Consider the following 134550-nt stretch of genomic DNA (forward strand, 5'->3'; position numbering starts at 1 on the left):
TGCCATTGTCTAGCCTGTAGAGGTCTGTGCGTCCTTCCATGGATATGCCTCCCACCATCCAGGCCCTTTCACGTCTGTCAAATGTGCTCAGGGTGAACCTGCTCTCATCTGTGAAAAGCACAGAGTGCCAGTGGCGGACCTGCCAATTCTGGTGCTCACAGTGCTGGACAGTGAGCACAGGGCCCACTAGAGGACATCGGGCCCTCAGGCCACCCTCATGAAGTCTGTTTCTGATTGTTTGGTCAGAGACATTCACACCAGTGGCCTGCTGGAGGTCATTTTGTAGGGCTCTGGCAGTGCTCATTCTGTTCCACCTTGCACAAAGGAGCAGATACCTGTCCTGCTGATGGGTTAAGGACCTTCCAGCTCTTCTAGAGTAACTGCCTGTCTCCTGGAATCTCCTCCATGCTTTTGAGACTGTGCTGGTAGACACAGCAAACCTTCTGGCAATGGCACATATTGATGTGCCATCCTGGAGGAGTTGGAATGCCTGTGTAACCTCTGTAGGGTCCAGGTATCACCTCATACTACCAGTGACCAGGGGCGTAGTTTGCGGGGGGGATGGGGGGGAGGTAACCCCCCCAAAATTCAAATCCATCAGTTACAACCCCCCCAATATTTCAACATGAAAATCACAGTAGATCTATACTAACATATGTATAATTCATTTATTTTGTAACAATAATTTTGTTTCTAATCGAATATGAGTTTGTCATAATAAATTAGTCAAAAAAGTACCCCCCTTCCATTGAACCGATTGGTAACGCCCAACCAATGTGCGTTGCACTTTCACCAAAACAACGCGAGTGGAGCTCTGTTTGAATGGAGAGCACCAAAAAATGAAGAGAACCGTTGCCCAGCCGACTATATTAAACTTCTGTTCAAAGAGGGACGTTAAAAAGAATAAAGCATGTACTGAGAAGGAGGTATGAAAACATTGTAATAGCTAGGTACACTCCACATATATTTTAGCTAGCTAATCCATTGCAATTTAGCCATAACTATCAGTGTAAATGTAACCAGTTACCAAAACAGCTGTCTGTTTTGTTACTTCATTTTTCAATAGTGTCTTATCAATGACAAAAGTATTCACATCGGTGTTTGTTTTCTTACTTAATCTGACTTTTGAACGAATTGGCTTGAATGAACGATTTAAGTAGCTCACTCATTAAAATGTCGAATCGCTGCCACCTACTGGCGGTTTCAATATTTAACATAATTTCTTTCTTTTTAGAATCACTCCGTTATGTTAGAATTTGATGAATGGTTATAGATAAATTCCATAAAGTTATGATAGATAGATAGATAGATAGATAGATAGATAGATAGATAGATAGATAGATAGATAGATAGATAGATAGATAGATAGATAGATAGATAGATAGATAGATAGATAGATAGATAGATAGATAGAGAAGAAATCAATTATCCAATAACGCTACACATAAAACAGATTTTTTTTTTTTTAATTAAAAAAAATAATAACAGACAGCATACCAATGCTCAACCCCCCCAATGTTGAAACCAAATCTACGCCCTTGCCAGTGACACTGACCCTATGCAAAACTAGTGAAAAACAGTCAGAAAAGATGAGTAGGGAAAAAAATGTCAGTGGCCTCCACCTGTAAATTTACTGTTTTGGGGATCGTCTCTTTGTTGCCCATCTAGTGCACCTGTTGATAATTTCATTAACACCAAAAAACTGATTAGCAACTCACTCTTAACTGACTAGATCAATATCCTAGGAGTTTAACTGACTTGATGCTATTCTCTGATTAAAAAGTGTTCCTTTAATTCTTTTGAGCAGTGTATAATCAATGTTCTGCCATGAGCACAATGCCGTGTGTTGAGAATCAGCTTGAAGTGGACTGTACTAATATCACTAAGCAGGAAGTAAAGTAATGGGACTGAATCATACTTTTGAATGTTGTATGCAGGAGAAAAATATCCTCTATAAAGTGCAGCCTTGTGCAATGGCCATTTAGTTATTTAAAGCCAAAGTAACTGAAATATCATGAGCTGCTTACTGCAAGCACTAATCATGCATGTAAATGATTGAGATGTGGGTTTCTAATTCTTCATTGACTTGTCTTCTATTCTGTCATCAGACTTTGATCCAAAAGATCAACTGAATGGGCTTTCATATCATTAATGGTGATTATTTTTGACTTGTTCAGCAAAATAAGTGGACCCAGAAATGGAACATTATTCATCTAGTGTATCCTTCATTAGAGAAATATTTGTTTGCATAATAATGCAGGGTGCCGAATTCATTCATCAAATACCAGCTGCTTTCATGACTAAGTACGAAAATATATAATATGAAATATGTATTATGCTGCTTCAGTTTTTTTATTAAATTGTCACAATATGGGTAATTATACTGAAAACACTGTATAGGGTTCAATGGAAGATCTATTCACAGCATTTGTAGCATAACATTGATTACCACAGAAAATAATTGGCTCATCCCTCAGTACTGCAGTTCCACAAATAAACCAGACTAGCGTTCTGGAAGGTCTAGTATTCTTATACATGATGCACTTAAATGATTTAGTAAAATCTATTTATATTTTATCTTGTAAAGAAGTCCTTTTTGAAGTGAGAATCCTTAGACAACTTTTGAATTGCATTACTGATGAATTCCAGTAAAAAGCTTTTATAATATTATCCTCGTAAATGTGAATATATAAATATCATTCAAATGTTAATACTACTAGAATTTAGACATTGAAGTTGAAATATAAAGTATAAAACCTTAGACAAGCGATTCTATCATCCAAGTATTCTACCTATAAAAAGTGTGTATTTTACCATTGGCCTCATCGCCTGGTCTTGTGTTTTTCTATTGTAAGTGCCTTACTATGTCTTACTGATGTATGTTATATCAGTATGATATCTTACTATATCATATTAATTTTCTGTGGCAATTGACAATGCCACAAATGCTGTCGATAATAAGTTTAACTTGTTCAACCCGCATCACTCCTTCATATATCGTTCCAGCTTTTTATCAGGCTATCACATATGCACACTGGCAATATAAGTTCTCTCTTTGGAACAGGGTGACTTCCTTTCTCAGCGTGTAATTAAAATATGCCAGAATTTGTCTCATTAAAGTTTCATTTGTGTCCCATTAGTGCTAAATTTGTTTCCACTTCATGTTGTCCACTGCACCTCTTGTTTTTGTACTGCTCTTATTGTTAAAGTAATAGGTTAATGGGGGACTTTTCAAGGTTTAAAAGGATAGATGCAAATTCTGTCATTATTTACTCACCCTTAAAGGGGTGGTTAAATGCGATTTCACTTTTTTAACTTTAGTTAGTGTGTAATGTTGCTGCTTGAGCATAAACAGTATCTGCAAAGTTACAGCACTGAAAGTTCAATGCAAACGGAGATATTGTCTTTTAAAGTTAAATGACTACAACGGGTTGGTGACATCATAAATGTATTCGGCTACAGTAAAGCTTTAATCAGGATAAAACTGTATATTGAAAGCTAACAAACAGCAGTGACAGCATATCTAAACACTTTGACACAAATACTAAATTAAATACCATTCATAAACGTCCTTTAAAAGCCGCGATTGCAGCTTGACCCTCTTCATCTGGGTCTAATTTGGATTCAATTTTATACAGCAATATAGACGCTATTATTTACATTTTGACTGAAGCAACGGATGGTAAGGGGCGTGTCGTTTCCGGACGCTTCAGCGAATCACGATACACTGGGCCAGCTACCAACCTGCTGACCAATCTGAGCACACTGCGTATTTCGGAGGGAGTGGCTTCATAGAAGCAAGAAGTCAAGGGAGCCGTTCATATGACAGTGGAAACAGAGGTGTAGAATAAAGGTAAACTATATGAAAAATACGGCTTATTCAAAAAAACGAAGCATTAAGACATGTTAAACTGTGCCCCAAGAACACAATCAAGCCTAGAAAAAAAAACACTTAACTGCCCCTTTAAGTTGCTCCAAGTCTGTGTGAATTTATTTTTTCTATTGAACACAAAAGAAGATATTTTAAAGAATGTCGGTAACCAAACAGTTGATGGGCTCCATTGATTTCCATATTATTATTTTTTCCATAATTCCATATTCCACAACTTGAAGGCGAGTAAATGATGACAGAATTTTCATTTTGTGGGTTGACTATCCCTTTAAAACCTTGAAAAGTCCCCCATAGGTCACCCTTTCAAGGAGCAATGACATTGCTGCCTAAGTGTGGTTCAAAAACCCTCGGATTTCATCAAAAATATCTTGGTCTTACAGGTTTGGAATGACATGAGGGGGAGTACTTAATGGCAGAAATTTCATTTTTGGGTGAACAAACCCTTTAAAAGCTACTTCACTGCTGGCAAAATGGGCTTTCAATGAAACTTTGCTGCCTATACAGTAGAAAGACAAAAACATGTTTTAATCGGTGCTACCTGACTAGAGAAAACTGGCGTTCTGTCAGTTCCGCCCAACCCCCAAAACAAAATGCCATCCAATACACATAAGAAAGCTGTTGCCATAGTGTTCCATTTATACCATATAAAACCATATAGGTATGTTAAGTTCGCCTGAGTCAGATTAAAATTAACCAATGACAAAATGCTTAGCACTACCGAAGATTTCAATACAAGATATTTAGAAAAAACAGCAGCATGTTGAGAATAATTGAAAGCACATTGAAAGCACTATATACTGTAAATGCTTCCTTCCTTGCTACATTCAGGGACAGAATAATGTCGGATGGTCTTACTCGACTCGTGCGAATGAAGTACAGACATGAGTTGTTAAGAGCACGTCTCCTTGATTTGCAAACTTCTGAACCACACTGTATCATACAGTAGCTTGTGGGTACAGACAGAAAATCATCATTCACTCATAATCTTCACCTTGTTCACAGTATTAATTCTTAAAAACTAGACAAGCTTATATTTTTCACACCAAAAAGTACATGTGAAAAATGAGCACAGGCCTTACAGCTGAGTGAAAACCAAACATCTATTCTTTCTTTAAGGACAGTCTCCATTTATTCGCTTTAAAGCAGCCTGTGGTCTAAAGCAAAGTAAAGGAGAACAACAGCTTTTCTTAAATGTCCTTGGTGCCATTTAAAGATAATGGAAATTGTGTGCTGTGAAGTACGCCAGGTTTCTCTGTGGTAATTCCTCTTTGCATTATGGGTTGAGGACTTGGTACTTACCCGCCCTACTGCTCTGATCATTATTCATGGCCGCTGAAAGCACACTCACACACAAACACCCTGAACACAGCTCCTCTCTGGAGGTGGGGAGGTGCAACAGAAGAAAGCCTGCCAGAGATCCTTAGAGTCTCACCATCAAAACAGAGACCGACAGACACACTGTGTGTGTGGGTTTATCTGTGGGTATGTATGTGCTGTTGTTGTGCCTCAGTGACCACTGCTTTCCAGTGTCTTGTTTAAGGAATAGTTCAGACAAAAACAAAACCATGTAATTTTCAAACCAGCATGCTGTTATTTTTTCCCATGCAAAACAAATGGAGATTTTTTCTAGAGAATCTTCATGCATCTCTTTTCCATACAACATCCAAATGGACCACAAAACATCATAAAAAAAACTATAAAAGTAGACCACGACTATTAAGAATTTCCTGGAGCCATACTTGTGAGGAAACTGGGAAGTCTAGTAAATATAGGATTGTCTAATTTCCTTCATATTCAATGTCCCATGCATGTTCCCTGTTGTATTAGATATATACCTAATTTTTAAACATATCAATACACTATAGTGTTGACAAAATTGGATGAATGAATGGATGGATCTGGAAAGTAATATCTACATACATATAATTATCTTTCATTGCATTTTTGTTTTATTTATATTCATCGTTGTTTTGCTTTTTCTTGTTTTTGTGTGTTATCTTTCATTTTGCATGTGTATAAATGCAGTAAAAAAAATACTGACAAATGTTACTCCTTGGCAGATACGAAATCTCTTTCTCTTTCGTGCGTCGCATGCTAAGACAGACTTTAAAACCAATGTCACTTTTACATTAGTTACTTTAAAAAATTCATGGTGACACATGGTACCAGATTTAATCTAAGATCTGTGTAAATTAAATTTGACAGCTATGACAATGGGGAAGATTTTGGTCTGTTCCTCACACAAACCTTACTTAGCTTTTTGGAGCTTGAACTGTGATGTCCAATAAATAGAAATAAAATACTAAATAATTATTATAATTCTACAACAGAATAATATGATATGCCGGTACTAGAAAGGTATCACAATACCCTAACATTAAAAACTGTACAATACTACATTTTATTAGTAACAGTACTTTAAGAATGAAAGCATTCTAATAAGCGCCGTATTTCTTAATTTGAGTCGAAGTGTGACAGTAGGAGTGCAGAGCTCTGCTTCCACTCCCTGCAGTGAGTAAAATATATCCCCGCAGCGCATGATAAAGAAAGCAACAAAGAAACCTGCATACATGAGAAAATAAAGCATGGCACACTCACGATGCCGGGCTCAGACCTTAAGCGCATGCACAGAAAGCCGCCTTTCAGACAACATGTGATTGTGACATCAGTTCTCTTTCATGGATTATTGCACTTCATGGATAGTTCACCCAAAAATGAAAATTTGATGTTTATCTGCTTACCCCCAGAGCATCCAAGATGTAGGTGACTTTGTTTCTTCAGTAGAACACAAATGATGATTTTTAACTCCAACCGTTGCCGTCTGTCAGTCAAATAATGCTAGTGGATGGGAACTGCAGCACTCGTTAGTAAGTAGTATGTCTCGCTCTCATTGAAGTATATGCGCGAGACATCACTGCCGCTGTCAGAGCGCGATCAGACCAAACGAATCGAGTGATGAATGCAGTTGGACATAGTGGTGTATTAGAGGTAAAAAAATTATATAAATACTGTTCGGTTTTTCGCACAAACTGATTGTTTCGTGTCTTAGGACATTAATGTGTCGTCACGAGCTGCAGGGTTTAATTTGGACTTGTCTATGCAAGTTTTATTTACTCTTATAGTAGAAGTTCCCATCCACTAGCATTATTTGACTGACAGACGGCAACAGTTGGAGTTAAAAATCATCATTTGTGTTCTACTGAAGAAACAAAGTCACCTACATCTTGGATGTGCTGGGGGTAAGCAGATAAACATCAAATTTTCATTTTTGGGTGAACTATCCCTTTAAATGGTCAAAAATAAGTCAAAATGCACTTCCTGGTGATATCATTTTGGGATGTCGCATGAAAAACTGCTTGATGGAAACGGCAAGATGCGCATAAATTTAAACAAAATGTGCATAAAAAACTTAAACCCCCTCGGCAGAAATCGCGTTCCGGGGGGCGGGAGAAATAAGAACACGGGGAAATGCTGAAATGCTGTTTTGGTTATAAATGCCTGAAAAAGCCTGTTGTCAAAGTGATTCGGTATAATTAACTTCCAGAACTGTCTTGCATGATTGCGTTCCCAAAAAGCAGGCATCTTCCTCCAAAAGTAAGATAACACATTTATTGCATGCCATCTGCATGATCTGAGATGCAAGTAGTTTATTATATATGACAGTTATTTTATACAGTGGCTTCTCTTACTTTTCTTAGTGATATTTAGCGGCAGTTTATCAGGAAGTGACGATTTTGTTCTTATCAACTCAACATTTCGCAAATGTTTTATGCCATATTCCAATTTTGCGCAGAAGTTAAATTCGCAACTTTGGATGGAAACATAGCTACTGTACTGGTAACTCGACCATGCAAATCTTCAAGTGACAGAAGCCTAATAAACCAATAAATGCTTTTTTACATTTGATTATTTAAAGCGCTGTCAAGAGCATGCCAAACCAACAGGTGGCATCAAGCAAAGGAGATAACAGCGCGCACTCTGACCTCACAAGCCAAAATCTCTGGTTTCACCGGCTACACGACGACACTGCAACCAGTTTTTGAAAATCTTCACCCTGGCAGGAGTTTTCAAAAAGGTTTCAGTGACCTAATACTGCGTTTGCGTGTGGACGAATGGCCAAACCGCATAGAAAAAGCTGCGGTTTTGAAAATACCCGTGTTTTCCTGTGGACAGGGCCTAACCAAACTGCTGTTATTAAATAGACCTACAGTAGCCTACCTGAAAAATGTAAAGCAATGTTAATTTAATTTGTATCTTTCTTATTTAAAATTAAGTACTTTTAATGTGTTTTAGTTTTTTGCTGTGGTATCAATTCAGTAATGGTATCAAGGTATTTTAGTCAGGCATTGTATCGAAGTCATAATTTTGGTATCATGGCAACACTACAACAGAATGAAAGAAAATTTTGGAGTATGGAGTTGAGTTACAGAGAACGTGCTCCATATGAGTCAACATACGCACTTGCAACTGAGAACAATGACTCATAGGGTGAGATGAAATGTAACCACATTGAGCTAATATGTTCTTTTGAGCCAAATAGCTGTGCACCTGCTTATCAAATGTTTTGAGTCACTTTGAGACTCACTATAATATAGCTGAGGAGAGCCACTTCAGTATCATGTTCATACATGCTGTAATGGATGACACCGAATGCGCAGAAAAATATTAGCTCTTGTGGGAGATTTCTGTACATTTGGCATCTCCAGAACAAGACGTCACAATGTCTGTCAGCATGTGCTTTCAGAGAATAGCTCTAATTGGTCTCACAGATCACCATGTAAGTGGGTGTCCTGCAAAGAGCGGCTACCCATAATTCGAACATCTCCCAAAACCCTTGTTCTTTCATCTTTAATTTTCATTTCCTTGGCACACAGCTCTCCCCATATGGCCGATCCCTATCAAAAGTGCGAAAGCATGAGAGGATTCTTAATTGGGCTTTAATGTCTGGTAGTAATTAAAAATGAGAAGAGCAAAATATAATGGACACTCACAGAATGGTAGTCATCCTCATCAGAGAGCTTGATTAAAATCGGATTTGTCTTAAACATATTAAGACTGATGAAAGAAAATTGAGGATTCATTTTTCCCCACTGTCCGCACTTAAAAATGCATTAATCAGTAATTTAGCTGCAATGGCTCAATACTTATGACCCTCATAAATGTCTGAAGTTTTAAAGAGATTGTTGCACAGTTGCATGGGATGATGTGGCCGCACATCTGTTGAATTTGGACAACGAATCCATTAAAAAACTCTATTGTGACCAAGCGGAAGACATAAACCACAACCGAGCTTCTTTTTTTGTCCAATTAAATATGTGTTGCAATGCATTCTCTGCAAAATGGCCAGTCAGTGTAGTATATTTCATATGACAGATGCCAAAAACAAACTCTTGGATCACATCCACAGGCTATAAAACACATAAGTGTAAATTAACCACAATAACACAGCTCAGAGACAGCTGTGAAACTCAAGTATCTAAGTAATGGATGGGCGACCGGATGATTAGGGAATTTGGGAGCACCATGACAAGACGCAAATGGTCACACTTTGTTGTTTCCATCCCCATCATCACCATCTATTCTGTACCAAAACAATCATAGTCCACCCACAGACACCTGTCGTCGTTGTTTAAAGGGAGGAGAGTTTTGGCTCTGAAAGATGCATGGGAGGAATACTGTGATAAAGTACAAGAGAGAGTTGAGTCATGCTTTTTGAAAGCTGGATGACAATCTGCTGCATACAACTGTTAAAAAAGAAAAGACATTTGGGTTTGCAATTAATTGGAGGCTTTTCTGTGTGTCGTGAGAGGTTAGGTCATGTTTCTGAGTGAGGGAAGGCAGTCATGAGACAGACAGAGAAATTAAAGAGTGCTTTGAGCTTGGAGACAAATTGGCCGTTAACTTGATACGCACTGTAAAATTTGGCTTCCGAGCAGCCGGACCTTGTAGCCTGAGAGTCGCCGTAGCGACAGAGGAATTGTGCTAATGACTCGGAGTGTTCCAGTAAATGTTATTGGTTAGACGCCCAAGCCATCGGTCTCTTCCCAGTCCAGCGAGCACACATTGTTATTAATCTCTCTCTCTCGCTCTCACACGCACACACACAAATGGATGACAGTCGATAGAATGGGAAGTTTGAAAGACCAAAGACTTCAAGTCTCACATTTATCACTCAGGCCTGCAAATACACACAGACTTAGACATTTCGACTTTTCCGAAGCTCAATGAAACTGGAATTATCTGTGCTGCAACAGTGATAATACATCACTATGGGTCTGTTATGAAACCCAGAGAGCAGCCTTGTTGCCTAAGGCCTACGTACTGTAGACAGCATACTGTAACTCAAATGGCACCTCATGATCTTTTAGCAATTTTTTTTTACACTCTCCATGAATAATCTAATATCACTGAATCAAATATTTTCTTTTCACTTTAAATACACTAGAGTAGAGTAGAGTAGATTCCAAAAAAGTGTGTTTTGACCTAAAATAAGTGCCTCCTGAGACTTTAAAGTCAGCATTTTTTATAATTAAATAAATAATGTGTGTCCCTGGACCACAAAACCAGTCATAAGTCGCACAGGTATATTTGTAGCAATAGCCAACAATACATTGTATGGGTCAAAAGTATAGATTTTTCTTTCTTTTTGCCAAAAATTATTAGGATATTAAGTAAAGATCATGTTCCATGAAGATATTTTCTAAATTTCCTACTGTAAATATATCAAAAATGTATTTTTGTGAGTGGATATGCACTGCTAAGGACTCGATATTTAGATTTTAGATTCAAGTTTTTCAAATAGTTGTATCTCGGCCAAATATTGTCCTAACATTAAAAATTGACCCTTATGACTGGTTTTGTGGTCCAGGATCATATATTTTCAATTGGGCCGAAACCATCTTGTTCTGTCAATCTCAGAGCGATTGTTTTGGTGCAGATCCTAAATATGCCTAAACGAACTGAAAACAAAATATACTAGCCTTTGCAAGTAGCGTCCGGAGGTAAGACAAAACCCAAATCCAATGTTTGTGTTTCATTCTGTCTAGTAAGATGTCTTTATGTGGTCAATGATGGCAGAATAGATGTACCTATATTAATATATAGCAGAAAAAGTAGTATAGTAGTATGCTATTCTGAATTCACCACTTGTCACGTGACAACAATTGGGTTCCTTATTTCTATGGATAAAAGTGTCTGCTTATTGAATACATGTAATGTTGGTTTATAAAAACTAAAAATATAAAACTAATTAAAACTTGATATAGCTTATTTACTTCTTAAGAATTTCAGCCTTCAACTTAAAAAATTAACATGAGTTTGCAAAAACATGAACTTACCAGTCCCAAGGTGTACAATTTAACAAAACAGACATTAATGAGGACAAGAGGTGAAGTTGGAGATGGTGTGATCAAAGAAGTTTGCTAAAATTTCAGATGAAGGATAGACTTAGTTAGCAGGATAAAGGGATAGTCCAGCCAAAGAATGAAAATTCTGTCATCATTTACTCACCCTCAAGTTGTTCCAAACCTGTATGAATCTTTTTCCTCTGCTGAACATACACACAAAAAAGGATATTTTGAAGAATATGGGTAACCAAACAGTTGATGGGCGCCTTTGACTTCTATAGTATGGAGAAAAAAAATACTATGGAAGTCAATGGGGCCCATCAACGGTTACCAACATTCTTCGGAATAACTTCTTTTGGCTTCAGCTGAAGGAAATTCATACAGATTTGGAACAACATAATGATGAGTAAACAATGACAGAATTTTAGGTGTACTACCAAGGTAGGCATGGGAATTGTGTTACTTAACGTCAAGAGCAGCTGAGAAGTAGATAATTTCAAAGACCGGCCTAATCTGACATGTAGCTTGATTTTGTCCACCGTCCTGGTGAATTTTTGCACTTAACTTGGCAAATTGTATTCTTGAACTGCCTGTGAAAATTACATGCAAATACTGCCTGAATTTGGGCAAAAGAAGGTACACTAAGGTACAGCAGCTCACTAGGTTTTGAAACCTTTTACGGTTATATGCTCTGACAGAATTAAAGTTTTCATTTAGTGCAACAAAGGAAATTATTTGAATCATTTTTTTACAATAACAATAATTCATGACTACTATAAAATACATTTATGTCAATGCCTTTCATCAATACTATGATAACTGTGATACTGTGATATTATTTTAACTCTAAATTGAGTTGTTCCTCATAATCCAAGTAACATTGCAATAACCGCAACCCTCGTTACGAATTCTCTCATTCCACCCACCTTTCTGCAGACAAAATAGGAGGCAGATAAGTATGTGTGGCCGCTATTCAGGTAAAGCAGCAGGGAGGTATGTTTAATACATGAAACGCACAGTTGGACACCTACTTGTCCAAATGAATACTTCAAATTATAAAATATAATCCTCCTCTCACAATTTCAATTTCTCTTTCCCTCCACTCCATCACGCCCACACACAAACTCAAGCATACAAAATATGTTGTAGTTTTATACTTGTGTACACGTTGTTGCATCATTTCCCCCATCAAATTCCCCAATTGGGATTACTCAGACAGGAATTACCTGATTACTTTTTAACATATCTTGAGAGCATACCAGTGTGCAATGAAAAGAAAAAAAAATCCCCTTCAATAACACCCTGTCCACATGCTCCATTTGTGTAAAAAGAAGGTGAATAGAAAGGAGGGAAAATTCTCCATCTAAATTCTGAGGGCTGGAGTCCTTCAGGGTAAGTGCTTCTCGCCAGTGCCATATAAAACGTGTTGGATTGAGGGAGAGGCTTTGATGAGAATCTCATCCAAAGAGATGGCAGTGATGGAGAGACGCAAGAAAGTGAGAAATGTGCCTGATGTAGAATAAAAAAAATGCAAAAATGCAAGAGGATGCAAAGTGACACTTTTTTTGTAAAATGGAAGTTTACTTCATCTATTTGCATTGGGACTATGTACATGAATCATTTTCAATGGTCAGATCCAAATATATATATATATATATATATATATATATAATTTATTTATTTTTTTTTTTTTTACAGAGAGTGTTTCAATGTTCGGCGTGTTTCAAAGTTTTCCATTTCAGTTAAGGTGGAGTTTTAGAAGGCAGTAGCCTGTGTAGCCAGTTGACTGCAGTGCAACCAACTAGGGTTTAGAAAGTGAAAATACTACCATCACTCTCAGTTAATACAGACTGACAGAAAATGTCTTTAATCAAAAGATGAACATGCTGTCAGATTAAGCTTTGATAGTTAAACCACATGCCTGCCCAGTGGTTTTTATTTATTTTTATTTGTGATCAAAATCTTTCACATCATTCTGCATTTCTCTCTCTTGCACATGCCCAGCAGGAAATAAATCACATGCCTCTCATGTCTATCAAGATCACACGCAGGCCTAAGGCACTGATTAAAGCTTGACATCGAGGCTCTGAATCTGACCGCCTGGTGTTGTGGGTTTGGGGTGTGTTTGGGGGGTGGGGTTGGAGGGGGGTATGTCAGGCTGTTTGTAGGAGGCTCATTTAGATTCCCCTTCTAGAGGCAATGCAGCTCTGCCTGTCTGGTCCTGACTGACAGGTAAGTCCTTGTGGCGGCTGCTTGCCCATGGAGCAAAGGGCAGCATGATAGAAACAAAACAGTCTGCTAAGGTGGAAATATCCTCTAATGAGTGCTTAACCTTCACGACATGGGGTCATATAAATATAGCCTTATGCCTAAATAACTGACATTGACAGTAAGACTACTACACAATACCACAACACATTCAAGTACTATTAAAGATTCTATTCTGTTCTTTCTGTACTAAAAAAAAAATACTTTGAAACAATTTTCACTAGGAAATTGCTAGTAAATTTTCACAAATAATAGCAAGCAACACATTTAATTAAACATGAAACTTTGAAGTAAAAAGAATGAAATAGTATTTACTTGTAAAAAGTACTCTAATAATCTGTGTTTTATTTACAACTTCAAAAGGTCATTTTTATAATCTATTCTATTCTATTCTATATAAACACTTGATAATAAATCTACAGTAAAATCTGATTGCACAGTCTAGGTGCAAAAATGATTTGTTCAATAAACCTAAATCAAGGAAAACTTTTTCAAATAATTAAAAAAAAAGATCCCTTTACGTAAACTCCAATAAAATTAGACTCAAAGTCATTTAAATTTCCATTTTTCAGATATATTACTAGATGAATACAATCTGAGACTTTAACAAAAAAAATTTAACTATCCCTTTAACTTCTATTTTAAAAATTGTGATATGTTAAAGAATTCAGTGACTTTAGCTTATTTTAAGTTAAAGTAAATTGTACAAGCAACGACAAAAAAAAAAAAAAAAAAAAAAAAAAGAGAGAGTGGATTAAACCTTGAGCAGGCCACAAAACATAGTCATCATTTAGTAGAAATTTAAAAAATTCCTTTCTGTGTTTAATTACATTTTTTTAGTAGAGAAAAGATGGTGGTGCATGAAATGAAACATTGTCAGAGGAAATGAGTAATGAGCAGGAAATGTTCTTGAAAAAGAACAAATGGAAGAATAAACAATATTGTGTAGTCTCTGCAGCACCAAAAGGGAAAAAAAAAATTAACTCAAAGCAAAGCCTGAGGCAGCTTATGATCTGACTATTTTCTTCCTACTAATTCAGTTTTATCATCACCCTAAAATCTAACAGTGCAGCAAGAGCAGTACAAAAGATACTACTAAAAAGGAAAAGAGAAGATCTTGCTTACAGATGTTCATAGGCAAAACAATTTGATGGAATGCTTTGTGTTTGGCTCTGGCAACCCAGAATGACCCTCATTATTGGTTTTGGTTCCGCTTTTACAGTTAAAAGCCGATATTGTGTATCAAATGGTTTTATAAAATGACAAACAAAATGAGGACTTCCCAGAAGTTCAGTCTATTTTCAAATGATGAGCCAGCAAATTGCATGCTGCACTGATTCCAGGTCTTGTGAAGTAAAGTGAACAATGAAGCTAAAGACTCATTCTTACTGAAACTGAAGAAATTGAGGATTCCTGGAAAATTAATTGATTAAAATATTAAGTAAAACAGTGATCAATCAAGTTATTGATGAATCACTTGTTAGGAAGCCATGTCAAAGATGTGGAACCTCATCAGGTTTTGTCAAACAGACCCAGGCTCCATTGATTAAGCATTATTAAAGGAACGCATGCTCTTGTATTGACTGCCTATTAAATGCATATCAGCAAGCAGCGAGTATGACAAATGATCAGGGTGTTTAGAGACTTCATTATTTATAAGCCATTCCAGGAAGATGCTGTAACATAATGTAAATAATGCTCTTCTACCCCCCACCGAACCCTTTGGGAAGTGAGCTAACAGAGGAGTGTATAGCGGAAATGATGAGGAACTCTGTGTTTCAGTAGGAAGTAGTTTAAATCCCTTCTATCAATCGCTGAGGCTTAAAGAGACAATCTGGAAATGCTGATCCCAGCAATTAGTGCTGTTTAATCACATGTGGGTGGAATTGCATTAAATATTCACATTATGAACAGGGTGCTGATATTTTGATGTACCAGCAGTTGCTGATTAGATTTAAAAATGCATCACACATGGTGCAAAAACTGTCACGCTGGAACATCTTGTCAAAATGGAGTATCACAAGATCTGCCCTATGAATTCTTAAAGGAAAATTTCACCTATAAATTAAATTTGTATTTGTTAAAGGGCACCTATTATGCCCCTTTTTACAAGATGTAATATTGGTCTTGGGTGTCCCCAGAATGTATTTGTGAAGTTTCAGCACAAAATACCCCACAGTTAATTTATTATAACCATTTGAAAATGTCATTTTTGGGGCCTGTTTTAAAAAGAGCTGTTTTGGTGTGTACCACCTTAAATATAAATGAGCTGCATATCCCCGCCCTGCCTTTGGATGAGGGCGTAACTTGCATACCTATGGCAATAAACAGTCGGTAGAAGCAGAATGGCTGAGAGTGAGAGACCCGCTGTTTTGTATGGCATTCAGCCGTACAAGTTTGAACCGGAATCAGACCCAGATGATGAAGAGACTCCGGCAGAAGAAACACAATTGAGAATGGAGCAGGACGTCTCTGAATGGTTATTTGATACATTTATGTACTTATAGAGTTTTAATCGCGCCCCCTTTGCAATTATGGATGTGCAACACACACACACACACACACACACACACACACACACACACACACACACACTGTGATAACGTTCGCGCAATTTTTTGAAACTACAAACACAAATACTGTGATAACGTTTGCTAAGTAAACATACACAGTTTTTAATACAATATCTTTAAATATATATGTATATATATATATATACGTGTGGATACACACTATACAAACAAGGTTTAAATTATATACACAGACATTCTACGACGACGACAACAACTTTAGACGCATTTGTTATTGAATTGGCTGACATCGACTGAAATGACTATTTGCTCAAAAAACATTAAATACACTTACTTCTTCTGGAGGTGACGTTGGATCGCAAACAGTAGGCAACGATCCACACTTGAGGATTAACTTTGAAGCAAGACCTGCTTTGAATTGACCCTCGTTCTCAAAACAGTCAGTCAAAAAATGATTCGCGCAAACATAAACGTATTTTGGAATTTTGAGTGGCGCCTTTCTTTCGTAAATAAAATCCATCCACTGCGTTTTCAGTGGCTCTGATGTCGGAAGTAAGTGAAAACTACTATGTTCATTATTACATCCCACAACAGAACACTTATGTTTCTTAGGAGACATTACCGGCTGTCGTTGAAACAATGGAGGATGGTTGACAGATCACCGAGGTCGGGGTCTATGCCAAAACCAGATTGTCAATCAAACCACGTGGGTGGGGCTTAGCGCAATTCTACGTCACAGTGAGAGCAATCTTAGAACAGGGCGTTCTGAGACAGTGCTTATGAATTATTGAGATTGTAAAAAAACCACTGGGTGGATTTTTCTCATTCTAGGGTGGTTTTGCTCACACACTGCCAACACACATTTATGGTCAAACACCATGTAAAAGTGAATTTTGCATAATAGGTGCCCTTTAATACACTGCTCAAAAAAATTAAAGGAACACTTTGAAAACACATCAGATCTCAATGGAGAAAAAAATATCATGCTGGATATCTATACTGATATGGACTGGGTAATGTGTTAGGAATGAAAGGAAGCCACATCGTTTGATAGAAATGAAAATTATCAACCAACAGAGGACTGAATTCAAAGACACCCTGAAAATCAAATTGAAAAAATGATGCAGCAGGCTAGTCCATTTTGCTGAAATTTCATTGCAGCAATTCAAAATGATACTCAGTAGTATCCAGTAGTATGGCCCCCACGTGCCTTTTGCATGCCTGACAACGTCAGGGTATGCTCCTAATGAGACGATGGATGGTGTCCTGGGGTATTTCCTCCCAGATCTGGACCGAGGCATCACTGAGCTCCTGGACAGTCTGAGGTGCAACCTGACATAATGTACCAGAGATGTTCTATTGGATTTAGGTCAGGCGAGCGTCGGGGCCATTCAATGGTATCAATTCCTTCATCCTCCAGGAACTGCCTGCATACTCTCGCAACTTGAGGCCGGGAATTGTCATGCACCAGGAAGAACCCAGGACCCACTGCACCAGTGTAGGGTCTAACAATGGGTCCAAGGATTTCATGCCAATACCTAATGGCAGTCAGGGTGCCATTGTCTAGCCTGTAGAGATCTGTGTGTCCCTCCACCAAACCGGTCACGCTGAAATATGTTACAGGCAGCATAATGTTCTCCTCGGCTTCTCCAGACCCTTTCACATCTGTCACATGTGCTCAGGGTGAACTGCTCTCATCTGAAAAGCGCAGGGCACCAGTGGCAGACCTGCCAATTCTGGTGTTCAACGGCAAATGCCAATCAAGCTCCACAGTGCCGGGCAGTAAGCACAGGGCACACTAGAGGATGTCGGGCCCTCAGGCCACCCTCATGAAGTCTGTTTCTGATTGTTTGGTCAGAAAGATTCACACCAGTGGCCTGCTGGAGGTCATTTTGTAGGGCTATGGCAGTGCTCATCCTGTTCCTCCTTGCACAAAGGAGCAGATACCGGTCCTGCTGATTGGGTTAAGGACCTTCTACGGCCCTGTCCAGCTCTTCTAGAGTAACTGCCTGTCTCCTGGAATCTCTTCCATACTCTTGAGACTGTGCTGGTAGACACAGCAAACCTTCTGGCAATGGCACGTATTGATGTGCCATCCTGGAGGAGTTGGTCCCTTAATAAGACCCTTATTCCTCAGCTGGGATCGTGTAGAACCCACAGTCAAAACTGACTGCATCCACACCAGCAAGCCAGCAAATCGCACTACATTAGTGCTATTCTCGACAATAAAAGTAGGGATTTAGCACTTACCAGCTTGAAGAACAAATAGCGTATAAACACAGACTGCATAGAGATTTAAGATTAAAACTCTTCGATACAAAAAAATACCCTTCTGTGAGTTACTGTTTTTAGTGTCGATCATATTATACCAGCAAGAATGCAGTGTTTCCCGAATATTGATTTTATACAACAGTTCAACAAACTAAAGGGTAATATTAAGTGATGTACATTTAAACAGTATTGTCAGTATTTTTGCTCAATTTTGCAACGAAAGCCACAGCAGAACTGCAGCACACAAGCTGTGTTTCGTGAACGAATTGTCAATGATTCAATGACCCATTCATAAATACAGCCGCTTGCTTTGATACTGAATGAATGAATGACTCGATGATTCACTCATAAAAACAGTGACTTACCGCCACCTACTGGCGGTTTTAATATAATATTTAAAAGTATCACTTCGTTTTTATCATAATTGTATTTATTGATTTTTTTTATTTTTTATTTAAAGCATTATTTATTTTATAAAAGGTATTTATAAAGGTAAAAAAAAATGCTCTGGAAAAATTGATTTAAGATGGCAAATATTGTCCCTTAATGGAAAAGGTGTAACTGCAGTCTAAGTGGAAAAGAGAAGGATGTTAAATCCCTCAGGGGGTACAATCTAGAAAGTTTGAAAACCACTGGAATTGCACAAGTGCTACTGCTAAGAGTGCAATGTCAATACAGCCTGTTACCTTGATTCAAATTTTTCATAAGCTTAAATGAATTGGTCTAAAGTGAAAAATTATAATGACTATTTTGTCTAAAGGCTACATATAAAATAGCTATCAAAATGAATGTTGGTAACTTTGACTAAAAGTAATAACTAAAACTTGACAAAAATGCGATGACTTTTCATCGACTAAAAATAAATTATGAAGGACAAAAATGACAAAAATGTGACTAAGACTAAAGAGCATTTTCGTCTGAAGACTCATGAAAGTCAAATGTCATTGGTTCTTATATCTCGTAACTGATAAGCATTGATGTTAATCCAAATGTGTCTTCATGCAGCATATCTGAAAGCATGTGGAAAATTTTCTGCAAATAGCTCACTCAAAGCATATGGCTTCAGAGGTCTTATATACATGGCATACTGTGATATTATGATGCTCTCTGATCGTTCTTTGAATCGTGACCCTAATGTAAATTGCAAACTGGAACAAAACTGCCTGAGATAAAAGAATGCTATTGTAAGTGGCTGCCAAGCAATGTCAAAGATGTCTTACCTACAACACAGGCAGCCATGTGAATAAATGATATAAGAGATGTTATAAATGTCTGATTATTTGCCTCCTGAATTTCCTGGAGGCATATAGTGGCTAAGTGACTCGCTCAAGGCCAAATAAGGATAGTGGCATGGCTCTGGACTTTCAAAAGTGATTCTCACCTTGCTGTAAAACCTCTAGGGGATTTTGTACTGAGGTTCTCAAGTGCATTTCCTGACCTGCAGAACACCATGAGAGCTGCAAAGCAGTACATGTGTCTGCCGTAGTGTATCATGCACGAGATAGCAGTGGTATGTGAAAGGTCTCGAGCCCTTAGTTCAACATCTATGACGTGCATGACTGCACAATGCCTGCCTTTTCTTTTGCACTCCTCTTTGATGTCTCTTTTTCAGCTTTCCGTCCTTGATCGCTTCAGGTATGTATATCTGTCTCTGTTTTTCAGTCTCTTTCTCACTCGCACTGTCTGTTCTCTGCACAGCTCATCTCTCCAGACACCGTGCTAATGAGCCCAGCTGAGTGTGAACATCAGCGAACCATTTATCGAAGCTTACCAGAGTTTTGCAGGAAGAGGTGTGTTCAGCTATAATTCAAATTATTCAAACCATCTCTCAAAATCACTTAGCTCTCTTTCCCACCTTTCATAACATCCCCACCCCCTCAATCACTTTATCCTGCTATCGCTGGCTGTCGATCATTGGTTTTTCTTTCTTCCTCTCTGATGGAGCTTCTACTCTGCTTCACTCTTATCGGTAAATCTCATCTGAGATATTTGAAACTGTTGGTGGACTTTGAAAACACCATTTACGAGAATTTCAAACCATCATGGCTAGATTAATATCGAATAAAGATGACAGAAAAAAAAATGTATATTAAGGCTGGAACCACTAATCATTTCATCAGCATGTTCCAGGCTCCCTGTGTTGAAAGAAAATGATGGATATCTCTATCCATCTTTCATTTGACAGCGAGTCTGAAAGTCTCCATTTGGATGGAGCAAATTGAATTTCTTATATATATTTGATAATCTTCACTAAAATAAAGTCATAAAGTCAAAGTAACTAAGATGGACCCAGAATACATGTATACTGTATGTTTCCTATCTTAGATTTAATAACTTTTCCTCCCTTTAAAAAGCACTTAACATGACAGGTGTTTTCATTACACTTTTTAACCTTCATTATGTTATGGCAGAAGATCACAAGAGGTAATGCATTTTTTATATTAGGATTCGTCCTTCAAGTTTGACAACTTTCTCTTCAAGCTGTTTTCACCTGTTTGAAGAGCAAACGGGTGCTTCGTGAAAAACAAAGAGAGAAGGATGTCTATATGAGGACAAGGTTTGCGCCGGTGCTGAAAGCTCAGACAGGCAGATGGGTAATTTGTCAGGCAAGAGCATAGATGTGAAGTTATTCTCTTTGATTCTCTCTCGCACCGGTCGGCACATCAGTGGAGATGTGGCAAATATGAGCAACCTTAAACCTTTACTGGGGATCAAATGCTTAACAAAATAAATGAATGTTTTACAGATTTGATTTAGTGAGATGCTTAATTTACAAAAGAGGAAGAAGAAAGGCTTGAGTCAAAAAACGCTCAAGTTTATCAGCATTGAGACCAAATGTAAGCCATTCATGGGTATAATAAAAAAGACTAAATATCAAGGATACACTTGTGTTTCTTTTGCTGAAACCTAGATCTGTGTTTGTATGAAAGCTGATCCCCAGTCAGTTGTGGTCGACCACCGCGGTATTGGCTTCTCGTCTGACATTTGTTCTCAGATCAGATTAGTGAGGAAAAGCGTCTTCCCTTAGGAACTAATGGGGTTTTTATCTCTGCGGTAAGGTATGTGAAGCTCGCTCCACTGTCAAAGGCACCCCTAACTTGTTATATGACCCATTGCTATCTAATACACATACCCACTTTCAGATACGAGAAGTAGCTCCCTGAAAACCGTTCTTTTCATGGATACACTCTCACAAACATCTCACTACTGTCTGATTAGGCTCAGAGATTCTCACCCATTGTCCTTGCTGTTGTAACCATGGTTACTTTTTTCCATGGTTAGATTGTTCTGTTTCACTCCCTGAATCAAACAAACTACTATAACTACTAGATATATATTATACATTGCTTTCATCTCTCCATTAAAGTAAGTGTCAAAAATTAAATTTCTATTATCATTTACTCATTCCAAACCCTTATGACCTCATTCCTTCTATGAGTAAGTAAAACAGAACAAAAATGTGAAAAATATGTTTTTCTCCTCTGCTTTTTTCCATACAACCAAATGTATGATCAGGGACTGTCAGGTTCCAGAATGATTATCAGTGAACAATGACTTTCTGTCTGTTCCTCACAACATGTGCCCTAAAGAAAGTAACATCATTGGATGGATGGATGGATGGATGGATGGATGGATGGATGGATGGATGGATGGAAGGATGGATGAAAGAATGGATGAAAGGATGGATGGATGGATGGATGGACGAACGAATGGACAGACAAACTGTTTGATGGATGGATGGATGGATGGATGGATGGATGGATGGATGGATGGATTTTTTGAATGGGTGGGTGGGTTTTTGGATGGATGGATTGATGGATGGATGGATGGATGGATGGATGGATGGATGGATGGATGGATGGATTTTTTGAATGGGTGGGTGGGTTTTTGGATGGATGGATGGATGATGGATGGATGGATGGATGGATGGATGGATGGATGGATGGATGGATGGATGGATGGATGGACGAACGAATGGACAGACAAACTGTTTGATGGATGGATGATGGATGGATGGATGGATGGATGGATGGATGGACAGACAAACTGTTTGTTTGATGGATGGATGGATGGATGGATGGATGGATGGATGGACAGACATACTGTTTGTTTGTTTGATGGATGGATGGATGGATGGATGGATGGATGGATGGATGGATGGATGATGGATGGATGGGTTTTTTGGATGGATGGATGGATGGATGGATTTTTTGAATGGGTGGGTGGGTTTTTGGATGGATGGATGGATGGATGGATGGATGGATGGATGGATGGATGGATGGATGGATGGATGGATGGATGGATGGACGAACGAATGGACAGACAAACTGTTTGATGGATGGATGATGGATGGATGGATGGACAGACAAACTGTTTGATGGATGGATGGATGGATGGATGGATGGATGGATGGATGGGTTTTTTGTATGGATGGGTGGGTTTTTTGGATAGATGGATGGATGGATGTCTAAAATTCCTGCCATCGTCAATATTAACATAATGAAAGGAACAATGTAATGAAAGCACCTATCACATAAAGTGTTTTTAAACGTAATAAAAAGTTATTCAGTGTGAGATTGGAACCATTTGCCTGTCTTCAAGATCCATATATCACCGTCAGACAGCATAAAATGTGTTCCTTTAGTCTTTCATTTTTATCATCTTTTGTTTCCCTTTTTTGTCAAAGTTTTGTGGTCGGTCTCCCTGCATTTGTCATTGATACTGCTCTGTTTGATATTGATCAACAAAAGCTCAATACCCACAAAGAAACAGATTTACAGAAAGATTCCCAAAGCAAGCAGCCAAACAAGCAAAACCATCAACTGCAGCTCTAAAGTATTCATGAAAGCACAGATCCTAATGTGTGTGTACATGCCGCTACAACATGTTTTTTCTGCATTACTCCAACAACTACATGTTCAAACTGCAACACAAATGCTTTAACCTGTTTAAATAATGGATAAAATCAAGCCAAGATGCATCACACTACCAAAACAGATCAATCATGCCACCTCACTTCACAGTGAGTGTTAAGTGCCTGGAGATGGAGGCAGTATCAGCAGTTACATTTATTAGTATTGATGAGCCAATAAAAATACTTCTAACACATTTCTGACATGTTTATCACAACAGGGTCCAAAAGAGACTTTTTGAGCCAATTGCCTGAGCTGTAAAAAAAAAAAAAAAATATCATGTGACTCTGGAGTCATGAGAAAAGTACATCATGACAATGCAGCTTGGCACTACAAGAATATACACCGTTCCAAACCCCAGAGTCATGATTATCCTGAGCTGTGACGTCAAACACAACAAACATGGAAAAGACAATTTCACACTTGAACAAGTCCTCCAAAAAGATTCAGGCAATGGTAAAACATAAACTATCCCATAATGAAATTGAAAACAAAACAAAATAAAATCGAAAATAATAAATAAAATATAAAATGATCAAATATTAAATATAAAATAATAAAATAATAATATATAAAATAAAATAAAAAATATAAAATATATAATAAAATAAAATAAAATAAAATTTATTTTAAAAATAAAACCCAAAAAATCTAAATTCAAAATTCAATAAAAAATGAACTGTGTATTTGAAATTCATGAACAAATTATTTTGAGCAGGTCTTTTGAGCAGGTCCTTTTTATGAATCATTTAAAAAGACTAACTACACTACACTACCAGTCAAGTTTAGAGTCAGTGAGATTTTTTTTTTTTTTTTTTATTAAATTAATACTTTTATTTAGGAAAAATGAATTCTATTTCATATAAATACAGTTCTTTTGAACTTTTTGAACTGAAGGATCATGTGATTTTAAAACTGTAATGTAACGTCTGCTGAAAAATCAGCTTTACCACCACAGGAATACATTACATTAAAATATATTTAAATAGAAATCAGTTATATTGTAATAATATTTTACAAAATTACTGTTTTTACAGTATTTTTGATCAAATAAATGCAGCCTTGGTGAGCAAATATAAAAATGCAACTATTTACAAATAAACAAACAGAAAGCTTGTGAATCAAATCGATACTCAGCCCTTATAGAGGAAAGATGCTAATAATGGAGTTTGAATCTAGTAGGGAGATGCTAGCCAGCCAAACCTTGACCCCAAGGATGCTTTACCAATACACAAGAAAACCATTTTCATAAATAACATTTAGAGATTTGTTGGAATTTGGTTTGCCTGTACTTAAATTAAATCATGATTATTCAATGTTCTAATGAATTTATAAAACTATTCTGACTGATTAATCTCAAAGCCACTGAGCTTTTGGTACTGGCATGAAGAGAGGAGTTTGATGTATTGTGCTAACTTATGTTTGCTGCAGAACTGCATCACTGGAAAGAACAGGGATACTGATACTGCTGGTTAGAGAGAACACAGACTCTCTTGTTCTGCCCTGGGTCTCCAAATCAAGACCAAAACCCTTGAGGGAGAAAGGGTAGCATGTCCTCTGGCTCCTCTGGATAAAGTAAATAAAGTTTTATCTCTTACCTGTCTCTCAAAAACTCCAAACTGCCTGGCACAAATCCAGTGAGCACTCCTAAGGCATAAGAGGCAGCAGGGGCTGACCTAATCACCGTGGAGACGGTGTTTAACAGATGGCATTATGGGATGTGGGGAGAGCAGGGGGATTTGTCAGTGTGCTGCTTGTTTTGCTCCCGGCTGATTCTGAAGGTGTTACTTTCAGGAAGCTGATGATCTGTGAGTGGTGAAGAGGAAGAGAGAGAAAGTGAGAGAGAGAAGAGCTATTCGTGCTGGAGTTTTAAGCATAAAACCCCAGAAATCTGTTGGATTGAAACTTGAGTATTAATGAGTATGTACTTCTGAGTTGAGTTCAGGTGGTGGATCACACTATGAAGCAGTGGTTTAAAATGTAAACTCTGGGTTTAGATGTTCTGGGTTGTTCACCCTACCTAGGCCACGTTTACACCGTAAAGCCTAATTCCCAGATTGAATATTTATATTAAAGTTTTAAGAAGTTTTCACATATACCACACTTTAAAGCCGGGATTAAACAGAAACTTGTCTAATTTCTTTGCTATTGTGACATATATCCAAGTGAAGCGACTTCTCGACCGCTCAAAAATGTGTGTTAGATGCGATTAATCTATTTGACAGCCCTAGAAACTAAATAAAAAATAAATAAATATATGGATAGAAAAATAAATAGATAACTAATTTTGTGTCTCTTGGTGGATCAGAGAGTGAAATTATGATTAAAGAAAAGTAACTGAGAAGTAACAGAGATGTCATTTTTGAATGAAGTTTAAATGGCAGTTATCAACGCAACTGATGCCATAAGGCACTTGACAATGACAACATGGTGAATGTATTACATCTGGATTTCATTTAAACTATACCTACTAAGACATGATTTTGGATGCAGCTCATGTACTTGTTCTTAGAAACTTCTTGGGAGGTTAATAAAACATACAGTATGCTTGAATACAATGAAATTGAAGGTCAATTGCAGGGATATTTCACAAACAATTACAGAGAAACTCCAAGCAACATATTGAATAAATGAAATTCTGAAGTATAAAGACTGAAATAGTTTTAAGACACCACTTTTAAAATTGTTATCATTGTAGTTATCATTGATCAGTGTGTTGAAGTGAGCAAAGACAAGCAAAGTGAATGCATGAAGGCTTAGTATCCTGGTCCAGCAGTCATAGTGAGTGAGTTATTTCTCCTTTTAAAGACAAGAATGAGTAGTCATGTAACAATGGCCAAAAAAAAAAAAAAAAAAAAAAAAAAACACATGAATAAGAGAAGAATCAGATAGGATTGTTTATACATAGTAGGTCAGATGCCAAGATATCAGATACATATTGGATTTAGAACCACGTCTGAAAATGGTCCACATTGGATGCAAAAAATACAATTTCATATCTCGTATGTAACAATATACATGCCAGATATTGGTGAGAAGAAAAAAAAAAATCATAATTGATTTATCATGTAAAATGCTGCTCAATAAACAACAACAACAAAAAAATAATAATAATAAATTCAGTATTTCACTTCTCTAGCTTGTGTAATAATTTAGCTGGTACTAATGTGGCTTTTACGACAAATTGCTTGCAGTGTTCCTTATTTGCAAATATCTTTAGTTAAACGCTTATGCAAAATGAATAAATGTAAGTGTTAGTGCTGGACTAGATTATTAATCATCATAACCATGATGTTCAACCATTTGGTGAGAAAGTTAGTTTCACTGCTTAAAGGGATAGTTCACCCAAAAATGAAAATTCTGTCATTTTTTACTCACCCTCAGGTTGTTCTAAACCTGTTTAATTTTTTGTTCTGTTGAACACAAAGCAATATATTTTGAACAATATGGGAAACTGAACAGTTCTGGGGCACCATTGACTTCCATAGTATTTTTTTTCAATTGTGCCCCAAAGCAGCCTGGTTACAAACTTTCTTCAAAATATCTTCCTTTGTGTTCAGCAGAACAAAGAAATTTATACAGGTTTGGAACAACTTGAGGGTGAGTAAATGATGACAGAATTTTATTTTTTGGAAGAACTATGCCTTTAAGCTAGTTAAATAGCAAATTTATTGTATGCATCAGCCACAAGTCATATATCCAAGTCTTTTCAACAGGGCAGTGCTCATTTTCGATCATCTGCCACATTAGCATCCATGTATATATCTGCCATTTTCTTTGCCTGACTCCATTAGTGATGGCTGTATATCTTTGACTCCATATTGACTTTCTTTCATCTTCTTGAGGAAACTCTATAGCTGTAGATTACAGACTGACCCTAAGGCTCCCTGCTCAAGAAGAGAGAGAGCCAGCTGAAGGCATAAGACACAGACACACACAGAAAAGCCATTGACAGGATGAGAAAATTCTGTCATGTTTCTTACAGTCTGAAAGTGTCCAAAGCATTCAGCCAAGCACATGTTCTCTCACCCACTCAACACCCTCCCCTTTCTCTCTCTCACACACACACTCAATTATACACGTGTGTATGATCACACAAGAATGAGTAAGTCCCTGCTCTCTGGAAACGAGCGGTTTATCGGCTTATCACTGCTGACTGACGCAGCTCTCCTTCTTTCTTTCTCTCCTTATATTCCAGCACATTTAAACTGACTTATTGTCCTTCCTTTGAAGGACAAGCCTCCTCTAAACATCTGTTTCACAGTGAGCATCACAGGTGAGGTAAATCCGTGTTTCTGCTGTCATTAAGAAAACACACACCCTGAAGAGACCAACAGGAGGGAGGATTTACACCGTACGATCATTTTCTTTGTCTGAATTCAAAAATGTGAGGTTCTGTCGTCTAATTTGGCGCTACCTGGGCTCCATGTCCAGACACCCGATACCTCACGCAGCTCGGCTGGGCAGGTAGGAGGGGAAGTGGAGCGGATCGATACACTTGTTAAAGATTGCAGATAATGAAAATATGGAAAAAAATATATTCCCCACCATCAATTTTTGATGAGAAGAAAGCCCGTGGATGCAAAAAGGCCCAAAAGAAGCAAATGTAGAAATAGTATACTGGATTAATAATTGAATGAGTATCTTCATTGATTTGTAGTCTTATTTATTTTTCATTGTCTTCAACTCTTTTTTTTTTAAAGGCTAAAATCTAAAACATTAGACCTGAAGGTCATTGTGCATTGTGCATTTGCATTCAGTTATGTTTTTATATATGTAATGAAAGCTTGTCAACAGTCTTAAAGGGATAGTCCCCAAAAATGACAATTCAGTCATCATTTACTCACCCTCATGTTGTTCCAAACATCTATGACTTTATGCGGAAGACGAAAGAAGATATTTAAAAAAAAAAAAAAAAGGATCATTGTTTTTCATCCATATAATGGGGTCCAAAACAACTCACTATATTGATATCATATGGAGAAAAAGTCCTTTGTGTTGTGCAGAAGAACGCAAATAATGCTGCAGGGACGACTAAATTTTGTTGGCCAACCTGGAAGTTTGCCAGAAGTAAAATGCAAAAGTTAGTCAGTCACATGACTTCAACATCACCAGCATTACTCTAAAAAGTAATTCATGGGGACCTGTTACCACAACTTAAATAAATGCATGGTTGAAAGTTAAAAATTCTAATTTATTGTTTTAATTAAACCTTTGGTCCCACTTTATATTAAGTGGCCTTAACTACTATGTACTTACATCAAAAATAAGTACAATGTACTTATTAGGTTAATATTGAATTGCAAAACACTTTTGCTGCTTTTGAGGTGGGATACGGGTAAGGTTAGGGAAAGCTTTGGTGGTGTGGGTAGGTTTAAGGGTAGGGGTAAGGTGTAAGGGATGGGTCAACAGTGTAATTATAAATGCAAGTACAGAAATTAATTACAGATCTAATTACATGCAGGTGTTTTTAAAATATAAGTACAATGTAAAAACATGTATGTACACAATAAGTGCATTGTATCACATGATTAATTTAAATGTAAGTACATAGTAGCTAAGGCCACTTAATATAAAGTGGGACCAAACCTTTTAAGTTGCAAACAGAGTTTGTAGAGTTCTGTTGACATAATAACGTTGATAATTACATCAACTTAATATCATCTGTAATTTAAACTAAAATTTATGCGTTAATCAATTGCATTATTTTTATTTTTTTATTATTGTTTTTTAAATAGGCTGTTGAAATTGTCTTGATAACTTCAGAAGTTAGGCAGTGGATTTCTAGTTGCCAACATTCTTTGCAAAGGACTTGATGAGAATAAATGTTGAAATTAAGTGTTTAATGCTGTTATTTTTGACATTTAAAAGAGTTTCAGTAAAGCTGAAGTTTTTGTGGTTACCATTGTGCTGAAGAGTGAAGGTAATGCATGAAGGTAAACACTGCATTAACTCTATACGCAGTGACTGGGCTAATGCCAGTGACAAGTAATATCTTACTTGTTCTTTAAATATACATGTTAAATAAGTTATTTTAGCATGTGCTATGATAGCTGTTGTTTTGAACTGAAATAGATAAGATTCATTGGTTCCAGGACTACAACTCTGGTAGGTTTTTTTTTTTTTTTTTTTGAGTAATCAACTTAAATATCTGTGTTTATGTTACAAATGATTAAGTTCCTCTAACTCAATGTAGCTTGTTGGTTGAACATAAATTTGCTCAAAGTTGTCATAGCTCAAAAAAATTGATGCAAACTGTTGCGGTTTTTTTTTTTTTTTTTTTTTTTTTTTTTGAGAGCTTTGATTTTCATGCTATTTTCATGTTACATAAAAAAAAAAAAATCTAAAGTGTGGTATTACTGATGTATTTTATGTTGTAGAATAAAATGTAAAAACATATTAAGCTTACATTAACCACAAACCTTACATCAGGCATTTAAGCAAAAATTCATTCCAAAAATCTATTGACTTCTGGACAATGGAACTGGAACTTGTTTCTAGGATTCTTGCAGCATTTTATATAGGTTTATATATTGAGTGCTGCAATAATAAGTGATTAAAGCAAGCAATTCTAGCAAGCAAATTTTGTTGTATCATCTAGTTATGCTCAAGTTATGACATTTTGCAGAGGGAGTTTCATGGTTTGGGAGTTTTCAAGGATTGTTGTTTTACTTGAGTCTAGTTCTACTGGTGCATGTATTATACACAAACAAAATACTTCAGAAATCAGAGCTCATCATTACACTATAAATGTTTGCTTTTAGATCTCCATGGGAACAGCATAGGAAACATGTCATTAGAATGTACCTGTTTCACAGACTTTCATTAGCTCAAGCTTAGTTTCAAACGCTAAGGGGGCTTAATAATATGCAGACCAGACGATGCTCCGAACGAAGGAGACATGTCGAGACTTGCACGGAGGCGTTGAAAATGTCTGCTGTTCCGTCAAGATAACCTTTACATCAAACAGAGTAACAGCTGAATCTCACAGAGAGAGAGAATTTAGTATTCTACAGAATTTAAATATATGCAGAAAGATCCTACACATTGCAAGAAAAAAATAACAAATAATGTGGAATAAAGAAGGTGAAATAAAGCAGATACCTGCTCATAATTAATATAATAAAGACAGTGCTTTGTTCTCGCTTTAAAGTTAAGCGCCCACAACACACTGCAAAATCTGCCCAAATACAATATATGCTCATAATCAGTTACAAAGTTGAAGTGAAGAGAATCCAGCTGAGCTTCATGCTGCTTTGTGCTTCTATAAAACCCGGAGCTATTCGTAAGCTATTCGTAAGCATCTCAGTGGAAGTACATGATCTAAATTGTGCCATCTTTTCCACATCATGAGCTGTCATGTGACTAATCTCTCTGGAGCAGCAGAACATTTACTGTACATCATGGCAACTCTGACACTAAAAGAGCTTGCATAGTCCCCAAGCCTTTCACTAGCCGCAATGCTGAGCTGTGAGGTCAAATACGGAAGAAAAATGTCAAAAATGTCCAAATCAATTTCACCCAAGGAAACAACTCATCTTAAAATATTCATAAGATCTTGTCAGAATATTACAAAAGCACATTAACTTGTACCACTGAGCACTGCCACAAAAAAGCACAATGTTGCACAGTGCAAAGTACAGCAGATGTCCAAAACAATCAGGCAGTGGTAAAATATCCTCTATAATATAATGCATTTATACACAGATACTTTCGAAAAGCCGTCAAATGACAAAAATGCGTTTTAGAACCAGATAGTGTAGAAAAAACGTCTACTAGCAGGGGCTAAAGTGCATCAGGCTAACCAGTCAAATCTTGACCCTTTGATTTTATAGCAGCTAGCAATGTATCAATGCCATAGCTTAAGAGACAGAGCGTAACATAATCTATTGCTTGCTATCATACACTACCAGTAAAAATGTGTATTTATATGAATACATACAGACGTTATTTTCTCTGCCCCACTTTCCTCACCTCACTAAATCTATTTTTGTAATTTCAACTAAATTTAATATGCTATACTTTATCTTTCACTTCAAACTGTATTATGCAAGTACTTGAAGGCTGTAGCAATACTGCAGTCCTCTACCTTTATTCTGTCTCAGTGTTTTTAAAAGGTTTGGTTGGAGTAAATCACAATTCTACTTAATATTGATTGATTCATACACTTTATTAAAGGTGCCCTAGAACCAGTTTTTACAAGATGTAATATAAGTCTAAGGTGTCCCCTGAATGTGTCTGTGAAGTTTCACCTCAAAATACCCCATAGATTTTTTAAATTAATTTTTTTAACTGCCTATTTTGGGGCATCATTAACTATGCACCGATTCAGCGCGCGGCCCCTTTAAATCCCCCCCCCCAGGTTTTGACTATAATACAGTGCATTTACAAAGTTCACACAGCTAATATAACCCTCAAATGGATCTTTACAAGATGTTCGTCATGCATACTGCATGCATGCATCGGATCATGTGAGTACAGTATTTATTTGGATGTTTACATTTGATTCTGAATGAGTTTGATAGTGCTCCGTGGCTAACGGGCTAATGCTACACTGTTGGAGAGATTTATAAAGAATGAAGTTGTGTTAATGCATTATACAGACTGCAAGTGTTTAAAAATTAAAATAGCAACACCTCTTGTCTCCATGAATACAGTAAGAAACGATGGTAACTTTAACCACATTTAACAGTACATTAGCAACATGCTAACGAAACATTTAGAAAGACAGTTCACTAAAAATATCATGTAATCATGGATCATGTCAGTTATAATTGCTCCATCTGCCATTTTTCACTATTGTACTTGCTTGCTTACCTAGTCTGATGATTCAGCTGTGCACAGATCCAGACGTTAATACTGGCTGCCCTTGTCTAATACCTTGAACATGGGCTGGCATATGCAAATATTGGGGTCATACATATTAATGATCCCGACTGTTACGTAACAGTCGGTGTTATGTTGAGATTCGCCTGTTTTTCAGAGGTCTTTTAAACAAATGAGATTTACATAAGAAGGAGGAAACAATGGAGTTTGAAACTCAATGTATGTCTTTTCCATGTACTGAACTCTTGTTATTCAACTATGCCGAGGTAAACTCAATTTTTGATTCTAGGGCACCTTTAAATTTCCAATTTTGTCTGTAAAGTGCTTATTTCTACATAACAAGCCTATTGAAATGCAATATATATTATAGAATAGATATACACTACCTAAAGTTTAAAGGGGTGGTTTATTGCAATTTCAATTTTTTTAATTTAGTTAGCATGTAATGTTGCTGTTAGAGCATAAACAACGTCTGCAAAGTTAGGACGCTCAAAGTTCAATGCAAAGCGAGATATTTTCTTTTAAAGAATTCTCTGTTTAAAGGGTTAGTTCACCCAAAAATGAAAATTCTGTCATTTATTACTTACCCTCATGCCATTTCACACCCGTAAGACCTTTGTTAATCTTCAGAACACAAATTAAGATATTTTAGTTGAAATCTGAGAATATTTTTGGTGCGCCAAAAAAATAAAATAACGACTTATATAGTGATGGCCGATTTCAAAACACTGCTTCATGAAGCATCGGAGAACAATGAATCAGTGTATCGAATCATGAATCAGATCGTGTGTCAAACTGCCAACGGCTGAAATCACGTGACTTTGGCGCTCCGAACAGAAGATTTGACACGCTGATTCATTTATGCTCCGAAGCTTCCTGAAGCAGTGTTTTAAAATCGGCCATCACTAAATAAGTCGTTATTTTGGGGGTTTTTTGGCGCACCAAAAATATTTTCGTCGCTTTATAATATTAATATTGAACCACTGTACTCACATGAACTGATTTAGATTTTTTAGTACATTAATGGATCTTGAGAGAGGAAATGTCATTGCTCCCTATGAAGGCCTCACGGAGCCATTGGATTTTAACTAAAATATCTTAATTTTTGTTCCGAAGATGAACAAAGGTCTTAAGGGTGTGGAACGGCATAAGGGTAAGTAATAAATGACAGAATTTTCATTTTTGGGTGAACTAACCCTTTAAGGATTACAATAAACAGCTGGTAGGGACTACAACGAGCTTCTACCTGGGTTGGTGACATCACTAACCCTAAAATTTACATAAACCCTGCCCCCGGGAACACGCAAAACAAAGGGATGAGGCCATATTATTGCATTACAGTATGTAACACAAATGCAATAGCATGTCATAAAAGCAAGATGACAACATGACAAATTATAACCATAATTTAACTAAACTATACCTGTTCCATCTTCATGCAGCATATATTCTCTGGCTCTGTAGGCTTCTTACAATAGTTCCCACAGGAGCGATTTATAGATTATCATGACAGAATATGCAATCAATAAGATTAAGATTTAACTCCACATCAGCAACATAAATTCATCAACTAACCGTTCAGAAACGTCCTGTTGCATTCTACATTGTCACTTCTTCTTGAGTCTCTCCACGACTCCGGTTTGAACAGAAAAGGCTGAACAATTTCAGTGAGTCTGAGGTCATTTGCGCTGCTAACACGAGCTCTTGAAACTTCACCCTCTTTTTGGGAGCAGCAGCTCATTTGAATTTAAAGGGACACACAAAAAAACGGAGCATTTTTGCTCACCCTCAAAAAGTGACAAATTTAACATGCTAAAAAAATGATCTATGGGGTATTTTGAGCTAAAACTTCACATATACACTCTGGGGACATCAGAGACTTATTTTACATCTTGCAAAGGTGTCATTATATGACCCCTTTAAAACTTTGGAGTTGGTAAGATTTTTTAATGTTTTTTAAAAGAAGTATTTTATGATCACCAAGGCTGTATTTATGTGCTCAAAAATACAGTAAAAATAGCAATATTGTTTTTAATCAAATTTAAAATAACTGTTTTCTATTTTAACATATTTTAATATGTAATTTAGTCCTATGATGGCAAAGAAGCCATTTCTCCAGTCTTCAGTGTCACATCACATGTTCCTTCAGAAATTATTCTAATATGTTTGATTTGGTGCTAAAGGAACAAAGTTCACACAGCATATTTATAGACTCAATCATTGTAATTCAGTGCTTACTTATTCATAGACTCTTCTAAACAGACTGCCACCGCAAGCTGTCAGCCAAACCAAACTTCTTCATTAGCAGATCCTACTGCGTTCCTCATCTGTACGTCTAATCTTGAATCAGTTCAGGCTTGGAAATCAGACCTGATGTAGTCAGACATCTGACTATGAGCAACATGCGTCAGATGGTCAGTGAACAGCAGACTGTGGGTGTGATGTCTATATCCAAAAATTGAATAGTGGTCAATTTAAACGGCAACATAATAAAGACATGAAACAGGCCATTCATGTGCCATCAGATTCTTAATTTTATCAATGGGAAAACAGTTCTGCTACTTAATATTTTTGTGGACATACAATTTCAGGATTGTTTAATGAATAGAACATTCAAAAGAACAGTGTTTATTTGATATAGAAATCTTTTGTAATAATATAAACCTTATATTACTGTCACTTTTGATCAACTTAAAGGTGTCCTAGAACGTTTTTTCACAAGATGCAATATAAGCCTAAGGTGTCCCCTGAATGTGTCTGTGAAGTTTCAGCTCAAAATACCCCATAGATTTTTTTTAATTAATTTTTTTAACTGCCTATTTTGGGGCATCATTAACGTTATCGTTCCATCTGCCATTTTTCGCTATTGTTCTTGCTTGCTTACCTAGTCTGATGATTCAGCTGTGCACATCCAGACGTCCTGCCCTTGTCTAATGCCTTGAACATGGGCTGGCATATGCAAATATTGGGGGCGTACATATTAATGATCCTGACTGTTACATAACAGTCGGTGTTATGTTGAGATTCGCCTGTTCTTTTAAACAAATGAGATTTACACAAGAAGGAGGAAACAATGGAGTTTGAGACTCACTGTATGTCATTTCCATGTACTGAACTCTTGTTATTCAACTATGCCAAGGTAAATTCAATTTTTGATTCTAGGGCACCTTTAATGCACCCTTGCTGAATAAAGGTATTAATGTCCTTTAATAAAAAAACTGAATTTGTGAGAGGTAGTCTATAAACACGTCCTATTTTTTTTTTTTTTTTTAAGTATGCATGCATGTGCATACATTTATACATAAATAGATGATAGAATGGAGATTGTGTACATCATCACTTGCCTTTTATCACATTGAGCCTTTGAAAAAAAATAAACTGGAGAGATGGAGGGTGGCAGAGTTCTGGCTTTTCCTCATCAGTGGAAACGATTCCCATGTCCGCCATTGAGTGAAGGGCAGTGGAGATGAGAAGGTAGATTATGCTAAAAAATAAAGGAGAGGAGAGATTGTTTGCAGCTTAAAGGGTACGCTTCATTTCTCTTCATTTACTCTGAATTACCCCAGAGTCCCTCGGGAGGCTTGTCTTGCCCTTCAGTTCATTCTACAGAGCCTTGAGAAGTTCACACTTACTTTACCTTGTAGGAAACTGAAGACCCGCTGTAGGCAGAGGTTATGTAAAGTTAAACGAATTCCATCTCTACACCAGCTGTTAACCTATGGTACATAATAGAGGGATTGTCAGGGTGGCTATGGCAGTTCGAATACATATTATTTCAACTGACACTCATTGTAAACACCACAATTTTGCTGCATGAAATTACAGATGGCATTTTGTTTCATAACCAGGGATATAATTGCAATTTTTTAACTAAATTCTCCTTGAATATAGTTCTAGCCGGTTCTAATATTTATCTAAAATGTATAACTTCCTTGTTGCTTATTTACAGAATGTGTATATCTTTTTTCACCCCCTAGTCAAGTCAGAAGTGCTGCCATCAACTGTGTGACATCTTAAATGCATCTCTTTGATCTGACGTATCTTTGATCTCCTCTCTGCTTTCTTCTTTGGATTGTAGGATATTCACTTTTGATTAGACGCAATACACGAGTTTTATCAAGAGTGCATATGGATTGAAAGGTCAGACAGTTGCATATTTATAGACTCAATCATTGTAATTCAATGCTTACTTATTCATAGACTCTTCTAAAGAGACTGCCATCGCAAGCTGTCAGCCAAACCAAACTTCTTCATTAGCAGATCCTACTGCGTTCCTCATCTGTACTTCTAATCTTGAATCAGTTCAGGCTTAGAAATCAGAACTGATGTAGTCAGACATCTGAATATGAGCAACATGCGTCAGATGGTCAGTGAACAGCAGACTCTGGGTGAGACGTCTATATCCAAAAAGTGAATAGTGGTCAGTTTAAACGGCAACATAATAAAGACATGAAACAGGCCATTCATGTGCCATCAGATTTTATCTACTTCATTTCCTCACTTCTGTTTCTGCAATATTGAAGTGAATTGAACTCCAGCATGGAGTGGATGTCTCATGGCATTTCTCCCACACAGAGAAATTGCCCTCTACTCAAGCTCCACAGCGGGAGATCAGTCGGTCAGACCTGTTTTAATGAGACACGCAGACAAGTCTATACGCATGTGTGAGAAAAAGAAAGAGAGCGACAGTGTATTAGAAAGTCGTGCTCACATCCTTGCAGCTCTTTACTCTGGAAAGGATCAAACAAACATGTCCTTCAGATATTTACACAGTCTGAAGCACACACACACACACACAGAGAGTAGTCCCCTGGTGTGTCATGGTGATTTCAATTCATTCTCTGGCATGAAGGAACTCTCAATATCACCTCACAGTTCAGCATAAATGGTGATAATCTCTGCAATCATGATTTAAACCATAAAAAATGACTTGTAATGCATTTATGATAGACAGATCTATACATATACTGTGTGTGTGTACTGTATTATTTATATATATATATATATATATATATATATATATATATATATATATATATATATATATATATATATATATACACACACACACACACACACACACACACATTAAGCCAGTTCATTCCGGGTAAGATCAGTAAAATCTGACAAATTTATAATTGATTGCCCTTTATATATCAGGACAGGAGAAAATCAAATGTAACAGTCATTAATAATTGTCACAAGGGTCTTTCTGGCTCTGAAAATGTTTTGACTTGCCTGATTTTAGTGGATGTGATCCAGCTTCAGATTAACAATTGATCTCAGGGAATACAACAAAAATCCACTGGAAAATGAGAATGCTCTTCTTAGACACAGGCCTCTATAAAAAATATATATAAATCACATGCAGAATTCTATTGTGATTATTAAATGAAGATGATGTTACTGAAAAAAAATATAGGCCTACTGATCAAGCTGGTTAGACCCAGTGGACCACACTGGGCTAGTAATTTTGCTACTGTGTTGCAAAAAAACAATTTGACCAACTTAATCAACTGATATGACTCTGTTTTTCGAGCAGGGACCAAATTTGATAAAATTCCCACTTTTCAAGAAAGAGTAGCAAAACTGCGAACACACACACACACACACACAAACACATTGCTGAACGTACTAACAACAAAACAAAAACCGTGAAAGGAATTTACTGGGGTGTCGTTAAACCATTTAAACCAGTCGCCAAACCACGTAGAACAACTTACATGTTGCCTGATGCTCTAAGCAACCTGGCTCACACACAGTCCATTACTGTGCCCGGGAAGGGATGGTGTGTTATATGGAAGTAAATTAATGCCAAATGTTTTTGAAATAAAAAAAAAAAGTGCACTAATTGAAAAAAAAATATGCATTACATTAACTGTGCTTGCATTTAGATATATTGTATTTTTAAGGCTTGCATTTTTATGGGCTGAAATTCAACATGGTCGTATATTTAAGCTGTGAATATTTCAGTTCAAAACATTTCACACACATTTTCATTATTAAAAATTCAATAATTTATGTACACCTTTCAGATTTCACTTCCAAAATATTCATTCTGTTTAAAAATACAACCTATAAAATTCGACTAGCAATTTTCGGTCCATTTTATTTCGCTTTACAAATTCGCTTCCACAAATTCAGTGGTTCAAATGGACTATATGCACGAAGCGTTCTTTAGAACTTCTGCATTAATATAAGCCAGCTCGAAAACTTCCGGTGAGATGTCATTTGTTGGTGTGTTGAGCATCAGTAGTGTAATACTTAGTTTATAATCAGAATATAGTCACTTAAATAGTTAGGCATAGCATTAATGTAGTTATTCAAACGTAAGACAGCATAAAAAATAAATAAATAAAGATAAATTCAATTTAACCATCAGTTTTCACACTTTTATGTGAAAAAAAAGCTTCAAAAATTAAATATTAGTTGTGCACTTTAGTTAGATTAATTAAATAAAATGTGTGTTTTTAAAAGTGTGCTGAAATCATTGATCTTGCGCTGCACTGACTGACAGCTGCAGTGATTACAAAGGGAGAGCGCGGTGCTCGCTTTCTGTGTAATTCATTCACAATAAAAGTTATTGTTTTTCTTAAGATTCTTAAAGGTGCCCAAGAACGTTCTTTCACAAGATGTAATATAAGTCTAAGGTGTCTCCTGAATGTGTCTGTGAAGTTTCAGCTCAAAATACCCCATAGATTTTTTTTAATACATTTTTTTAACTGCCTATTTTGGGGCATCATTAACAATGCACTGATTTACACTCAGCGCCGCCCCCTTAAATCGCATGCTCCCTGCCACACCAGCTGTCGACTATATTACAGCGCATTTACAAGGTTCACACAGATAATATAACCCTCAAATGGATCTTTACAAGATGTTCGTCATGCATGCTGTATGCATGCTTCGAATTATGTGAGTAAAGTATTTATTTTGATGTTTACGTTTGATTCTGTATGAGTTTGAGGCTGTATGCTCTGTGGCTAACGGCTAATGCTACACTGTTGGAGAGATTTATAAAGAATGAAGTTGTGTTTATGCATTATACAGACTGCAAGTGTTTAAAAAATGAAAATAGCGACGGCTCTTGTCTCCGTGAATACAGTAAGAAACGATGGTAACTTTAACCTCATTTAACAGTACATTAGCAACATGCTAACGAAACTTTTAGAAAGACAATTTACAAATATCACTAAAAATATCATGCTATCATGGATTATGTCAGTTATTATTGCTCCAGCTGCCATTTTTCGCTGTTGTTCTTGCTTACCTAGTCTGATGATTCGGCTGTGTGCAGCTCCAGACGTTAACTGGCTGCCCTTGTCTAATGCCTTTTATAATGTTGGGAACATGGGCTGGCATTATGCAAATATTGGGGCGTACACCCCGACTGTTATGTAATTTTTATTTATATAAGAAGGAGGAAACGATGGGGTTTGAGACTCACTGTATGTCTTTTCCATGTACTGAACTCTTGTTATTTAACCATGCCAAGGTAAATTCAATTTTTGAATCAAGGGCACCTTTAAGTACTTCATACTTCACACTTCAAACCTCAACTAGATCCGAGAGATTTAGTAAATTACAGGCCAATCTCGAATCTACCTTTTCTGTCAAAGATACTAGAAAAGGCAGTTTCAACACAACTGTGCTCCTTTTTAGAAAGAAATGGAATCTGTGAGGATTTCCAGTCAGGATTTAGACCATACCATAGTACTGAGACTGCTCTCGTTAGAGTTACAAACGATCTACTCTTATCATCCGATCGTGGCTGTATTTCTCTATTAGTGTTATTAGATCTCAGTGCTGCTTTTGACACTATCGATCACAACATTCTTTTAAAAAGACTTGAAAACTATATTGGCATTAGTGGAATTGCTTTGGCATGGTTCAAATCGTACTTATCTGACCGTTATCAGTCTGTAGTAGTTAATGAAGAGATGTCGTATCGATCACAAGTTCAATATGGAGTACCACAAGGCTCAGTACTAGGACCGTTGCTTTTCACTCTGTACATGCTGCCCTTAGGAGAGATAATTAGGAAGCATGGTGTTAGTTTTCACTGCTACGCTGATGACACTCAGCTCTATATTTCCTCGCGCCCTGACGAAACCTACAAATTCACAAAACTAACAGAATGCATAGCTGACATTAAAAACTGGATGACAAGAAATTTCTTATTATTAAATTCAGAAAAAACTGATATCCTAATCTTTGGACCAAAAACTTCCTCACGAAAAAACCTTGAATACTCTCTAACACTTGACGGGTGCTCCATTAAACCTTCGTCCTCAGTTAGGAACCTGGGTGTGCTCTTCGATACCAATCTTTCATTTGAAAGTCATGTTTCTAGTATCTGTAAAACCGCCTTCTTCCATCTAAAAAATATATCTAAATTACGACATATGCTCTCAATGACAAATGCGGAACAGTTGGTTCATGCATTCATGACCTCAAGACTAGATTATTGTAACGCTCTACTGGGTGGTTGTTCTGCTCGGCTTTTAAACAGACTACAGTTGGTCCAAAATGCAGCAGCTAGAGTTCTTACTAGAACCAGAAAGTATGACCATATTAGCCCAGTTCTGTCAACATTACATTGGCTCCCTATTAAACATCGTATAGATTTTAAAATCTTGCTACTTACTTATAAAGCTCTAAATGGTTTAGCTCCCCAGTACCTAAGTGAGCTCTTAATGCATTATAGTCCTTCACGTTTATTGCGATCTCAGAATTCAGGCCAGTTGATAATACCCAGAATATCAAAATCAACTGAAGGCGGCAGATCCTTTTCCTATTTAGCACCTAAACTCTGGAACAATCTTCCTAGCATTGTTCGGGAAGCAGACACACTCTGTCAGTTTAAATCTAGACTAAAAACACATCTCTTTGCTCTTGCATACACATAACACATTATCAATACATTAACATTTTTCAAATCCGTTAAAGGATTGTTACGCTGCAATAATTAGGTCGGCCGGAACCGAGAACATTTCCTATAACACTAGATATACCTGTACATCAGAATAAGAATGGCATCTACGCTAATATCTGTCTCTCTGCTTATCCTGAGGTTTGCCGGGTGCTGGATCCAGGCCGTATCCAGATCAGATGGAGAACCTGTGTCTGGACCTGACTACAACGTAGCCCAGGAGACAATGGGCCTACAGATCCAGTTCTGGCTGCATCTATAATTCAGATTTTTAATCCCCGTATCCGCTTACATATATTTATATATAATCTATTTTTAATCTCTATAATAAAAATGTATAATTCAGATTTTGATCTCCATATCCATTTACATATATTATATATATCTTCCAAGGGGTTTTTTCCCTCCTAGGACTTTTTTCCCAGTGTTAGCACGCTGGGTTTTTCTCCTAGGGGGTTTTTTCCACCCCTGGGAGTCAGCCGACATTGGCTTAATGTAGCACCATCTTGTATATGTTACATATTACCACGCTTGTTTGTACAGCTTATTTTTAACCACTTCCCTTTTTTCTGTGCTTCTAATATGTAAAGCTGCTTTGAAACAATTACCAATTGTAAAAGCGCTATATAAATAAATTTGACTTGACTTGACACTGACAAAATGTATTTTTAAACCTAGTTATTGTATAATGTTTAATATTTAGTCTAAAACGAAGTGAAAAAACGATTCGAGGAATTGGCTGATATATGCGCAAATAAATGCTACTTTGCCGCCACCTGCTGGTTAAAGTGGTAATTATTGTCTTTTTTTATTTTTAAATAAGTTTCTATCAAATGTTGAATTCCCTACATTTTTAAACGTTCGGTTTTACAATGGAGATGATCTCAGAAGAATGAACAAATAATGTTTGTGGTCATCACATTAAAAATAACATTTGAAGTGCTGGGGGGGGGGGGGGGGTGCGTGTGTGTCTAATTACAGACACAGCATTTTTAAATGGTCCGAATAGCTTCGTCTTTATTGCAATCAATAAAACTGGTTAATTGGCAAATTAGGTAAATGTGATAACTGCATTAAAATATGAATACAACATTAAAAAGTCAACCATTGATGGTTTGGTGTCGATGTACAGTGACTACAGAATGAACAGCTAACAGTTCACCGGAAATGCCGGGAACTGCAGGAAAAGCAGTAGAGTGCCGATGCATGATCTCCATCTGCTGTTAGTCGACCTCAGCAGCAGGTGCCGCTAGCGGCTGTTTACGAAGACCACAGGGGCCAGTTGCATAAACTTAGTCACTATATTAAGACTGTGTCTTAAGAACTAGTTTGACCAACTTGCAGTTAACCAAGGGGTAATCAATGTTATTTTTCCAATTCAAATTACACCAATCTACCTTTTTTGTAGCAGACTTTAAAAAATTAGGACTACTCTTCAAGAAAAACATTAGTGTCTTAACTTTTAAGACTAGTCTAAGTGGTTTATGCAACCGGCCCCAGAGCAACGGCTATTAAGTCATCATTCATTCGTAAAAACGGATTTGCAGAAATGGAGCAAGCGGTAAGTGAATGTGTGATGATTATCAGGCACAGTATAAATGCAGAAAAGCTGATAAAGACACAAAAGCTGCATTTATGTTTAATTCAGTATCTTTATGGTTACTTTCCCTGTATAGGCTACATGTAAGCAGCTTTCTCTCCAGTGAACGAGATTGTGACATTATTTCCCGATGCTGGTGTACATATCAAATGTTAAATCTGACGTGGACATATATTTCTTTCTGTTGTTTAGTTTCCTTAACTTTATATCGCAGTGCTGTGTTGTAATACTAGGGTTTCCCTCATCCGTCACAGGATTCCCCTGCCATCAGGACATATAAAACGCTTAACACAGCTTAATGGACAGTGATATAAAAGACCAAACTCACACCTTTTTATGATGTAGGTTATACTATATAGACTTCAAGCAAGCATATACTGGTATAAAGTTGGTTTGACGTTGAACGTTTAATATTCACAAATTTAGGGACCATCTCTAAAGTTATGACATTGGTATTCACGTTTCTACCTTCAATAGCATTTAAAGAGAATGATTTACAGTCACAAAACCAACTCTAAAGTGTTCATCTAAGTGTCAGGTCGAACAGCGATGTGCCCTACTCTCTCTCACACAAACACACGTAAACTTACACTAACTCTTGTACACACACATGCACACACATTTTCAAACACATCCCACTCATACAAATTTTACATTGTGTTTTCAAAGCATTTATATGAGCAGGAAAAAAAAATTAACAAAGTAGAACGAATGGTGTGATGAATGTGTAAAAAAAAAAAATTAAAAAAAAGGATATGTGTGTGTATTTTGAGTTGGGTGTGTTTGAATATGTGTGTGCTTGTGTGTGTACAAGAGTTTGTGTGAGTTCACGTGTGTGTGTGTGTGTGTGTGTGTGTGTGTGTGTGTGTGTGTGTGTGTGTGTGTGTGTGTGTGTGTGTGTGTGTGTGATAGAGTAGGGTGCATCACTGTTCAACCTGACACCTAGATGAACACCAGAGTTGGTTTTGTAAATCATTCTCTTCAAATAGAAACGTGAATACCAATGTCGTAACTTTAGAGACGGTCCCTAAATTTGCAAATATCAAACTTTCAACATCAAACCAACTTTATACCAGTATATGCTTGCTTGAAGTCTATATAGTATAACCTACATCACAAAAAGGTGTGAGTTTGGTCTTTTATATCACTGTACTAGTCCATTAAGCTATGTTAAGTGTTTTATATGAAGTATGAGGGAAACCCTAGTATTACAACACAGCACTGTGATATAAAGTTAACTTAACAACAGAGAGAAATATATGTCTACCTCAGATTTAACTTTTGATCTGTACACCAGCATGGGGCAATTTTTCTGCAGTTTCAGGATGTGAAATGTTGAATTTTCTGCCGAATTTGAACCACTGAATTTATGGAAGCGAATTTGTAAAGCGAAATAAAATGGACCGAAAATTGCCAGTCGAATATTATAGGTTGTATTTTTAAACAGAATTAATATTTTGGAAGTGAAATCTGAAAGGTGAATATAAATTATTGAATTTTTAATATTGAAAATGTGTGTGAAATGTTTTTAATTGAAATATTCACAGCTTAAATATACGACCATGTTGAATTTCAGCCCATAAAAATGCAAGCCTTAAAAATACAATGCATCAAAATGCAAGCACAGTTAATGTAATGCATATTTTTTTCAATTAGTGCAATTCAACAAGCTTTTTATTTCAAAAACATTTGGCATTAATTTACTTCCATATTGTTATAGCTTCGTTGTGGCTATTATGACATAAGGGAACATTTTTATTCATCCCATCCTATCAGTTTTAATGCTGCCATCACATGCTATCGGAAATTTCCTACTTCCCACTTCTGAACTCGTGACTTAATTAGGAAACTAGTATTTACGATAATTGACCCTTCGCCGGGAGTTTGATTGACAGGCGATCTAACCAAGTAAACCAACCATAATGCCGAATCCGCCGTTTTGTCCGACAAAGTAGTCAGGGAGTTAGAAGATTAACATCGGTGGACTTGAACATGAAAAATGGTGTGTCTTGACATCTTTCCGCGGTAGAAACAACATTCTTTTTGATGTTCATTTATGTTTATTTGATGCTATAAATTAGCCTAGTTGGGTTCAAGAGCTGCTTGAACTGAGGCACTACAGTGATCTGTACCGACACATTAAAGAGCCACAAAACGGTAATTATTGTTTACATTTCTTTAAAATTACAAAATTTGAAATATAAGACTTTGTTTCATATAAAAAGTAACCTTTTCTGTCTTGTCTGTTGACGCGTTGTCACTGTCTTGTATTTTGAGTTGTATTTTTCACTGCGTGAGAACGTGTGTGTCGTGAGAGCGGCATGGCTTGTCGGACATAGCAACAGTAAATAAGGGGGGCGGGTCCTTGTGAAGGCACTTCTAGGCAGCATAAATTTACTCATTCGATAATTTCTGATTTTTATTTAATATTTGAATATATTATTTATTTATTGCTATTTATTTATTTTATGTCCCCCTTTGTTTATCATATCACTCCCGTTCAGCAAAACTAACTAAACCGAATCCGTCCCTTCCCGGACACCGTAGGTTTCTGCCATTTTTCAACTTCTGAATCTGAAGGCTCCTCAGCATTTATGGCCTCCTGTGCATTTCTCAGTGGATACAGCATGTCATCCAGGTAGGCTATTTATTTTTCATCAATATTGCGTTTTTGGACATCACTCTTCTTGTATTTTATAAAGTGGGGAACTAGGCGTATTCTGGCACGGTGAAAGACGCTTTTAGCAGTGCTCCATCACGAATCTACCTACCCACTTTTGCTCATGACAGGGGGTTTCAAACTATGATTTTTCGCACCCCCCAATATAACAATCTCCATTTTGTGAGGGAACCCCTTCCTATAATAGCTATAGAAAGCAGGTCTATATTAAGGTCTATGTTATCGTATCTAAATATATTATATATATATATATATATATATATATATATATATATATATAGCCTACATATACATTATTTTTATTACGTCTACTTTTTAGATTTAATTTTAACATTTTAATGAATGCACTATTTTTCTCTAAATTTTCCCACGAACTTCTTATAACACTCCCTTGAGGCTCTTGAATTAGAACCCCTGATTTAGGTTACCTGGCTTAAAGGGTTAGTTCACCCAAAAATGAAAATTCTGTCATTTATTACTCACGCTCATGCCGTTCCAGACCCGTAAGACCTTCGTTAATCTTCAGAACGCAAATTGAGATATTTTTGTTGAAATCCGATGACTCCGTGAGGCCTGCATAGGGAGCAATGACGTTTCCTCTCTCAAGATTGATAAAGGTACTAAAAATATATTTAAATCAGTTCATGTGAGTACAGTGGTTCAATATTAATATTATAAAGTGACAAGAATGTTTTTGGTGCGCCAAAAAGAAACAAAATAACGAATTATTTAGTGCTGGCCGATTTCAAAACACTGCTTCAGGAAGCTTGAGAGCATTATGAATCAGCGTGTCGAATCCGCAGTTCGGAGCGCCAAAGTCACGTGATTTCAGCAGTTTGGCGGTTTGACGCGCGATCAGAATCATGATTCGATATGCTGATTCATTATGCTCCGAATCTTCCTGAAGCAGTGTTTTGAAATCGCCCATCACTAAATAATTCGTTTTTTGTTTTTTGTTTTTTGGCGCACCAAAAATAATCTTGTCACTTTATAATATTAATATTGAACCACTGTACTCTCATGAACTGATTTAAATATGTTTTAGTACATTAATGGATCTTGATAGAGGAGATGCCATTGCTGGCTATCGGATTTCAACCAAAATATCTTAATTTGTGTTCCGAATATCAACGAAGGTCTTACGGGTGTAAAACGGCACGAGGGTGAGTAATTAATGACAGATTTTTTAATTTTTGGGTGAACTAACCCTTTAACAATAAAGAAAGAAATGCTCAGCTAGACAATATCTTCCAATTGTGGAGCTCTCCATGGTCCTGAAATCGAGAGCGTACCACTTATATCCTCAAGCACATCCTGTGTGACTGACTGAGATCAGCATTGACCCAAAGAGAGAGAGAGAGAGAGAGAGAGAGAGAGCCTCAGAAGGAGAGCGCTCGCGCAAGTGTTGGATCAGTCCTTCAGAGGGATCTGAGGAAACGGCGGGAGGCGCGTGCTCATTTGTGACTGCACCTCATTGTGGTGGGAGTCCAAACGCTACCTTCACGAGACTTTTTCGGCTTTTTCCCTAACGGTTTTAACGGTCGGAGGCACCTCGGAGCGGAGTACTTTTTCCAAACATGAGATTCCACAACAGCATCGGAATGTTCGTCCTCACGACGTTGAGTGCGTTAACTTCAGTTTTATCGGCGAGTAACTGTAAGTTAATTTATGTATTCTGTGAAATACTACTGTTAAACAGTATGTCAATGTATTAAACCTCATCTAGACACACTCAGACACGGGATTTTTAGAAATACAGTCAAGCTGCTCACAGAATTAAAGTTTGTAAGCAGCCAAAACTGCAGACTGTCTTTTATGTATGAATTATTAATGAATGAATATATTCGTTGTATCTGTTAGTGTTTTGTATCGTATACAACTTCTTTAAGACCATTGTGGCGTTTTAGGTGTCTCGAGACGTTGTTTGGATCATGATTTTAATGCCTTAAAGTCTTCTCTTCGCTAATATTGTATATAATATGTTTATGCTAACTTTAATGGTGGGGTATGTCCGAGGCCAATATTATGCTATCACAGCGGGTCTTAAGCTCACACAGAAATGTCATAAACCCTCTAGAGAGGCAAGAGTCGGTTCTTAAATAAAGATACCGAAATTATCACGTCAAAAGAATAAGAAAGTGAACTACTCTTTTGATACCATAAGATAAATTCATAGAGCGTGATATATCCTCTTTCATCTTTGATCTCTCTCGTGCGCGCGGACACACACACACACACACACACCAAGGCGTGAGCGAGCAGAGAGACACTTATTGAAAAGTCACGCGCTGAGTTCTGTAAGGAAGCTAGCGCGCGATGGGAAGAGTACTACAGAAATAAAATGCTGGCGATGTTTATGATTGGACCGCCTCGGATACTCGCACGAAATGATGCAGTGTGTATAGGTCAGGTGTTGTCTACGTCCCCCTAAGAATATCTAATCCTGACATCACCTACATTGAAATCAGAAAAGCAATTTATAAACATACTAAATAATGTCTTAATGAAAATGTAAAAATGCAGAGAGTGGTGTATGTGTTGTTTAGGGATGGAGACACAAAATATTACCTCATTATATAAGCGTGATGTAAAAAATATTTGAAAAAATAGATGTGTGTACAGGTATTGCTATACTTGCTTTTTTAGATATAAAAATGTCCTCACTAACCTGGCAAAAACGACTTCTATTTGGGATGGTCTTTACTTTGGAAAGGCTCATCGATTGGCCAAAACATAATTTGGTTTACACACTAATCAACAGGTTTGAGTGAGGGTCACTCTTAGTGTTGATGTTTATCAAAATGTCATAGCCTCCTTGTGAAAATCATTGGGTCTATGAGAAGAAGTCACTAATAACATAGTGAAGCCACTCACTTATATAGTGAAACCACTGTGTGTGTTTTGGGGTGCATTGAAAGACCATTAAAATGGATGTATGTAAGTTTGTTTGATTAGTGTGTGAGCGTTTAAAGGGTGCATATCAGCATTAGTCTGGTGTGCACTAAAGCAGAGGTTTTCAAACTTTTTTCATTCCAAGTACCTCTCAATTATTTTTATTCCCTTGTGTGGCACTGCCTTTTTAAAGTACAAAAGCATCTGGAAATATTTTCATGTACAGACCCATTAAACTGTGTGGGTAAGGGAAGATATTTTTAGCATAATTAAATGGGTTTAAAAATGTACTAAAGCCAAAAGATAATATTGCTATAGTATCTGAAAAATTACAGTGTATCTGTAGCCGCTGTGAGTGAACTGTAGATATATTTCAAATTTATTTGTGTAGCATTTTTACAATTAAAAAAAAAAAAAAATAAAAAAAAAATAAAAAAAAAAAATATATATATATATATATATATATATATATATATATATATATATATATATATGCCAACAAAATAATCTCATGATTTCCAACCACTCTTTAAAAAAACAGAATAAAACTGTATATTTGGTAAATGTTAAGTTTTAAGACTCAAAATGGCAGGCAGAAATGGGTTTTAGTGGATTTTTTTTACACATTCCCTTTTCAGCATTCTGTAAATAAAGCAGCAATTATTCTAAGCAGATTTTTCACTTTATAATGTGACAATGTCTTTCTGGCATCATACCACAGAAAAGGAAAAATCCATTCGATTCTAAATGGCAGTGAAGTTTCTTTGTGAAGCATTTTCTAGCTGTTTACATATATCAGGCACATGCTTCTTATCATTGCACTGAATTGTTTATTTGCCTGTACAGAATGTGTCCATATTATACATATGAGTCAAACAGCCTGTCCTCCAAAAAAAAAACGACCCTATAGGTCTTTTTTCAAGCACCTTATTACGATCTATATGTACGTTTTAAAGTCATGCGCCCTCTAGCTGGCATAAAAATAATGACAAATAATGTCGTGTTACGTCTGTCGTCATGAAATGACGTATGACTGTCGTTACCAATCAAAATGCGTGTTCATTTAAATGGAATGTGTCCTTAGTGATTTATAGTGCATATACACTTTATGAGCACATGCGTTCCCTGGGATCAAACCCACAATTACATGATCACATGATTGCGTATTGTTATATATTGCAATGCTCTACCAATTGAACTATGCGAAACCCGAAATATGACGCAGATAAAAGGGAACAATGCATTAAAATGAAAATGACAAACAACCTATATAGGCGTATTGGTTGGAGAACAAGGAGTCAAAATCTGCCCAACAGTTTCTAATAATTTAAAAGTAGACATTTCAAACTTTCTATAGTAGTGTTGTCAAAAGTACCGGTACTTCGGTACCAAGTCGGTACTGAAATTTTGAAAATGTGACGATACCAGCATTTCTGCAGTACCGGTAGTACAGAGAATCCGGGTATATTCGGTACCCACTGATAGGGCTGTGCCAGTATTTACTTGAATATGACACGAGTGAAGCACAAAGCTTTGTTTACAGAAGAAATAATAGGTTATGGAACATTTAACATGGAATCTGTTTCTTTTCCCAAATCTGCACTCACGCAGGGGATTATAAACGTTTCTTTCTTTCGCATTTAGGCCTATTATAGGCTATCAGCATTATTTACTGTGGTAAAGTAGAAAAAACACCGTAGGACAGAAACCTTTTTGCTTGCACGTCAGTTTCTATTTAACAGAGTTTGTGCTTGTTATTAGACTTTATAAGGCGCGTCAAGTTTATTTGTATAGCGCGTTTCACACACCAGTGATTTTTACTTTCGTTTTCTCTGGCAGCGCTAAATCAAACATAGCCTGAATGTCTTGCCCCTGCGGAGGATAAAACACGCTCTTCAGACCTTTTACAACAAGTGTCAGTTGTTTGTAACATCAGGAGATAACGAAGATATTATTAAAGAGAAATGGTCTCTTTCCTGCTTGTGTCCCACATCCCTCTCAAAGCGCAAAGCGGCTATATCAAAGTAATAACGGGACTTTGGCTATATGACGCGTCTTTGTGTGGAAATAAAAAACGAATGCTTTTTGAAATAATATTTAACTTTCTTATTATTTAGGTTATCATTATTTACCGATATTTATTTCATAGTTTTACAGGCTGTAGTGTGTTGTTTCTCTGACGGAATAGCTAAAATAAACACGCCCGTCTGTTACCCCTGTTGAAAAAACGAGCATATGCTGGTAAAGTAGGTTTTGAAGCTGGTATGCTGGTTTGAGCTGGTTTATGCTGGTCCAGGACCAGCTTAGGACTAGTATGGACCAGCAGGACCAGTTTAGGACCAGCATTTGACCAGCATACAGCTTCAAAACCTACCGTACCAGCATATGCTGGTTTTTTCAACAGTACACAATGGATGTTTGAGCATTTATTTATTTATTTATTTTTTTTTATATTTCAAAATTTATTTCATTGAGGTAGCCTATATATACACACACAAACAAATAGGCTATATAAAATAGTAAAATAGTTCCAATAGATTTTACTGTGGTACCGAAATTGGTACCGAGAACCGAAAAATTTTCATGGTATCGGTACCGACTACTGGAATTTTGGTACCGTGACAACACTATTCTATAGATATATTTCTCATGTCTGTGAGGCATGTAGCCTATAGTTTCGGTTCATTGTTGTGGCACGCTCCAGTTCAAGGGGACCGAGATGGCAGAAAGCGTATCCTATTTGTTTTCTTTATTTTACAAAAGTACAACGTTTTGGCGTCATACACTGATATCTATGGAAGCAGCAATAACAATCCATTCAAATAGCCTAGAATTTGCCGACTTTTATTCAAATCAGATACACATTGTGAAAGAAACTATAAAGCTCACTCTATTCTTCTCCCAGTTCAACGGCCACATGTATTTCAGTACACATGGATGAATTCACGTGCTGTAGCCTATGAATCCGACTGACAGGACTCTCTGTACTAAAGCTCAAACAAACAAGGCGGCGCCCATCTCACATTATAGATCAAGATAATGATGTAGGTTTTTAAATGTCAAAACACTCACTTGCAAATATATGAGAATCGGAATATCAGATGGTTGATGACATGGTGAGAAAAGCAATTCATCTGTCATACAGTTTGGACGCGGTGTGTCACGTGACAATCATGACGCATCGTCATGGAAACAACAAAGGAAACATTCTTGGTGGCCTGAACTCTGGGAGGTCAGCCAGAATATTTTAAACTTATGTGTGAAAGGGTTATTTTAATTTTAATTAAATTTAATTCAAAATTTAATCTAATTTCTTCCCAACGTCCATTTTCAAATTAAGCTGTTGGGTGACAGAGTTGTTGTCAGATCGTGTAGTGTGTAACCTCCTGTTGCAGATCATTTACGTAGTGTAACGTAGTGTGAACACCACAACGACTTCAAGACTCTACAGCAAGTCATGTAGTCTGAACAGCACAGCGATCTGCCTATGTTTAAAGTCCTGTAGTGTAAACTTAGCATATCCGACTAATAGAATTTTGGTCAACTAAGCCTGCTGTTTAAAAATATGTTCATATTTTAACAGTCGTGTAGTGTATTCCAGCCTTAAGCCTCTTCACGTCAACTAAAGTTTAGTGGACTGTTAAGGGGCAGCCCTAGATTTTTCAGGATCTGCATTTTCATGGGTTTAAATAAAAGATTATTGTTATAAGAGATAATAAAAACAACTTTGTGCATCAAAACCACTCCTTTTCTGGTAAAAAAAAAAAAAAATGAACTTCATTTTCACAATTTGCAACAGCTAAATATGTAACATTTCTTGACAAGCCAAACATGTCAGTCTCTGAGTAACATGTAATTTATTTAAGCCACGAAATAAACTCCATTCCATAAAATAAGTATAATGAACTATGCAAAAAGCTTTTTGAATGTATCCAGCATGTTTTACAATTACTCAAAAATCAAACATAGCTTTTGTCATAATTTTGGCAATAGATGAACTGTTAAATGAGTGAACTTGAGATGAGTCCCTGTAGTCATCCAATTTTACTCTCATATGCTTATGTAATATATATTATAAACTTGACAGGTGATTTTTATAAAATGTAGTTTGATCACTAAAAAGATTAAGGCAGTTTTCAAAGTTTGCTAAAGTGTTGTTGATTTTCCAGTAAAAGATGAAACATTTTTTACATGGTTTGTTACATTTAATTACCCCATAGCAGATTTTGACTTATATACAAATTTCTTTAATAAACAGAAAGCATGCTTACATTGGCCTACAGCTGTTGATGTAGATTAAGGATTTTAGGGAGCCAAGTCAGACTGAATTACGCTCTGTGTGTTTCTGAGTCATGTTTACAGTCTTTCCTAGTGTTACTTGTGTCTTGTGGGTGTTTATTTATGGAGCTGTTTTCAGTTGGTTTTCACTACATTCAAGAAATGCTGAAGGGACTTCTTGCTATATTTATAATCAGCTTTAGCCGTCACTCCCAATATTGAAGCTAGATTTTAAATCATGTAGCTTTTCAGCAGTGAAGCTATTTTATTGTTTAAGTAACAGGGTAGAGCTGACAAACTCTCTTCGGTTTTTCTGTTGGCTGTTCAGAATCAGTGGCCAGATTCACAAAAATTTTCTTAAGATTAATTCCAAAAAAAGTTTTTAACAATGTTTCAAATGCAGTTCTGAACAGACTGAATGTATATCGGTTCTTTCCCAAGACTCGCGGATCAACTCGATGAAAAAAGGCTTTTTGCATCTGCCTGCCTGCAGATTAATAGTCATAAACGTGCACACTATTTTTGTAGCAATCAGTTTGACGGGTGTTCAGCACTTGGCTTCATGTTTTTTAATGTGCTGTATACTTTTCTAAAGTCTGTCTGTTGAATTTATTTGCACTGTCTTTTTGCGCTCTTTCTAGCGTGAATGTAACCTGTTTCTGTGTGTGTGAGTGTGGTCTGTGTATGGGTGCACTAATATATGCTGAATGTTGCCGAAATTATGTTGTAATTATAAAATTAAAAACAATGTTTTTACACATGCACATCCCTCGAAATAGTATTATAGTTTTATGTGTTGTAATCCTTTATTACAACAATTACTGTAATTTGAAGAAACCAAATGAATTCATTAAACATCTTATCTTGGATTTAAGGCAAGTTGGAAGTTATTCTAACTTGTTTACAATTATTTTTTGAAGATTATTTTCAAGAATTCTATTTAAGTTTAATAAGAAGAAAATAGCAATTAAGAAGCATTTTATTCGTAAGAATGTTTCGTGAATACGGCCCCAGAAGTAGCGATGCCATTTCATGAATTAATCACTCTTTTGAGTCTTCTTTAGTCATACTGATTAGGGAATTTGGTTTGCGATTCAGTATGAATCATTTGGACAGTTCACTCATGCACTGATTAATTTGGAGTGGTTTCTCACTCAGTAAAAATTAAACATATAATATTTCCAATATATGCTATAACACGATTAAGTGAACATGCACACAAGATACAGCTAGTGCTATGAATCCTTTGGGACAGGGCAGAGGCTATACTCTCATAATCCTCCATAAGGTATTCAATTAAAAAATGGCTTTCACCCTTAATTCCACAGCCTATTTTTTATCCTCCAACAGATCCAACTCTTTGTGCTGGTGTGACTGAGTGCCTATCAGAGCATAGCTGTGGAAATAAAGGCCCAATCTCTCTATACGTCATGTTAAGCATAAAATTTAAATGTAAATGAAATAAACCACAGATATCTAAAGCACCAAATGTTTGAAATGCCAGCATCAGACAAGCATAAATAATCACAAAATGTCCTTGTAACACAGTTCGTATGTACGGGAAGAAGGAGGCGGGAACCGGCGAACAATTAAATAAACTTTAAAGGTGCCATCGAACATTTTTTTACAAGATGTAATATAGGTCTAAGGTGTCCCCTGAATGTGTCTGTGAAGTTTCATCTCAAAATACCCCATAGATTTTTTTTAATTAATTTTTTTAACTGCCTATTTTTGAGGCATCATTAAATATGAGCCGATTCATGCTGCGGCCCCTTTAAATCTCGCGCTCCCCCGCCCACGGAGCTCGCGCTTGCCTTTAACAGCATAAACAAAGTTCACACAGCTAATATAACCCTCAAAATGGATCTTTACAAAGTGTTCGTCATGCATGCTGCATGCATACATCGGATTATGTGAGTATTGTATTTATTTGGATGTTTACTTTGATTCTGAATGAGTTTGAGGCTATGCTCCGTGGCTAACGGCTAATGCTACACTGTGGGAGAGATTTATAAAGAATGAAGTTGTTTATGAATTATACAGACTGCAAGTGTTTAATAATGAAAATAACAACGGCTCTTGTCTCCGTGAATACAGTAAGAAACGATGGTAACTTTAACCACATTTAACAGTACATTAGCAACATGCTAACGAAACATTTAGAAAGACAGTTTACAAATATCACTAAAAATATCATGTTATCATGGATCATGTCAGTTATTATTGCTCCATCTGCCATTTTTCGCTATTGTTCTTGCTTGCTTACCTAGTCTGATGATTCAGCTGTGCACATCCAGACGTTAATACTGGCTGCCCTTGTCTAATGCATTGATCATGGGCTGGCATATGCAAATATTGACTGTTACGTAACAGTCGGTGTTATGTTGAGATTCGCCTGTTCTTCGGAGGTCTTTTAAACAAATGAGATTTATATAAGAAGGAGGAAACAATGGAGTTTGAGACTCACTGTATGTCATTTCCATGTACTGAACTCTTGTTATTTAATTATGCCAAGATAAATTCAATTTTTAATTCTAGGGCACCTTTAATTCAAAATAAACAAATACAAAACGAAAGTAAAATGCCGGCAGTTCCTCACGGACAACTGCCGGCCACACAAACATAAAAAAACATAAAATAAAGTCCAGGCCTGGTCCTCTCTCGTCCTTCACTGTCGTTGCTCCTTGTTTTATGCTTCCGGGGCTCCTCAGTGAGAGATTCGAGGCCGGTGCAACTCTCAGCTAATGCTCGTTATCACTCGTGTCACCTGCCTCGCGCCGCTCCCTCACGGCTCTCGCCCCGTCCTGCTCGTCACAGTGCTGTGTAAAAATATGTGAAATATTTGTGAGGCACTGACATCTGAAATATTAATCAAAATTCAGCTTGCCAAGAGATCAGTGTGATTGTTTTCTGCTGACCCTAAAGCTGCGGGTCCAATCAGTGTTGTCTGCAGGATGACCCAGATGCTTGCTTAAATTCACAAGAAATTATGTCTCTTATTTGACTGTGCTCTCATCATTGACCACATCTTTAGATTGTTTATTTCTCTTGGGAAATAAACAAAAATGATTACACATATTATTAATTAATTTGTGTGCATAATGTTTTAGCTTTATTGGGTGTTGTTACAAGTAATATGACTGACTAATCTTGAGAATGCATTCTCCTGAACAAATATCTGAACTAGTTATCATCACAAGTACTAACTCATCTCATGCTAGGACAGTATACATCATTAATAATATGCACAGCTTAACCTCCAGATATTAAGAGTCGAGCATACATTGTGCAGTATGTGAGTCAGGCATACTAAGTAGGGCTCCCTCCTGCTTGATGGCTGGATTACCTCTTGATTTCAGAGGAAGTAGCTCAGCCCACAAACCGTTTGCCTCATTCTGTTAAAATGTCAGGATTACTCAAAGTTATGACACAGAATTTCTCAAACTTTGACTCACAGTAATGCACTAAAATGATAAAAGAGAGAGCGCCTGGAAATTAAATTTGGTTACACTTTATTTTACGGTATGTGTACTTACAGTGTACTTACCCAAGAAAGTACTGGTAATATAAGGTAACTACATGGGTTATTGTTAGGTTTAGAGGTAGGTTCAGGGTTAGTACCTAGTCATTACCCAGTTATTGTAATTGCTTTAATAAGTACATAGTATGTACATGCGGAACAGGACTGTAAAAAAAATGTGCTACCTTAAATTGTAATAATTAAATCATTGGGTAAACATGCATTTAAAGGTGAAAACAATTTGTATTTGTGCATACATTACATAAATAGAGTCAGCATAAACTGTTCGCTATTTGCTCATTATAATTTGGCAGTGTTTATATATTACAGGTTATTCATTTTCTACAAACTCCCAAGACAAGTACAAGTATCTTGAGTTTTCTAAATAAACTTAATTACCTTCACAGTCACTTAAATTGCTCCTCACTTTTAATAATGTCAGAGCTGCATACAGCCTGTGTCGTCCTAATAGCTGTAGTGTTCGTGAACTTTCAGAGGATCAGTGAAGCAAGGTGGGCTTACTGACTGCATAAAGAGATGTGCTTGGTGTCATATACTGTCCCAGAAAATTGCTAATGTTAATTTATATTTGTTGTTTCTTTTTTAAAAAATGTACAGCACCCATTTCAATTTTAGATGCGGTAGATGAATGTTCACTCTGTTTTGCTGCATCTCAGGGATTCTCATTAGAGGTCTGCACGGGCTTTAAACTGAGACCCGGCCCGTACCCGAGATCGTTTAACCCGAACCCGAAATCCGTCGCTATAGAGATGTAGCTACCATTCTTGCTATCATAAGCCAAGACAGCTTTGTAAGACACTGCACGACACTTAACGGCTGAGCTATTTATTGGTTGAATGACAAGATCATCGCACAACGTTTAAATAGCCAGAAACATCAGGCTAAGTAGTAGAAAAGACGCACAAAGGCCATTTGACATGCTATCGCGCTTCATTTCATTCAAATAGTTTACACTCAGTCATGTAGCCTATCAGTTCGTACAATGTTCAAAACATTTAAATACACATATAAAATAAAATAATACAAAATGCATATGATGTACTAGTGTTTTAGATGTTATAGCCTACTCTTGACAAAGCTGATTTCTGAGAGACACGGCTATTTGATTTACAAACGCACTTGGCTCATTTCATTCATAGAGTTTGCACTTATTCATCTATGATATCATACAATGTTTAAAACATTTAAATATACACGTCAAATGATGTAGTATTTTACAGTAGACCTACTCTTGACAAAGCTCTGATTTCTGAGACAGACGGCAGCGCGGCTATTTGATTTGTGGCTGCTCTCAGTAGTAGTCGTTCACTTCACGCACACATTATTGCGTAGTAATTTTAGTGGCTTGTGTATAATTGTTCTATCTAGTGTTGCACGATATACCGATACTAGAAAGGTAACGCGATACCCTGCTTTTAAAAACGGTCCGGTTCTTCATTTTATTAGTACCGGTACTTTGAGTGCCAGCTGTATTTCCTAATGTGCGACAGCAGGGGGCAGTGTGCGTACAGCGCACTGCTTCTAAGGCATGTTTATTCCTCTCAACTGCGCAACAGCTTTTATGGTGACGAAACAATGCAAAATAATGCCATATATCGCTTTGTGCATCTGCTTTCTCAAAAAAAGCAGATGCACGAAGCGATACATGGCATTATTTTGCTTACATTGCCGACAGTCAGGGCAAGCCCACGGACACCACAAAGCCCGACTGCAAAAGATGTTACAAAATAACGCAAGCGAAGGGAGTCAAAAGCATCTTGCCGTCAAACATCCCGATTTGTACAAAGAATTTAAAGAGCGACAGGTTAGTGAATGTGATACCAGCATTATGTTTATGCTCTCAAACATTAAATGAGTGTTATTTATTTATTTTACTCATGCAGGCAGAACTCTCACAAAGAGGTGTGTTATTGAGTCTAAGTTTAATAAGTGATATCTGGTTGCAAAAATAAAATTAATTTAAAAATACATAAATATGTGAAGGGTATATACAGTTATTTTAAACCAATTTATGCTTTAATAACATTGCTTTAATTATTTACAGTAATATAATTTTTACAATAATCTTACTGTCAAAAACACCTACATGTATAAAAAAACAGCACAAAAGCATAACAGCAAATAATTTACAATTTTATCGAGCGTGAAAATAATAAACATTAAAAATTATATTAAATCTAACTCTAACTTCATGGCAATGAAGCTCAAATCCAGAAGTATCAGCCTGCACACTGGTGAAGAAAGAAGTTCTGTCATATGTTATTTATTTACTTTTCCTGCTGTTTTAGGTTTTTGCCATAGTATCGTTTAAGTATCGGTATCGTGATATTTAAGTTGGGTATCGTATCGAAGTCAAAATTTTGGTATCGTGACAACACTAGTTCTATCCCCTGGCTCACCTGTTATTCGGTAGAATTCGTTGTGCTGATTTCCATGCATCATTTGGCACAGTAGCTAATAAGATTTCCCTCAGTAATTGTTTGCCTTATCGCACTCAGTTAGAGGTTTGAAGACGCAGAAGACGGCACGCAGGGCTTATATAACAGCCTATATAGTTTTTCTCAGTTACAGACCTGAACCCGACCCGAACCCGAAGCTATTCGTGAAACTTTAACCCGAACCCGACCCGAAACCTGGGAGCTCTTCGGGACCCGTCGGGCTCGGGTCGGGTTGCAGACCTCTAATTCTCATAGAATATCAAATCAATAGCGCTTCATTTGTATCACAGCTCAGCCACAGCCGTTGAGCTTGGTAAAGCCTCAGTTTCCTTCTAATCTCTAACCGTTTCTCCTCCTAATCTCCTCCATATCGCTTTAAAATATGGCATTTTGTGCTGCGGCGGTTCGCGTGACACTAACCTGAAACCAGACTTCATTCACCCCAATGGAAAGCACATTTAATTGTTCTTAATTGTTCCCTATCCTCTATAAAGTGCACTATGTGCCATTCACCATGTAGAAACTAGTAGATGTGTGAACAAGTGACCGATTTCAGCTTCAGCGTCTATTTGTAATGTAGGGGCGGGACGCTTTAGATTCTAGAGAGCATTTGATTGGACAGAAAATCTCATGAGAAGCTGTTGTGCAGTGATGTCATTAAAATCATTGATCCATATTAGCAGAAGTGAGAGACTGTAAGTTTTGAATGCTTATATCTTCTAGGCATGAATTTTGTCATTGTTTTGGAGCAGACTAGCTTATAGATAAGCATAAGGTTAACATATTCATACTAAAAGACAAAAAACTTAAATTTTGATTTCATGATGACTTTAAAGGGACATAGTTATTGTATATCCACATTAAGGTCCCAATAGAATGGTTTTCACATCCATAAGTGTCCCATTGATTTTTACAGGCTATTTTCTTAGCTTCTGCAAATTTTGCTAGTCAGCCTATGTCATGTTAATAATTTAGCATATTGCTGGGCCTGTGCAGTTCTTTGTAATATGAGGCCATTTTAATGTTTGATTTTTAAAAAAAACATTTTTGTTTACCATAGTATGAAAATAACTTTTGAAAGTCCTTTGAAATCTCTTTCTTGGCAAAAACATCACTGCCCTAGAACACAGTTTCCGATATGAGGGCATTATCCTATAGTCTCTTTCTTTCTGTCTCTTGCTTTCAGTCGAACTATCTCTGTACTGATCTTAGAGGAATGTGATAGATCCGATATTCTAAGGATCCAGTTGGGTGGGGGAGTTTGGTGAGAGGGCCCTCCCAGTCACAAACAACTGGCAAGAGGACCCTCCCAGTCACACACAAATGAAGATCAAAGAAGGCAGGCAGGGATTTACAGAGATTAAAGCAAAGTGAAGGACAAACAAAATCCTCCCGGGTTTTGATGAGGGGAAATTAAGGCCACGGCTCAGCATCAGATGAAGACAAACAAACAGAGCGCCTGCCAAATGACACATCTCAGACAGGAAAAAAACATGCATGCACAAATAACATGTTTTAAGCTTTCATAATGGCTGAGGTTCTCCAGGATTTTGCTTGTCAAGGTTTTTTTTTTTTAAAGCCAGGAGTTATTAATCAAGGAAGAGGGAGGTTGATGAGATCACTTGGAGTTGGAGCATGTTTTTACTCTCCCTTATAATAATATTATATGTGTATTTTTATAATCAATTTTATATTTCTTAATATAACTAAATTTCGCAACTACAATTTAGAGAGAGAATTATGGAAATATAGCCTTCCACAGCCTGTCCACAGATTTGAATAATACACAGTGATGTCATTAAATCATTAATCATTAATCATTTTGTTACAATGAAAAAAAACAATTCAATTCACATTTTTTGTATAGTGCGTTTCACAATACATATAGCAGCTTTACAGAAAAACTGCTATTATATCATTAGGATCTCTTGTCATAAAAATGCTGCTCACTGCTCAGTTTGACCTGTCCTGTGGTGTGACTTGCTAAATTTCATGTAAAACTTATTTACATTTTTCATTTTTCAAATTGTATTATATTCCTGAAATGAAAATATTGTATTTTCTTTGACATGAATTGAGAGACCATGTAAAATATGTGTACTTTTAAAAAGCCATTTGTCTCACCACAGGACCAATAAAGGGTAATAAGGTGTCGTTCCACACCCGTAAGACCTTCGTTCATCTTAGGAACACAAATTAAGATATTTTTATAAAATCTGATGGCTCAGTGAGGCCTGCATCGCCAGCAACAGCACTCCCTTTTTCAATGCCCATAAAGCTACTAAAAACATATTTAAAACAGTTCATGTGACTAGACTACAGTGGTTCAACTTAAATATTATAAAGTGACTAGAATTTTGTGCGCCAAAAATAACAAAATAGCGACTTTATTCCACAATATCTACTGATGGGTGTTTTCAAAACACTGCTTCATGAAGCTTTGAAGCTTTACGAATCATTTGTTTCGTATCAGTGGTTCAGAGCACCAAAATCCCATGATTTCAGTAAACGAGGCTTCGTTACGTCATAAGTGTTTTGAAACTTCAATAGTTCACATGACTCTAGCAGTTTGATATGCGCTCAGAACCACTGATTCAAAACAAATGATTCGTAAGCTTCGAAGCTTCATGAAGCAGTGTTTTGAAATCGCCCATCACTAGATATTGTGGAATAAAGTCGCTATTTTGTTAATTTTGGCGCCCAAAAAGTATTCTCGTCGCTTTATAATATTAAGGTTGAACCACTATTAAGGTTGAGTCACATGTTTTAAATATGTTTTTAGTAGCTTTCTGGGCATTGAAAAAGGGAGTGTTATTGCTGGCGATGCAGGACTCACTGTGCCATCGGATTTTATCAAAAATATCTGAATTTGTGTTCAGAAGATGAACGAAGGTCTTACGGGTGTGGAACGACATGAGGGTGAGTAATAAATGACATAATTTTTGGGTGAACTAACCTTTTAAATTCAACTCAAAAAGTTGATTTAAAGGTGTCAAAATGTCCGCTACCCTTTAGCGGTTTTTGGAAAGAGATTTCAGATCCATTTCTGTGGTTTGAATCTCATAGAATTTTATTATACATCAAATAATGGTATCTAAAGGGCCAAACAGAGTTATTTGTCAGGCAGTCTTATCAAAGCTCCTATTTACACTGCAAGTACTGCTGTCATTCTGCTGGGAGATGATTTAAACAATGCCTGGCGGAAACACTCTGGAAACCCGTTAATCTGCCATTAATCTCCCACCTTAATCAGCGCTATCGTGGCGGCCCATCAGATGGGTGATCGATCCCGCAAGCTATAAATAGCTTAGAGCAGTGTGGGCTAAACAACTCTCTGACGTGATGTACGTTCATTAGACCTGGATGCTTGAGGTGTTTAGTACATCCTGTCCTCTCTGAGATAATCATAATCACTTCCTCTCTTTCTTTTTAATCTTTCACTTTATCCCGCATTGTTTACATCTGTTGAAAACTGTCCTGTGATCTCTCTATACCTGGGGACGGCAACCTGTTTTACATGAACTGACGTGTCAATCTCCAAATTACATCTATTATATAGTATAGACCATAATACAGTATGCAGTGGACCCAAAATGTATTTGGACATTTTGGACACTTAAATTACAGTTAAAATTTTAGAAGATTGCATACACTAACAAAAAACCTTTCTCAATTTGCTATTGATTTTGAGCAGCTGATTAAATTTTTTTTTATGGATGTATAAAATCAACTCAATTAGTGTTGTCAAAAGTACCGACTTCGGTGATGCTTTGAGTGCTGTTGAGTGGATTTGTAAACACCTCTGATTGGCCATTGTGTTCACAAGCTCATCAGATATGTCTGCAATTGGCTAAAATGATCAACGCTTAAAAAACATGTTGTAAATAGACATCAGTGACGCTCTTCACCAAGCGCTTACACAGATACACATGGGAGCATTTGAAAGCAGGCATCTATCAGCGGACCGGTCAAATTCAAACACTTCTGTGTGCTTTCAAAAGCCCCCGTGCATTGATCATTGTAGCCAATCACAGACATATATGTTGAGTGTGTGAACACAATGGCCAATCAGAGGTGTTTACAAATCCATGCAACAGCGCTCAAAGCACCACATTTTTTAAATTTCAGTACCGACTATATCAAAGTCTGTACTTTTGACAACACTACTATTAATCAATTTGAACTCTTTAAAAATGAGTACTACAAGTTATGAAGAAATACGTTTTTATAAAATACAAAGTATTTTAGTCCAAATTCTTTTTATCTCTATTTTAAACCATAACAGATCCATTATTTGTTTTTAATAATTTGAAATCTAACAGCTCTTTGTGAAATGTTTTGCTTGAAAAACAGGGCCACTGTATATTCAATATGCTATATTGAAGGAAGTATTGCTTTATGAGTGAAAATCAGCATAACTGAAGTGCGTAATTGCTGCAGCTCTGCTTTGTCTGCGAGTAGGACTGCGCAACCCACAGGACAGTAGATCCGTTTCGTTGAGCGTTCCACTTTTTGTTCAGTGCAGATCGGTTTCTGGTTTGCACTGTCTGTGGGTTGCGCAAGTAAATGGTATGGTTCTCTGCGCTGTTCATTGGGCTGTGCAAGAAAACAGATCCACTCTCCAGTGATTCGCACTGTGCTATTCAGCTGTGTATTGCAGTTTCATCCCACTTTTGGAGCGCTTGGCTTCCCATAAAGCATTATAACTCAATAAAACTCAGTGTGTGATTACAAAGAAGGATTGCTGAAAGATTCATGCAGATATGATTGACTTCAGCATTTCTAAAATAAACAACTGAATAAAATTATACGCATAATATTCCTCTCTCTTCTGTTATTGCTAGCATGCCAGTGATTACATCTCCGTGTTCCGATGGTGGCAAACTTGCCTAAGTTCCTTGCCGATCCCTGCTTTATACTCTTTCTTATTACCAGCATTCCCTTGTTCTCTTCCTCTCAGTTCTCTTTGCCATTCCTGCCCCCCTCTCTCTTTTCTATGTCCCTTTGACCATATGATTAAAGCACTCCTGCCCAGGACACATACAGGAAGCACAGTAATAATGTCTGACCTTTTGAACAATGACTATGTGGATCCACTCTCATGCAGGTCAGAATGTAGAGTCCATCAGAGATGCAGACCTGCCTGAGACGTCACAGGCCCACCTTTCTTAGTCCTAAAATTCTACATAATGTCTGTCATTCAGCTACTTCAAAATGCTGCTGCTCCCGGGGTTATTTCGTGTTGGAAAATATATAATTATGTGCCTGTTGCTAGGCAAACACTTTACTCTGCTGTGGTCTCTTGTCATTGTTATGTTGTGATGTGAGCCTGTGTGCATGTGCATATGGCTAAAAGAGAGGGAGAACGTAAAATTGTAGATGTGATTAAAAAAATGCCGAAAGGTCAATGACGTGCTCCTGCTGTAGATGATGAGGCTTGAAGGGAGGTGCTTTTGTTGTTTTAACCATGAAGGGCCATAAACCATTTTTATGAAAGATAAAAGCACACATTTTGATCGGTTGATGAGGTGAAAGGGTTCCAGCTGAGGGTACTTATGAAACCACCAACAATGCTGGACTTGCAACAGTGTTTCTAAAGAATATTTCATTGTTCTTTTCAGTATAAATTAGGGCTGTCAAGTGATTAAAATTTTTAATCTAATTACATGATGTGGCGATTAATTAATCTAATTAATCGCACATCAAATTTGGCTGAGAAATTACTCCAGAATGATAATTCTGGAGCTCTAGGTACTTTATGTCATTCACTGATCGGTTTGTGCCGCTTCAAGCCCAACAAGCCCAACATGGTTCACCTGATTCGTTCAAAACGGTGATTCCGAAATCAAATGCTGCTGTGTGTTGCTCGGAGATGAACAGTTTTGTTTTGTCTTTATGTTTTCATTGGCAAAATTGAGTAAAACAGACAATTTAATGTCTTAAAATACACACAATATTAACTTCTTATTTATTGAACTGTTGTATAAAATCAGTATCAGATTTGCACTCATGCTATTCTGGACAGAAAAACGGGGACATTTTTTGCCCCATATCTTTTCCCCTGAATTTTAGGGACATTCTAACTGCATTCTATAGGCTCCATCACACAGTGAGTTGTTGCCCTGCATCATATTCGTCATCAATCAACTGTATGAAATGTCAGATGACCTACGCAGGTCTGGGGTGGGGCAAGTGTGTTAAATGCGCTAATATTTTTAAAGCGTCATTTTTCACCGTAATTAATTAATCTAATTAACGTGTTAAATTCTAACTGGCTTAACCAGCGTGTCCAATCCTGTTCCTGGAGATGCTGTCCTGCAAAGTTCTGCTTGAATCAGCTAAATAAGATCTTGAGCAACACTTAATAATTACAGACAGGTGTTTTGAAGCAGGGCTGGAACTCTACAGGATGCTAGATCTCCGGAAACAGGATTGTGCACCCCTGAGCTAAACTTTTAAAGAATTCAGTTCTTAAAGTTGCAATGAAATGAAAGTAGAAACAGATCTTTTCTTCTGTATTGTGACTGAAAAACTGAAGGATGGGGACTTCTGTCATTTGGTTTTTAAGTGGATGAAGGAGGATCGAATTGTGAGCTTGCAGTCGATTGTAAGAAAGGGGCGAAGTTTAAGTAGACTAAATGATTGAAGAAGTCCAGCATATGTCACCTGAGAGAAGTCTGTCATTTCACTGGAAGGTAGTTATGACATTTCGATTAAGAATTACAAGGTAATTTTTAATGAGACATGCACATGGAAGAAACGTTTATAATAAGATCAATAACAGCAACATAGGGTAAATTTTCATTTCATGTCAACTTTGAGAGTGATTCTCGAAACGGCTTGCAACAACCAGTGGCAGACCCTGCCCACATTTGCTCTGAAGTTATCTGTCAACACAATGTCTATGAATAGGTTTGTGTTGATTAAAATGCCTGTTTTTCTGCTGGGTTCAAGTCAAGTCTTCATTGTAATAACTGTGTTTGATACTTTTCTTATGAAGAAAAACAGTATTGACAGGAATAGTCTGCATTATTCATATAAAGAATAAAACACAGTGCTCATTAATATCTCTTTCAAGATATCAGCCATGTTTTGAAATATAAAGCTCTTATTTAGTTTCAAAGGGGTTGCTTGAATGAGGTTAATTCAGAATTAAATATATATGACAGGATCTGTAAAATATGTATAGAATTTCAAAGAATATTCACTTTCTCAGCTTTTGTAGTGATTGTCAGTTTCTCTAAATGGGTCAACAAGCAACTGAAGAAAGCCTGCAGGATCAGCTTTTGCAGTGTATCGTCCTATTCTTAGCTCTCGTTCGTTTGTTGACTCTGCATGTAATGTTTCAAAATCTTGAGTGGGATTATTAGCGTGTGTAAGTCCATCCCTAGTCTGTGCTTATGATAATTAAACATTAGTCCAATTTTATGTGCCCTTATCATCTGTAACATCTTCAGGTCTAGACACTCCTTTGGGAAATTAACTTTGTTTAATGAAAAAATCCTGTTAGAAATATTGCTGGAGTCAACAAGACCTCCAGTATGTTTAAAATCCTGACACTGCCTGTTTACTAATTTCCCACTCAAGAAAGGGCTTGATTACTTTCAGGACATGCGGAAGCTCCGAAATATGTGCTTCAGTGAAATTTATAAGGTCCTCCTCGTGAATTCAGACATGAAATATTTTGTTGTCCTCATCAAATGATGTCATACCCTTGAGGGTGTCACATAAACGTCAGGTATATCATTTGCAATCTCTGAGGTTGTATTTCAGTGCAAACAAATCAACCTCGGATGAACTTTGCAGAGCATCTAGTAGGACACTTCATCACTTTCTTTGGTGCACTTTCTTAAAATGCTGCTTATTACTGTAGGAGTAAATCTGAAGGGGGTGCTGTGTGTCATTTGTTCGGCTGAGAGTGAAAGGACGATGCCGCAGCTGTTCTCTCTGATGTAGCGAAGAGCACTGCTGACTCAGATTATGGCTCCCTTATGGTGACAATAACACATGTGAGCCCCCTCACAATGGCGAGACTTCTCTCTTTTCTCATTAAGTTGAAGAGAAAGTGGGAGTGTGTATGTGTAAGATAGAGAGAAATGAGGAGGAGGAAAAACAGAAAATGAAGAGTGGGTGAACAGAAACATGGGCGAGATTGAGGAGGAGAGAACAAAAGAGATGGAGAGCTGGCCATAGGGAGCATCAAAATGGGGAGTAGGCAATTCAATGTCAAATGAGTGATTGTCAGACAAAATGTTGCCACAAATGCAAAGGCCCTCTAAATAAAGATATATTTTTACCCTGGTCCATGGAGAGTGCTGCAAAGTGCTTACGCTGCTGAAACAGGAGAGAGCTTTAAAATGCTCCCTGGACACAGCTAATGGTTCCCTAACCTGCTGTTCATTGTTTTGTTATTCTGACGATACATGCATATTCTGGAAGCTTGAGACTAATGTGTTTGGGCTGTCGAGCTGTGGTTCATTAGAGTTCTTTTGATCTATGTGTTTCCATGGAAAAGGCCATTGAAGGATGCAAGAAAAGCAAATCACGGCATGTTATTTACCTTTAAAGTACAATAGTCTTACATTTGGTATGGTCTCACATGAACTTCCTGGGCATTTAGTCTTTGTCTGCGCAAAAGCAGTTAGGGCTCACTCGCACAGAATGCGTTTTTGCTTTAAAAACACGAGACGCGGGCAGTGGAATGGGGAAAAACACAAGGTCTTGAGATACTTTTTTTTTTTAAATTAACTGATTTTAACTTGAGTGCCACATTTTTAGAGCGCCGTGTCATGTGCGAGATGCTGCAAAAGACGCAAGACATGTTTAGATGGAAACAAGTAGCGCATTGGAATGGAAAAAACACTTTCTGTGTGAACGGCCCCTTAGTTTGCTTGATGGTTGGTTGCATGATTATCTGTGGTGATATATAAAAAAGCAGTAATTGGTTGTACATTCCTTGCTTTTAAAGCGTCCAGGACTGAAGGCCACAGAAATGTTTTTTTTAGTCTCTTTCATTCAAGCTGAAAAGGGTCTTGACCTTTAGCAAATTTTTCCAACCACATTGAGCAAAATATTCGAAAGATTAAAATTACCACTGCTGTAATGAACTGACAAGATTTGAGTGAACACTCTGATTCAATTGGTACTGTCACATACTGTACCCGATATTAAAATTTCTCTTCTCTGAACTCCTATTATAATAGTCACAATCTCGGATGAGTATAAAAATCCTGACAACCCAGACACTTTCAAACATGAAACACATTGAAGTGAATTCTTTAAAAACAGACCGGGGTCAATGACAAACTGGCACTGACAATTCAGTCGGATGAAAGACATGCTATATGTGACAGCTTGCAAGACTCAAGACTTTAATTAACTCTCAGAAACTGTCCTTCTTTACAGATAACAGATGTCTTTACATCACACCCTGCACAATGAGGCTATGCCACTACAATTAAAAGTTGTCTTGTTTCAGATTCGAACCCCATTGAGCTGAAATGATCTTTTTATTAAATTGTATCCAGTAAAACAAAAAGGGTTTGAGTTAATATTTAGTGCATGCAAAAACATTGTATAAAATTGAAAGTCATATAATGTTTTTTTAAATAAAAAATAAATAAATCAATCATAATAAATCATATAATACAATAAAATAAAAATCAGATGATAATATTTATACAACTTTGAATTTATATACCCTTAGCTGTTTTCCATTTCAAATGAAGAATTAAAGACAAATCTTTTTTTTGTTTCTCTTTTCTTTTTTTTTTAGGTTTTAATGCAACTTTTCATTCTTTTTTTTATCCAGATTACTGTGAAGAGCCACTGATGACATCACTACCCCCATCATCCTTCCAGAACTCATCAAAATTTTCTGACAGGAGGTCACCACACTATGCTAAACTCAACAGAAAAGATGGTATGTACTCCTGTCTTCTTGTTCTCTTGCCCCGTTTGTATAAAATAACATCCAGTTGTCTGTGTTTATGTGACTGGAGAATTAAGCAGAAGAGAAATTTGTCCTTGTCAGGAAAAGTGTTGACGTAAAGCTTTTTTTTTTTTTTTTGAATACCTAATGTAATGCGACTTAGCTTCCACAAACACTGCAAAAAAGTATTAGACTTTACACTTTCTATGGAGGGAATATAACATTCTGCCAGTGTCCATGAGCAGTACTGATGTGAAAAGCTCTGGTGATTAGCTGTGCCCAAAGCAAGATTTGAAGATTTTAGAAGTCATTTCTTAAGTGTGACAAGATATAGACGAACATAAATCTCTAATGACAATATGCAACTTATTTATAACCACTCAAAATGTAAATATGGACACAAAAGAAGGTAAAGGAACTAAAAGAAGTTTCAAAACTTACTCTTATGATAAATAAATGTAATTTGTCCAGGGTGCTTTCCTCCCTTAATACCCAGTGTCAATGAATATTCAAATCAGCGTTAAAAAATTCTCGTTTTTAATAAGTTTTTGCAAATTGACAAGCAACAGCTACGCATTTCCAAGTCTGTATTTTCCAAAAGCATTGTAATAAGTAGATTGTAGAAACCATTGGGACCAATGGTCTCTTTGATCTACTAGGCACAATGCTTTTAGGTATCGCAGAACTGGTTCATTTTTTGAATAACACTGTGTTCAACCAAACTCGAAGCGATGCCACGACACAAGATAAAGGCGTCTTTTCTATGTTCCAAACAGAGTTTTTGTCCTAGCCAGCCACGATGGTGATGCGCAATGAGAATCAGGAGATTATATTTTAGTAACTGTTTCTATTTCCACAACATTGTAGCTGGAACAACAACATATGACCATGATAATCTCAGGTACTAATTATTCCCCCTCTCTTCCCCCCACACGCTCGCCTGACTGGCTGTGATTTTGATTGATTGTGTCACTTCTCGTAGTCGTATTATATCTGGTGGTCTGCTTAGGACACTGTGCAAGAAGGTTTACAGCAAGATATTCCTAACATGAAAGTGAAGGGAAAGTTTACCCAAAATGAATATTCTGTTATGATTTACTCCCCTTCATGTTGTTCCAAACCTGTATGACTTTTTATCTTCTGTGATATTTGAAATTTTGGGAGGGGGGGGAGTTTTGTCGCTAAAATGAAAGTCAGTGGTCACCAAATCTGTTTGTTTACCAACATTTTTCAAAATATCTTTTATATTCCACAGAAGAAAGTCACACAGGTTTCGAACAACATGAGCATGAGTAAATGATGATTTTATTTTTGGGTGATCTATCCCTTTACATCAGAAATGCCAGTGGATACAGGTTTCCTGAACAACAGCAGCCCCCAAAACCATGGGGAATGAAACCCAGAAGGAGTATAATGGCTGCTCTTGATTTGCTTAATGATCCTAAAACACTCACAGTCTCAAAGTATTTTGCCAGAATGAGCTTTGGCAAATCATGGGGTATAACAAGAGGACTGTATAAATTATGACTAAGCAAATGTGTTGTGGTTTTTACTTTAGGGAGGTGGAGAGCAGTTTGATTAATGCAACCTAACAATCAGCAGCTGATTACAGTCTGTAGAAGCACTTGAAGAAAACTCCCCAGCCAATTAGGCAGTTACGCATAGACATGCCATAAATTCCAGTTTATACTGAGCCCCTTTGAGAGCGTTGTTTGACCTCATGGCCCAAAAACACTCCAATTACTTCCTTATGATGCTTGGTGGCACTCGCAAATGATCACAATCCCAAACTTGGTAGTAGATTATTAACTTTTCGTGAGAGACACATGAGACATAAATTTACAACTATTACGCTATGTAAATATTGATTTGCATTTGTTGGCAAACTTAGCATATGCGCCGATTAATGTTTCTGCCGGTGGGTGCCCACACTATAATGTTGCGCTTATGGCAACATTAAATCATGGAGAGAAGACAATTCTAGATTCACGGCTGCACATGCAGGAGGACAAAAGTTTGAGCGCCCCAGATGTGATATCTGAGCGAGAGCGCGCGTGCGTCCAGTTTTGTGCAGGGGAATCCGCCTGTGAGTGGAGAGATTGCTCACGCATTTGATGCGCTCTCGACATTTTTTCAATATATTAACGTCATAGAACCCACATTAAATGAAATATTAACGTGAGAAGAAAGTCGTGTCTGAATTTCGCAATTTTGTATTGGTTAAAACAAATGGAGAATATCTCGTTTTTTCTGTAGGTGCTCGACCATTTCCGTGTGTGGCGCTTGATCGCCGCCGTTCGTTGGAAATATTTAACATCAGGATGGATGATTACATGCTTTAAATCATCGATTTGGGCAGCTTTGAGCAGCTCTTGAAGTTCTTTTCCAGTATGGAAGATGAAATCCTTGCTGGTGTAACATTAGTTGTGTTTACTGACTTTGATGAGGCCCGCTCTTTGCCTGTCCACTCAGTTGTCATCAGCGGGAAAACCTCTCTCTATGATTGCGCTGGTTGGTTATTTTCACAGCTAGAATATGATGGCTGCACAAATATATTTTTAAATGCTCATGGTTTTTATTATATTTCTTACTGTGGTATTGTAATTTCAGGGATGAAAAAAAAATTACAGACATAAATGAAATGCGGGACACTACTTAAGTTCACTACTTAAGGGGACAAAGCTCCTAATTTCGTGACTGTCCCGCAAAATGCGGGACGGGTGGTCACCCTACTTTAGACTTATGTTTACATTTTAATTATTTGAGTTTTCCATGGTTGTTGACATTTCTGTCTTAATAACTGAGGGGATTATTATCAGAGGAAAGTTAAGTTTAAAATAAAAATGTTTAACACTCTGAGGTCTGAAAACGCGCCGGCGCGTTTTGCAGGTTTTTTTTCACATTGCAGCAAAACAGACTTAAAATACTCCGTCATTTTTTGTCATAGAGACATAAGTAATATATCAATTGAAACTATAGAATATCTTCTTTTATTTGTGTACACTCAGAGTAAAAACACAATGTTGTGCTTTTTGTAAAATAAAGAAAACTAACATGATGCGTGATTTCTCCTCTCCCTCTGAACGAAGTCCAATCTGATAGTTCTCAGAAAATGAACTGTAACTTAGTGAATACTAATCACAGAAAAATTAAACTTATGTCTAAAAAAACATTAAGATGTCAGGTTTTAAATCATGTAAGTCAAATCGAAAACAAACCTTCTGTGTTTATGTAATCTGTATGAAAAGAGAGCCATGTCAGAAGTCCGTGATTCAGCTCATTATCCGCTAATGCGGCCACGCCCACGGAGCCAGCGCTATTCAGACGCAAATTCAGAGGCAATACATGCATTCATCGTCTCAATCGTGTATTTATTGTCTTGAAAAGTGTTTATCTGGATGTAAAAGTCATGGTTAGCGAGCTCTAGAAGACATGCAGTTAGTTCCTGTTTTCTTTTCTTCTATAGATGAATTTTAGATGAGTTTTTGTTTCTTTAGCGCCCTCCGGCTGCAGTATGAATTGGAAACTCCATTCATGGAATAGCCTCTTCTTCTTTTAGATGAATTTGTGGACTAAAAATGCACAGAGAGCGCCCTCCGACTTCAAGGATGAATTGAAAACACCAGCGCTCATAGTAATGACAATGAATATTAAATAAATATAACTCCTCTGTATAGAAAATTGACATAAGCATATGAGAATCCAATATTTCTCCAAATGTGCATGCTTTTAAACTAAAAGCCTATATTCAGACTCTTTGCATCACAGAAATACATTATATTTTAAAGTATAATATGAAACCATTACTTTATATTGTAATAATATTTTTGTATGTTTCATATATCATGATGAGCTTGAGACATCACAGAAGGTTTTTTTCACACCCTACCTGACTGAAATGCCTCATTAATATGCAAGTCATTTCAGCTCATTACTATCCAATTCTTTTGTCTTCTCAGGTGAGAATGGCCCATTATTCAGTGGTGATTCACGCCTCCACGCATACTGTGTTTCTTGGCAAAAAGTGTCTTACAAAAACTAAATCAATATATTGTTTTATATGAAGGAGTAGGCAGCATAATTTTTACATAATTTTGAAGCAAAAACTCTAGTTTACAACCTCCAATACCCTAAAGTATTGTAAACATAGATTTACTATACCTTTTTTGGCCTTATTTCAGTGACTTAAGTTTTTTGTTTTTTCAATAACCACGCATAAATGTTATTCCTTCAAGAACACAAACATGTACATACATGTTCCTCACATATTATTGTAGCCTAGTTTGTGCTGAATACAGTGTAATGACACTTTTTCCATTAATATGTTTATGAACAACTGAAAAAAGCACAAATGTCAGGGCATGTCAAAACTTCTCCAGGCCCCAAATCAGCCTCAGACTCCAGAGGGTTAAATGTAATATATTTTTCTCCTGGTCCATATTTTAAATGGGTCATAAAAATATCAATAATTATCGATATCGACCGATATGAAACACTGATATCGTGATACAGTTTTCAGCCATATCGCCCAGCCCTACTTCCAGCGCTAATAAGTGGGGCTACGATATGTCGGCTTGCCCATGTCACCCTCAAGGCATTTCTTTTTCTCATCATGCCTAGTCACAGCAGGAGGTTTTCTTTCACTGTGAGACACAGACAGGCAGCCCGTTCCCAGTCACTGCCAGCCTGATCCAAACGTGTGCAGACACCAAATGTTGTTATCTTTAGATCTCTCCATCTATTTATTGTCTGTCTCTGATGGTCATTAGAATACAAGATCTTTAACTTGTAATTTATGTCTGTGCCTGTTATTTATGTCAGCTGGGAAATTATTTAATAAATTAAATAAATTGCTCATGCTAAAAATGCATTTTCTGGATGCACATACTCTATAAGAATTTCATATCCGCCTCTTCATGGAGTCTGCAGTGAAGTCTAACAAGCTCAGAGTGTTCACCCTGACCTTATGTGAAATCTTCACAGATGATACCCAGTCACTGAACAGCACTGATGAAGCATTTATTATCTGACCATCTTGTTCTGACTTGCCCCGAGGCAACCCTGTCACACCTGACCTTGAGGGTTTCCTTTTTCCACACCAGCTTTATGTCCTCTTTAAGGGAAATCAATGCTATATACAATATTTTGTTGACTTGTGTACTTACATTATCCCAGATGTTTCCACGAATGTTTAAATCCAGAAAAATAAGAAATTTTAATCAGGACACAGACCATGTCCGTGTGTCACCTATCAGTGATATCATACCCTTGTTACTCTTGATTTCCATAGAAACCATGGAAACACCAAAGACCAATGTTCCCTCTAAGCTGCGTGCCGGGGCCGTGCAGAAATAAATAATTGCAGCGCAGAGAACAGACATGAAAATCATGTGTGGGGAAATCCATTTGATTGTAGTAGCTTAAATGAGAAATAATTGCAGTGCTCTGGACAACCGCTATTGAGTTATTGTCGCTATAGTGTTAGAACCGGTGAATGCGGTTTACAGGTGTCATAGAAAGAGAACGATTGAGCGCATGTGAGCTGGCTGGCCCTGAGCCAAATCAGTTGCAGTAAGAATACTGTAATGTTTGCGGACTAAATACCTCAACACGAGAGGCAACGCGAAACGAAAAGAAATGTGAAATAAAACGTCATGTTTTAATGAAAAGTGGTGGAAATAACGGATGATGGGCACAGAATGCTAACAAAACTCTGAGACATTTACAATCACACACCCACCACAGGTGTAGCTTGCAAACTCAAAATACATCAGTGATATACTGCAGTTTAAATAGATTTTTGTGTGTGGTGGTGGTGTGGGTTTCAGGGATGTTTAGATAACTATAAAAGAGTTAACGTTCACTTTTCTTAAAAATATTTAGCTATCAGATCTGTTTAAATGCTTCAGTTTATTTTCAGTTTATAATATATTAAAACAAATGGAAGCATTTAAACTGATATAATAGCCTACTGTATATCAGTTTAAATACTTATCATATTTTATTATATTATAATGTAAGCCTAATAAAAAATTGATCTCAAGGGGATTGTTTAGGGCTCCTTGCCACGAAAAATCTTGAAACCTCCTGGTATATAAAATCTGGGAAATTCATAAGCAATAAACGTAATTTTGATGGTTTAACATTGTCTGTTGCTAATAATTGACTTTACAAAACATATTATGGTTGTTCCAAACCATCATTGTAACTGCTCATATTATATTATAAAGAATTGAACTGCAGGAGGACAGAAATTATTTTTTAATAGAATTTCTTGGTAAAAACTGGTACAGTTAATACAGCAATGTGAAAAAATCTCAAGTAACCAAAAATGTGCTTAATTTAGTGACTGAACTGCTTGTTTTCAAACATATTATTTAATATATCATATCAGTTACATCAAGGGTCAAATAAAATAGAAACGACACATTAAAGTTAAGTGTTACAGTTGCATGATAAAACCATTTTTTTTTGTGTGTGTTTATGTTCATTGTACAGGTCTGATATATAGTATGTTTTTGCTCAGGTGGCCAAAATGTGTGCTCAACAGAGAAAAGTTTTGCTCAGCGAGAAAAAAATTAAGAGGGAACATTGCCAAAGATGCTTTAATATATTATGTGTTTTTATTAGACAGGTAAGCAACTGTTCATACATTCATCAACAGAAAACTAATCATTGTTATATAGCTCAACAATGTTAGTCTTATTGTTTAAATCTCGTTTTCTTGATTTACAGCGAGTACCATGTTTAACCATGCCTAATATCGATCTAGCTTACTGCAGTGTGCAACAAGTGTCAACTGTGAATAACAACTTTCAACACACAAATGTATCTAATATGATAAACAGTGCTGCGTTACCCCACATACTCATGACTGGAAAGAGCGGAAGCGTTCATCCGCAACATAATAAAAGCTCCTCTTCTCTCATTAGCAAAGGCTCCAGTGGCCTCGTTCCGCTCCAGTGGCTTTCAGCCACACCCTGCTAGTAATGTTAATACATATTTAATACATTAGCTCATCCATGAATATGATTTCTGCCCGAGTCTCGTTGGATTCCGGTTGTAGATGTGAAGACAACACCTCCCATGATTCCGCGAAATCATGGCGTCATCAAACTATGCCTTAGTTTTGAATAAGCAACCGCTAGCGGCAAAAAAAAATTACATATTGGGATAGGGGTGTGCGATATTGACACAAATAGATGACATAATGATAATCAGACAATATTTTGCTCAATAGTTTTGTGCTGTTACTTTGACTGGTTTATGCCTGCCATGGACAGCTGACTCCTGAAGCCTTTCATGTTTTTTATATTCTGTGCAGTGAATCTTTAATGTAAAATTCTTACATTTAATCAATAAATTATATTAAAATAATAAGGCACTGCTACCAATCAAATTAAATCAGTATAAACACCCATATTTGCACTGCAGAAGTGGCAGAGAAGCTGCATCTGAAGTGGCTTTTTAATGTAGCTCAGAAGTGGCTTTATTGCATTTACAATTGCTTAAATAGAAAAATAAAATGATACTTTAAATATGAAAGTAAAACTGGCAGTAGGTGGTGGCAAGCACTTAATGAGTCTTAATGAGTTGAGTTATTGAGTCATTCATTCAAACTGTTCATTCAAACAATTAATTCAAACAGCAGATTAATTCGGTCATTGAATCATTCATTAAGCTGATCCAATTAAAAAATTTTGTTGACAAAATAAAGAAAAAATGACAATATTGTGTCTTAAATTTAACTCAAAATGTGGGCAGTATTCTTTATTGTTGTTCCAAGGTGTGTTTCATTTCTTTCCTATCATGCCACTTGCAGAAATCAAACACTACTCCTTTAATATAGCGCTTGCTCATTTTATAGATTGCCCTCTCTGCCAGCGTTCTTCCTGCAGGTACTAGGGATGTGTCACGATTTTCAAATATTCGATTATAGAATATCGAATTATAGAATATCGAATAGGTTGTGCGATTGTCATCTTAAAAAATCCTCATGTTTTCAATGGTGACAAGTTCATGTAACCAGAGGGTGGTGCGCGCTGCCAATAACGCACCTAAAAAGCTGTCAATCAACTCTTAGACAACAGTAGAACATGGCATATAACAAGACTGTTAAAATCAATGGTCACACGACACAAGTGCCGTCATTCTGGCACATTCTTCAAAATGTTATAACGCGTTTAGGCAGCCTAAAATCAATATGGCTTTAGGTAGGATTGCTGCGATAGTCGGTGTTGCTGGTGTTCAGGAACAACACCGTTATCATCACTTGTCACCGCACTCGAATTGGCGCTAATTTGAAAGTGAAAGTAAAATCCCCTTGGTCATTCATGTGCGTGTCTACTGGTGGAAAGTGAGCGTTTTCAGTTTATTCCTATGGAAGCTCAACGTAGGAATTAATTGAAAACACTCACTCTGCTTCACACCGTTATGAATGGCCGTGCGGATTTTACTTTCACTTATATTACTGAACATATTAATATGTTCCAGCACATTACAATCATTATATGGCTTGAGTTAAGACAGCATATTCTCCAATGAATTTAACAGTTTATCAATATCAAGCGTGAATGGTCTCTCTCCCTCTCTCTCTGTTTGTGTGTGCATGTGTGCATACATGTGGGGGAGGGGTGCGATTTTCGAATAATAATCGAATAATTCCCAGCAATCTTCGAATATTATTTTTGCTTGTAATGCCCATCCCTAGCAGGTACCGTTTGCCGAATTCTGGGAAAATAAATAGAAAAGGAGGTGGGTACTCAGTAGGCCTGCGTGGGTGGACAGATATTTCCAAGAATTCTGTGAAGTTGTTGTGCATGTGAGACCTGCTTTTACATTTACTCTGCTCTGAACAAGAGATGCTGGAAAAACTACAGTAAGACATGCAAGTGTAGAAATATGCTGTGTAATTTCTAAATTGCCTTTTTTTTAACCGCAGTAATATTATACTGCACTGAGGTCTGTCAGCTCTCCTCTAGGGATGGATCGGCGATTTCTATCTCAAAAAGAGAGAGGCTGAGCCACAAAACTGCTGGAACAAATTTAATTCATTTTTTTCTCTGACCACTAAGCTTCAGTCCTGTCAGCATGATGAACAGGAGTATGAAATCTTAGTGAGTGCTTGAATTGTGGAGAGAATTACGCCCAAATTCTGTTTCATTCCTCTGCACTTTTTTTAAGCACTGGCTCTTAATCTGTCCCTGTAGGTGGTGGGGGATGGTCTCCAAGTGGAGAAGACCAACAACCTTGGCTACAGCTGGACCTACGGGACAGGTTGAAAGTCACATCTATTGCTACCCAGGGTCGCTGGGGCAGCTCTGACTGGGTGGCCCGTTACCAGCTACAGTATAGTGACTCTGGACGAACCTGGAGACCATATAGACAAGAGGAAGTGATATGGGTGAGTCTAGCTAATCTCTGGAACTTATGCATCTTGAGTGATTGCCTAGACAATATTAGGCATTGTTTGAATAATTGGACACCAATGATAAGAAATCTTTAGCACAAGTGAAAATGAAACCATAGCAACCATAACTAAATGGAAGAGACACTGGCTGTCAAATAGACCTGTCAGTACAAAAAAGAAAAAAGTTGACGATATCAGCATTTCTGCGCTACCTGGTACCTGCTGATAGACAGAGTTTATTTACAAGTTAATTCATAAGTTTATTTACAAGAGTTTATTTACAAGTGTTGAGCATTGTAGCCAACCACAATCATATCTGTTGAGCGTGTGAATGCAATGGCCTATCAGAGGTGCTAGTCAGTAAGTTCACTGAAAGCAACACCACTGAAAAAGGTTTTGTTTTGTTCAACAGGCTCATGAATCCTTTCATTATAACAACAAAGTGCAAACTCGATGCAAATAAGAGATTCATTGTACAATTGAGACAGTTTTTTATTATTATTATATCAGGAGTTTTCACAAGAAGCTTGCACTTTAGAGACTGAGTACGTAAACAACAAAATGCTGATAACTCACAAAAAAACTGTTGTCTTGGTTTACATGCATACCAGTAACCTTGCAATGCAAGTAAACCACGTTTAGAAATCTTTATTAATACATCAGTTTATTTCCCAATAGTGACATCAAAACTTAACCTTTCGTGTATCTGACTCTGAGTATTCAATTTGTTATGTCTGTTTTGATGTTGAATAAAGCATTAAAAACTGAAGAGCGTTCCAACACGGGACACTTTCGGACTCATATATTATCCTCTCATGCAGTTACAGATGCAGCATTTTGGCTGTGGCACTTCTGCACGAGATAACACTTTTTTATAATTTCTTGGGTCAAGAAAGAGTCAGAGTTTGCAATATATTTCCTCATCCCCTACAGCGAAACAGTCACTTTGTCTGGATGTGCTTAAATCCCCAGTAATCATGCATTGTCGGCTTATTAAGCATAATCGGTGTAAGAACGTGCATGTAAACGCACTCATTGACAGCTTAAGTGATTACAAAGGGAGGGCTCTTCTCTTGCTTTCTGTTTATTACCAGTTCACAATCTGAATACAAGTTTAGTTTTTCATGCTGCTACTGTAAGTACACTGCAGAGTTTCTTGGTTGAAACCAACGGATGAGACAAAACAGGACACCGATTTCTAAATTATTTAATTCAACAATTTTTGCTGTGGTACTGAAATTGGTACAGAGAATCACGAAATTTTACTGGTATTGGTACAGACTACTGAAATTTTGGTACCATGACAACCCTAAAAGAGACCTCAGACACACTCAAAAACACTTTTTTAAGAGACATTATTTAGCATATGCTTTTTATGTGAAGCTACAGGAAGTGTATTCTCTGTAGTTTTATTTTAGTATTATTTATGTACTTTCATAGTATTCATTATTTTGAAATACCCATTTGGTTGCACTTTATTTTAAAGGTCCTCTTTAGACATTAGACTACTTTCAACTACATGTCAACTAACTCTCATTAGAGTAATAGACTATAGTAAAATGTTAGTAGACTGTTAGTGTAGGTTAGGGTTCGGGTTAGTAGAATAAGTTGACGTTGTTGCAAAGTTGCTCATAGTCAGTAGAATGTCTGAATGTAAAGTGTTAACAAATATTAAGCAGGTAGTCTAATAATATTCTAAAAATAATATATAATAATGCAAAATAATAATAATAATGCAAGACTATGATCATTGCTACTAATCAACTCATATGTTGATGTGTTGATCACCTGCAAACTTTTATTATACTATTTTTAGTCTTTTATTCCATTTGACTGTCAAATATTCCAGCCTTTTTATCGATAAAAATTGCAAGGATCTGAATGGCCTGTGTGGCATTGATGCAAGATGCAGTGAAGCACGAGGCATTTTGATAAACTGCGTTCAGTGATGGAATTTTGTTTGGAATATGTTGATAAATTATTCTCCCTGTCTGAGATCAATAAAACACACTTCGGGTCACTTAAGACCTGTCAGTGCATGCGGCACATACAAATGATTCATTAGGCTATGTTAATTAATCCTGCAGTTCTCTAGTGGCTTGTTTCGGTGAAGTGATTTTCCACAGAGAAGAAATTTAAATGGGCCTGATCTCCATCTTGTATTGAGTTTCATCCTCTTATTTTGAGTACATTTCACTTTCCTTCAGACTAAAAAACAAAGTGCAAAGTAAATTTCACAGAAATGTCAATCAATATTGTGTTCTTGTTTTTGGTTGCTTCGTGAAGTTTTTCCTGTTGTGTAAAACCACCAAATGCCTTTTCTACCTAATGTGCTGATGAGAGGAAATATTAATTATGAATGAATTCTTAAGTAGCCAGAGTCCACTGTGACAATGCTGGTGACACACTGAATTGAACATTAATTATTCTGAAGGACATTTTGCTAATTTGCTTAATTATTTTAGATTATTAATTAATAAGATGGATATTTTTCCACTGGGAAGACATAGTAATTTGAGCATGCAGAAATCTTTCAAGGAATTGTGCAACAATCAAGCCCTGTCAAGAGACGTCCACATGTGATACCTGTCATATGACTTTTGTGATGAATAACAGAGTTGGTTGACCAACATTAAGCAGTGAAATACAAAAAGAATCCATTTGTTCAGCCTCCAGCCTAACCAGCAGGTTTCTTTTCACCTTGAAATCAAGTCTGTCACCAACAGAGATGGTGTGAGCCATGGTGTGACCAAAAGGAGATATATGTGAAAGAAGAAACTGAGTTTCTCCTTGCTGTTGGGCACACACTGGCAATAGGACCTTGAATTTTGCGTGTTTGCCCATTCAGAGGAGGAAACCATCTCACAGAGGTGCCAGTCTATGCCAAGGTGAGTTGCCATGCCAGCTGGAGCAGATGCCAGTGAGTTAGACAGCCAGCCAGACAGAATCCGATGCCATCTGTTTAACGCCAAAATTCAGTCACCCACTTTGACTAAACCGAAACACGCTGCCCATTAGATGAGGGTCTTCTTATTGCTACTGCCCACCAGCTACTATCTGTTAATCATGGTAAACATGTGAGTCAGTAAGTGGTCTGACTCTGCCACTTACACAATATTTATGAAGCCATTCTGACTGTGCATTTGTGTGTTAATGATTTGGGATTTTTACGTCAGGAATTTTGTGTGAATGTACATCTGTATGGCTACACGGGAAGTATGACACTATTCGAAAAAATAATTATCTGTAGGCACAGAAGGGTTGAGGCTAATGGATGGAAGAGAGCAGGAAAATACAGCTGTGATTCTGCAAAGAGAAAATTTGTCATGATTCAGTCTTTTGTCATGATTTCAGAGATGCTGCTGAATTGTTCCATTTCCATCACCAGTTTTTTGAATCCTGGAGTTTTTGTTGCGCAGATATCCTACGCTCTCTCTTTCCCACCATCTGTGTGAAAGCTTTCTGGGCTCTGGAGTACAGCTGAGGTTTTATTCCTGCTGGCACAAAGCATTTTATTTTCACCACAGCATGAAGGTGGTGCGCTTTGACAATTAAATCCTACATTAGCCACCATCCCCTCAACCTGCCTCAGCCCATTCTTTTCAACAGCTGTACAGTACCTTTCATTCCTTTACTTTGCTTTCATCTATATCTATACCTTGACTTTTGCCTCCTGTGTGCTTGGGAGAGAGAAGAAAGCAATTGAAAACCATTATAAAGGCATCCACAATCCAAGCAAAGAACTAGAGTGAGTGGGTTTCATGCAGTATTGATGAATACATTTAATTACTTATGTCTACAGAAAAGGTACCCAAGCTGATTTTCTGCCAGATGGGTTCATACACATATAATTTTATAATAACTTTATGATTCACTTTAATGTTAATTAATCTGTTTTATTTATTTTTCTTAGTGAAGCAGCATACCTGTAATTAGTACAATGTGCATCAAACCATGTTATGGCTTTCCGCACACACACTACCATTCAAAAGTTTGGGGTCAGTAAGAATTTTATTTTTAAGAAATTAATACTTATTCTACAAGGATGCGTTAAATTGATCAAAAGTGATAGTAAAGGCATTTAAAATGTTACAGAAGATATCTGTTTCAAATAAATGCTTTTGAACTTTTTATTCATTAAAGAATACTGCAAAATCACGATTACCACAAAAATATTAAGCTGCCGAACTATAAGAACTGTTTTTTTTAGCACCAAATCAACACATTAGAATGATTTCTGAAAGATCATGTGACACAGAAGACTGGAGTAATGATGCTGAAAATTCAGCTTTACCATCACAAGAATTTTAAAATATATTTAAATAGAAAAGTGATTTTATATTGTAAAAGTAATATTTTGCTGTATTACTGTTTATTCTGTATTTTTGATCGAATTAAAGCATTGGTGTGCTTTAGAGACTTTCAAAAACAAAAATCTTACTGACCCCAAACTTTTGAACGTTAGTGTGCTTTTCTGTACAGCCATTCAAAAGCAATTGAAACACAATAAACACTATTTTATAGGCCTAGACGTCATGTGATCAGCTTAATTTTTATGCAGAATCTATCCAAGACAAAGCTATAATGCACATGCTTTTGTTACTCTAAAATAAGACTTAATGCAGAGTAATTTACTTATTCAAATTCTATAATAGAATATTTAAATGAAATTTTCATGTTACCAAGGCCACTTGGAGTCTTGCATACATGTGGCTCTAAATTCTACTCTAAATTTAGAATAAGTTTAAGTACATACTTATTCAAGAATCATTATTTCTGCATTAAAGGTCCCGTTCTTCGTGATCCCATGTTTCAAACTTTAGTTAGTGTGTAATGTTGTTGTTAGAGTATAAATAAAATCTGTAAAATTTTAAAGCTCAAAGTTCAATGCCAAGCGAGATATTTTATTTAACAGAAGTCGCCTACATCGAACGGCCAGTTTGGACTACATCCCTCTACTTCCTTCTTTAATGACGTCACTAAAACAGATTTTTGACTAACCTCCGCCCACAGGAATACACAAGAGTTGCGTTTGTAGAGTGTGTTTGTCGCCATGTCGTCGGAACGCTGTTATTTTCATCCCGCAGTCCAATCACCGGGTCTGATTCCGGCTCAAATTGATAGGGTAAAATTAAAGACATGTTTACAATAACACTGAGCGTGTGCATCTCCACGTTATGGTAAGAGGCGTGACCTTTCCGGGCAAGGTTCGCTAAGCTGCTGTCGAATCACAAAACAGGAACCGCTGGCACAATCAGAACTCGTTACGTATTTCTGAAGGAGGGACTTCATAGAACAAGGAAGTCATCAGCCCGTTTTTATGACAGTGGAAACAGCGGTATACAGATAAGTAAATTATGTGAAAAATACTGTGTTTTTTTACACGCGAAACATGAACACATGTTATATTGCACACTATAAACACAATCAAAGCTTCAAAAAAACACGAAAAACGGGATCTTTAAAATGTTTGCACACAAGTTAACAGACAAATACGTACACACGGTTAGTGAAAAAGACACATTGTGTATGTTCCTGTGTATGTGGAAAACTCTCAATGACGTACTTGCGTGTGTGTGTGTGTGTGTGTGTGTGTGTGTGTGTGTGTGCGTGCGTGCGTGCGTGCGTGCGTGCGTGCGTACGTGTGTGTGTGTGCTTTATAGCACACTGCTGATACCTTTGCCACTGCTGTAGTGTCAGTGTAATGAGGCATGATGTGAAGCAGCATGACAATACAGGAAACCACATCCACTCCATATCTATATTCAGTATCCTCCTCAGTCCTTAAGTGCACACACAGACATGTGCATTACATGAGACAATGGCCGAGATATTACACTCCAGCTTCTCCCTGCTCTAATGGTCATGTTCAGGCAGGAGAGACTGAAGTGACTGTTTGATGGCCATATCCTGTGCACAGCAGCAGCCAGAAGTAAACACCACTCTGCCTGGCGCACTGTATGTTTGGGCACGCAAGATAAAATTTTTCAGTCCGATGCAGAGGCAATACCTGATATGTTCCAGTCCAATATTGTTGAACACAATTTACCGCCTCATTGTCCCGGTGCATGCAGACCTAGTTTGGTTGTTTTTCCTGGCAAGGTGACACTACATATGTTTGCAGGTTGATATGAACAGCTTCAGATACAGCTGCAGCCCTTCGTCTTTCATATGTGTGCATTTTGGCTTTCATTCTTTTTTTCTCTCTCTCTTTATTTATTTATTTATTTATTATGTTTACAAAAACATCAGTGCAGTGTTTCCCAATCCTGTTCCTGGAGGCACACCAACAGTACACATTTTGGATGTCTCCCTTATCTGACCCATATATTTCTGTTCTTGGAGAAGGGGTGGGCACTTCCAGTCCTGGAGGGCCACTTTACTGGACAGTTTAACTCCATCTCTAATCAAACACTCCTGCCTGCAATTTTCAAGAATCCTGAAGGCTGTGGTTAGATTTTTCAGTTGTGTTTGATTAAGGATGAAGCTAAACTCTGCAGGACAGTGGTTCTCCAGAGTGCCCCACCCCAGTCTTGTAGTCTGTACGAGCAAGCTGATGAGTTAAAACAGGTGTGTTAGATTAGGAAAAGTTTGAAAATGTATACTGTTGGTGGTCTTTTAGGAACAGGGTTGGGAAACACTGCATTTAGCCTGGTGTGGTGAGAAATCGAGTCGGCAATGCCAAGTCAAAAATTATCACAATGTCTTGACCAATTATAATCTATTTAACTATTGTATGATGTTTATTACATTAAGTGCACAAACAACATGCTTGAAATATAAAATGAATGCCTATATATATTGCATAATAACACAAATTGGAAACACAACCATGCTTAAAAATGTTTTTATTTAAGTAATTTAATATTAATTTTACTCAATAATATCAATGTGGTATAGTATATAATAATACTATAATAAATTGTCATGCTAAGTACACAAAAGGTAGGTGGTCGTGGCAGCAAACACACTGTGTGATGATCATGCTGAATTTCTGACACTGTCAGAAAATTATCGCAGTCTATCTTTGGTCGCAAGACCGTGACAATGGGCGCCTTTGAACCTCTCTCACTGTATGACATAGGACCCCCGTTTAGGAGCAACAATCACAGAAATCGCCACGATTGTTTCACTATGTTAATCTTTTGTCTGGGACAGCCGGGCTTTATTGTGTATGTATAAAATGTACAAATAGGTCAGGGATAGGCAATTCCAGTGCTGGAGGGTCAATGTCCTGCAGGGTTTAGCTCCATCCCTAATCAATCACACCTGAAAGTCTTCAGGATTACTTGAAATTTCTTTATAAAAGAATTATATTCTGAAGAATAAACCCAAATAACTACATCTGAATTCTTATGATGCATGGTATCAAATACTTTTGTTATATAAATGAACCATGAAAGGTGAGTGATTAACTTCACACTTGTCTATGCTTTTCTGTGCCTTTAAAATTATTAAAATACTGCATGTAAAATTAAAATAACTTGCAGAACCATTTAATGCCATTCACTAGAGACTTGCTTTCTGCAACTCTGGTATCATCTAGAATTCATCTAAGTTTCCAGCTTGTAAATACGACTTCACTTGGTGTGCTCGGAACTTGTAATTACTATATTTTAGACTGCACACGAAGGGCACAATGATATAGACAATATAAAATAATATAATTTAATTATAATAATCTATATATAGGTCAGTGAGCCCAATGCATGTCTGAAGTGAATGGCGAAAGTTAACTCAACTTTCAAGGTTTAGCTAGTTATTTTAGTTTATAAAGTTATAAATATAGATATTTTTCTTACAAAAACCAATCGCTTCACTTCTGAAGACCTTTATTAACCTCCTGGAGCTGTATGGATTATTTGTATGATGAATGGATGCATTTTGGGGGGGCTTCAAAAGCTGTCCATCCATTTACTACCATTATAAAGCTTGGAAGAGCCAGGCTATTTTTAAATATATCTCCGAGTGTGTTCGTCTGAAAGATAGTCATACACACCTAGGATGCCTTGAGGGTGAGTTAATCATGGGATAATTTTTTTTATTTTTGGATGAACTACCCCTTTAATGGGTTTTTATTGCAACTATAGTGTCCATTATAGCTGTCTTGAAAATGTTTTAAATGTCAGAAAAAGTTGGCGAGTATCCTTGCTTGTTAGCCTGTTAATGTTTAGCATGTATTTATTTAGCAGACACTTTAATCCAAAGTGACTTACAAATGAGAATAATACAAGCATATGTGATTAATCGAAGAGAAGATAACTGCTATCTGATTATTAGCTACAGAGGGACAACAAGAGAAACGGACCAAGACAAATGAAGATTCATGTCAGCAGACAGCAGCTTTAATCACAGTACTACTGTATCCCCATTCATTCCATTGTCTAAGGAATATTCATTGAAATTATAGATACATCTCTAGATGTAGCTAGAAAGTGCAGTGGCCTTTTCTTGGGGAAAAAAAAAATTGATTTTATACATTGATTTGAATTGTTTTGTTCATGTTTTTGTCCTTGATGTTATTTTAAACAGTGTAGCTGTGAGAAATATTACTGGTGCCAGAGTTTGCACTAGTCTAAATGGAAAGTGTTTAGTTTGAATCAGCTTTTCTGTGAGGTACAGAGATGGAATGTTTATAACAGATTGGCTGCTGAATGGGGAATTGCTGTACACTGTTTGCATTGGATTACTGATGGAGTTATACAGGTAGATGTTTTTTATTAAGCAAGCTCTCCAGATATCAAAGAAGTAGTGAAAGTACAAAGCAGCAGTGAAGAGTTTTTTTTCTTTGAAACACTGGCTTTTAAAGCTACAAGCTAATTTGAAGTTGGACTCAATTTTTTAAAAAGGAATTTGTGAAGTGAACTATCAGATGATATTTTTAATTATTAATGTATTTAATGTATTTCAATGTAATGTATTTTTAATTATTTGCAATAAATGTAGAAAACATCATAATTTATACATGCATTATTGAACTTCAATATATTAATGAACAACTGCATTTGACTAAATATTCTGTGAAATTATTAATTAATACTTTGTATATCACCACAAAAAAAGATTAGTTTTATATCATGTAGGCAATATCTTGCACCTCAGACTATATTTTTAACTGATTTCATTATACCAGAAAATAGTTCCACCAGAAAGGCTTTTAACTATAGTCTAATTGGTTTATATTATAGTTATTTGTACAAAATTGCAGGCTAATCATAAAACATTGTTGAGAAATTTAAAGCAGGCATAAAAGAGGCATAAAAGTAGCTATTTATTTCCTGCTGAATGATTGTGTGTTGATTTATGACTAGTTGATGTGGCTCCTGATCCTTGGGGTTATGCTTTATTTAGAAATACATCAAATGAAAAAGATTTGCCAGTTCATTATTAGAAAACAAATGCTCTGTTTGAAACTGACCATCCAAAGGGATCACCTTGTTGTCATTTTAGTTTATATTAAATGCAAAACCTATAATTTTGAAAATGTCAAATGCTAGAAAATTGCATTTATACTCAAATTATCTCAATTTAATATCATTTAACACTCTTTTGGAGTTTTGGAGTTGGTGTTGTCAGAGCCTTAAAGGATTAGTTCACTTTTAAATAAACTTTTCCTGATAATTTACTCACCCCCATGTCATCCAAGATGTTCATGTCTTTCTTTCTTCAGTCGAAAAGAATTTAAAGTTTTTGATGAAAACATTCCAGGATTTTTCTCCTTATAGTAGACTTGAATGGGCACTAAACGGTTGAAGGTCAAAATTAGTTTCACTGCAGCTTCAAATTGTTCTAGATCATCTCAGATGAGAAATAAGGGTCTTATCTAGTGAAACCATCGCTCATTTTCTGAAAAAATTGAAAATTATATAAGTTTTATCCATAAATGCTCATCATGAACTAACTCTCTTCTTCTTCTCTATTAGAAATCCGGCAGAGTAGACGCTGCTAAGCGTATTACTGCCCTCCACAGGCCAAAGTTTGAACTAATTGTCATATACTATTGAACTAGCATATTGCATATAAAAATTAGTTCAAACTTTGGCCTGTGGAGGGCAGTATTACGCTTAGCAGTGTCTACACTGCTGGAATTCAAATAGAGGAGAAGAAGAAGAGAGCTAGTTCAAGATGAGCATTTATGGATAAAACTTATATAATTTTCAATTTTTTTCAGAAAATGAGCAATGGTTTCACTAGATAAGACCCTTATTTCTCATCTGGGATCATGTTGAACATTTTGAAGCTGCAGTGAAACTAATTTTGACCTTCGACCGTTTGGTGCCCATTGAAGTCTACTATAAGGAGAAAAATCCTGGAATGTTTTCATCAAAAACTTTCATTTCTTTTCGACTGAAGAAAGAAAGACATGGACATCTTGGGTGACATGAGGGTGAGTAAATTATCAGGAAAAGTTTATTTAAAAGTGGACTAATCCTTTAAGGCCTGGTGGTGGCAGATCCAGTTCTCACGATGGACAGAACACTCTGCAGAGTTATTGTTTGGATTTCTGTAGTGCCTCCTATTGACTAGTTGTTGCTTGTTTAGTTTGGTCTTATTGCGATGTCTCTGAAATCGATTTAATCTGCCTCTCTCCACTGCTGGTTTGTGTTCACGTGATCCACCAAGTGGAAAGCCCTAGACGTGCACAAACCCACACATGTGTACGCATTCGCACAAAATCAATATGTTTCATTTCAGAACTCTTATCTGTTCCTCTGTGCTTGGATTGGTAAAGCAGATTAACCTAGACTTTTTCAGCTCTGACTAAAATAATACTATTGAAAATGATGTGGCAAAATATGAAAGTCCCTTATCATTGTACAATAAAGATCAGTTGTCAATTTCACACAAAAACAGTACATGCTATCCATGATGAGCAATATTTGAGTAATATTTACTGGAATAAGGCATGTTTTTAAGGCACAGTGCAGTGGTTTGGAAAGAAAGATAATAATTTTAATGAAATGTATGCTATCTCTAAATACATATTGTAAGTAGAATCTGTGGTGGTGGTGGTGGTAGGCTATTAAAGTATTAATGAATGCCATTATTGATATTTTTCCAATTTCATTTTTTTTTTCTCACAATTAACAGCAGCATTTGAGGTTTGATTGCAAATTTAATCTTCAGCATCATGAAAAGGTCAGAGCTGCTGTGTTATGTTTTGTGCTTTGGCACTGATCTCCAAGACTTTTCATAATGTTTCTTTTTTCATTAAGCACTTTGATGCCTTTGCTCTGCAAACCGCCCACTTTTTACCCAACATAATACGATTTTGGTGTCCATTTAAAATCAATGGCAATGACTGGAAGGAGCTTTAGCGTAAGCCGCTAACAGCGGCTAATGTGGCAAGGAGGATTTATCACGTTGTGACAGATTCTATTAAACCACTCTAAAAAGGTCAATCAGTTCAGAAACGTGTTTATAGATATTTTCTCCCGGCCTTTCTTGTATGCTGCTCCGTCTCTGTCTGGCTCTAAAGTTGTTTGGCTAGTCGTCAGGTGTGGTCCAACATGTCTTTGTGTTTCCACAGAGCTGGAGGTGACCATGGAAAATATTGATTATGTTGAGCTAAAGCCACTAACGGCTTAATCAGATCATCTCACTGTTATGAAGAATCTGTTTGCTGAAAGAGCTTTAGTTGCAACATGTTTCTTTGATCTCTTCTTCTCTTTTTATAGGATTAGAAATATTTTTGGAGTATTCAAATAGCAAATGTTGAAGTCTGAATTGACCAAGATCACACACAAAAACAATGTAAAGCCAGACGATAATTTATATAGCTCAAAAACTTCATCGCCTTCCCAGCTTTCATCCCTCCTCTTTCAAACAAGGTTCGATAGATCAGAGTTAATTGACCTCCGAATTGAACTTTACAAGCAACACAAAATGTCAGCAGTACCTTTAAAATGCAAAATAATAATGATTATAATTTAAAAATCTATACTTGCCGTCTGTGTATTGACTCTATTTTGGGATGAAAGAGTACACTGTGTTATACTATATTGATTAGCTTCCTCTCACTTTAGTTCAGAGCATTAAAATACCATCACATTGGCCAAATGAAGAAACAAGGAAATTGCTAGACAACAAGTCAGTTAAAACCCTAACCTCTATAAAAAGTTACATGGTAAACATGTAACTAAACATTATTTTATTTATTTATTTATTTATTTATTTATTTATTTATTTATTTATTTATTTATTTTAGTTTAACTTAAGATTACATGGAGATTAATAGATTATTTACATTCCTGTAGACATGCATTTTCAGGTGACCACTTTGGGAGACATTGATATCCAGGAGACCTGGGATGTGTAGGATATTTTGCAGATTGCAAGTTTTATGATAGATTGAGAAAAATTTGTGGAGCAGCTTGTGTAATACAAATTTAGAATGTTCATTTGAGGGTTTTTTTGTACTTCCTATAACACAAGGCCTGAGGAATATAAACTTTCATTTTATTTTATATGAAAAAAAAAACTTCATAGTTGAGTATGCAGACATTTTGTTTTCTTGTTAAACAAAGTACCATCATCTTTTAAATAGCTTAATTCAAGGCTTAAGAATTTCATTTAAGTTTCAATTAGTGATATTTACAGTGTGTTGCTTAGTCCTCTCTGCTTTGTGTATCTCACTAATGAAAGTCTTTGAAAAGCTATTGTACCTGTCTCTGTCTCTCTCTTACTTCCTTTCTCTTTGCCTATGCTGAATGAACACACAAGCTAAGCCTATTGTTCAGTACAAGGATTAAACACCTAGGCCTTCATCCTTGGATTAAGAAGGTGAATCACTTGTAAATTAAGTTTTCCTGTCATCGTCCACTGGGATGTTGGGGAAAGTTCAAAAAGCATTGAATTATTCCCTTTTTCTCTGAATAAATCATACATGGAGCATTGTCAAATTATGAACTTACTATGGAAGTAATAGCGGAAATATCTGAAAATATCTTAAACCAATTTGTATACAGTAAAGCAGGTCTGTCGTGTGAGACTGTCTATATTAAACCAACACACTATGAAAATTTATATTAAAGTAAGTAAGGGGGTACAGGACTGGCTTTTCCAGAGATTTTCGGCTATTCTGAAAAGGCGACATTTTAACGCTTTCCTCTTAAAATAAAAAAAAAAAATCATACAAATACATTTCACTGCAAGGTTTAAAGAAACTAACCAGAATTCTAATAATTCTCTCATTTGTTGAGGAGAACATGTTTATATTCTGATTGCTGCCTGTAATAATTCTGAGAATGGTTGCACTGTTACATTTCATCATCCAAGTTTATTTTTCATTTCCTCTCCATTTTCTTTGCGTCTGTGACATTTCTCACTAAATGAATTATTAATATCAAGTTCAGCAGCTTCAAAACATCAGTCCACAAAGAGATTAAAATCATGCTTCTAATTAAGCATTAAAAAAAATAAATGTGAAAGATGGCACATGTTAGTGGCTGGGATATATTAGGCAGCAAGTGAACATTTTGTCCTCAAAGTTGTTGTGTTAAAAGCAGGAAAAATGGGCAAGCGTAAGGATTTGAGCGAGTTTGACAACTGCCAAATTGTAATGGCTAGACGACTGGGTCAGAGCATCTCCAAAACTGCAGCTCTTGTGGGGTGTTCCCAGTCTGCAGTGGTCAGTATCTATCAAAAGTGGTCCAAGGAAGGAACAGTGGTGAACCGGCAACAGGGTCATGGGCGGCCAAGGCTCATTGATGAACGTGTGGAGTGAAGGCTGGCCCGTGTGGTCCGATCCAACAGATGAGCTACTGTACTGTAGCTTAAATTGCTTAAAAAGTTAATGCTGGTTCTGATAGAAAGATGTCAGAATACACAGTGCATCGCAGTTTGTTGCGTATGGGGCTGCATAGCCGCAAACCAGTCATGGTGCCCATGCTGACCCCTGTCCACCGCCGAAAGCACCAACAGTGAGCATCAGAACTGGACCACGGAGCAATGAAAGAAGGTGGCCTGGTCTGATGAATCACGTTTCCTTTTACATCACGTGGATAGCCGGGTGCGTGTGCATCACTTACCTGGGGAACACATGGCACCTGGATGCACTATGGGAAGGCAAGCCGGCAGAGGCAGTGTGATGCTTTGGGCAATGTTCTGCTGGGAAAACTTGGGTCCTGCCATCCATGTGGATGTTACTTTGACACGTACCACCTACCTATGCATTGTTGCAGACCATGTACACCCTTTCATGGAAACGGTATTCCTGCATGGCTGTGGCCTCTTTCAGCAGGATAATGCGCCCTGCCACAAAGCAAAAATAGTTCAGGAATGGTTTGAGGAGCACAACAATGAGTTTGAGGTGTTGACTTGTCCTCCAAATTCCCCAGATCTCAATCCAATCGAGCATCTGTGGGATGTGCTGAACAAACAAGTCCAATCCATGGAGACCCCACCTAACAACTTACAGGACTTAAAGGATCTTCTGCTAACATCTTGGTGCCAGAAACCACAGCACGTCTAGTGGAATCCATGCCTCGATGGGTCAGGGCTGTTTTGGCAGCAATAGGGGTATCAACACAATATTAGGAAAGTGGTCATAATGTTATGCATGATCAGTGTGTATGTATGTGTATATATATATATATATATATATATATATATATATATATATATATATATATATATATATATATATACTTCTACCCTGACTCCTTTCACCTAGTCATGTCAGTCATGACTAGGTGAAATATCCCACTAATTTACACCACACTTCAGTCATGCTGGAAGCTTGTCAACCATTAGTCAGAGGTTTATTCATGCTCACAGTGTGTTAGGGCTTAAAATTCACTTGGCAATGAACAAACATTCCAGTCACTCTCTCCTACGGGAAAAAAGGAGATCTTTCTCATTCTGTAAGTTTGCTCATATTTTCTCATTGTTTCATCACACCCAAGATCTTTCATTAACTTTAATGATGTAGACAAGAAATGAGTTTATTCCAGTTTGTATGCTGTCGACATACGTTAGCTTGGTGAAAGACAAACAGACCAGCCACCATCTTCCAAAAATCATTTGGCAACTTCCCCCATGCAAGCTCAGGGAGTGATTTATTTTCAAGGATCCTTTAATAAAAATGACAAAACAAAACAGCCCAGCAGAGATGAATCAGCACACAGCTGAAAGACCAAGAAGGTCAGAACTCATCAGAAAATCATTTAGTCTCATTTCATCATCGCTGGGGAGCAAAGAACCAAACTCAAAAAGGATCATTTGTGCTAATATAATGTTTGCATCATACAAAGCATTGTATGCTAAATGGTGTCTGCAGGGCCTGTTTAGCATGGAAGTTGTTTTGTTGAAGAGCCTTTAATAAACAGTCACTAAGCCTTTATTTTATTCTGCTGTTTGACAAACATTCAGCTTTTTGTTTAGCTGTGGTCTACAAGACAGACCAGCACCAAACCAAGTCTTATATGCAGGGAAATTAGCATCAGCTTACAAAAACATATAAATAGGTACACAACAGGGGCTTTTGCTCTGAAGGAACCTTTTCACAGTTCCTAGAACTATTGGCTGAAGTACCCAGATTTTGCAGTGTTCGCACCGCAGGAACAAGGAACAATTTTAGTTCCAGGAACTCCTTTTTGGGGAAATAAATTAGCTCCTACTTCAGAGTAGGGTCTAAACAAGCACTGTAGGAACTATCAGTGATGTGAGTATACATTGATTGGTCAAACATATGTAAAACACTGGCACCCAGCATTTTTAAAAAGCCGTGTAAACATGCAACTTCACGAACAAGGAAAACAGGGTTGTGTTCTTTTCTCCACCTTGATACTGAAAGTTGTCATAAGAGATTTAGTCTCTTAGCTCCAATTTCTGCTCTTTCAGTTGCGTACATTCTGTGTTTACATTCCATCTGTGTTACGAAACCCACAACAAACAACAAACACAGCTCCGATCACGGCATCTTCCATCCTCCGGTTTTTAGCGTTTGTAAATGCCACACTTAAAGACGCCGCTGTCGGCTGCTTCACAGTTCCTAATCCCGGTGCGAATACAACCAGGAACATGGCCCGGGGCAGAAATTAGTTCCTGGGGAACTATCCTAGTGGCTAGTTCCTATAACTGAGTTCCTAAACTATTCGGTGTGAAAGCCCCTAACCATTCAGAACTTTCGGGTCAGTAAGACTGGAGTAAAGGCTGCTGAAAATTCAGCTTTGCCATCATAGGAATAAATTACATTTTAAAAATATATTAAAATAATATTAATAATATATAACAATTATATATTATAATATATAATAATATATATTAATATTAATAATATATATATAATTATAATAATATTTCACAATATTGCAGCTTTACTGTGTATTTAATCAAATAAATGCAACCTTAGTGAGCATGAGGAACTGCAGTAATTTCAAAAACATTAAAAAAATCTAATGTCTGACAAATATCACAGTATATGTGTGTACCTATGTGTATTTTTACAGACATTTACAGGAAACAGTGACACAGACACAGTGGTCCAACACAAACTCCCTCACTCAATCAGAACTCGATATATGCGTCTTCTGCCCCTTGAGGGAAGCCCCAGAGGAGGAATGGGTCTACGGCTAGAGGTCTATGGCTGCACATACAGTGAGTGATACCTTACATGAACTGATCTGTAGAAATCATGGTAGAGATTTTCCATTGATTTTTTTTTTTAAACTAAACTAATGATATTTTCCATCATACCTCTAAAACTAACTGTCACACAAACCTTTCTGCATGTTTATATTTCATTGAGCCATTATGTAGTATGTTTATTTAGCCCTTCTCCTAGCAAAGTCGGTATGAAATGGAAGTTGCGATAGTCTTTTCTTTCCCTATTGTGATGTATATCCAAGTAAAACGGCTTCTCAAATAAGAAGAATTGTAGGATGGGACTTGATTTTGTCTATTGGGAATCAATTGGATTGTTGGATGTTTGTGGTTTGCTATTGATGCAATCTCATGTGAGTAACAGGTTGTCCCACCCTTAGTTAAAAAAAAAAAAATGACGTGCAGAGATAAATGTATAATGTATAATAAATATTCCAGAAAAACTAAGAATTGTCTATTTTGATTTCATGGTCAAAGCGTTTTTAATGAAGGTACTTTGATATCCTTCCCACAGTGTAGGTGAAACTTGACACATACACACACACACACACACACACACACTTGCATTAGTTTGTTTTTGCATATTTTATACCATACTTCAGATCTGAAGAAGTCAGCTGCATTCAAACATTCAACTCAGCTTCATTTTCAAATCAACAGGAAGTACAAGAGCGGACAGATCTTGGAAGGTCAGAGAAAGTTCAGAGAGCTGAGGGTCTTCTCACATTCTCTTTGATCTCCTTTTGCTGTTTTCCTCAGAGTCAGACGTAGCTGACTTCGACGGTCGCAGTGCCTTACTCTACCGGTTCAACCAGAAGTCCACCAGCACAGTGAAAGACGTGATATCCCTGAGATTCCGGAGCCATCAGGCAGAAGGTGTTCTGGTTCACGGAGAGGGACAGAGAGGAGATTTCCTCACTCTGGAGCTTCAGAGAGGAAAACTCATTTTGCATCTCAATTTGGGTGAGAGGAAGAAAAGGGCAGAACAAAAGATAAGCAAGAATAAGAAAGGAGTGGAATTTTTTCCCCCAAAGGAATATGAAATTGCTGAAGAATCTCATCCTGTATTATTCAAAATGACCTTCTATCCTTTTATTCTCACTCATGTGGCTCTTGATGGATCAGAGAGTGAAATAAGAGAAAAGTACCTGAGAAGTAACATGGATGGATGGATGGATGAGCCAGCTAAATTCTTTGCTTTAAGGGTGTGTTCACACTTGGCAGGTTTGGTTCAATTAAAACGAACTCTGGTGCAATTACTCAAGCTCATTTAGCCCAGCACACAGTCTTGTTTTGGATGTTTGATAAGGTCCATCGCAAAATATATGTCATACGCTCGGTATTAAAAATGACAGTGTGAGCACTACATGAACAAGGACTAAATGCTTAATTTTCTTTTTTGGTTCAGATCAAAAGAACCAAGAGAGCCGAACTACAAGTGTGAGCAGACCTTTAGGTTCCTAAGTCTATGTTCCTAGTCTCTCTTCTGCTGTCTCTGCACAGATGATGCCAAGCCCCAGTCTAGTGGTCGCTCATCTTCTGTCACGTTAGGAAGCCTGCTGGATGACCACCACTGGCACTCTGTTCAGATTGAGCGCTTTAACAAACATGTCAACTTCACCGTGGATGGACACACGCAACACTTCCGCAGTCAAGGACAAGAGGACACACTAGAGATAGACTATGAGGTGAGATCTGAGTGTAAATTATTATAAATCTGAATTATTTTCATTCAGTAAATTATATTTGTTTAGACAACACTGAAAATATGACTAAAGGCTATCCCCAATACACCAGTAGCTCCACACTGCAGTACAGGAGATCCATGCAGTGAGGTTGGATCCAGATCCAGGGGGTGGAGACGGGTAGGTTTAGGGATCAGTGTTTGGTGTAGGCAATCAGTACTATGACTGACATGACTAATAAAATCTTAAGAATCAGCTGCAGGGTGGCATTGGCCTGGCTTATGATGTCACACTTGGATGTGGGCTGGGTTGTTTGTCCACCGCAGGTTGCAGCGAGATGCTCCTCATATGTAAAGTGGGAGGAGTTGGATCTGGATCCAACCTCACCCCTGGATCCCATGTTCTGCAGTGAGGATCATCTCTAATACACAGCGGACACTGACAGAAAAAAAAAAATATTTAAAAGTAAATTCTTGTTATAACAAAACAAAACAAAAAGAAGAAAAGAATAAGATCTATTTCTGTGACATGCATAAAGATATCCCACTCCCTTGTTATCTGAAACCATGTTTCAAAATATTTTATTCAATCACTGTCACTGCAAACTTATGAAAGCCTGAAACAAAGTACCACAGAGAACAAAGTCAATGATTTCAGAAATCTCAGCACGGATATAGATGTAAACCAAATAAACACACACACATAGACCCTTTAAAATACACTACCGGTCAAAAGTAAAGGCTTGGATCACTGTGTTGGGTAGTGTAGAGGCTTGGATTGCTATCAGACCTAAGTGTTTTTCTAATTTACATTCACCTTTATTTTTGTTACACATTTTTCTGTCATTTTTTTCTTCAGCCTCCACCCTGTCTTCCATCCCTCCATTTATTCTTTTGTGTGTATAAGTGATTATTTCAAACATGAGAGCACCCCCCCACCCTTTTTTTGTATTTTTACTCATTCTCACTTAAATGATTAATGGGTTCAATACTGAATGAAAATTGATACCATTTATTATAGATTAACCTCGTTACAAACAGCTAAAATATTTACCACTTTCCTTTTCTCTCTATTTTTCTTTTCTTTGTTTTTTTTTTAAAGAGCTTCCAATGTTGACAAGAGAAGAAAAGTATATAATTTTCTCATTGAGTGCCTATTTGATACTTTGTACCATTACTATCAAAGTTCAGCACTCAAAAAAACAAGCAAAAGTGCTGATACACCACTAACAAAGCCCAACTAAAGACATGTTTCTGCAAAACAAAATAGTTGCAACGTATTGTTTATATTAAAATCTGGTATATAAAATGCCTATAAAAAGGTATATAAACTTGCCCTCAGAATTATTCTCTGCTATGCAAACAGTATTGTTACTGATCTCTGGGATATGTGGTTGTTTTGTGTGCTTGTGTGTATGTGTGTGTGTTTCTATGTGTTTGTCTGTCCTTATTCAAGCTCAGTTTTGGAGGAATCCCTTTGCCTGGCAAGCCTGGAACGTTTCTCCATGAAAATTTCCATGGCTGCATAGAGAACCTCAACTACAATGGTGTCAATGTCATCGACATGGCAAAGAGACGGAAGCCACAGATCTATACCGTGGTAAGTTTGAACTTTTACAAGTGCTAGTCTAACTGTAAATACCATTTTTCAGCATGCCTATATTGTAAGAATCAATGACACTTTAGTGAGTTTGAAAACCATCAAATCCCACTCTTTCTGAAGGATGTGAGTTGAAAACATGCTATTCACAAGGTGAAGTGAGACTTCAAAAGCATAGCTTTGTTGATTTATTTTTGTATTGTGTCATTTAAATAACTTTATTCACACAACAGGCATTTATATCCAATACAATTTTCAACGGTGTCACTTGGTAAATTACAGTAGCAATGCGTGTGCTTCTAAAGTGTGCTTCTGCAATTGTGTGAAGTTGTGTGCATCGCACCATAAAAGAGCTCTCTTTCCCTAATTAAGAGGCTGTGAAGTCTCTCCTCTTGTCCATTTCTCTCTCGCTCTCTCCGGGTGGTCTAATACACTTATCACAGACAGGAAAAGAAGAGCACTGATCTTCATTTTTCTTACCCACCCTCTTGTCAGAGGCGTTTTAAGACAAAGATCTTACCCGCTTATTGCAATAAAGTCCAAGACTTCACTGCAGGGCTTAACATAAACATTTTTGCTCACCAGCCATTGTGGCTAGAGGTTTTCCAAAGTTACTGGCCACAGTTTGGACATGGATACCATAGGGGGGAAAAACCACCATTTAGATATTTTTAATATTATCTCATAATTTCGCAGCAGGTATATTAGGCTGCTGTTACTTTAAGACCTGACGCATGGATCCATTATACTGTTACACATGCTCTTTCTCAATTGTTTATGTTCACTTAAACATAACTGACTGTGTTTCTGTGAATACTCACCAATGCCAGCATTTTTACATTATTTTGTGTGTATTTGACTATTTAAGCACGATAAGCAGCAAAAAATATCTCAATTTAGTACTGAGAGGCAGCTTTATGTGCACGCACTTTGAGTGTGAGCACAAAATCTGCAGGAATGAGTAAAATTATGGGCAATACGCGCAATTCCATGCGAAATTCAAACCCTGTTATGCCAACCATATTCATCTGGAGCAAATGAAAGGAATGAGTGAGGGGAGACATGTTTGTCTGTCAACTCACTGTCGGTATTGTATATCTATTCTGCGGAAAATGAGTATTGGAATTCAGATTATTCAGATTATCTGAATATTGGTATTCCGATATTTCAGTGTCGATATGTACTGATATAATTTTGACAGCACTATATTGCACTTAGTTTATTATTTCGGTCCCATTTTAAAAGACTACAACCGAAAAATGCATATATTATATAAAATTCAACCCGCCAAGTGGCTTGTAGGAGTGACACATCACTGTTACACGGGTGTTAATGTCAAGCCCTTCACGACTGAATGATGTTCATGCAGTGCTATAGCTATTTTTTATACAATAAACTGTTTTAGTAAAATATAATTTGTGGCTGCAGGATTCCCTTGATATTATAATTGTGATTATTTATTCTGATTAACCCTTAAATGTATGACTGTTTCGCCAATCATTCTTACATATTCGGGTCTTTATCGACCCGGATCTATATCTAACACGGAAGGATCTCTACCTGTCGTGATAATATAAAACTCCTCTGATATTAGAGTAACAATTACAGAAGAATAAAATAAATCATATTTTGTTACCTTTTGGAGCTTGAAAGGGCTCCGTTTGAGCAGATGTTTTATGCCATCATCACTGTCCTCGTCAGAGCTCATTTCCCAGTAAATTCAGCAAATAATGGGCTAGTTTTATGTTTGAGATCATGAATATGAGCCCATTTGCGATCTCAAACATATTCTCAGAACTATATTATTTTCAACATCTTCAAAATCAATATTTCGATCGCTAACAGCTTCACCAGATCCATCCAGTAAGAGTTACAGTCATATTTGATTGCGTTCAGTACTCGCTCTGCAGTAAATCACTGAGCCATTTCATGTTTCTCTTATTATTTCGTTTTCTGTCTAAATGAGTCGTCACTTCATCATTGTGTATCAGACATTGCCACCTTGTGGAATAAAGGTGAATTGCACTTATTCTGTCATCTAAGATTCAATTATTGTTGTGCAGAAAAAATATATGTACACTCATACACACCTCGGGTCGTTTGCGACCCTATACAATTTTTACAAAAAATTAATACAAAAATAGGCATTCTTTTATAATTTTATGACTTTTTTCTTGTTATATTCTTTATAATGAATTGATTGAGGAATACCAAGAAGGTTGATGTCTAACTTTAAAAAATGAACGAGGAGGAGGGTAGTGAATGACGTCCCGGGTCACTAAAGACCCGAGGTATGCATTTAAGGGTTAACAGTCTGTAGATTAAAATGGAGCAACTGTAAATTCTTTATTTAGGTTGCACTTTCAAAACGATTTAAGAACTTCAACATAACATTGGTTCAGCAGATTATATTTCTCAAAACAAAACTTAAATTAAACATAGCACCACTGTATTCATGTGCACAATTGGCTTTCATGCTCATGTTATAAGTAGGAAACCTAAAAAATATTAAATATCTTAAATGATACAACGCAAATCTTAATTATTTTAAGAGGTCTTAAATTTGGATAAAACCAGGAATCAAATTTCAAAACCTTTAATACTTCTTGTTTCCATCTTGTTTTTCATTGTCCTTTCCTTTTCAATTCTGCTCTCCACATATTCGTGTTTTCTTTCATTTTCTTTTATAATTTCTTCTTCTCTCTCTTCCTTACTAAGGGAAATGTGACGTTCTCCTGTTCTGAGTCTTCCTCAGTCGCTGTGACGTTCCTAAGTTCCACAGGCAGCTTCATGGCGCTCCCTGCAGATTATTTTACGGAGGGTCTCTCTGTACGCCTTCAGTTCCGCACATGGAATCAGGAAGGGCTGCTGTTCTCAGTCCCGCTCTCTTATGATCTGGACCCCATTAACCTGCTTCTGCAGCTCAGCCAGGCCCGGCTGCTCCTCTCTATCTCTGGAGGGCCACAAAACTCTGCTCAGGTTTTCGGTGGTAAGATGCGTAGGAGCAATAGCATTTAATTTGTTAATACATTTTTAGATGTTGTATACGGATGGGCAGTCATGGTCTGATGGTTAGAGAGTCAGACTGGTAACCTGAAGTTTGCGGGTTCGATTCTCAATACCGGCAGGATATGACTGAGGCACCTAACTCCCAAATATGCCTGTACTGTTTTTGTTTCAGGTCAGAATTTAAGCGATGGACAGTGGCATTCCATAGTTGTCGGGGTCAAGGGTCAGAAAGTGTCTTTAACAGTCAACAACCAGAAGCCTGTCGCCATGGAAATCATTGGCCTTAACCAGAACGTGCAAAAAACAACCATCTACATTGGAGGTACAGCATTAGAAATGGAAATAGCTAGTTTATCCTGATTCTTGGAAGGAGTTACTGGCTATATTCAAATTCAGGGATAATAAATTATTTGTCTTAAATTATCTACACAGCTCAGTTCTGAACTAGCCTGATGGCTGCGGGCAAAAAGAAGTTATTACCCAAAACATTTTCCTGAATGCAAAGAACAATTTTCTTCTGCCTTATTAACTCTAACCTCCATCAACCGAATGTTCCTCATATTCCTGAATGAAATACAGGTTTGGCAAGCTGAGAGCATTCTTAGGGTCCATTCATTTCACACGCACAGCTGTTATTCCCAAACCTCCTTTTTTATTGGAGGGTTTTTTTCTTTTTAGTTCATTCATGCAGCTCTAACCACATTCAATTACTGTAGAGGATAAATGCGTTTTCTTTAAAGCTGTTATTGAAGTCTCTGACTCAAACTTCCAATGTCTTAACTAAGACCTCTAAATCTCTCATTTTGCTTACTTCTGGGACAATGCAGTCCTGCTGAGATTTTGTAAGCTGCTTTGCAGAGATTTGTCTTTGTGCAACTTGGTATTAGTTATGGATGTTGTTTTTGATTTAAAAGGCAGTAAGTTGGAATTTTCCATTATTTTAGGCTGCCCTTTATTCCAGAGCAGTTTCATCTGTGAGAACCCCAGCAGAGGATTTCAGGGCTGTATTCGTCTCCTTTTCATCAACAACCATCCAGTCAACTTCCTCCAGATTCAGCAGGAAAGCCTGAGCAACTTTAGCCAGCTTAGCTTTGATGTTTGCAACATACAGGACAGGTCAGTTTTCACCACTGATTTCTTTCTCACACAGTTTTCTTACTACTTTTATGTGATCAACTATATAATTTCGGTTATTATTACCATTACTAAAAATCAAAAAAAATAATCACTTCAAATGAACGTGTTTATCTCAACAGGTGTTTGCCCAATCTGTGTGAACACGGTGGTCAGTGCATCCAGTCATGGGACCAGTTTTACTGTGACTGTTCTGGAACAGGATACACAGGAGCCACCTGCCACAACTGTGAGTTATGCATAGCCAGAAAATAGCCATTGCCTGTTTGATTACTCATATGTGAGTTTAATTTCATTGTTTTGCAGCACATTACTCTGTATAATGTATGGTTTATTTCAGAAATTACAGATGAATTTTCAGAATTATAACTAATTATTAAAAAAAATAATAATAATTATAAAAAACATAAATTAACTATAACCAAACAAAAAGTGTTCAAAAGTTTTAAAGTGGTAGGTAATTGTCATGTACAGGTGCCAACATTGAGTGGAAGAAAGTAGCCTAAATTAACTTTGACTTCAGTAAAATTGGTATTAAATTTCAGTTAAGTTGTTTAAGAGGTCTGACTTTTCCCATAATTTTTATTATTCATATAAACTGTATTTATTTTTTAAATGATTCTTATTGGATTAGGCCAGTGCTGCTTATCTTTTATCTTTAAATCATTAACATTAATTATGGCATGCATAATGCATCACTTGACAGCTGCAAGTGTAACAATGATTTGAAACTATGCACTCACCAATTTATCCATTTAATTTTAGCATCTGTGTCTATGATTTTGAGTAAGTTGTAATTATTTTCGCCAGATATATTTTTACGCTTCCTTGCTGTAATCAAATTTGTTGGATCAATATGTTCTAATCTGCTGCCACATGCACCGTTTCATCATACGCTCATGACTGTACATGTTCTCTGGAGGAGACAGAGGCATGACAATGCCATCTGTTAGACTTATTGCATTAAAAGACTGAGAAATGTCATATTTCCTTTTTACAAGTCCTGCTGCGCAATTCACCGTCAGCAAAACAACACATGCAACAAATTAGCTCACTCTGCCGCACAGAGGATTTCTTTTTCATGACGAACAGGTCCCTAGTAAACAGTAATTAACTCTGTTTGCTAAATGAACTGTTTACAATGTCATTGTTAGGGAAGTTAATTTAATATAAATAAAAGAAGACTTGTTTGCACGTGACACACTGTTTTTATTTGGGACTGATATAACAGGTATCGGCTGTTTTTGGCCAAGCAGATTACAGTACTCTGTCTGAATGATTCTAAATGAGCAAAAGTTGACACGTTATTTCTTATAATTACACTTTAAGGCAAAAAACAATGTTCTTGATCTCAATTTTACCTCCCACAGGCTCAGTAAATGCAAGCATTCTGTAATCAAACTCAACATAAAAACAACAGCAGATTTATTTCCATCATTTCTGTGATTCATCATTTTCAGCAATATATGAGCGATCCTGTGAGGCCTTCAGGAAAACAGGAAGCCAGTCGAGTGTGTTTACAATCGACCTTGATGGGAGCGGACCTCTAGAGCACACTCAAGTTAACTGCACCATGGCAGGTGACTGACCAAATTATGCATTCTCAGCTTTGCATTTCTAGACGTATTATACACTGATGTTCATCATGTTTAACATTATTCAATGATGAAGCTCAAAGCTCAGCACTTCTCATTTACAAACCTGATTCAGTGCATGGGCAGGTGTGACCTCAGCATGTGTGGGGGACTGCCTGGAGAAATCACACATCTCATTAAGTGAGTTCAGCATCTCATGCGGCTGTCTAGTTCAGCAGGTTGGATAAGGGTTGGCCAACCTTCCTCCCAGGGAGCCTCCGGTGAGGCAGATTTTTTGCTCAAGCACCACACAAACATCCCTGATTCAGCTAAAATGGATCGAACAAAGCAGTTGTTGAGTGTTACCAAGACATCTAGATGGTATGATGTTGCTGTGGTTTAGATGTTTTCGCATTTTCCCTAGACTGTGGAGGAAATGACTAAGAATCATTTTTGCTATTGATAGTTTTGTTTTATTTCCAATGATATATGATGGATTATAACATTTCCATCATTTCATTATCATTTGAGCCATTACTCTTGCTAGAAACTGTGTGTGACAACTGTGAGAAATTCGAGTTTTTGTATTGGAATACAGAGAGCAGAAGGGCCGCATAAGTGAATGAATTTGGCCCTATGGGCCAGATTTACTAACAGCTTGTGCCAGCGCAAACCCTCTTTTGGCATTAAAAATCTACTGTTAGGATTCACACAGTGAAAAATTATCAATGAAAGGTGTAAACATAACAGTTATTTTTGCAGCTGACCTTATTGCATATGCATTTGTTGGAGTTTCCCTTTCAGGCGTACAATTTATTGGAGGAAATTTAAATAAATCACGCAATGTGATTTACTAGAGTTTGTGGTATATAGTCAATGTGCTTGTATTTGCACCATTAATTAATATAAAAAATGTAGAACTTTCCACTCCCATTTTCTTTTTTATAGGAATGCAATCTCACACTAATTTGCACTGTTTAGTAGATCTGGCCTTATATGTGCTATTTTTTTAGCAACTTTACACTGTGAAAATATTAAAGGATGGCATACTGGTGCCTGTACATTTTTTCAAATAAAAAACCATCTATTTTAATAAATTATGTTAATATACCAAACTACTTAAAGATTAAAGATTAGTAAACTACTTAAGGATTAGTTCACTTTCAAATGAAAATTACCCCAAGCTTTACTCACCCTCAAGCCTCCTAGGTGTGTATATAAAAGGGGGTGTACTCATTTATGCTGTGCACTGTATATGTAAAGTTAGATTAAGTATATATGTAGTTGTATATGAAGATTTAGATTATATATAGTATATGTACAGTTTACTACTTTCAGTAGGTTATGTGTTTGTTTATGTTTTTATACTTCTACTGTTTATATATTTATATTTATGTTTAAATATGTAGCACCGTGGTCCTACGAGGCACGACATTTCCCTCCACTGTATGTCTCCACATATAGCAGAATGAGTGAGGTAACCTATTAACAGGTTTTTTACTGTAGGATTTTTACAATATTTTTCTTTAGAAATTGACATCTAAGAGATGAGTTCTTCATAACCAGTTCTGATATAACAAGATATAGCAAAATGAAAAAAAAAAAAAAAAAGGGGGGGTTCACCACCTCTACAAGGCAGATGTATCCTCTGCCACCAGGAACAATGTGTTTTCTCACGTCTCCTGTCAGGTTTCATCACCAATTTCACCGACCTTGGTTTTTGGCCTAAAACTTTACTCTCCGCTGCATCAGATGCTGGGGCTGATTTGTCTCTGAGATAAGACTGTAATACATTATATCATCACGCAGGGAAATTCAAGCCCCATTTTGTCAGCAGCAGGTAAAGAAAGAAAAAAATCAAGAAGCATTTCTGCCTGCAGAGACTGGCGGCGTGTACTAGCTGAGACTGATAGCTTCATTTTTCTTAGTTTCATAGGTAGCAGGTTTTGGCTCTGAGGTTATTGGAGCTGCAAGCCGAGCTGCGAAAAGTAAGCACCGGGAAGCTGTCATACGCTGTGGCCACCTGCTGCACATTGGCACAGCTAAGCTGGCTTTACTTTACAAAGTTAGCTTTCATTGAGCTTTATTCAGATTGCAAAGTTAGCTTTGTCACACTGAATGCATTAAAAGATTTGGAGACTCAATACAAATAGAGCTTTTCTCTCAAGCGACGCCAACAAGCACTGGCAAGAAAATCGTTTGAAACTGACCTCAATTACAGGAGCTATTAGCCATGCTAATTCTACAAGACGCCGCAAACCTTTAGACATCACATGCAGCAATTTCAATGTGCATAGGGAAAGGTGCTAGTGTAGACTAGCACACTCTCATCATTTCACACCCACCTGAATGAGTGACCTTCTGTTCTCTACTTAATATTCATCAGGTATTTGCATACGACTCCATCACTCCGTTAATCTCTCATTTTCATTCGCAAGCACATACGGTCGATTGAGTGCAGGCTTGAGAGGGTTGATGCACGATCGGAGTCGATGGGGATTTCAGTCTGTACTAGTTTTTCAAGTGTCCTGTTTCTTTGTGTGTGTGTGTGTGTGTTTCTTGCACAGAAGATAAAGTTTGGACTGTGGTGGGGCACGATCACACGAGGCCCATTGACATTCGAGGATCCACTCCACGCAGCCCTTTCGTTCTCATCTTCAACTACACCATCTCACCATACCATCTCCGCTCGCTCGTGACCTCCTCGGAACACTGCCAACAGGAAGTGATATATCGCTGCAGGAAGTCTCGGCTTTTTGACACCTGGGGTTGGTTCTGCTTTCTACTCACTGAGTTTATCTTATTGTTTTGTGTGCTGTACTGCTGAAATGTTGTCTTTTTATGAAGTGTATGATTTATGTTACCTCAGGAATTCTAATCCTCTAAATTTGGCTAATATGTTCCAAAGGAACAAAAACATACCTCACAGCTAAATGATTCACAACAGCAGGTTATTACCACCGATATTAAAGGGGCTCAAGTGTGACATGACGACGATGTGTGGTGAATGATGATGTTCACTTAAAAACTGGTTAGAATGTAATTCTTGTCATGCAGGGATGGTTGTGGGACGTGATAAGAGCATTTGAATTGCAAAGGCATGCATAAAGCCTTAAAAAAAGATTATAAGCTGGTACGCTAAATTATTCCATATGTTTTTTCTGCACACTCCTTTAATGCTTTCGACTTTGTGGGGTTTATATGCTTAGGCTTTTTACTGGGTTGGAGTTAACTTATCCTCAAACACTTGGCTCACTCTCTGGATTCATTTTGATTTGTTGGAATGAGATCCAATAAAGCCTTTGAGCAAAGATCAACCTTTGATCAAACAAACCTCCAGCACTAGACATCTTGCATATCTGATTGCCATTTGTCATTGGCTAAGCTCTTGGCCAGATCTCTGCACCGCTGTGATAGCAGATGTCTGGTCACGCACATTGTAGCGCTACTATAACGGCTACTTGACTGACAGGAGCTTTAGAGTCCATTACAGACCAGCAGGAGCAGGAGACCAGATGTCATCATGCATGACTAAATTACATTAGACTCCAAACAGTGCTGTCATTATTTGCATAATTATTTACTGCCAGGAAAACAAAAATATTTTCATCCTTGGGGCATTTTGTCCATTTTCAGATGGAACGCCTCTGTCATGGTGGCTGGATAGAGATGGAGTGAAACGAACATACTGGGGAGGATTTCTGCCTGGGGTCCAGCAATGTTCTTGTAGCTTGGATGGCAACTGCAGGGACATGAATTACTTCTGCAACTGTGATGCAGACCAAGACACCTGGTAAATCTTCATTTCACAGTGAATCAGACTTGCCAGGTCTGCGTAACAAAAAATAGCCCAATGGCCAATCAAAAACAGCTCAAAACTAGCCCAATGACCCTAGCCCAAATATCAAAACTCAAAATATGCCAATCCCATACCTACACTCTAAAAAATGCTGAGTTAAAAACAACCCAAGTTGGGTTGAAAATGGATAAACCCAGCAATTGGATTGTTTTAACCCAACGATTGGGGTGTTTTTACCCAGCGGTTTGTTAAATGTTTGCCCAACGCAATGCAACAATTGATTAAAAATGACTTTATTGCTTGCTTAAAATGAACCCAAAGTATGTTGCAAATTAACATTTATTAATATGTTTAATAAATGAACATTTATTAATAAGTTTAATTAATAATAATTAAACAAACATAATTGCTTATTAATAAATGTTCACCTTTTGATTATTGTTGCCTCTAGTAATTATGTGATTTTTGATTTCCAACCTATTTTGGGTTCATTTTAAGCCAGCCATGTAGTAATTTTTAAAAAATAGTTGCCCAGCATGTTGAGCAAACATTTAACCCAACTGCTGGGTTAAAACAACCTAATCGCTAGATCGCTTTTAGAGTGTAAAATATTTTTCAGTCACTGTTATACATTTTACACAATTTCAACTCTATATTAGTGATCATAAACACAATTTGTTTTCATAAATGAGCTCAAGGGCTTCTTACGAGTGCTTCTTTCTCACAAAACTTAACATCTAGTACAGTTTTGTCATTTGTTGAATATAAAATATTTAAATACAAGAATTTCAGTCAAATATAATTTATACAACATGACAAACCTTTAACCTGCAGGGAAAAAATCAACACTCGGCAACAGTCTAAAAGTAGCCTAATGGACTTGAGCAGTTTTTCCCTATTTGTAAGATAATAGGATTGTTGTTGTTTTTTATAGAATGAAAGAAATCAAATTGAAGAGTTTTGTTCAATTAAAATACGGTATTGGAATCACACTTTAAAACCCTTCATTATTTTTTCAGTTAAAGTGACCGAGACAAGCAAAACGCTTGCCATAGGGCAAGTATTACCATTTTTTAAGCAACAAGTGAAGCATACACACTCCTCGGAGGGCAATTGTCTACCTCAGAGAGAGATTAAGAAGACTCTCTACTGGTCTTTCACTCATTGCTTCTCCTCTTGCACATTCTCTTTCTCCTCCTGCAGGGCAAATGATACTGGTGTGCTGTCTTACAAAGACCATTTACCCCTTAGTGAGATCGCCATCGGAGACACAAACCGGACAAACTCACAGGCTGAGCTTCAAATTGGACCGCTGCATTGCTATGGCGACCGTGGGTGTTTTGTTTACCAAATTTAAAAGGGGAATGGGGGGTAATACAGCTCTCTACTGAATATATTTTCATATTTCAAAATGCAAAAGAGATGGACCCTTTTTTATCGAATTCAGTGCACAATTTGTTTTTCAACACGCTGTGTGCTTTCTTGCCTGTCCCTCTGCTACAGGATTTTTCTGGAACTCTGCATCTTTTTACCAGGAATCCTCCTATCTGCACTTCCCCACCCTGCAAGCCGAACTGAGCGTCGATATTTCACTCTTTTTCAAAACTAGTGCTCTCTCAGGAGTCTTCTTGGAGAATCTGGGTGTCAGAGACTTCATAAGGCTAGAACTTAGTTGTGAGTGCTTGGTCAAATATCACTTGTAAAAAAAACATAATTTTTCTTATTCTTCTTTTCCAAGAACATATCTAAATAATAAATGTACATTTACTTGAAGCAAAATTGCATAAGAAAAACAACTTGTTTATAGAAAATATATGCTGAATTAAGTATATTTATTTATGTATTTGATATTTTAACTTAAAAGCAAGACAAAAACATAACAGTTCATTTCAGATAATATATGCTTGAAGGGAAATGCACTGGTATTGGGTGCGTCTGACCTAAAAATAAGTTTTGTGAAAGAGCCTCTGAGCACTTCTTTAGAAGAAGTACATTTAATGAACTTTCAGTGAACTCCATTGTCATACTTTTATTTAAACCACAAAGTGTGAGATAAACATACCACTTTTTTGTCATTCTCAGCTCCTTCTACAATGAACTTCACCTTTGATCTTGGGGATGGACCAGTAATTCTTACCATTCGATCACCTGTAGTCTTAAATGATCGTCAGTGGCATTATATTCGTGCAGAGCGAAATGTGAAAGAAGCTTCTCTGCAGGTTGACTCGCTGCCACTGGAGCTAACCGAAGCACCGTCTGAAAGACCCTATCGTCTTCAGCTCAGCAGTCAACTCTTTGTGGGTGCGTAAATATGCAATTAAGCAAATGTCACTAGTAATGTTATAATAACATTGAGTGTACTTTAGCTAAGAATACCCCTGGGAACAGAGAAAATTGAGATCGTTTTCATAAAAGGAATCTGTGATCATATTTCAAGTCAGAAACCATGGCATTGTTAAATGTTACAGGGTTGAAGATCAGTGCAAAAAATACCATTACACTACTCCTCATTATTTACAGTCAGAATTCTTGTTTTATGCTATGAACAATATTTATTAGTAAACTTACCTCTGTTAAAAATGTGGTCAGATGTTATGTTGTCAGTTACGGAAGCTTGTTTCCGCCACTAAATAAAAAACGTAAAAGGTAATTGCGATTTTAATCTCACAATTCTGAATTTTTTTTTTTTCTCTGAACTGCGAGATTTAAACTCACAATCGCGAGTTATAAAGTCAGAATTGCATTAGATAGTCAGAATTGCATGATATAAAGTCAGAATTGCATGTTATGAAGTCAGAATTGTGAGATATAAAGTCGCAATTCTGACTTTTTTCTCGCAATTGTGTTTTTATCACGCAATTCTGACTTTATAACTCGCAATTCTGACTTTTTTCTTAGAATTGTGATATAAACTCACTCAATTGCATCTTATAAAGTCAGAATTGACTGACTTTTTTTCAGAATTGTGAGTTTATATCTCGCAAAGTCTTTTTTCCCTCACAACTGGACATTATAACACGCAATTGCGAGTTTATATCTCACAGTTCTCACTTTATAATTCGCAATTCTGACTTTAGATCACACAATTGTGAGTTTATGTCTCGCAATTCTGAAAAAAAAAAATTCAGAATTGACTTTATTTTTTATTTCATGGCAGAAACAAGCTTCCATAGTCACTTCCTTAAATACTCCCTCAAACCATTATTTAGAGAGTTTGATAACCTACAAAGACAAATAAGGCATTTTAGAAAAGTCTGTATGAAGGCATGATATTTTCATGTCAGTAAAAACAAAATTTTGCTACAATTTTTACTTTTAAAAGTGTAATGATGATGTATATGAAAATGCAAATCTGCCAGAATTTAGATTAATTTATTTAATTTTAATCACATATTTCATTTAATTGTCCCTTTGCTGTTTACACACTAAATTGAGTAAAACTATCAAATAATAAGACTAAATGTCAGTAGTAAGTGTTCGGGACACATATAGTACCCAAATGGCATCGTTTCCTGAGAATGACACTATTATCAACTTCAAAGGGCTTGGCTTTATAAATTGGCTAAGACAATTAATCACTATAATCTCCCCATTAGGAGGAACGGCTTCTAGGCAGAGGGGCTTTCTGGGCTGCTTACGTGCCCTCACCATTAATGGGGTTACCCTTGACCTTTATGAGCGAGCAAAGACCACCCCTGGGGTAAATTCAGGCTGCCTGGGTCACTGCACAAGTGACAGCATCTGCCATAACGGAGGGAGATGTGTCGAAGAGAGAAGCAGTTACACCTGCGACTGCACACAGACAGCCTTCGATGGGCCACACTGCCGAACAGGTGAGGTTACGATGGCCTCCAGGCGAGCTCTCATTCATAGGTCTTATTGCACCAATCAAAAAGAGCTGAAAGAAATTGGCACTCTGGACTAAAGCACAACCCAGATGTTTGTAGTTTTCAAATGCCACAACGTTGGCATTCTTGACGGCGGAACTGTTTTTATTGGATTTACACTGTAAAATCACACAATTAGATCAAAGCCTACAGAGAGAAATTAAATTAGGGCTCTATATGAGATGATTTAATATCCGTTTAAGCCACGGCTTGCCGTGAGCTGTTGGATATGGCATGAATCTCACAATGGGAGACATTTGTACCAAAAATGTGTACAACAGGTATAAAAGTCCACCCGCTATATATTCTATGGAAATGTCATTCATTTCAGACAACTTTTCGTTTTCTATTAGATCAGGGGGGTCGGCTGCCGGTGGATGACAACATGCCCTTGATGGCATATTCACCTTGAATTCCTTGAGGCTGGGCTGACAGCCCTTGGCAGAAAAGCTTTAACTGACAAATGGAATTTAATTACAGCAGCCATTCCTCTGCCTCATACCCATCCAGCAGCCTGTCAGTCAGATTAGTGATGTAATGGCTTTGTTTCTTCACAATGTGATGTCAAAACGGGTCCGCTCAAGCCACGGCTGTTTACTGCTAACTAGAATAGATGACCAGAAAATGAGAAGAGACAGAAAGAATCAGTAAGACACCTCTCCGCCACAGTCTCAGCTGTGGTTGGGGAGGAAACAATGCTAATTTTGTTGTTTTTTTTATAGCTCTAATAATGACAGATGAGACGTGGAGTTCATTGCTTTTGCGCACAATCTGAATTTGCATAGAGATGATGATGCTGATGTTCTCAGTGAAGTTCACCAGGGACTTCTTTGTCTCTCTGTGTCCATCACAGCTCTAGCAGCCTCCTTTGAAAGTGGATCTTCAGTCTTGTACACTCTCCAGGAGCCATTTTCCGGAATATTGAATGAGGAAGCCAGAAGATCACCGGCCCGCTTCCATGATGCAGAAGTTACCAAATCTCAAGAGAAAGTGTCGTTTGGGTTCTTGACGCATCACGTGCCTGCCTTGATCCTGACAGCTCACACTCTTGACCAGCACTATATGGCTGTAATGCTATCATCAAACGGTACCAAGTCATACGTTACTCTAAAACTTGGGGAAGAGTCATCATTTGCTCATTTTCATATTGTTCCAAACCTGTATCAGACTCAAAAAAAGGACAATAAATAGCAGTAATTTTATGCATTTTGTCCTTTTTCCAGCTTAGACATTCTCTGATTTCATTGACTAGAAAAGAGCAACCAGAAAATACAATTTATTTGTGTGTGTATACATACATATAATTTATTCCTGTGAAAAACATTTTGAACGGTAGTATATATATGCAATATCTGTCTTTCTTTGAACTTCAGAAATGAAATTTTAGTTATGCAGAATTTTTCCTTTAGTCCTAAAAGTAGTCAAGGAAAGAATTTGTTCAGGTTTGGGAGGTCTTCAATTTCACACCCTGCACCTTTTTTGCTGGCACATACTCTTACAACCTGGCAACACATACCCATTAAAGGGTTAGTTCACCCAAAAATGAAATTTCTGTCATTAAGTACTCACCCTCATGCCGTTCCAAACCCGTAAGACCTTTGTTTATCTTCGGAGCACAAATTAAGAAGTTATTTTTTTTATCCTCCATATAAAGCAATGTAATTACCGTTATTCAAGGTCCAGAAAAGTAGTAAAGATATTGTTAAAATAGTCAACATGACTACAGTGGTTCAATGTTATGAATCGACGAGAATTTCTGACGCAGAACCTGGAAACATTGACTATTTTAACAATGTCTTTAACGCACAACCTTGAATGACAGTAATTACGTTGCTTTCTATGGGGGATAAAAAAAAAAACCTCTTGGATTTCATTAAAAATATCTTAATTTGTGTTCCAAAGATGAACGAAGGTCTTACGGGTGTGGAACAGCATGAGGGTGAGTAATGACAGAAATTTCATTTTTGGCTGAACTAACCCTTTAAAGCGCATCATATGCAGACATTCTTTTTCCTACTCAGTTACACCCACACATGGCCTCTAAATTGAAGGGTCTTGCAACCATTGTTTCTCATCACCATTTACACTACACTTTCACACCTCTCTGTTTTTTCCATTTAGCAGAAAATAATTTGTCACCATCTCATCAAGAGAACACATGACTGGCTAACATGTCTTGCACAGCAGATAGCAATGCACATCAATCTTTGACATGAAGGCATAAAAAAGGGAGAAAGGTGGTAAAAAGAAAGAAGTACTGAGGCGGGGAGCAGGAAATGCAGAACAGAAGGAAAGTATGCTTAAGGAAAGACTCGACATGAAAATCAATGAATTAAAGCTAGGAAGCAAGCTATAAAGGCTATAAAGAATACTTAATGACAGAGAAGGGAGAACTAGTGGATGGGGTTAGTCTTGTTCCACCTACAAAAGAAATGATAATTCACATGAGTATTTTTTCCAGTGCAGAGATAATTGCAGAGACTTGTTTGGTCCTGTTATCCCAAATGACTGTTAAACATGTTCAAGCATTCATATTTCTCAAATTGTTAATTGCAGTGAAATTACATAATTATTACTTAATTAACTAAAGAGTAGTGTGTTTTATTTCCTATTTGGTAACTACAGATTGCACCTTAAAGTTGCACTCAGTCATTTGTTGATCTCGCTCTATAAGAAAACCTCTTAATTTAGGCCACAGATATTAGTGGAGGCTTCATCACATGTACAGTACACTACTGTTCAAAAGTTTGGGGTCGGTAAGATTTTTTAAAATGTTTTTGAAAGAAGTCTATGCTCACCAAGGCTGCATTTATTTGATCGAAAAAATACAAAACTGAAATGTTCTGAAATATTACATTTTAAAAGAAGTTTTTTATTTGAATATATTTATTTGAATATATTTATTTATTATAAGTAATTTATTCCTGTAATGACTGTGTGTTTGAATTTTCAGCATCATTACTTCAGTCTTTGGTGTCACATGATCCTTCAGAAATTATTCTGATATGTTGCTCATGTAACATTTCTTATTATTATCAATGTTAAAAACAATCGTGCTGCTTAATTTTTTTTTTTTTTTTTTTTTTTTGGAACTCATGATAGATTTTTTTAGGATTCTTTGATGAATAGTTTAAAAGAACATCATTTATTTGCAATTGAAATCCTTTGTATCATTGTAAATGTTTTACTGTCATTTTTGATTAATTCGATGTATCCTTGCTGAATAAAAGTATTAATTTCTTTAAAAAAAAAAAAATCGTACTAACCTAAAACCTTTAAATGGTAAATTTAAACATATTTTTAAAAGGTGCTATTAATTTCTTTTGTGTATGAGAAATTACATGGCTTTCTGCGATACTTGATTCTGATTAGTCAATTGCAGTGATCTGTGGTCAAATATATTTATACTATGGGGCTGTTGAATGCTCAGATCTGATTGGTTGACCAACGTTCTAACGGCAGGTTTTGACCGCATTACAGTTCCATATCACTTCGCCAAATGATTTCAGTAGGTCCTACAGCCTACAACCACAAGAGAAACAAAACCCACACCGACTAAGCAAATAAATATAGTAAACAATAGGATGAAAAAGACAAATTATTGTCATGTTTTTTGCCACAAAATCCGTTTTATTTAGTCCTGAAAGCGCAAGCTCTCTTTCTCTCTCTCTCTTTCAAAGGTACACATGTACTGTATAGTACAGACACACACACGCACAGAAACATTTTGTCAGCGCTGCTCTGACGAATTTAGGACAAAAACCTGACAAATGTCTTGAAATTCAACATCGGAACAGTGTCTTGAGATGTGGTAACCATAACCATAAGCGGAATAATTGACTTCAAAGGCCATTGAATTCTTTGCGTCGTGACCACATTACCACCTTGGGTGTGCATTATTTTCTAAGAATTCAACGGCCCGTCATCAATTATTCCTTACATCATGATCAATGAACAGTATAGCTGACATTGTCCTAAACAAATAATTTCCTACTTAACTGCTAGTGTAATGTTTGTCATATCCGCACATCTTTTATTTCCATAATAATAAAATGACTAAAACAATAAAACTCAAATTAATATTTCTTATCTATTCATTTATTTCTTTGGTAAGTAGCCATGTGTCATTATCACAACCCCCTTCATGTTGAAACAAAAACACTTTACATTGAGGTCTTGAACACCCTGTTGGAGTTTATTTGCAACCCATTACTTATCTCTGTTGAAATTTAAAGCATTTTTCTTTCTTGTCATGCTACAACCTGGCATTCATTGTATCAAACAAATATCTTATGACTTTAAGTCAATAGCTTTTACTCTGATTTCCCAGGCAGCCTGCAAATACGATACTTGTTGAACAAAGAAAAAAGAACAGAAACATTCAGCCCAAAGTCAGCCAGTCTAGCAGACGGACGGTTCCACTGGGTCAAAATCAATCGAAAGGGACAGGAACTCCTTGTCCAGGTGAGTCTTTGTCTCCATAGCAGCAGGTGTTAACACAATGGCCAATATATGATTTCCAAAGACGTTTTACTTGACCTCCTTCTGTCTGATAACTTATCTGAAGTTATTTCTTGTAACATCAAAATTTTTTTAAAAGTATGTCACAATGACCTGAGATTTATGCTTTCCATGACTGATTTAAACTTAATACTGGTATAAGTCTTTTAGACATTATCTGCCATAATATCTGTGCCCTTCCAGATTGACAGCACAGTAACCCAGCAGTACAGCCTGTCTCCTGGCTCTGCTCTCAGCCCGGTGAGGTCAGTGATTCTGGGGAGAATCCAAGGTGAGTCGCTGACAGGCTTTTGAAGAGGACTCTATTTCTTCATGTTCCTTGTGCGCCGTTTCACACATTTCTATTTCACTGCTGTGGCGTCAGGTGTTTGAATCCAGACAGGTTAGGAAAGGGTGGGTGGTTGTCTGGGTTGGGAGGCAGAGGTATGGTGTGCACACTTTTGACAGCGCCGTCACAGGTGAGTTGCCAAGTGAAAGCCAAATGGAATTTCTCAGTGTTGCCTAGGAGACAGTTTCTTTTTACCTGATAACAAATAAGGAGAGTCTTGAAGTGGCATGAACCCTTAGCGCTTTGACAGAGGCAAGAGAACAATTAAGACAAATTAGCAATAAAGCACTCACACAACTACAACAAACTCTTTTTAAACGTATTAGTCATTACCGATGCAAAATGGAAAAGGAACCAGCACTGAATGCACTGATTTATTCTATTTTAGAAAGGCTTTTTAGACACTAAAAAGGTGACTTGTGTAATATAATAGCTTTTTAAAAAGAAGATTAGGGTTACTTGTGTAATTCTACAGTATGCTCCTTTTAAAATGAATGCTGATGAGTGGTTTCATAAACAGTTTAACATTTGAATTCAGTTAAAGGTAAAATGCATTATTTTTATGCCACTGATGTCACTAAATAGAATTGCAAAAAAAAATGTCTCTTCTTGTCTCCCATTATTCAGGCAAATTTCACACCAAATATTTATCAAAGAATCCTGAAAAAAATTTATCACAATTTCCACAAAAATATTAAAAATATTACAACATTTTCAACATTGATAATAATAAGGTTTTTTGAGCAACAAACCAGCATATTAGAATGATTTCTGGAGGATCATGTGACACTGAAGACTGGAGTAATGATGCTGAAAATTTACAGGAAAAAATTACATTTTAAAATATGAAATGTTATTTTAAATTATTATATTATATTGTTTTATTTGATGAAATAAATTCAGCCTTGGTGAATTTAAGAGATTTCTCTTAAAAACATCTTACCAAACCTAATTTTTGAATTGCAGTGTGTTTGCATATTAAACTAGGATAGCAGAATGTATTTTAACATGTTAATATTACACGCAATTTTAGTTCAGTTGCTCAATTCTTTTCCGATCCCACTTTATATTAGTTGGCCTTAACTACTGTGTACTTACATTTAAATTAATCATTTGATACAATGCACTTATTGTGCACATACATGTTTTTACACTGTACTTATATTTTAAAAAATACTTGCATGTAATTACATCTGTGATTAATTTCTGTAATTACTTTTATAATTGCAGTTGACCCATCCCTTACACCTTAACCCACCCTTAAAGGTGCAGTGTGTAAATTTTAGCAGCATCTAGCGGTGAGGTTGCGAAATGCAACCATCGCCAGCTCCAACATGTCCTCCAACCAATACGCCCATATAGGTCGTTTGTCGCTTCCCTGAAATATGACCCATTGGAGCGTTTACTAAAGTTGTGCCACTATCGACAACAAAACTCTTTCATTTTAATGAATTGTACCCTTTTATCTGTCTCATATTTCAGGTTTCGCATAGCTTAATTGGTAGAGCATTGCAATATACAACAATATGCAATCATGTGATCGTGGGAACACGTGCTCATAAAGTGGTATGCACTATAAATTACTAAGGGTAGGTTTAGGGTTGGGGTAGGTGTAGTCATTAATAAAAAAAATGAGTTTTGCTAAATGGAAATAGGACAAATGGCGGGTAAGGGGCCGTGTAAAAAGTCCACACATTGCATTTAAATGAACACACATTTTGATTGGTCACGACGGTCATACGGCATTTCATGACGACAGATGTAACACAACACTTACACTTACGCCAGCTAGAGGGCGTATGACTTTAAAACGTTACATGTCGTAATAAGGTGCTTGAAAAAACGACCTATAGGGTTGTTTTTTGGAGGAGGACAGTCTCGGCAGGTCACCCCTCCCTTTCGAAGCAAAATAGTGACGCTACGGTGGCCGTCTGGCCGGCACAAGTCAAAGATGTGATCGTCTGAGACAGTAGAGAGTACATTAGCCAGTCAAGCAATGAGGTTTCTTCTTTTTTCTAACAAAGAACGGTCTCTGCTTCTAATAAACCAGACGACTACTACTACTACATTGTGCATATTCAATGTAGTGACGATGCAAGCTGCCTCATGAACATGAACGATTTAGAAGAAAAACAACATAGTGATGAAATGCACTCTGTAGAGTGTTTGTCCGTTTAGGGATGCTGTAGAAACATGCCGCCGCAAAATGACGACTTGACATGGAGGGGTGTGTATGTAGATATAAATGGCTCGTTCTAAGGTAATAAAAACATAACAGTTCATTATGTAAGGTCTTTATACACCACTGAGAACATAGTTATGTATATTATATAACCTTACCCATATCCCACCTCAATAGCAGCACATGTGTTCTGCAATACAATATGAGCACAATAAGTACCTTTTACATATTTTTTGATGTAAGTACATAGTAGTAAAGGGTTAGTTCATCCCAAAATGAAAATTCTTGAAAGTCAGAAATTACTCACCCTCAAGTCGTTCCATACCCGTAAGACTTTGTTCTTTTTCGGAAGACGAATTGCGATATTTTTGATGACAGAATGTTATCAGATTTCCTTCCATTGACTGCCTGTGCAACTTCCACTTTCACTTCCACTTCCAAGAGATCAGAAAACCAATCCATATGAATTGAGTGGTTTAGTCCAAATTTTCCGAAGAGAATCATTCGCTTGTTATGATGAACAGATTTAATTTAGTCTTTTAATCGCATGTAAACATTGATCAGCGAACATAAGCAGAAGCTCAACCTAACCTGCTACACCCGCGAGAACAAACCTCTTCCGGAAGCTCTCTTGGCCTAAACCACTCAATTCATATGGATTAGTTTTCCGATATCTTTATGAAGTTTTTGAAGCGTCAAAGTGGAAGTTGCAAAGGCAGCCAATAGAATGAAATCTGACAGCATTCATTCATAAAAAATATCTTAATTTGTGTTCCCAAGAAGAACGAAAGTCTTGTACCCGTAAGAACGAAATGAGGGTGAGTAAATGATGACAGAATTTTCACTTTGGGGTAAACTAATCCTTTTAGGAAACCTAATATAAAGTGGAACCCTTTTTCCCATTTCAGGTCATGACATCACTGATAAGGAACTGGTCCAGGCTGGATTGAGAGGGTTTATTGGCTGCTTGTCCTCCGTCCAGTTTAATCAGGCTACCCCACTGAAGGCAGCCCTGCAAAACAGCCAAAGCCCGTTAGTTACTGTTATCGGCCGTCTGGAAGCATCAAGTTGTGGGACGGTGTCCAGCACTTTGAGCAATACGCACACACGGTCAGGTAAATGATTCTTTAAATGTTTCCACACTGCAAAGAGACTCAAAGATGACAGTATTTTTCAGCCTACTGAAAAGAATCACAAAAGCCAGTCCTTTGTCTTTCTCTCGCTCTCGTTCTCTGCTTACAGATGACTCAGCAAAATCAGACAGAGGCAAAGACCCAATGAAAAAGGCAGATCAAAATGACTTGGCACTAATCGGAGGTATAGATCCCCATGATATTGTGCTCTGGGAAAAACTTTTCAGAATGATACCCAGATAATAGACCATCCTCAGAAATGAAACTGTACAGCCTCATACATCTTTAGTGTATTATCATAAGTTTTATTTTATGCTGTTCTCATTTGTACCACTGCAGCACTGCATTGCAGAATGATCAATATATTAATACATCTTCCATTTTTTACTCATGATATATTTATGAGATCCAAACCCACACCACTTCATTCAAACCACTTTTTAGGAAGTGAATCAGTATAAAAATTTAATATTTAGCATGTTTTCGTGCATCCATTTAAAGGAAGCACATGCAACACTAATTTGCACATTTATCTAATAAACAGGAGTAGTGGCTGCAGTAGTGTTCATCACCCTCTGTGCGTTGGCCGTTATCATCCGCTTCCTATACCGACATCGACGGACTCCAGCACCCTCTGGAATCACCGGGAAGACGCACTGCCCCAGTATGGAGCATCCACCATACCGGGCTGCACTGGACTTGCACAAACCCAACCACGACAGCAAAGAATACTACATCTGACCTCTCAGTGTCGTGCTTGGCCTTTAATCGAGTAGCCTGTCGCCAGTGTACATGCTAACAACCCCACCGCACTGTATAATCTACACTGCAGGCTGAGCAGCCAATCAGAGGTCAGCAATGACTAAACAGCCACTTTTACAGGCTGGGACACAGGAGAGAAAACAGAGACGTTTTTGTTTGTTTGCTTATTTTCTATGAAGAGAGTAAAGCTTATGTGAAAGTGGTGTGTGTGCGGGCCTCCTGAATGATGACGGAGCTGTATATTGTTATTTTACAGGCATAATAATAGGTTTTACATGCATAGCACACACACTTTCCAAACAAACAGCACAGCAGGAGGCCTGAAGCATCACTCGGAATTGTCTTTATCCAGTGTGCCTGCTCAAACCTGTCTGTCTCATAGCCCGCATATAGAGTGGGCTTAAGCTAATGGACTGAAACCCCAGCGGACACCGTTCTGAGAGAATGGTTTTGTGGCAGGGCGGTGGACCTTCCCAGACGTTGTTTTTAAAGGATCGATCATCGCTCAACGTGTCCAAAAAAAACAAAAGATTAAAGGCGTCCGCATCCGACAACCTCGCATTTGATGTTGAAACTATTGACTGGTGCAAGGAGCCACTAAAGGCTTGGATTAACCACCAAAGGACTATAAGAATATATCAGCGGCGGCTGAGGGATGGAATATGAGTCATTTGTGTGTATCCCGATTCCCATGGGCCGGGCAGATTCAGGCAGTTTAATTCTCTTTCCCACCGTAATCGAGCCGGTCTCGCAACTGAGCGTACCCAATGTGCTCCTGGAATGAAATGTCGTCCTTATTAAAGTGCATTATATCTCCGGACTAGAAAAACAACAACACAGAAACACTTGCTTTCTATTGGGAATGAATTCTATGGCTGTTTTTTTTTTTCTATATGACTATTGTAAATGAATGGTGTACATACATTTCATAATTATATTTAATAAATGGAGCTTTCTAAGAGCTTATGAGTGCAGATGACCTATTGAACTGGTTTTGGTATATTTATGCAAAAATGAATGTGTGTATGGCAATGGAATAGTGCAATCATGGCAGTAAGGATTGTTTTAGCTTGCAAAGACAGACCAGTAGTTCAGATATCTATAGACTCCAGCACAAAAATTATAAAATTTGTCACTGACAAATATAGCAAGTGACACTTCTGGCAACTGTCCTGAAACTCTCAAAATGGCTATCCATTTTGTTGAGCCATAGGCCTTGTTTCCACCTGGTATAAGATGCATTTTGGTCGATTGGATCACAAGTAGACAAGAGAGACACATACCCGTTTACACCTGGTATTTAAACCGTCTCTTTTGTCCACTTTTAACCACTTCTGTCCTATGGGCGAGTAAATGTATGGGCTTTTTCAGATCTTTCGATCTAGCAATTTACATATGAACATGCCCGGAGAAGACGGAAAAACATACAGAGAGCATTAGCTTTCGTTTCTGCTTTGATAACTGCAAGACCACACCGAACGAAATCAAGAATGGTGCGAGAACATTGTGCGTGGTACATTTTTCGTCTTCAAACCAAACTTGTGTCTTCAGCCAACAAATTTTAAAACCCGTCTGGCTAGCGCACTTCCCATAATGTTTACACGTTAGGACAGTAGGTAGAGAGTAGTCGATCATTTGCAGCTGTTTGAATGCATTCGATCACATGATCGTTTCCACTATGAAAGCAATCCGGTCGAATGCATTTTCGACTACCTCTGGAAGTGGAAAACGCTTTTTTACACCTGTATTTAGCATTGTCTACTTGTGATCCGATCGACCAAAACTCATCTTAATACCAGGTGGAAACAGGGTCCTAGAGTATTGCCATACTACTCTTATAAATTCTGCAGTATATCGTGTTTGTACTGTGTGTAGTATGCTAATTTTCTGTATCCATGTAATAGAACCTGGTGAAATAACGTGCCATATACAACAGCACATTCCGCTGGGTACTGTATTCTACAATGCAGTCTGTTTGACCTTCTATTTCCTGTGTGTCAAATGAACAGCTAGTAATATAAGCCAAGATGGAAAAAGAGAGAGAGAATCGATTGTGAACCCTTAGGATACAGTGGTAATGAAACAACTTCTCTTGGCCATCTGTTGTAACAGGTAGGCTGTAGACAGCAAAACAACACCTCTCATGGCAAGATGCACCTGATTGTCACATGATCACACCTTTACAACAAGCCCTTGGTTATAGGCAGCTTCACGACACGTAGAAAGACTGAATTTAGACTACCAGTCAAAAGTGTGGACACACTTTACTGGTTTTGTCAGAGTTCCCATGGGTGCTTGAAATCCTTGAAAGTTTTTGAATCTGAAAAAAAAATAAAAAATTCAAGGCCCTGGAAAGTTTTTAAAAATAAACATGCATAGATATAGGTCCTTGAAAGTGCTTAAATTTATGTGCAAGAAGTTTTCTGGAAAGCATTCCATATTATTCCTTTCGGTCCACTAATGTGTTATTTCTCCCACACTTCGTGGCCTATGCATAATAGCTTGCTTGATTTACATTAGTTGCGCGCATTTATGCATTATGTTGTGTTTCCCGCGTGAGGTACTTTGTGTTGTACGTTGCCATGACGTTTACTCGCATGAAACTACTACGATGGTACTTCAGTGTTTCACAGATATAAACCCATGATGCAAGAAAAACTTAAAAGCATATTCATATATCGTAAAACTTCTGGTTACATGAGCCTTAGCAAAATCCATGCAAAAGTTAATATATCATTTTAGAATAGAGTATAGGATGTACAGAATATTCTTCAGTTTATGCTAAGAAATACGACAAATAGAATATTAGATCTCTGTCATATGGCCAAAAATAAAATAAAATAAACATTAAAAAAAGCCTTTTTTGCATAGTTGTTTTTGACATATGAAAACTGTAACAATGTATTTTACAAGGTAACACAAAGTAACCTTGCTCGCACTTGAAATGTGTCCCCGAATTAAGTCCTTGAATTTGAAGTTAACCAAAGTGTGGGAACCCTGTTTTGAATTCCTCGTGATCTTATAAACCCATTAATTTGCAGGCTTATTGTATGTGTAAATGTTTGAAATTAGTTTATAGACAAATATGAATTGAATAGAATAAGTAAAATAGAACTATTTTTAATTGAAGTTAGACAGTGAATAATAAGCTGCATATATGGGAACTCCAGCGCTGTGTCCAAAATCGCAAAATGTATAGTACTACATGTGGTTTGAAACTTACTTTTTGACTGCCAAAAAGTACATTCTATATAATATGAATGTGTGTAGTATGAATGAAATTCAGATGTACTAAATCCATAGTACATAGGTCATGTGACCTATGGCATCAGTTGCATTGCTTCACTGCCATTCACAAATCCTCTCCTCTGGCCTCATGGGATAGTTTCCTTTGGATGCAAACTTACTGTAATTATTACGAGGCGTGAGCGTACCTATACTACTCTGCTCACGTTTTTTCCTATACTATATAGGTCCTGTTCCAAATGGCACCCTAAGCCCTTGAGATCTTCCTCCAAGTCCACACTTTCGTGACATAATGCCGCTTTGACTGTCGGGTAGAAGTCTGCTGTGGCGCTCGCTTCAGTGTGGGCTCGACAAAAGTGTGCATCGAGGATGCATATAAGCCTTCTGAAACCTAAAAGAACCAATGGGACACCCTACAGGTTTGTGGACTACACGGACATGCTCATGTAGCGGCCATTGTTCACAAGATCGCCATTTGGGACAGGGCCATAGAATGAAAGTAGGTATATTCAAGGCAGGATGATTAGAAAAGCATCCCACGATGCACCTCATGAAATTAACTGAGCAGGTCAAGAGCAAAGTTATCAAGGTAAAGGGAGGCTCCATTGAAGATTCTAAAATATTAGATAGTTTTGATTGTTTAACATTTCTGGTCATTATGTAACTTCATGTGATTTTATTGTAGAAATGTAGAAAAGATTATTACAATAAAAGAAAAAGCTACCAATTGCAGAAAAAGTGCACAAGAGATGTGTGGATGAAGCATCTCTACACAGGCTAATGTTTCACATGACTAACTTTTTCTGCTATTTTCTCTGAGCTGGATAAAAGGAAAACAGTGTGCATGCAGGAAAAAAAAGACATGAAAATTGAATTATCGATGAGCCAAAATTCAATTCGCCCCAAATATGAGTGGATATCTTGAGAAAAGTCTGAACCTGAAAACGCAGAATGTGGAAAAATGCAGCAGCGCTAACCTGAAAGTGGGTTTTCAGATGCGTTTTTAATCAACGACTTACACCTCGACCCTTAAAGCAAGAAGAACGAAGGAAAAAAATACTCAAAGGGAGATAAAGAGAAATAAATTGCTCTCTCTCTTCACCGCACGAGTATTTGGCTTGAAGATAAGCTGAAAGATAGACGGAATACCTAAACCTAAATGAATTTCTACTAGAGTTAACCAATAAAGCATTTCAATTGTGTGTCATATTCATTTTTCATGCACTCACGGATGCATTGTGCCAAAAGTACATTTGCCATTATAGGTAAGGTGGATGCAAGCTTTAGGCAGCACATTTTAAGTCCCAGTCTGTTGATTGAATATGTGTGAACCTCCCAATTACTATAAAATACAATTATAGTTTAATTGGATGCACAGTGGACAGACGAACGCCAGGAGTGGAGACTAAATCACCGGTGGTGACTAAATCTCTTTTACTTAACGCCTTGATTAAACCCATCACCCTCCGCACTTAACAAAAGCAAAACAATTTTGATGCCGTCGATCAGCCTCTGGGGAGGCCAGAGAAGCCAATTAACCTTGGCTGCCATTTACTTTGGGATGAGATCTGAGGGAACTCTAACCCAGTGTGTCATCTGTTATCATACTACGTGATCTCATGGGAAAAAACTGGCATAAACCTCGTAATTAATTTTTCTTGGAACTGGCAGCATTTTTAAAGTCAGCTAGAGCAGTGGACTTTTGGGGGTGGTCGGTATGAGTTCTGGTCAGTGGCCATGAAGCTCAGGAACTTACTTGTGTGTTTTTAACAAGATTAATTGGTGGAGTTGGCAGCTTTATCTGCAAGGTGGTCCAAGTGAAGGTTTAATGATATTGCAGGATATCACTCACATAAGGGGTGAAGAAAGTGCAAATTCTAGAAATTGGATAAAGCCAGTATCAAATATCTGCAAAGAGGAAACTGAGAGAATAATAGTTTGAGAATGTTCCAAACTTATTTATTTAGCCTTTTTACCCCCATATTTCATTATATTACTAAGTCTACTTAGTTATATAGTGGTCAAAAGTGATGCCCAGCCAAGGAAAATTGACATATTCAACCTTTCTTCAAATATTATTAAAAATTTGTTAAAGATTTTGTTTGCATATTGCGTAGTTGTGCCTGGATTCAATGGTTTTATTCGTGATATGATGTAATGAAACATGCCATATTGTGCAGAAATCATTTTTGGCCAGGCTATCCTACAAAGAAATTATAATATATATATATATATATATATATATATATATATATATATATATATATATATATATATATATATATAGTTTCTTTATACATCACTTGTATTTAGAAAAAGGGCTTTGCATCACAGGAATAATCTTGTGTTGGACTAATTAATTGCATTAACTAATTGAATGAAAGCCAATGATTCACTTTCCCGTGGTACACATGAAACTGTTTGGTATTCTCAAGGCTGCTAGTAAATCTCAAATTGCAGCAATATTACCTGAGCCTCTGCACGCTTCAATCTGCAAACTTGGCAGGGAATGGGAAATGAGCTCCACTGTAGCACAGAGGGGTACAGTCACACCTGTTCTCACACACACATACACACACACACACTTTACATCTGGCGGCCATCACTTTTTTTTCACCAGCTACGAGAGTCATTGATTACTCAAGCAGGATAATTGTGTAAATTTACTGCAAAATTGCCTCTGCCTGTGCAGTTGAATTACTGGAGCTTGGGATTTTTTTTTTTTACGTTGTTGCTGACAAGCTACAGGCACTCAGCATGTCTCTGAAACGGCTGGATGTACCGGGCAACATCTTTTCCCATCAGGCATTCCCGCTGATCGGCCTTGCAGGCGTACACAGATGAACCCATCCTCGATGTGTTTTTACCGGCCTCTGCATATTTATCATACACATTTGTTAGAGCTCAGAGTTTAGGGTGTAAATATTCATGATCTACAGTATCAGACTGTTGCCTGAGAGCAATGCACCATCAGGGAGGTCAAATGAATTCTGCTGTTGCTGGAGTTTCGGGTTGTTTGTGCCAAGTAACATTGTGAGGAATGATCCAGGTTCAGCTTAAGCTAAAGCAAAAATATTAAGCAGCACAACTGTTTTCAACATTGATAATGATAAGAAATGTTTCTTGAGCAGAAAATCAGCATATTAGAATGATTTCTGAAAGATCATTCTTGTGTGAATACCGCATTTTCGTCACAAAGTTTACTGTCTTTACTGGCCTTATGCTGGCATGACATGAGCATATAGACTGGACATAATTTACACAAGGTTAGTAAGTGACTCATCCTCATGTTGTTCCAATCCCGTAAGATTTTTGTTCATCTTTGTGGTTTAGTCCAAATATTCTGAAAAGACTTGATCACTTTATATGATGAACAAATTTAGGCTTTTATTCACGTATAACCATTGATCAGAGAACATAAACAAAAGCTCAACCAAACCTGCTTCAATCATTGGTTCTCGCACGTCAAGTAAGCATGCTTGAGCTTCTGTTTACCACAACTGATGTGTGAGTTGATGAATGTTTATATGTGAATATAAGCCTAAATTGAATCTGTTCATCATATAAAGCGTTCAAGTCTCTTCAGAAAATTTTGGACTTAACCAATCAATTCATATGGATTAGTTTTACGATCTCTTTATGAACTTCTTGAAGCTGTCAATGGAGGGACAGGAAGCTTTCAGATTTAATCAAAAAATGTATTTGTGTTCCGAAAATGAACAAAAGTCTTACGGGATTGGGACGACATGAGGGTGAGTAATTAATGACAGAATTTTCATTTTCGGTGAACTATCCCTTTAAAGGTGCCCTAGAATTAAAAATTGAATTTATCTTGGCATAGTTAAATAACAAGAGTTCAGTACATGGAAATGACATACAGTGAGTCTCAAACTCCATTGTTTCCTCCTTATGTAAATCTCATTTGATTAAAAGACCTCCGAAGAACAGGTGAATCTCAACATAACACCGACTGTTACGTAACAGTCGGGATCATTAATATGTACGCCCCCAATATTTGCATGCCAGCCCATGTTCAATGCATTAGACAAGGGCAAAACGTCTGGATCTGCACAGCTGAATCATCAGACTAGGTAAGCAAGCAAGGACAACAGCGAAAAATGACAGATGGAGCAATAATAACTGTCATGATCCATGATATCATGATATTTTTAGTGATATTTGTAAATTGTCTTTCTAAATGTTTTGTTAGCATGTTGCTAATATACTGTTAAATGTGGTTAAAGTTACCATCGTTTCTTACTGTATTCACAGAGACAAGAGCCGTCGCTATTTTCATTATTAAACACTTGCAGTCTGTATAATTCATAAACACAACTTCATTCTTTATAAATCTCTCCAACAGTGTAGCATTAACCGTTAGCCACGGAGCACTATCAAACTCATTCAGAATCAAATGTAAACAATATAACAGTATACAATACTCACATAATCCAACGCATGCATGTCGCATGCATGACGAACACTTTGTAAAGATCCATTTGAGGGTTATATTAGCTGTGTAAACTTTGTTTAGGCACTGTTTAAGGCAAGCGCAAGCTCTGTGGGCGGAGAGCACGAGATTTAAAGGGGCCGCACAGCATAAATCGGCTCATATTTAATGATGCCCCAAAATAGGCAGTTAAAAAAATTAATTTAAAAAAATCTATGGGGTATTTTGAGCTGAAACTTCACAGACACATTCAGGGGACACTTATATTACATCTTGTAAAAAAACGTCTGATAGCACCTTTAAGTCTTGTGGCTTTATTAAGGTTTAATTTAGATTATGTAAATGGAAGTTGGTCAACTCAAACATAACATTTTAGGTTTAAACTTTATCGTAGCATGTGCTACTAGATCTAGAGCTTTTTATAACTGACTAAAAACCTGAAAGAGCAACAAGCTTCCTTCTTGTAGTGTGCACAACAAGGGCCAAGCAGTAAGTATACACGTTCATGAGGACATGAGCGTCCAAAACATAAAGAGTATGTGCTTTTGAGCATGAACGTGCAGACAGATCAATAGCTCAATTTAAATGAAATTTCCTGCTGCAATAAAAGAGCAGCACTTCTTCCTTTGGTCTGATGGTTTCCAGAAAAACCAGTGGCAAGTGTAATTTCTGACCTATCACATGCTGCTCATGCCAGCAAAGAAGAGATCAGTGAACAGGATGAGGCTCTGTGCTCTTGGAGGTGGAAAAATATGTACTTCAAAGTCCATTGAACAAAGCCATCAGTGAGAGGTCTAATAAAGAAGCGTTTCCAGACTCTCCTCAGCTGGAAGTGTTCCCAGAATGCATGGCTCTATTTTAAAGAGGCAAAAACAAAGAAGTCTCAGGAAAAGAACATGTATTGGCTGTCATGACAATTACTGGTATGTTGAAAATGTTTAATGTGGAAGAATTTGATTCATATTTTTGGGTGAACTAACCCTTTAATACTTCTGTATTTTAATATGATAACACAATGGCACATCAAAGGATTTTTTTTTATTATTTTTATTTTCAGAGAGGACTGACAAAGTTTTTGATGCAGTGGAACACAAACTTATGTATATATTAATTTCTAATTGCCATGGCAATTAGTGCAGCTGAGATTTTGATCACTCTGTTCCCTTGATCAAAGATGAAAATATAATGGTTGGGGTGCAGAGAGAAATGGCACACAGGGACTCAAAGACATTTATTCATTTAGCAGATGCTTTTATTCATGTGACAAGAGCAGACGGTTCCTTAAAGAAATTTAGAGGGTGAAGGCAGTGTTAATGCATGACTGAAGGGGATTTTTCACACTAATTATTAAACTTTAGTGCATGACTCGACCTGCGCTGTTTGAGCTACGGACATGAATAATACCTCAAACACCGTACACAATAGGCTAAATTCGAAAATAGCATAGTAATGCCCTGTGACAACCTACAACAACACACTAGCATCATGGCAGTATGAGCACTCAAAAAAAATTAGATTTTATTTTTCCCAAAAAAATTTGAACTAGCAATTGAAGCATAATCAAATGTCCTTACTCTGAAAGCATAAGCAGGTACCCAGTGTGTGTAAACTGCTGATTGGGTGTCTCTAAGACTTGTATTTGACATAATGGGTTTCTGGGAATTTAGGCCATTTCAAAAGCTTGGTTATGCCTCTGGGGGAATAAAATCAATACACAATTAAAGTATTACAAGAAATGGAAACTACATTAAAGTGTACTCTAAACCTGAAACTGCAGCAGTTTTTTAAATCACCAGAAACATAGTTTTTGCAGGACATTATGTGTCAGACTTCTTGTACTGGTTAACACCATCACCAACAGTGATTTTACCCAAAGACTTTAGATATACAAAGACAATGCACTCATATTACTGCGAATGGGATAAAGTGCAACGTGCAATATGGCAGAATAAGTCCTGCCTTCTAAATAAAAGAGCCAATCGCCAATTAGTAAAGTCATTGCGTCACTGCAGCTGCCTTTAGAAGCTCCATTTGCTAACAAATCAATGTTCTGAGATGCGCACTTATGACTGCACATGCTAATTGGCTGGTCCAACCTGAAAAATGACGTTTTTTGTCATGATCTGAGTGTTTCGAAACAAAATTTATTAGAGTTGTTTCATCTGTGATTTCAAATTTGAAGTTTAATCATAACAGCTTTGGAGAACTTAATATTTCCCCATTCAAAGAGATATATGCTGTACTTGCATGGCCACAGAGTGAAATGACTTGCCTTAAAGGTACTTTGTTTTAGTTACTGTAATAGGGACTTTAAATCTATTAAAGGGGACCTATTATGCACCTTTTTGAGAGATGTAAAATAAGTCTCTGATGTCCCCAGAGTGTGTATGTGAAGTTTTAGCTCAAAATACCCCACAGATAATTTTTTATAATAGGTTTTTTGGGGGGTTGAGCAAAAACGCGCCATTTTTGTGTGTGTCCCTTTAAATGCAAATGAGCTGCTGCTGCATTATTTTTTACTTGAAAGCACGGACCCCCATTCACTGCCATTCTAAACCTTGGATGACTGAGGGCATTTTTAAATATATCTCTGATTGTGTTCGTCTGAAAGAAGATAGTCATATACACCTAGGATGGCTTGAGGGTGAGTAAATCATGGGATAATTTTCATTTTTGGGTTAATTATCCCTTTATATTTGATGTGCTTTGTGTGAGTGTGTACGTGTGTAGCATGAAGACAAACTACCCACACTTTACTACTTGAAATAGCCCACCATATAATCAGGCTGTAACCTCTCATCATGACACCATTAAACCTTCAATCACCACTTAGAAATAACCCTCAGCCTCTTCCATGATAACACACTTGAATTATGCTTCTGCTCTAGCGGATGCTTTTTGTACAAATGAAAATACACTAATTTCCAAAATAACCTGGAGCAATGGCTATGGAGCACGACCAGGGCTTCAGTTATTCTCCAGTTCATAGGTCACACAGATTTGGGAATGAACCTCACATTTGTGTGATCATCCCAGATCCAATAGCCATTACACACACCAGCTATTATGAGAAGAATCATAGCAAAACATTCTTAACCTTTAGAAAGAGCAAACACAATTTCTGTTTACATTTATGTTTTTATAATCACCCTCCAAAGCAACATTGGTAAGAAAAATTACTAATTAAATCACATTATCATATTAATGGTAATTCCCTAGACAGATAGCTGAGTGTACACATTTAAGCAAATGCCAAGGAGAACCACATATAAATTCAAGGATCTTCTCATAATTTTGATACCAAACAGAGTGATTAAAAGTCGCAATGCAACTATCTTAACTCTGCCTTACTTTAACTACTTTTAAATTATGTGTAGTTTGTAGTTTGCAAGTTATAATTAGCTTTCCCAACACTGTGACCAAAGCAAGAGTCTTTAAATAATCAATAACAAGAAGCACAGCTATTTGAAGTGTGTTAAAACATTAGACAGTTTGATTAAAGGTCAAAAAAAGGAATTAAGAAGTAGTTAGTTTTGGCCAAGAGTTAAAGTACTTTTAAAGAGACATACTTTAGTAAAAAGCAGCACATCTATTAACCTATCCAGCTAATTAGCAGGAAATTACATGACAGCCCAGAGGCAAAATGGAAATAAACACGTCAATGTTCAGAGCTAGTGAAACTATAATGTGGTAAGGTTTTTAGATTTTTTTCTAATGAAGATATTTGCAAAAATTCTTCTTTTGAATTTTTAGTCTTGTTAACAGACTTCAACATCCTTGCAAGTTGAGAATGATGGGAGTTCTTTTTTTAGGATAAAGGAAGAGTAAAGTGTTCCTGCTTTACCCATTGGCTGACCTAAAGACTTAAAGAACCCATGGCAAAATGAGTCGAAATGTGCATGGGTTACTTATGCGAGCTACAGGCAAAAACATGTCGATTTTAGTCGAATTTGAGGTTTTCAAAAAAAAGAGAGTTCATTAAGCCCTCATCTAGTGATCCAAATGCTTCAAATAGCAATTAAACATCTAAAAGTATCTTCATTTGTATGTTTTCTGAGAGGAGTACCTTTCCTTTGTCCATGAAAAATGCCGTTTTTCTCAGCTCGCTTCACCACTCGCGCTTCTCCTCAGCAACTTCCTCACTAGTCCAAGTTTGGTATCGTTTTAAAGCGCAGCATTCCAATATTATGAATATTCATAGTGAATGTTTGATGGTCTAAATCAATGAAATGTGATTTTCAAACTCATGCTGATGTAAACAAATCGATTTTACTCGCGCTGACTGACAGACCGCTCGCACAAAGACAGCGCGTGAATTACAGTACTTCAAAATATTGAAGTAAAATACTGAAAAAAAGTTGAATATATAAATTTTCCTATAGATATTTGGTTTTGACGAGGTGTTTGCCAAATTAGGTGTTATTAACAGGGATTTTAAGAGACTCATTTGGCCAGCACGGGTCATATAGTCAATAGTTTTATTTATGCCTTTTAAGTGCCCTTCATGTAGATGATTTCAGGTTTTAATATTTTTGTGGTAAAATTTGTAAGTAGGCAAAACCAGACCTACATACTCTTGCAAGTTATTTTAGCAGTTCTCTCTACAAAATGTATTTAAAATGATCAAAGCTGCCAAACTCGTCAAACACCAACAACAAAAAATTCCTAGTTTGGTTTAAATATAGTTCTTTGTTACACAGCCTTTGGTTGAGGAAAATGTGTTCTGTTGGGAGGAGAGAGGGGAGAGAGATCTAATTTGGTATTCTCGTCGATTCCCCTGTATATTTGTCTGGAACAATCAGGTGATTACGGCAGCGGAGCTGGATGGCAAATCAATGGCATGCCTTTCCCTGTTGTTTCTCTCTCTCTCTCTCACCATGTCATCAAGAAGGCCAGATTCAGTTCAGACACTCAGAACATACAATGCAATATGCTAAAGGTTAACAGAGCACAGGTCAACCTTAATCAGATTGCTTGAAAATGTCAGCAGAGGGCAGAATCCTTAAATCTGCATGAGTGCATTAAAGGAATAGCTCATCCGAAAATGACAATTATGTCATTTACTCAACCATTGTAATGTTTTTACAAAATCTATTTGGCCTATCTGTTAGAATTCTGTTCCCAAATCTGTTGCACCAATACCGTATGATCATTTTCTGTGAGAAACAGACTAAAATTAATAAGTAGGCCTAACTGTTTTCCAAAAACCTCCTTTAGCTGATGCAGTTCAAATATGTACATGTGGCACATGAGAACCAATGACACTTGACTTTTGATCTTCATTTGAACTATACTGATTCATAAAATCACAAAATCAATCTTTTTATCTTTTACCTACTGTCATTGTACAGCACTTTCTGCTGCTGAATGTATATTGTCGCACATGACTCATCAATGTCACAGCCTTTTGAGAATGTGAGTTTGCAGCCTGTAATGAATGTGATGCACTAAAATGATAGTGTACCACAAAATAATGTCAAGAAACATCTTTCTATTGGGCTGTCCTTATCGGCTACTTTCAAAAGCTAAGATAACAAGCCGACCAGTGTTGTTTGATTCTCTACCAAATGACTCTAATGAGCTGGTTCTTCTTTGTGAATCAAAAATATACAGCATGACCAATGCCCGATTCCTGAATTAAATGCCTATTATGAGCCAGTTCCTTTTAGAGAAAAAAAGTAAAGTTACCAGACTGAATCAGTCTGAAACCCTTACCGTGTGTAATTTACAGCATTAGCAGATAATTTCTTTTATGCATAAGTACAATTGACATTAGGTTATAATTAAAATATGAACCCTACTGAAGTGGAGTCGAACTGAATTGAACTGAATAGCTTCTAAATCTAGTCTGTATAGTTAAATAGCCAACAGAAAAGTTCTTGTGCATGTATATGTATGGGCTTTCCCTAATATTTGATTTTCTGTAAACTAGGTTTTATGTCTAGATGTGTTTGAATGGACTCTAGCTTGAAGGACTGTTTATGTTCATCTTCATTTTTCACTTCACAGCTATAACCTAACGTCTCCTAATATACTAAGACGTTACGTAAATGGCAGACTAGAGATGTTTAATAACTTCATCTAAATACGGCGAGGCAGGGAGTCTTCAATCAGGAGACCAGCGATGACATTTAAACAGGCACCTGAGCAAATTAAACCCAGAGAAGGTTAAGCTCTGTTAACACCATCGCAATGTCAAAAAATCCTGCATAAAGTTACTTTCCCATGCCTCTTTTATTTGAGGTGGGATTCAGTGTGATGGCTCACAAAGCCAGGAGAGCTCTCATACTGTGCTCTGTCTGAAACGAATTATCTACTTTTAGCTTACCAGGATTTGTAGACAGAGTGAACAGCAAGAGAAATGGGACTATGTCAGTGTGACCCCTTGGGGAGGGTTGTGAATTTGGTGAACTGTCATCCCTTTATGTTCCTCAGAAGGCCTGGATGCAATGAAGACTTTATACAGTCATGTGAAAAAGTTAGGACACCCTATTGAATTCCATGGTTTTCCATATTAGGACATAAAAAAACATCTGGTCCTTGGCAGGTCTTAAAATTTGGAAAATAAAACCTCAGATGAACAACAACACATGACATATTACACAGTGTCATTATTTATTTAACAAAAACTAGACCAAAATGGAAAAGCCATGTGTGACAAACTAAGGACACCCTTACTGTTAACATTGGAATTAAGAGGGTAAGTAGCAGTCAGGCACTGCTAATCAAATAGCTTTGATTGATTGATCATCAGCAAGTGTGAGCTTTATAAAAGATGAAGTTCTGGCAGTTTGCTTGTCTGGGGCATTCAGGTGAGTGTTAACACAATGCCGAGGAGGAAAGACATCAGCAATGATCTTAGAGAAGCAATTGTTGCTCCCATCAATC

The 134550-nt window shown here is 37.0% G+C and overlaps 1 protein-coding gene across 7 annotated transcripts; it reads left to right on the forward strand.

Annotated features, from left to right (window-relative positions):
* Positions 1–45115: 45115 nt before the first annotated feature.
* Positions 45116–120927, forward strand: cntnap5l (contactin associated protein family member 5 like). 7 transcript variants are annotated; one of them, XM_048172957.1, is made up of 24 exons: positions 45116–45217; positions 68220–68330; positions 77549–77742; positions 94200–94347; positions 95113–95316; positions 95857–96041; positions 97494–97637; positions 100356–100626; positions 100819–100968; positions 101591–101762; positions 101903–102009; positions 103241–103360; positions 105922–106122; positions 106991–107147; positions 108357–108484; positions 108657–108827; positions 109236–109454; positions 110750–110986; positions 111894–112127; positions 115371–115504; positions 115745–115832; positions 118980–119186; positions 119314–119388; positions 119749–120927. In XM_048172957.1, exons 2-24 carry the CDS (start codon positions 68240–68242, stop codon positions 119943–119945), a joined length of 3834 nt encoding a protein of 1277 aa, XP_048028914.1. In that variant the 5' UTR covers positions 45116–45217; positions 68220–68239; the 3' UTR covers positions 119946–120927. The 7 variants fall into 7 exon arrangements, 6 of the variants coding, with proteins under 6 accessions (XP_048028914.1, XP_048028916.1, XP_048028917.1 ...); XM_048172956.1 differs by lacking the exon at positions 45116–45217 and adding an exon at positions 46614–46915 and having other exon boundaries at positions 105925–106122; XM_048172955.1 differs by lacking the exon at positions 45116–45217 and adding an exon at positions 46615–46915.
* Positions 120928–134550: the final 13623 nt, after the last annotated feature.

This window comes from Megalobrama amblycephala, linkage group LG21 (genome assembly GCF_018812025.1).
Source record: "Megalobrama amblycephala isolate DHTTF-2021 linkage group LG21, ASM1881202v1, whole genome shotgun sequence".
Taxonomy (NCBI): Eukaryota; Metazoa; Chordata; class Actinopteri; order Cypriniformes; family Xenocyprididae; genus Megalobrama; species Megalobrama amblycephala.

Excerpts from the sequence above, each read along its gene's own strand:
- cntnap5l (XM_048172955.1), top strand. The coding sequence starts at position 46,837 with ATGAGATTCCACAACAGCATCGGAATGTTCGTCCTCACGACGTTGAGT. Across the intron at positions 46,916-68,219 it reads AGTTTTATCGGCGAGTAACT|ATTACTGTGAAGAGCCACTG; the intron begins GTAAGTTAATTT and ends TTTTTTATCCAG. Across the intron at positions 100,969-101,590 it reads AACAACCATCTACATTGGAG|GCTGCCCTTTATTCCAGAGC; the intron begins GTACAGCATTAG and ends CCATTATTTTAG.